The 119,204-nt window shown below is 52.0% G+C and overlaps 1 protein-coding gene across 4 annotated transcripts; it reads right to left on the minus strand.

Annotated features, from left to right (window-relative positions):
• Positions 1-8,843: 8,843 nt before the first annotated feature.
• Positions 8,844-101,241, minus strand: PLXNA1 (plexin A1). Of its 4 annotated transcripts, none has more exons than XM_015874987.2 (32): positions 101,102-101,241; positions 90,220-91,569; positions 85,406-85,588; positions 63,628-63,768; positions 61,371-61,471; positions 60,643-60,766; positions 58,460-58,613; positions 57,751-57,850; positions 51,942-52,056; positions 46,530-46,730; positions 40,023-40,119; positions 39,691-39,881; positions 37,036-37,187; positions 36,760-36,880; positions 36,397-36,533; positions 35,766-35,933; positions 34,870-34,963; positions 34,162-34,401; positions 33,900-34,043; positions 32,875-33,109; positions 31,244-31,386; positions 27,835-28,091; positions 25,821-25,887; positions 22,050-22,196; positions 21,308-21,467; positions 20,632-20,735; positions 20,080-20,176; positions 19,450-19,640; positions 18,389-18,558; positions 16,545-16,757; positions 14,203-14,353; positions 8,844-10,929 (listed from the first exon to the last, which is right to left on the minus strand). In XM_015874987.2, exons 2-32 carry the CDS (start codon positions 91,420-91,422, stop codon positions 10,834-10,836), a joined length of 5,697 nt encoding a protein of 1,898 aa, XP_015730473.2. In that variant the 5' UTR covers positions 91,423-91,569; positions 101,102-101,241; the 3' UTR covers positions 8,844-10,833. The 4 variants fall into 4 exon arrangements, with proteins under 4 accessions (XP_015730473.2, XP_015730472.2, XP_085373013.1 ...); XM_015874986.2 differs by having other exon boundaries at positions 20,632-20,813; XM_085516887.1 differs by lacking the exon at positions 101,102-101,241 and adding an exon at positions 97,800-97,848 and having other exon boundaries at positions 20,632-20,813.
• Between the last annotated feature and the right edge of the window lie 17,963 nt (positions 101,242-119,204).

The following is a 119,204-nucleotide window of genomic DNA, read 5'->3' on the forward strand; positions in this document are numbered from 1 at the left end:
GATTCCAGTGTGGAGAAACCCTCTGAGTCAGACACACAAACAAACCTAAATCACTGTTTCTCGCGGATGTCACAAGAAATAGCACAAACTGTAGCTGCAGGAAAAAAAAATCCAATAGGCACCAATTAAATGCATGTCTTGATATCTCCACCACGGCAGCCACTGGTGGCTTGCTGGTGGCAGCTGAGTGTCACTGGTCATTGCTGCCTCTCCCAGGGAATGCCAGTGCAGCCAGAGCTGCGTGCACATGCCTGCATTCCAGTCAGCTTGATGTGAAGTACCCCACAAAGTCACTGACTTTGCCCTCCCAGTACAGGAATCATGCACCACAGCTCACCCGGGTGCTCACATCACTCTACAGCAGCAGCAGCAGATCCTGGGGGGCAATGAGCTTCATGTTTCCCACAGCACTGCTATCTGCTCCCCTGCAGCCAGCACCCCTAGAAGGAGCATCCAACTCACCGCAAGCACATCTGCAAGGCAAACGCTTCCATTCTCTGATGTTAGCTGCAGCCACTAGAGGGTAATCCAGCCCACCGAGTCAGCCCAGAGCCTTGCTTTGATACAGCGAGCAGCAGGTAAGCATCTCAACCCCAGCCGCTAAATACAGGGCACCCTGCCTAAATAAGCCCCCTGTGCCCCCCATCAGCCAAGCAGAGAGCCCTGCTGGCCACCCCTGAGCCCAGCAGCCTGGAGAAGGCAATGCCATCACACTGGGATGCTGCTGACTGCTCCTTCCAGTTGGACAAGGCTTCATCTCCAAGCTTGTTAAGAATTGCACAAAATAATAATAATAATGAAATAACAGTTTTAAAACCCACCATAACCCTGAAATCTTCATTAATTATGAATTTTGCATGGCAACTGTTACTAAGAGAGTCTCCTCTGAAACTGATGTTCAAAGAACTTTTACATCAAATCTTCAAACAGCTGAGAAGGTTCAAGCTACAAAGTCGAAACATCTGTTGCTTTCCATGCATTTTTCAATGGGGAGATCAGAGAGGAGAAAAAAGTGTACAAAATAATCCTGGTTCTGCTTTATTATTTAAATACAATGACAGTCTATGATACACACTCTGCACAGAGAGGGAGAGAAAAAGCAAAAAATGAGTGCAGAGTGTTATACAGTTTTACCTACTGGAGCCAAAAATATAATATGCTTCCATTTGCTTTAAATTTAGCCCTTCTGGGAAATGCTGTATTAATAGCCCTGAGGGATGATGTCTAGAACAGGAAAAGAAGGGCATCTCCTCCAGCAGGAACAATGAGCTGACAGTCTCACCCCTCCTCTGGCTGCTGTGGAACGTTATGGTGGGAGCAGCAAAACAATTCCCAACATTCCCAAGGTTTCCCAAGGCTTTGATTTCACATAGGATCAATATCTCTTTCGGTGAAACATTGAACTTCTTTGCTGAGCAGCAAGGGGAAACTTCTAACAGCATTTGGATTAAAGAGTCCAATCCAACACACCTCTAGCCTAGGTGCCCTGAGAGATGAGGTCTAGACTGCAAAGTCTCTACATTTGTGTTTCACCTACTTTCATGGGAGCCCCGAGCATTGCTGTGTTGTGAGGATGGTGCCTTGTGAGAGGTTTACCAGCAGATGAGCTCTTCTTCAAATAGAGGAGCTGACTTCAGCTTTCACACCATATGCTTCTGGGGGGCGCTGGCCCTCTGAGAGCCAGGCTGAAAGATACCTGATCTGCTGAGGTAGATTCATGTAATGCCAGGAGTTTGATCAATTAGCAAACTTCAGATGGAGAGCTGGACATCAAGTACACCTGTAACAAGAGGCTGGGAACAGCTTCTTGGGTCCCTGTACCAAGTTCCTGCTGTCACAGGCACCATATTATATAATAGAATCATAGAATTGAGTCAGAAGGGACCCTTAAAGGCCACCTGGTCCAAAATCCCTGCAGTGAACAGGGATACCCACAGCTCCATCAGGTGCTCAGAGCCCATCCAGCCTGACCTTGGCTGTCTGCAGGGTTGGAGCACCCACCAACTCTCTGGTGGTTAATATCTCTTAATAAATATAAAGCTCAAAACCCAGCAGGTTTCACTGCCTCCTGCACATGCCACCAGACAGCAGTGGTTGGAAGCAGTGGCTGAAGCTGCTACAGAAATTCCCTCCTCCCCAGGCTGTGCAGTTCAATTACCACATCCAAGTGGATTTATCAAACTATAAAGCAAATTGAATAATCTCATGCTTCAGGCCTATAAAACATAAGTATTATACCTGGAAGTACTTTGACAAAGTAATAAAGATGGAGAGTAGAGTAGAGGAGAGGGAAAAGCAGCCAGCTCTTTTTTAATGTGAATCACATTTTAATTTTTAACATGAAACCGAAGTGAATCAACACTCAGCTCTGGGTTCTGTCTGCATTGTGGGAGCATCCAGCTGGGGACTGAACAGATCACATCCTATAGCATAAAGATGTTTGGTCAGGATCTGTAATGGGGTCATAGAATCACTTGAGTTGAAAGGGACCCTCAAATGCCATCTGGTCCAACCTCCCTGTAATGAACAGGGATACCCACAGCTCCATCAGGTGCTCAGAGCCCATCCAGTCTGACCTTGGCTGTCTCCAGAGATGGGGCACCACCACCTCTCTGGGCAACCAGTGCCTCACTACTCTTATAGTAAAAAACTTCTTTACACACAGTCTAAATCTCCTCTCCTTTAGCTTGAAACCATTTCCCTTTGTCCTATCACAACAGATCCTGCTGAAGAGCCTATCCCCTACTTTCTTACAGCCCCCTTCAGACACTGAAATGCTGAAAGCGATCCGTAACTCAAAGTGAGCAGCAAGCTGCAGAAAGGGCTTCACCCTTTGTCCCTGCTTCCATTCTATCTCTGCAGCCTTCCTGCAATCCAGGGGTATTATTCCACAAAGCCACAAATCCTTCTTCCCAAACACAAGCACGTGGGACCTCCACATCCCAGCACTCCCAGTCTCTCCCCTCACTCAGAGCTGGGAAACATGACAGATTTGGGTGCTAAAATCACCCAGCCCCTCAGAAAAGACAAAATAATTTCCCTGTGATTTCCCACCAAAGCAAATACCCCTCTGGCCATATGCTCAAGCTGTGGCAGACGCCGGCCCCACTCCCATGCTCGTTATTTACTCGCCGCTTGCTGCCTTCCTTCTGCCCCAGTGACCCCACTGTTCACCCGCCCTCACTCCGCCGTTAACCCCATTTGGGTTTAGGGGATGATTCACTCTCAGTGCCTGATGTTTTCACCAGCAAAAAGCACTCTTACCATGGGAACTCCCATGGGCAATGGGATGGAGGAGCCCCCTGGGACCACACGACCCCACTCCCACCACCTATGGCTGCAGATGAGTGCAGAAACCCTGCTGCTCTCTTTAAGTCCCTCTCTGCATTAGCACCAGCTCTCACACTTTTTGCCTTGTCTTTTCCTTTTATTTTTGGCCATGTGTCACTAATTTTACTCATTTTCTGAGTTTGTCTAGAATAGTAAAAGATTTGATTAGTGCGTTCCTGGTTTTAATTGTAATTAGGACAGTCATTGTACAAGCTATAAAAGGAAATTGGGCTACTGCTGAGTGGAAGAACCCCTGAGAGAATAGGGGCTGTGGAGGGAGAATTTCGTTCATAAAGAAGGAAGAAAAAAATAGAAAGGAAGAAAAGAAACCTGGCTGGGAAAGAAACAAAACTCCAGCTTGGGATACTGAGAGCCGAAGTGATCCAGGCATCTGGGGCTGTAAACAAAAGTCTGGATCCAAGCAATGCCAGCACAGGTAGTTTCTTCCCTGATTCAACCTGCTGCATGACCTTGGCCAAAACAAGGTCTCATCCTTCAGTTTCCCTCACCAGGATGATTTGGAGGACTATAAATTAATGGTCCCTTTTGCAGTGTGTGTTGTGATCCCTGTGATACAGGAGCAGCAAGCAATAACCCCCAGTCTCCATCGCATACAAGGAGTCATCTTGGTGGTGGACACCATGAACACCTCCTGTATTTGAGGGACAGCGAGATGGGCCAGGTCCCAGGAAAGAACATCGGCCAGTTCTGCTTCTTTCCAGCAGAGGGAGGGGAAGGCCAGTCCAAGCCCACCACAACAGTATTAATGCTAGGAAAGACACCGGGAAATTGGATGTGTGAAGTCAGGCTGTCATGCAGCCACAGCCTTCAAAGCCCAGAGGAGTGGGGCTCCCCTGGCACTTTGGGCTGGCCGTGTTTGCAACCCATGCCAGGCATATAGTGGTCACCTGAGCCACTGAGGCCGGTGGGGAGGGGAGATATCAGCAGCCACATTTCTCATCTGACTTAAATAAATTGCTCTTGACAGACATGGCCGAGATCTCTGGTCACATCTCCAGCCCCTCTAAAGGGACAGCCCCCAAATGCAGGCAGCCTCCAAAAAGAGGCAGCCAACAGCACCCAAGAGTGGGTCACCCTGTTGGCCTCCCTCCCCCCTCCATGGCTCTCTCACATCTCTGGAGCTGTCAGTCTGGCATTAGGAAACTCAAGAAAAATCAATTCTCCCCCTCCTTCTGCTCTGTTTCCACCAGGGGAGGCAGTCATTTTCCAGAAGCAATAATTTGCCTTAGTTAAATAAATAAATAAATAAATAAAGCCAGGGAAGCTCAGGCTGCTCGTGGCACATTAACGTGTATCAGCCATTGCCTGCCACTTCCTAATGATCTCACCTCCAATCTCAGCCCCAAACTGTGGGCTTTTTACCGCTACATTTAAAGCGAAGAACAAACATAAACCAATCACTTCCCAGCGTGGCTGTGATTTTCATTAGTCTGGGCTGAGTGAGGTGGGACGTGTTGCTCTGCTCAGCCCTCTCTGCCTTCACAATGTATGGATTTTATTCTTTTTTCCCTTAGGAGCTCAGAAAAAAAAACAACCTTAATCATCACCTCTGAGTGGGAAGAAGCTCCCCGTTGCATCCTTCTCCTTGCAGGGGCATGTGGTACTGCTCTCACCTTTCCCCTGTAAGGTCTGAGCCCAGCACATGGCCTCCCACCCACATCCCATGCTAATGCTCTAGCTGGGTTTTAATTGATCCTGCATTATATGCATTATATGCAGTGATGCATGGCGCTTTCTGCAGGAGCAGCACTTCCCTTTGCACATCTTGGCATTCACCACCCTTGTTAGAGAAATGAAGGAACACACCCAAAAGCAGGAGATTCCCTAGACAGTGCAACGAAGTCCAAAAGGAAAGTGCAAGACCACAGCAATGGACTGGTGCAGAAAGCCCGAGCCAAGACCTTCAGATCACATATAAGGTTTTTCAGTGTCCCAACCACCAGGTGCTGAGGTTGTGCTGCTTACCTGGAGCATCAAGGAACGTTTGGACGTTGTGTTGAGGGACGTGGTTTAGTGAGAACTATTGCTGATGGGTGGACTGGGTGATCCTTTGGGTCTTTTCCAACCTTGGTGATTCTATGATCAGGTGGCATCATAGGATCCCCACAGAGGCAGCCACAAATTTGGGGTTCCCAAATGCAGTGAATGAAGGTAAGCGGACTACACAGCTTTGACTGATTACCGCTGTCTCTGGTGGCGGGGCTGCGTGTTACTGCTGGGAGGTTCCCATTTCATCATTTCATCAAATAAAGTGCACTTGTGGATTACACAATCATTTGTAGACCCCAGTAATCTTTTTCTGCTTAGCTCGGCACTAGAACTCATGCAGCAAACAAAGGCATTCGGAGCTGTCGTCGGACTTGGACACGCTGGCTTCAAGCCAGAAACTCTTGTTCCTTGACAAAAGGAGGTAATTGGTACTGAAGAACATTCTGGCCATTGTGAAATATTAGATACTCACTTATTTTGCCAACCAATAGTTTTCTTAGATTTTTTTTTTTTTTCCTTCCCCAACTGAAACAATAAATATTGAGAAGGAGGAAGAAAAGCACAAAGAAGCACCCAACGCCACAGAAACTGCTCACTGAGCTGCCAAACTTGACCTCAGATTGTTCATTCTACAAGTTGGAGGGAAACCTTTCAGGAAATGATGCTTAAACCTGGTTCCTGCACACAGTGCTGTGTCCAAATGCCCAGTGCTCAGCTTCCAAGAGCTCCCGGGGTCCCCCCCGACTATGGCACCGACACAGAATCTGGGGAGACGAAGGTTCAGGTTGGATATTAGGAAAAATCTCTTCTCAGAGTGGTCAGGCACTGGCACAAGCTGCCCAGGGAGCTGGTGGAGTCACCGTTCCTGGAGGTAGATACTGCAGTAAAGGACGTGGTCAAGAGCAGTCACAGGCATGGATTGGTTGGACTAGATGAGCATGGCAGTCTTCTCAGCCTTAATGATTCTATGACTTGAAGATGAGGAGATAAAAATACATACCAATCATTATAGAAGTCCAGCTCTTGCTGCTGATGGTCTCAGTGCTGAAGAGTAGGAAAATCACAAAGAAATGTAATATATATACATGGTAAATGCAGACAAAAGATGCACCTGTGATCTGTAACAAACCAAATTGCTCCAGAGGTCAGTCCCAGGAGAAGAGACCAAGTCAACAGGAAAAATACAGTAGTTGCTGTGATTTTGGTCCTCACACTGGCCAGATCCAACACACCAACATGCTCCTGCCTGCCAACATCCCCAGTGCCCACCATAGCCACCCAGTGTCACCACACACAATCACCATGGGGACTTTGTATTATGATCCTGCCCACCCCACACCACCATTTGGAAGTAAGCAGGGTCTGCAGGGCACGCTCCCATCCTCTGACAAGTGAAATGAAAGGGTTTATACCAATTAATTAACCACAAGGTGCCCATTTAGCAGAGAAGTCTCCACCTCACGGCCCACGCCGCCCACAGACACAGGCCAGACACCAGCATTAGCAAAAATGTTTAATTTCTCCTTGATGCATGTGTTTATTTACAAGTACTAAATCTGAAGAACATTAAAATAGGAAATAGCAGGATATTTACACGATCAAAGAAGGGTGTGCGGCCAGCCAAGCCGGCCTGTTGCTTCAAGTCTGAAACAATCATCACAGAAAGTTAATCAAGGACTCTGGATTCTCATTTATTTATTTGTTCATTTACTTATTTTCTTCCCCCATTTGAAGTTTTAAAAACTATTACAATTCTCTGCCTTTCACCAGCTTTGCAGTAGTTCCCACCCCGGCTTTCTTAAAGGACAGCTCATTGTGCGCTTTGGGGCTGGATGAGTCCAGGAGTCACCCCCCCTACTCTCCACCCTGAGGGCACAGGATGGGGACAAGGGACCTGGGGATACCACCAGGCCAGGCTGTGTTTTTTTGGGAACCTCCCACTGAAAAGGCAATGTGAGCAGCAGGGGCAGGCAGGAGCCTGCTGGCAGCTGGTGGGGTTTGGCCTCCTCCATGCTCCATCCCCAAAACGTGAGATGGGAGCATGTGTAGTGTCACTGATATGGGACATCCCGTGATGCCTCCCAGCCTCTCCCCCAGGAGGATTAAGGACGCTGGGCATCAGGCGAAAGGCAAAGGTAGCACCAAGGAGCAGCAGGGGCTGCAGGCTGCGCTGCAACACGTTCCCCAGACACAACCATCTACCATGGAGGCACCCGGGACCAGCGGCAAGGAGACCCTAGAGGGGTCCTTGGGTGGAGCAAAGCCCCAAAGCCCCCTCAGGAGGAAGACATCAGCCCGTCCCCAGGACCACACTGTGGACTCTCCTCATTGCATGGGATGGGGGACACAGGACAGGGTGAGAAGAGCCTGGCAGTTGAGGCAGAGGAAGCCAAGAGGTACCAAGAGGAGCCCTGAGAGCCCAGCAATGCTGTGGCACTACTACCCTGCCTAGCACAGCCCCATAGAGACTTCCCTGCTGACCACCCCAGGACCATGAGAGCCATCCAACACGGCTACCCAGTATAGCCAAGGATGTGCCCACAGCACTGCAGCAGCCCAGTGAGCCTCTGCTCTCACCAGCACATCCGGACAATTTCAGGAGAAGGCTCAGACTAAAACCTCCATCCTCTCCGACCAGCAACAGTGAGAGTCCCACCAGCTCCAAACCATCACCAAAATGCCACGTGCTCAGCTCCACCAACAGCCACCAAACATTCCCCAGATGCTCTTACCGCTGCATTGGGACCACAGGATCACAGGGGGTGGTCAGAACTCACACACCTGCACCAAACCCAACTGTGGCACTGCTGGAGCTCCCACCATGCTGGCCCCATGAGCTGTGCCATTTGGGGACCCCCACAATAGTTCTGTCCCACCGCAGCTCCTGGCACACAGCTGTCCTTTAAGGCTCTCCAAGTATCACACTGGAAATGTCAACCACTGAAGTCTCTCTCTCTTTTCTTTTTTTCTTTCTTCTGGACGAGAAAGCGACAAATTAATTTCAAATTAAAAATGACATAAAAAAGAACAGATAAAAGGTCGAAACAAACCTCGAGGATTCAACGCTTGCAGTTTTTTTATGCTTTTTTTTTTTTCTTTTTTTCTCCTGTTTCTTAAAAAGATCAACTCAGACTAAAATCTAGCACGTCATGCAACAGCCCACAGCTCTCAGATATCAGCTTGGGGGTTCCCAGGTTTGGGAAACAATTATCACTTCTTTTTAGAGCACTTTCTGTGGTGGTGGTTGGGTTTTTCTTTCTCCTTCCCCTCCTTATTAAAACCAAACCAAACCAAATCACAATATAATGAGAGATGGGCAGGCTTGAAACGATTGTTCTGCATGGTGAGAAATGCTTGGAAATTTCTTCCAGACCATTTGGTATCCTTTTTCCTTTTTAAGCTGGCTGTGTAAATTTATTTCATATTTATATCGGTTTGATTCTCCTTCGGTTAACTATACAGCACCCCACTGGGGCACGAGAATTAGATTGTAACCACATATATATATATACACACTTTTATTTTTTTGTTTTTTAATTAAAAACTTCATTATTTCTCCCTCTCCCCCCCCCACTCCCACCCTCCCCAACTTGCAGTTTATGGGAATGGGCAGAAAACAGGGGGTTCCTGCCCACTTGGACTTCTGCTGTCACCACTTGTGGCAGAGCACGATCCCCTCTGCCCAGCCCAGGGAGCAGCAGGAGCTCTTGGGACAGAACAGGAAATGTATTTGCTCGGTTTTTAGGCAAGTTTTGGTCACCTGCTCCAACTCCGGGCAGCATTCGGCACCTTTTTTGTTTTGTTTTTTTTTTTGTTCAGGAAAGTAGAAAACCGTGCAGATCTGATGTTTGGAAGGGGGTCACCCCGTGAAATGCCAGCTGACGCAAACCCATGGGAAGGGCGGATGGAGTGGAGGGGAGATGGGGTGACAGCAAGGAGAGAAAGGGGGAGAAAGAAGGAAAAGAGAGAGAGAGAGGAAGGTAGATGTGGAGTGGGAATCCCTGCACAAGCCTGGGCTGCCCGGGGCAGGGGAGCAGAGGACAGTCCCAGTTCAGTCCCTCCACGGGCTGGTGCCCAGCTCCAGCCAGAAGCATAGCACGAAGCAAGGGGGAAAAGGTAATGATCCAACCCTGGGATCCCTGTGTCAGCACAAAAAAATGGCAGGAATCCTAACCCCTTCCCACCCCCCCACCCCCCCTTAACAAAAATAAAACAGCAAAAGGAAAAGTTTTTAACCATGCAGTCATAACGTCAGTCCTGTCCCTGCCTTCTCCCGCCAAGGAGCCGAACTTGAAACCAACTGACTGGTGCTGTGGGTGGCCAGCAGGAAGGCAATGGGAAAAAGCCAAAGTACCAGGCTGGCTCTCCAGGTCCTCCCTACCATCGCCATCCTCTACTCTGCAAGGATGAGCAATAAACGCATCCCCAAGCCATTCCCCAGGGAAGGAAATACTGACCCTCCTCTCTGACCTCCCTCAGCCAACTCACAGCCTCCAGAACCACTCAAGCAGCATTTAAATAAGAGCATCTACTCAGCTAAACAAAAACTCCCACTGTTGGTTTGTTATTTTTTTTGTTCTTTTGATCTTTTTTTCTTGGTTTTTTTTTTCTTTTTCTTTTTTTTCTTTTTTCTTTTTTTTTTTTGCACTAAACGACATTCAAATAAAACATGGCACAGGACGTATTTGAAGAAATATCAAAGCTCAGGGATTTCTCCCTTTCCTGCCCACCCCTGCTGCCCCCCACCACCAAATCTCCCCAGCATCGGTCCTTTAGCTTGACTTTTTAAAACCAGTTTTACATCAGTTAGTTGTAAAATTTAGAATCCTCTTGTTTTTTTCTTTTTTTTTCCCCTCCCATTCTTCGTTATACTTTTTTATTTATGTTTTTTTTTTTCTTTAAATTAAAAATTTTGTCTCGTGTAAATTGTGCAAATATAGCAGTTAACACTAGTGGCAGAAGGCCAGAGAGAGAGAGAAGGGGGGAAAAGAGACAGAAAAAGAAACAGAGGGAGGAGGAAATGGGGCAGACAGCCGGGGGGGCAAGGAGGGGAGAGCAAGTCAAGTACAGTACAAACAGGAGCCCACCCCCCTCCCTCCACCAACGTAACAACAACATCCAAATGCCGCCCTAAAAAGCCCCACAGTCCTGACCCTCCTTCCCTGTTGGCTCAGGGGGCTCTGTTCAGCCCACGAGGGTCCCAGCAGGTCCATGGGGCACGCGGCTCTCCCTCCTCCACCGTCCCGCATGGCCCCTTTGCAAGGTCTCTGCCGTGTCCCAATTGCATCGGGGTGTGCGTAGAGGGGTTTATCCGTGTTGCTGCTGTTGTCGGGATTTTGTTTTCCGCTCGCACGCGAGGTTTTCCTTGTTGTTCATTTGTGGGAAGTGCACGGAGGCGCCTGCGGGCGCATCCAGCCCCCAGCCCCGAAGTGTCCTGCCTGCCTCCTTTCGCCGCGCTGCTGCTCGGGAAGCTGGCACCGATCTGCCGCCTCTTCAGCTGCTTAAGGCCATTGTGTCAATTGCCTGCTCCAGCTTACTTCTCAGCCGCTGCCTCCTGGCCTGCTCGTCCTTCTCTAACGCGGCTAAAATCTGTGGGAGAGAGGGGAGAAGATAGGCTGAGAATTGGCCCTTGCAGCCCATCCCGACACACAGACATGGGGTCCCATGAGAGGCATCATGGGTTGGTTCCCATTGTCTAATGGAGGAGGTGAGAAATGCAGGACGCTGCCCCCAGCTGTCACTCGGCAGGTAGGGCACCACACAGGCTGCGGTAACACCAGGGATGTGCGGCTGCAGCCAGCAAGAAGCCAACACAATGAGTAGAAATGAAGATTCTACACCTAGCATCCAATGCAGGGCAAATCCAAAAGGCAGTAACTGCTTCAAACTACATCCATGACCCCAGAGAATCTACCAAGTCCCAGAGAAGCACTGGTTGCCCTTCAGAGACCACAATCAAGCCATTAAGTGGTTCCACAAACCAAAAGAGATATGCCAAACCCACAAAGCTGTGGTTGCCACTAGGAACAAAATCTTGTTCAGCTCTCCCTAAGGTTGACAGCCATCCTAGGAAATGGGATGGACATGGGGTCCTTGGAAGAGGCATGCTTGTCATACCAGGATCACAGAATCATTACAGTTGGAAAAGACCACTAAGGTAAGTCCAGCTGTCAACCTATCTCCAACATTTTAAGAGTCCAACCATCAACCTATTGACACCAATCTCAATCTAGCCCAACTGTCAACCCACACTCATTATTGCCCATAACTATGTCCCTCAGTGCCACATCTCCATGGCACTTGAACAGGGACAGGGACAGCAACTCCACCGCTCCCTGTGCACCAGTGTATCACCACTCTTTCTGAGAAGAAATATTCCCTAGCATCCAACCTGAACCTCCCCTGGGGAAACTTAAGGTCATCACTTCTCATTCTATCAAGAAGACAGCTTTCCTCCACCAAAACCCCCTTCCTCTAACCAATCTCCTGTGGGAATGAGAGATCATAGGGTGATGTGTGACAGTCCCCTTGTCCCATAAGACTTCCATGCCTGCAGGTCTGGGGAGTGTTGGTGGAAAGGGCTCAGAGCAGAAAGAAGGGAGTAACAAAGCATAATGCTGAGGGGCACCTGCCCCCTCCATAGGCACAGGTCTCATCTCACTAACACTGTACCAGCAGAGCAGAAAAGCTGACTTAAAAATAAATAAATAAAACAAACCTGACAGAATCTCATCTCCTCGGGTGAGCCAGTTGAGAGAGCAAATTTTTTTTGCAATTAAATATCAAGGCATCCGTCAAAGGGGACGTGATTAACCATTTCATTGGCTGCATAATTGGAAACAAACTGTTGTATAATTAATAGACTTACTAGGAGGCAGGCAAAATCCATCAGGAGCCCTACAGGTAACTTCTTAATGGGGAATCAGCTTCCTTTGATTAAGCACTGCTGCAGCGCCTGCGGGCTGGTAGAGTTGTGAGGAGATGCAGCAGCACTTGGCATGGGCAGGCTGCGAGCCCTGCGAGGTGTTCTGGGACAGGACTGGGGCTGGAAGGGATGACCAGTGCCTGGGGGAAGTAGAGGCACCACTGCAAGGTGCAGAGCAGCTGGGTGCTGCTACATGCTGCGGGCAAAATGAAATACCTACAGCCACACTCTTGCTGAAATCAAAGCCCCACGTGTCTTAGCAGTGGCTGAGCTGGAATAAGGGGAGACTGGTCTGAGAAGCTCAGTAAGAGTCTATTCCCACTATTTCTGCCTCTCCCATTGAGCCAGCTGCATACTATGTGATGCTGAGGTGTAAGAAAATTCACAACCTGCCCCTGGACTTACCCAGTCCTCTTTTATCCCATTCTTACATCAACTATTACAATAAAAGAGAGTTGGACTAGATGATCTTTTCAGGTAACTTCCAACACAAATGATTCTATGAAAAGGAAATCAGTGCTGAGACACAGGTTTATCACCTGCTGTAAGGAGCCAGGACCACTGATTACCAAGATGCAAGTATCCACATGAAAATTAATTATGATCTTCATTCACAGCCAATGACAGCTTATTATTGCACTGAACAACAGGAAAAATTATTCTCTCCCATTTCGCATCAAAGAGGGTGCAGTCGGGCTGCTTATAATTGTGCTTAATGAATGAAAACAAACAAAGAGAACAGCTGCGATTTATTAATTCCATTACAAATAATAAAAGAAGTTCCTGAGAGCTGTGAACACACTTGCAATGCTTGGAGAGCAAGACACTCAACAGATGTCAGGCTGCAGCTAGCTGACAAGATGAAAACCCGTGCCCACCAAGAGCAGCTCATCAGTGCTATACAGCCCCTTCCTTACTCTCATCCAAGTTTTGTTTAAGGGCTGGGGACTTTTACCCTGGAGGAAGTGAGCACCTGATAGTCACTGAGGGATGCTGACTGATCTGGATCCTCTGAACCATACCTCTGCCACTCTCATGGTAACCACAGAGCTGCTGTATGAGCTGCAAAACATTCCAGGACTTTTCATGGCCAACTCATCACACAGAAGTGCAAACACCCCAGATACGACATCCCATTGCAGCTGGGGAATGGCACAGGGATCCCACCAGCATTTTTACAGTGACCATCACACTGCCCCTTCCCAAGCACCAGGGTTTCATCTGTTACTGCAGTGATGGGGCCCATCCTCCCTGTGCAAAAAGTGCCAGCATACTGTCACCTAAATAAGCCACTGTTCATGCAGCCATCAGTCTGTTTTATTGGGAGAAGAAAAGCGATATTATCATGTTATATGTATAGATCTGTGCTTTACTGTAGTCACATACTTTATTGCTTTAATAAAAAGATGCGGGGTGCAGATTTGAGCAGTACTTCGTGAAGTTAATTTGTATAAATTACAACAGAGAGGTTTTTTGACCATTCTTACTGATACTCCCAAAGAAAGTGCTGAAGAGGTCACCATATCATCTCACATCCCCATGCAGCAGAGCTATTCGACACTGGTGTAAGTGTGGTGCCAGTATCACTGCAGCAGTGGGCTGGGCATAGTACATAGAGTAGGCACACTGCAATAGAGGTGCCAACTCCAAAGCTCTGCTATGCTCACACACCAAGTACATGTACAGCAAAAGAAAAATAGGTGTTTTTCCACATTGTTCCCAGCAGAAAACATGGGAATTAAACCCTACTTGTCAGCACAGAGCAGGGATAGGACTGTCCACCAGCTCCTGGCTCCATACACGGCCTCACCTCTGCTCCACTGATCTCAGTCCTGTGCACCACCCACCCCCACCTCATAAAACAGGGATAGCGCAAAACTGAGAGCTATGAGACACAGCCTGCAGCCCAGGTTTGAGGTCCCATCACCACATCTTACCTCATCCTTGTACTTGGTGATGTAGGAGTAGATCTCATGCAGCGCACTCATGCTGTTGAACTGGCTGAGGTGTAACCGTGACTGCTCTGCCAGGTAGGCGCTCATATCCTGGTCACTAATTGCTGGCATTTTAGCAATATCTGCATAATATCTGCAAGGGAGAGGCAAGAAAAATGGAAGAGCCAGTCAGAAATATTGAGGAAGCGAAGGGGATGAGCCCACCCCGTGATGCTTACTGAGAACCTCTGGAGAAGCTGCACAAGAAGCATCTTTCCTCACAGTGGTGACACAGCTCGTACCATCCAGAATCGTGGTACAAAACCAGAATATTTTGCTTCAACAAAACCAGGAGGCATTTTATGACCCTGACTTGCATGCACAGCTGCAAATACAAGCAACAGACTGAGGTCTTTTAGGAAACCACACTGGATAGGTCCATGGGCTTCCATCCAGAAAGAAACCCCATCTGCATCAAACAAGCCCTGCCTGCTCCCAGCACCTGGAAAAACAGAGCACAACTCCCTCCCAGATTTGCTTTACTCCTTGTGACTCCTTGAACAGCTCAGTAAAGTTTCTGGTACGGTGATTAGCATCATTAGCATCATCAGCTGAACACTGAGGTGGGACACAGCTGGAGCATTTGGATAGGAGCAGATGGCAGCAAGACCACTCAAGGAGATGAAGCTGAGGATCCACTCTGTCCCACAGCACACAGCTCAGCTAGTGATAAAATACTTGGGCAACTCCTTAAACATCCAGGTAAAATGAAGCAGTTCTGGCTTTTATCATGACACAAAGCATGACAGGAAACAGTATCAAAAAGCCAGAATTGCCAGATTTTGCAGCAAAATCCAACAACAGACATACCCCACTCACTGCCTGTGGGACTGCACCCCGTGCTCCCAAGCAGCGCACCCCAGCACCCTCCTGCTCCGCAGTAAGCGGTGGCAGGAACATCTGTCATTGGTTACATCTCCCATCCTCTCCCTGGGGATGAAGCACGTCTAGACCAATGTTTCCCTCTGGAATGGTTTTATACCTTTTCTCTGCAGTCTGAGTATAATACAGCGCCGAGTATTTTTGTCACAGAGATGGCAAGGTCAGAGAAATTCACCTTACACTTAAAGGCAGCAAAGTTTGTGATGTTCCTAAGGGACCCCTCTCCAAAGTCCCCTCTAGCCCTCTGCAAAGAACTCTCTCCTATAACAACACAGCTCATCTCTCATGTTAGCCAGCATATTTCAGGGACATCTTTTCTTCTGATCCAAGCTGTCTCTTCCTCAAGGGAAGAACCTTGTCTTTGTACCTGCCTGCAAAGCACCAGGCATGCCAACGGTGTGACATAAATACGTAACTGAGTACTAGCAAACAACCAAGGACAACATGAGCTACAAAGTCTCAGGCTTACAAACTAGAAAATACAATGCTTATTATTGCCTGCATGTCTTTCATCTGGCTCATTCAGTACCCAATGAAGACACAAGAAATGGAAAGGGTCCTTAGCAAAATACACAGTATGATCTTCAGCTCAGCTTATCAGTACAAGGGAATGGTTGCTTCAGAAACCTGAAATGTGGTATTTTTTAAGCTTTTTAAAGTCCCATTGTGCACCTGGTGATATTCTAACAGTAGCTCTATTTGGAGGGTTTTGTACAACATCTCCCAGGTTTCTCTCCCAGAAAGATAAAGCTAAACAAAGCTTTATGCTCAAGAGCATCACTTTGCAATCAGTAACATTCAAACCCTGAATACTTAACACAGCATTAATTCAGCGGGACAGAAGGATGTCTCTCATCAGCTAATATGATTGAAGGGTGTCAGAAGGAGCAAGGGACCTGTTCCTCGCCCAGGCACTGCCTTGGAGCACGAGCTCATCATGATCCCAGGCAAGATGTACAGAGGGATGAGAGACGGGAAATGGCAATTTTCAATCATTTCAGCAAAACCTGCATGTATTGTCATGTTACAAAAAGGCACTTCTCTAGTCCATGGCTTACTTCTCACTGCTCTTCAAAAGCAATCAAGGGAGATGTTAGCAATTTCTTAGCACTGACCAAGTTTTTACAACAGAAAACATCAGACAAGCCAAAAGCGGAGGTTGCTTTTAGCATCCTTTAAGCAAGACAAAAACAGCTCTGTCAAATTCATTGCAAACTCACTCCTGGAGACAATCACAAGAAAGCAGCACCTCCCGGATGAGCATTACCCTCCACCAGCATCAGCACGATGCCTCTTCAGAGCGCCCTCAACAACCAAACCCTCAGTGTGAAACCTCCACACCCACGTAACATGCACTGTAAGTCCTCCAGGAGAAGCGAGGAGATGCTACTGAGCCTACTCACCTTTCTACCCAGCTCTTGTAATTGGGGATGTCCTTGGCGTACAGTAGTTTGTTGGAGGGAGAGTCTTTTCCTAATTTGTGCTCAGAAGTTGAGCAGGAGTCCATGAATGTCTGAGCCACCACGGATAGGCAGGCATCAGTAATACTGTTCTTGTGAATGTCGAACACAAACTGGGGGTTCTTAATCACATTCACCCAAAAACGTAGAGGTAGACTGAAGGCAAAAAGAAACAGGAGTCAGCACATGAAACGAGCCCTGAGCAAACATCCATTTGCCTTTGCCTCAGTGCAGTACCATGTTCCCTGCCCACCCCAACATGGCCACAGCTCTCCATGGAGAAACCCCCCAGCATTGCCAACATCTCCAAGGACAAAGCAAGGCTGCAAAGAGCTGCTGCTTCTTCATGGGTCTGCTCACATGGAATAGCCCTTGCTGAGCCCATGGGTCACAAAGCATGGTTCCCTCCTCCCATATCGATAATCCTCAGATACTTGGTGGCATTTCACACATCTCTCATGCTTCAGGAGGGGGTCGCTAGATTCCTCCTGAGGCTCATTAGCACATTTAAGATGAGATAAGGATTTAGGTAGCCTCAGATGCCAAAGATACATTTCTCAGCGGTGGAGGCACTGGGACTGGATGCCTGCTGCATACTTACATGTGTGCCACTCTCCATCGCTCCATTTCCCACTCTCTTGCCCCTCTCCTCTCCCAGGAGCCTTTCAGTGTCTCCCTCCATTAGAATGCCTCTCCGATCTGTCACTCCTCAGCACCAACACCCAGCGAATGCTTTTATCTTAGACAAAACACACTTCATTCCCCAGGACTTTCCTAATGAGGGTACCGGGTGCATGTACATATTTCATTTGTGAAGGGAATGGCCTCAAGAAATTAGCTCCACACATTGAATTAGTGCCCAGAGATAAGCACAGGCATTAGTATGCAGAAGCCTGCATGCCCAGCCCCTGCAGAGCGGGGCTTTTTTTCCTCCCTTGCGTTTCACTCCTTCTTTTAATATAGAAAGCAGAGTTATAAATCAGTTCCAAGCACTTCCGCACTCTCACATCTCCATTTAAAAATGTTTCTTTTCCTGCCCTGCTAATTGCCAACAGTTACTGAACTATACAAAAGCAATTTGGCTGCCATTTAACAAATGCCAGGCACGGGAACGTATGTACCCGTCTCCAGCAACGGCAAGATCAGAGAGATGAAATCAGTGAGGCAGCAGAAACACAGAATGTCGAGGGGGGCTGCAGAGAAGGAGCAAACGTGCTCAAGCCCTGGCCCCAGCACAGTGCTCACTGAGGTCTCATAAGCAGCTCCTCCCCACTTTTCAGAGAGCGATTAGCAGAGCTGATGGGTTGGCTCTGCAGGCGAGGTTATGGAGGATGTGTACACGGCTTTACACTGACTCTGTTAGGGCACGCTCAGCTGAGTGACAGAAGGGAGTGTGGCAAACACCTCCAGGACAACTGAGATGAGAATGCAGGCTGGCACCACTGGAGGAGCCCAGAGGACAGAGAAGGCCGTGCTGCGTTCACTCAAGGTGAGATGGGAACAGGATCGTGTTTGTCCTCAGCAAGTTCCAGCCATAAGGGGGAATGTGTTACTGTGGCACCAGGGATTCAAGGGCAAGTGTGAGCACTGCATTCCTGAAATTGTTTCTACTGCAGGAAGGCATGTGAGAGATTTACCCACACCCGAAACACAGAGATATGGGCCTCTCTAGTGCTGGAACATTTCCAGGAACAACCTGAGGCATATTTCTGCTCCCTGTGGGAAGGGTAGGAGGTATCATTAGCTGTGACATCGCCAGCCCCTGACCCCCTGCCCCTCTCCATTACCAGTTACTCTTCCAGGTGTGCCTGACATCATAATCATTGATCTGGTGCTTATCAGCTTGCTCATCCAGGAAATCAAACATGTATTTGATGGCGAGGGGCAGTGCGCTCCCACGATGTGCTGTGCTGAAGATAGTCTCAAACAGATCATCCACGAATTTCTGCAGGGTGCCCTGAGGAGGAGAAGGAGAGAAGGGCCATTCAGCAGCGCCCAGCACAAAGATGGGCCTTTAAATTAATTTCACTCCTGTTCCTACAACCTGGAACAAAAGCACAGTACTGTCTGTGTAACCACACTGTTTTTTGTTGGTTTAAACCAACATGACAGCAAGCACATTTCTCCTTCATTGCATTGTATGGCATGCTAGAAACATAAAAACATGATATAGAGCAAAAACCAAGGGGGTGGGGGGGGAGAGGGGTGGATATAAGTTATATTGTGGTCTTTATTTAGGTTCCATTAAGGTACCCAAGACTTGATCACAAATATCAGTGAACAAACCTTAATTACTACAATGCAGGGAGCCACATCACAAGAGTCATGGCTGACCCCAATCTCTGCTATTTTGAGCCATTATCTTCAGTACAGCCCCTGGCCCTCCCTAGAGAGATCCCAGACAAACAGTACTGGCCTTGTTTTATGCAGGCTGAGGGAAAGGGATCCCTGCTGTCACGTGTATGCTGTATGCCATACACCTTAGGGAATTACCCATCCTACATCACTGATTTCACAGCTTTACCCCAAAAGCCAAATCAATGGGATGTGGTGCCTCCTCCAGTGAACCTCTACTTTGCAGTCCAGCTGTTGCTCAGTGATACGGGGAACAGTAAAAGTGGCAGAGGGTGTAAAAAGCAAATAGGAAAGTTCACTCAAGGGACACACACTGAGGGTTGTGACACACAAAAAGTCACCTTCAGCTCAGATCCAAAGACCAGGAAAACAGTTCCAGTATTGAAGCAGCAGTTCAATAAAAAACAGTAGCACCTCTGGACAACCCAAATCCTTATCCCTCCCCACCCAGATCACAAAAGCCATGTGGCAGCTGTGTGTCCCTGTGCCATACCTTGGTGGCCAGCAGGCGGGTCAGGTAGATCTCAGAGACCATCTTGCTGCCCCGGTCACCCTCCCGCTGGTCCATGTGGTCGTGGTTTTTTACTAGGTGCCAGAGCTTGGTGCCACTCTCCAGGTCTGGGGTGATCATGGGGGTGCGTGAGCGCAGGCTGTCGGGGCTGCTGGCTGTCCGCAGCATGCTCTCTGCAAGCATCAGAGGGAAATTCATACCTTACTGACCTCCATCTCTCTACCAGTTCTCCACCCCCATCCTCTGCTCTGACCTCAGCATGTGTTACAAAGCACATTTGCCCCAACCCTCAGCTAGGCTTATTTAAGTGCTTAGTGCCCCCTGTGACTACTTTAATTAGATTTCAGGGGAATATAAGGGAGGAGACCCTTTAGCTGCAGCCATCTGACTTGTCTTTTCCCCTTTCTCCCTTCTCCAACATGCTGCAAAAAGAGATGGCTCCATGGGGAACTGCTCTCTCCCAGACACCAGTACACTACAGCACAGGAGAATCAAGCATTTAGAGGACCTTATTCCAGCAAGTCCTGGTGCCTCAGTCTACAAATCCAGCCTGGTACAGCCTTCTTCGCCAACAAAGTAGAGAGCAAGGTCTGGATCCCCCTGTGCACTCACCATATCTGCTGAGGGATTTGGTAAAGGTTGAGGAGTTGGAGATGTTGTACGCTGAGTTCTGCTTGGGCACCAGGGCTACTGAGGAGCCATCTGTCACCTGTGGGCAGAGATGGCATGAGTAAGCTGTGACACTGGGATAAGCAGTCAAAGAACAGTTCCATAGTAGGAAGAAGCCGGCCCCAGAGGGATGAAGCTACACTGCACCCTGCCCCAGGGACAGGGGACAACATCTACCTCTGCAGCATTTCAGGGCCACAGAGCACAGTGGAAATGCACCAAAAGCTTGGAGTTGAAAATAGCAAAGCAGTGTCAGAGCATGGATGAGTCTCTAGGAGTCCTGAAGATGCACCATTTAGTGCTTCCTTGAACAGAAGGACCAAAACACAGAGACTGCACAGAGAAGTGACCACAGACCCCTGGCCATGTCCCCACATGAGCAGCACGGTCTAGGGAGCCAAACCCAGGTCCTGACCAAGATAAGGAGGGAGAAGAGATATTCGAGCTCTCAGCAGCTAGTGACTGCTCAGCACTCTCCACCATGGACAGCATTACCTGGTAGTGGGCCAGGGTGTTTAGCCTCTTCCAGTCATTGTCAATCTTTGTGGTGACATCTTCATCCTGCAGTATGATCCGGGCCATCCTGCCCTGCCGCCACTCTGTCCCAGTGAGGGAGAAGGGCTCATGGTTAGCAGGCAGCTTGGAGGACAAAGCCAAGCAGAGCAGAGGAGCAAGGTCTGGGATAAACGAAAGAGCCCTGCCATCACCTTCAAACCTACAGACTGATGACTGTCAACATGGTGTTGGGCAAAAGCTGTTTCTAAGTATTCAATAAAAAGCAGCATCAGTTTGGCCCTGGCAACCATTTATTTCACTCCTCTCCTCTCCATCCTCCTGTTCCTCCTCTAACAATGTGACTATTAACACTGTTCCCAACAACTTCCACCCTTCTTGTCCCTCAGCCTCATTCCTGCAACCCAAACCAAAGCCAGAGCGTGGAGAGTTCCTTTGCTCTTAACCGGCAGGACTCACATTCTCACCACAGAGGTTCCCATGCACAGCCAGTGCCACCAGCACAGCAATCTTAGCCAAAGTGGACTGTACAAGCAAAAATACTCCTGCCCTGACAGGTCCTCAGTCCTAAAGGAGATTCACATTTGCTTGCCTTGAATATTTTTTTGGCCTTTCAGCCTTTGGGTGTTTCAAGGGGAGTGCTCAGCCCCTCTCTTACCAAGGTCCATGTCTCCAGCTTTGGGACGCTGGGAATAGGGCACTCCCTTGTAGACAGCATCCAGCAGCTTCTCTTTCACCTGTGTGATGGTGTCACAGTTCAGCACCTTGACAGGAATCTCTGGCGCATTCTCATTCTCAGGGTTCACACAGTTGAGGGTCTGCAGAGGGGCAGAAAGAACTGAGCGTGAGGATGGCAGATCCAAGGGCACGGGGCTGCAGCTGTCTACAGTCACATCTGCTCAATCCCAGGCCACCCTGAAGGTGCAGCCTTGTGGCATATTCCTGCTTCCTTTTTCTTCCCACCTCTCCCCTTCCAACCCAAAACCTCCAGTTATTTCCAGATAAGCAATATGAAATCCATGTGGGAATCCTAGGCCAGCAAACCATGCCAATTCAAAAAAGACAGCAAAGCTTCAACACTATACATGTACATTCCACTCCCAACTCCACTCAGGTGGAGAAGGAGGTGGTGAAGAACCAGCTACAGCCTCAGCCAGAAGAAGGACCCACTTAACACACAGCTGGACAAAACAGACAGCTCATATGGGAGAAGTAGTAGTTCTCCATCTTCCATGGTAATCCCCAGGCTCTAACTTTGATTCCCACAGATGCTGGAAACAGTAATAAGAGCAAAAACACTCTCTGCAAAGCCCTAAGGGTGTTACCAAGACCCTGTTAAATAGCTGGCCTAGGGATCGTGGCAAGAACTAGTACAAAGTGAGGATCCCACTTGCACTAACCAGCATTTTGTAGTCAATCTGCTGCCGGATAAGCTTGTCCTCACTGAGAGAGTAGCGAGCCTCCCCGGTGATGGCATCAATGGGTCCCTTCTCCATCTGCTGCTTGATGGCACAGTACAGCATGAAGAGTGGCTCCCCAGCACATTCCTGTGGAACAGGGGACAGAGGGGAGGAAGAGAGACAGGTGAGAAGGTGTCAGGCACCAACCTTGCCTTTCAGAACCACAGTGACAGAAGCCTGTTGTGCCTCTGTGGCATCAAGCTCCATCCGTGGCTTTATAAACCACATCCAACCCTTCCCCAAGACTGCAAGAAGTGGGGCACACGAAGGCAATTTGTATCCTGCAGCAATTCATTCTCCTTAAAAACTTGCTGGAGGTCTCCAACCTGACGAAATGGACTGGGAGACCATTTCCTACAGCTAAGCCATTTGCCACCTATATGTCCCTACTGTTAAACCCCCACAATCAGAGGCAGCACTAGCTACTAGCCACATCAGTATCTATCTCACAAGGTGGGAGAAAAGGAGAGGAACTGGATGCTTCACCCAAAGAAGCTGGATGTTAAAGCTGCAACAATTCAGTACCTGCCAAGGCCAGAGCCATGGCACAACAACAGACCAACCAGCCTGAAGCCATGAGCTGAAGGACAGCTGGAAGTAGACACCACTTCACCATGCAAGGCTCAAACTGCTCCTCTACACTGCATCCCAGCGTGCCCTTCCAGACACAGACATTACCCCTGAATGGGAAAATAGGGCAGGATGGCAGCAGGGAGGGCTGGGAGAAATCTCAACAGATTTTACCCCACCAGCTCTCACCCCTCCCTCCCGGCCGCCTCACAAATAAATTGTACTTTGGTGCAAAGTGCGGCTGCTCTCCCTGTCACCATATGCTGTTAGCATCTCGTTAGCATCTGCGGTAATTAAAGAGACAGCTGCTAACGAGCAGGAACAGGCATACATCATCCCCAGACCTTCCGACAACACGCCTGTCTTTGAAATTATGTTTCATTTGCAAACTTGGCTTCATTAAGTCAGCTCGGAGAAGTGAGAGACCCGAGGTGGGTGCTATGCCACATGCTAACAGCCGGCTTGCTGGGCTGCCCCAAAGCCACAAGCCCCCAGCACTCACAACGAGCCCACCAGCCAAGGAAGAAAGACAAGAAATTGCTTCTTTTCATTGCTTATAAAAACTCCTTGAGAGTCTTCCAGTCTGAGGAATGCAGCATGGATGGAAAATAAATGGCTGAGTCCAGGAATCACCTCCTCCAGTGCTCACACACCAGCCTGGCTGATGAGGAATAAACCTCTTTGGGGATCCATAGATTAGATCTTGGTCATATGGATTCCCCAGAGAGATGGAGGGGATCCTGGTGATGGGAAATCACTTCTCCAGCAGCATGCAGGCTTTCTGAGCCAGGAGGGGCCATGGAATGGGGACAGGCCAGCCTGCATGGTGACGGGCAACCACTACCGCCCAGCTGTGTCTGGAGGATAGAACAAGGAGGGGCTGGGGGATAATCTCTGCAGGCCAAGCAAACTGCTGTGAATGGTACATTCATATACACATCAGCGTGTTGGGTGCAGGCTGAGGCGAGCCAGCTAACTCTCAGACTGCCGTATCAACTAGATGTAGCTCATCAGGCACCTAATATCGTGCATTTTTCACTGTTTGTCTTGAATTATCCCTCTCCGTTTTCCCAGGGTGTCTCATTAAGAATCTGATAAATGTTACTTCAGGGTTCCAGCAAGGGTTCTGAACACTGCCATCTTGCCTCTACCCTCAGCCCTGGGCAGCAGGAGTCTGTCCTGTCCCCATTCCCTGTCCCAGCCCAGTGCCATGCTAAGCACCCAGCCCGCTCCAGGCAGGTTTGCTGAGCACAGCTCTGGCAGCTGGGCACACATCCGCCTGACTCATTTACATGCACAATTAGTGCGGTTTGGTGCAAGGCATATGTTTTCCTGCTGGCAAACTGTCTGCTGTGATACCTCTCCATCTACTCCACGGGTTCTCCCTGCTTTTGATGCCACCTGTGATCTTCACCAGCAGGAGACAGGCAGAAAAGGCCCTATGGGTCTCCCTCAATGGAGGTAGGACAGTAGGGGCACCCTTAAGCCTATTTCCCATCCATTCTGATTGACCCAAGCACTGAAGCTTCCACCATTTCCCCAGGGATATGATCTAGGTAAAACAGTGGGTTTACCTGAGCCCTCTGTGCATATTCCTCCTATAATAGTGCACCTAGAGCAGATTTCTTTCTCCTTCTGCAACTGTAGATAGACCAGAGGTGACCTTCTGCTAGTGCCATGGCTTAGCCAAGGGCTTCAGAAAAATACACTGTCCTGATCCCATCTCTGTGTCCAGAGGTGGGAAATAACCAATCCAAAGTAGCTTCTGAAGGAGGTGACCACATCCTTATGACACAGCCACAGAGATTTACCCAGCCAGGGACAGGACAAGGGCATCAGATCATGGTCATGAAACCAGCAGCACCCCCAGATGTCACCTTGGATGTTGGAAAGATGCATGCTGAGCTCTGGACTGCAGAATAACCACGTTTACTTCCAAGCTCATCCATAGCAATCCTATTTGACCACCAAAAATGGGGGAATCTGACCCTCTCCTTTGCCTCCCCCCTTTAGGAGGAGGCTGCAAAGTCCTACCCACACCTTCCCAACATGGCACTGCCATTACAAGAGGCAGGGGAGGCACCACGGAGCAAAGCAGCAGAGTGAGGAGGTTGGGGAAGTCTGCAATATCCCTGTGAATGGCACTGCTTTTCTCCTGTCCCACCCCTGGAAAGCAACCTCTGCCACATGCTACAGCTAGATGTTTATAGATACAGGCTGTCCCTCGACAGAGGCAAAAAGCCAAGTGCATGCAAGTGATGTTATAAATCACCTCTCGTTGACGATCACTTGAGTTCTGCACAGACTCCTGCTCACTCTCATCTCTTGGCTGGAAATGGTTCAAACTCCCTTTATCTTAATGAGGGATGAAATCCCACAAAAACGGCTGCATGCCACCCAGCCTCACTGAGCCAGGCAGGATCCCAAGAAACAACCTCAGTGACTGACAGACTAACAGCAGGACCAACAGTTTCAGCCCAAAGCGCGACCAGGACACAGTGCTTGCCAACACAGGCAAGGCAGTCAGCCTCATTTGTCCCTGTATACACATGAGATGGCACAATGGGAAGTTGCTGTCCCCATTGGGACCTAGGAGCAACTTTTAGAGGGGAAGTGACAGAAAAAGTGGAGATGCCTGGGAGAAACAAGCCCCCTGTGAGAAGCCTTGGTTTCAAAAGACAGACGGAGGAAAATGAGATCGAATCAGCAGAAATATCCTCTGAGCAAGAGCATGTCTAAGTGGGACCAGCTCCTGGAGCTTCGTCCTCCTGAGTTGTGACAGGAGGGAGGAGTGGAGATCACTGGGAAGAAATTCAAGACTCAATTGGGCTCCTACAGATTTATCCTTTCTCCAGGCACTGTTTTTATGAAGATCTCAAAACCAGAATGCATTAAGCAATCCCTGCCTGCATTTCATTTCTCAATCTCGGCTATTTCCCCAGAAGGGAAGCCAGAATCAGTAATCACATCTCAGAAATGTGGGAAGGAAACCAAGGCCTGGGAAGTGATCAGCGCTCCAGGAGGGAACTGCAGACTGAGGATACACATCAGCCCAGGCCCTAGGTGACACACTGCCCAGCCCAGTGAGGTAGGAACCCACCTCTGCTCCCACAGAGGGTCAGCAATCCCTCCCAAACTCACCTTCAGAAACTTGTACAGCAGAAATGTGAACCAATTTGTCAGCATCTTCTCTGCGACTGACTCCGTTCTGTAGGGAAGGCAGAGACAGCAAAGCCATCAGGAGAGGACACTGAAAGTCTTTCACCCATCACCACCACACAGCTCACAGTAAATGTGCCTATTGCTGCACCACAGGCTGGTCTAGCTGCCACAAGCTTAAAATTCACCTTAACACATCCATTACTTTTAAAGTCACTTTTACTCCCTTTCAGGTAAAATTACCAGCCAGCCTCCTGAAACCCTCTGGTTATACTTCTCAGCTTATCTGCCCATTAATCATCAGATCAGCCACTTATAAACGCAGATGCTCCTGAAAGCACAAGCAATACTAATAACCTCCCAGACAGATTTGCATTCCTGTTACACCAAAGAAATGGACACAGGTTGGTTCAGGAAACAAAAACCAGAAGGAAACTGAATCTCAAGAGTGCTCATGAGGGACCCCGCTGCCCAAAGGCAATGCCATGCAGAGCAGATGGGACAGGAGCCATTCTCCATGGCCAGATGGCTGGGGTAGGAAATCCACTTTCCTGGAGTTTATTCACGCTGACTCAGGGTTGTGCTGTCCCCTCCAAGCCTTTCTCTGGTGTTAATGGGGTTTATCCCTTTTTGCCCTCAGTGGCACAGCAGAGCCCTCCTTAAGGCATTAGGGGATGGTAATACCTCAGGCTGAAGGAGGAAAGCTTTCTTGAGCCCATCAGCAAAGATTAATCCATTAAGAGGAGAAAAAAGAGACAAGGACAGAGATGTAGGGAGAAAGCCAAGGAAAGGATGGGCTGATGTTACCAGCAGACATCCTCCTCAGCTCCAGCCCAGCTCCTCCACTGACTGCCCTGAACATCCATCTCCAGTGCCACAGCCTGAGCTCCAGCAGATGTTCGTCTTTATCTACAACAGGGCCAGATGCCACAGCAATGGGGGATTATCCAATAACAAAATAAATAAATAACAGCTCTCCCCAGTAAGATCAATGGTAATCTGGTTGCTCTGGGCGGTAAGTACATTCTCTCACCCAACAGCACGGCTAATCACAAGGACAGAGGAAGTGCAGCCTCAAATTCTGTGGCTGCAGGAAGAGCAAAGTCTGGTTAGATTTTACCTGGGGACAAGCAGCAGACTAATAGGGAGTCTCATCCCTGTCCTAAGCCTCCCACAGCTCCACCTGCCTTGGTGAAGCCCGCTATTTTGGAGGGACAGCAAGAGAGGAAGAGCCTAGGGATGAGTTCAGGTCAGGGACAAATGGGTTGCCCCCCCCATGGTCCTAATCTTGCCAGCTGCACATTTGCACCACACGATCTGGCACATTATTCCTTTCAAGGTGCTCTGAGAAACCATGGGCTCCTTTGGGACATATGTGACAAATGAGAAAGAGACCAGCCAAGGGAACGCAGCCAGGGACCAGCTTGCAGCTGTACGTGCTCCAGGCATCTCCCCATGGCCAGGCACACAAAGCCCAATGGGCTCTGTCCAGTCTGGCCATGCCAAGAACATCAGATGATGTCTGAAAGATGCTCTAGCATCCTCACGCCTTTCTGGTGACACGCCAACAGTGCAGCCATCCCCACTGAAGGGATGCTGCTGCATCCCTCCTGCAGGCTGGTACGGGCACAGCATGTGAAGGGATGGCATGGAGGGCCTCAGGCTGGGCTGGTGGAGCTTATTAATTGTTTTTGTTCAGCACTTGGTGTATCTTTCAATATTCATCAGCCCGTGATGAAGGAGAGCTCAGAGCTATCATTAAATATTGATGGCCCAGGCAGACTCACGGCGGGGCTTGGCATGCTGCCTCCTGCTCACACTCTACCCCAGCCCTGGGTGAGACTCCTGGCTTGCAGAAATCTGCTTGGAAAACCCTGCCAAGCTTGCCAAGGTGGGCAACGCCCCTAAAGAGGTGGTGAGGAAAGAAGGGTTCTTGTTGGCTGCTGGCACACAGGGGCACCACCGCACAGCACCATCCCTTTAAATGGCCACTCACCTCCGCAGGAGCAGCTTAGGATGGTTCTTACTCTCCAGGTTCTTCTCGATGAGGTCAGAGAGGAGCTGCTTCAGAACACCCGTGGCATACTCCATCTCACCCTGCAGTGCTGTCATGATGAGTGAGGCCACATTGCCACGGTCCCGCATGGAAAAGCTCCGCTGAGCCTCCAGAGTGCGGATGAAGGTGAGCAGGAAGTGCTTCTTGTTCAGGAGCTGCCCAAAGAGGGTCAGGGACTTCTCCACATTTGCCTGGACCTGCAGGGATAGAGCAAAGCTGGGAGATGGGCGCGAGCAGGAGGGCAATGAGAATTCAGGGGGGCTGCGCATCAAGTTTACACAGTCTTGGGGCACCAGTGCATGCATCAACTTCAAACATGTATGCAAAGACATACATGTACATCCTTCATATATATTCTCTTTGTTCTTGTGTATCAAAATTTCAGCTACCGAGAAGCTCAATTCCCACCCAACGCATGGTGTGGGTATCACACTGAAGGAGTGCCTGCCCCTTTTCAATACCCAGAAAGCAAATAAAGCCTCAATACCGAGCTCTGCAATCAGTAAAGCTGCTGGGTTTTGGAGGATAGATTTCAGACAGGAGTAAATAGTGGAAACCTGGGTCTGCCCCTCTCCTGACACCATCTGAAATATTCCCTTTTGCTTTTGAAGCTGTATCTCAGCCATGTCCAGCTGGGAATGGGCTGGGTTCTTTTCATCTCCCCATCGCCTTCATTAGCGCTGCTCTGCTCAGCACCGACCATATTTCTTACCAGAAAGGAGCATTTTTACACACAACATCCTCCTATTAGAAAAGATGGTTTCCTCTGAATAAAAGCCTTTATCTGGTGCAACATCAATTTTAATGATTTTTTTTTTCTCCTTGTCTTCCTGATTGGGAGAATAAGTGAGAAATTTCATTTTGCGTCGATATTTGGAGACAAAACAAGACTCTTCATTTCAAAACATCAACTCAGAATGAAGGAGAGGGTTTTGACACATCAAATCATTTCACTTCAATCAAAACTTTGGATCGTCGCTTTTTGGTTCAGTGAAGCTCGTGTTTGTGCCTTCCCCCTCCAAAACTGCTGATGCTTCCCACAGGAAAAAAATAATCCCATTTTCTTGACATGTGTGTCACACGAGCCCCATGTGTCTCCTCACCATGAAGGAGAGAGGGAAAACCTGCCCCAGGACATCCCAGCATGATGTTGGGGAAGTGACAAACCTCCCTGTCCCTGTTTACAGTAATCCTTCCTCGTGGAATCATTAAGACTAGAAAAGACATCCAAGATCATCTAAATCCAACCATCAAACTGTTACCATCACGTCAACTTACAGCATCACTAAGGTAGGAGAAGACCACTAATATCACCAAGTTAAAACATCAATCCAAACCCACCATGCCCACAGACCACTTCGCCCAGTGTCATATCTCCATGGTTCTGGAACACCTCCATGGATGCATTCAACTGGCGTTCAGTTCAGCCAGTTGGGGTTGGGTCCTGCCCAACAGCAGCCATCATATTGGGTTTGGGAAAGGCACCAGAGGATGGCAGTGCCCACTGCACACAGCCCTACACGCGCCGCCCTGCCACCTGCCTGCACTGCTGTGTTTAACTCGCGGATCATTAGCAGAAATAAATGAACAATACTGAATTAAATATTTAATCAGGCTTAAACTCACACAAAGCAACAAACCTCCCCCCAACAAACGTAAAGAGAAAAGGAGCTGGTAATGACAGTGTAATGCTTGGCTGTGGATTAGCGGGTGTGCAAGCGAGCGCCACTTCCCTCCCGTCATCCGCAGTAACTAATGTTACACCATGAGCAAAGAGACAAATAAAAGCAAACCTGATTCAATTATATGAGGCTTGCACAACTGTAGTTGCTTTATTTAATCTCTTTGGGGTTTTTTTGGTGATTTTTTTTTTCTTCTTTCCCTTCCTTGCAATTTTAACCCTTTGTGCCCCAGGCAAGGTTGAGCCTGCATGCTCTTTCTGGTGGGATGTTTTGAATTAGGAGCTGGGAGTGGATGAACTCCTGCTCAGTCCCCCTGGATAATTCACAATTACTCCTCTGCAATTTCCTCTCCAGAGCTCCAGTTTGCTATCATTTCCACCCCTCTCCCCTTTGGAGGGGACTGCAGCATCCAACAGATGTTGCCACGAGAGCTTTCTGCTCTCATCCATTCCAAGGTGCCCCATCCACATACCTGTTCCAGCAGCTCTGCATCACTGCCTCAAGGAAAAATCTTAAGGAATACCCTTAGGAGCAGGAGCAGAGCTGAGCTGAGCCAGGCTTCTGCAGGGACAGGAAGGGCTGTGCCCAGGGGAAGGCTGCTCCCAGGCCCCATGGCCAGTAACAGCTCCAAGCATCTGGGAAACCTGAGCTGCATGGGGAAATCCACGGAAACAGGGACCCCGCTGCCTCCAGAGCTGGGATTAGGAGCAGGCACAGGGCCAGCTCCCCTAGCCGAGGCTGTAATGCCTGACAGCACCAACACATGTGCTTGCAGTTGGTAAGGGTTCAGGGTGTAACTAGCAACCATGCATCCTGCACCAGAGCTGAGTGCTTCTCCTAAATACCAAGCGAATCCCATACCAACATCAATTACCACACTGGGTCAGAAGCAAGGGGAAACCAAGGTTCACACAACCTCATTTCTCCAACCAAGAGCAGCCCCAGCAGCCCCACACTGCATGCCTCAAATGGTGTGTAGGTGTGGGAAGGCTGAGAGAGAAAAGGGTGCTGTTCTGAGGAGCAGGATGCCCAGCTTGGGCTCTGTACTGGGAAACAGAGCCACAGACACAGTACATGTTGGACAAGTCTGCTAGCAAGAGTGACCATGCAGGCATCAAACAAATCCAACTGAATAAAGCAAGTGCTGTAGAAAATGACAGCAGCAATGATATTAATATAAACATTGATATTAATGTCAGAGAGAGCAGCAACCACTCAGCCTGTGCTCACATGCCTGAAGTTTCTTCTATCCCTCCTGTAGTGCAACAACCAACACTGCAAGCACAGAAGCAGCAGCAATCCTTTATTACTCCTACCCCAAACAGCCCCAAAACACTTTGCCCTCTCTGCTATTTGCTGTTTATCCATTCTATTGCAGTAGGGGTGGGCTTACTCCTAGCTTTTGGCATAGTCCAGCCATGAAAACAGCATAGTTCTGCCCACCCTCGCCAGCCTACATCCCTTGCCGCCTGAGGTTCACAGTACCCCTGCAGCCCCATGCTCAAGGCAGCCTGTTCTGGAACCCCCAAACTCCCTGCTCATAGCTCAGAAGCTGCAAGGAAGAGGATGAGCATCGCCACATCACATGCCTTTCCCTTTCCAGCTCAGAGGTGTATCCCCAGCATGAAACCCTGCAGAGACAGACAGACAGACACCCAGTACCACACCTCCATCTCCTTCAGCACCGGGTGGTCTTCTATTCCAGGGAACAGAACTCGCATGGCGTAAGTGCGATAATCCAGGAAAGGGATGCCGGCCCCATCCAGGTCGTTAGTGAGTTCGTTAATGTCCGTCTGCAGCTCAGCAAAGGCTGGATGAAAAAACATCAGAAATCAGTAACACGGCCCCCTGCACACTGCACTGCCACCCAAAACATTCCCTGGCACCCAACAGATGGGTCTCAAGGCAATGCTCAGAGTTGGATCCACATCCTGCACTCTGGCTTGCACATTATCACTGCTCCTAAGTAAGTGTGTGTAAGAACACACGGAGAAACAGAAAGGGAGCCGCAGACAGAGGGGATGATCCCCTCAGAATAAATCAAGTGGTAGAGCTGGGAACGGGACCAGTGGGTCCCAGGGGCTTCAGTTCCCCTCACCCAGCACTCACAGGCTCAATGGGATCCCGGGGGCAGATGGGAAAGAAAAGGTTTGCACAAAGCCAGAGCTTCTGGGGGAAACGTTAACAGAAACCACAAGAATGTCCTCATTTTGTTTTGACCTAAATACTACTGAAGAGCTGAACACACCCACCCCAGCACCTCCCAGTTCCCAAGGGAAAGCAATGCAGGGAGGTCCTGAACCTTTAATTGCACCTACAGGGAAAAGCTGTCGGGAGAGGAGTCCTAGAGATGGGAAAGGGGTTGGGGGGAATGAGGGAAAGAAAACCCTCAGAAAAATCAAATTAACGGCACTTTAAAGGGAGCTGAAAGCATAGCAGAGGACTGCAGGCTCGTCATCCTGATGAGAAAAAACAAACCGTCAGCTTGAAAGGCATGCTATCTTATCTGTAACTAGTGGGACTAGAAAAGAGAAAAGGCAGGGAAGAGATTGTGCCTTTTAATTAAAAGCAGATCCTTTTATCTGCCAGCTGTGGAAGACAAGACACCAGCTCCCTCCCCTCTCCCTGTCACCACTGCCATCCACACGCCTGTTTAGGGATGGGGATTTGGGGAAGCAAAGGGTTTTTCTTGCGTTCCCCTTTTTATTATCTCGTTGTAGGTGCCTGCTCCATCCGCAGGCTCGGGGCTGGTTGTGGAGGTGGTTGGCAGGGTCAGGGCCTTGGGAGCCAGCTCAGGGGGATAATGGGCAATTAGGTTTTATCAGCAGGATCATACAAGGAATTCTGTCCAATTTCACAGCACCCGTCTATCACATAATGAGACCAATTGCCTGCTCACAGGCAGCCCTCGCTATCCTCTTTGCTCCCTTTGCTCACGTTTGGAGAAACGGAGGGGAATTCCTTAACTGGAAAAGTCCCCACATCCCACCCAAAATGGGTTTCCTTTCTCTGACACAGCAGCTTTGTTCAGTTCCGTCGCCTCTTTCAAAGGCAATGGGGAAAGGGTGAGAGCACTCAGAGCATGGGGGTGGCACAGAGACACCACTTTCCTACAGGGGAAGTGAGAGTCCAGATGAGAGTCCATGGAGTGCCACAGGGAGGAAGAAGAGGATGGAGGTGGGAGGCACGGGGCTGAATCCTGACCCCACATGCTGAGGTTAGTAAAGGGCAGAAGTGCCTCATGGTGCCTCATACAAAACCCACAGCCAATGCAAAGCTGAGGGACAGGACCACTCACCCTCTTTGCACTCCAAGGCCACCCGGGACTCCAGGTTGTCCATCTGCAGCTGGAGGCGTTTCAGGGTGCGGTCAGCATCGCGGGACTTGCGTTTGTAGGCAATGAGGACAATTATGATGATGAGCAGCAGCAAGCCGCCGCCACCACCAATCCCAATGATGGCAGGCAGGGTGAGCAGGCTGTCCGAGTAGATCTGCAGTGTGCCCGGGGAGAACTCGAACCCTCCAGCCTTAATCTGCACCACAGGGAAAGAAGCAGCAAAAGGTCAAGCAATAAGGGGGCACCATGCCTTCCCACCAGGCTGGGAACAATGGGATGTGGGCAAACACAGAGCATCCCCCAGTGTCCTAGCAGTTTGTCCAGAATGGCATGGAGTGTGGTAATGGGATGCAGGACACGCTGCCAATGCACACACGGAGCAGGCAGGGAGTTTGATGTCTCATTCAGACAGCATTACAATAACAGATGGGATGTGAAGTGAGTTCCCTGATAGATGGGGAGCCTGGGGGGAGTGTGTCAGGTCCCTCTCAAGCAGGCAAGGCCGTGTAGACCGGGAGCGTGAGCACTGCTGTGCAACAAGCTGATGCACACAGAGTGTGGCTTACAGTGCTAGTGAGGATCATGGATGTGGTGGAAACCCACCTATGCTTGGCTCCAGCTGTGCCCTGGCACCCAGTAACTCTTGGCAGGGTGCAGGAACACCTGGCTGAACGTGCCAGGAAAAGGAGAAAACATTTGGTCCTACACCAAGCACAGAGTTACAGAGAGTGATGCATGGGAAGTAGGGAAAAGGCTCCCAAGGAGTGTTCCTACAAGTGTGTTATCCACCCTTGTCTGAGGATGAGCACACACAATAGGGTCAGTGCCGGCATGAAGATTATATACCTCTGTGACACCCAACCAGGGACCATCAGACACAAATGTTCCCAGTTCCCCTAACACCAGCTACTTTCCTTCCTACATCTCTGATACGAAGCCCCATGTTTCCTCCTCCCTGCCGCCTGCACAAGGTGCTTGGTGCTTACCGTGACTTTGTGCTGGCCGGTGAGGTTAGGGGACTCACAGAGCAGCTGGGTCTCAGACACGGTCAGAGTGCAGGGAGTGTCCCCAATCAGCACTGTGTAGTTCAGGCGGGAGTTCCCTGCAGCCGGAGGGAGCAGGTTCCTGCCCTTTTGGGGGAACAAAGAACAAAGCAGTCAACTCCAACACAACAAAGAATGCTCCAAAGCCTCATCACAGAGCAAATTTGCCACAGAAGAACAATGCTCTCGGTGCACGTGGCCTTACCTTGAGGATGAGGGGTGAGCTGGGCTTCAGCTCCAGCATCCCCGTGGGGCTGAGTGGCTCAAAGACGGGGTCTGGGTAGTATACAAAGTTGGTGGTGTTGATGATCAGCAAGGCCTGGACGTTATCCATGATGAACCCGATCTCATCCGGCCGGTCACCAACCTCAGGAGGGCTCCGCTCAGGGTTGTCAATGGAGGGAGCATAGCACACCATGGTGGTATCATTGTACACAGTGCAGTTCTGTGGGGGGCACAGGCTGGGGTCAGACCTGGCTCCCAGCAGTGAGGGCAGGGTCTGACCCCATAGGGATCTCCTGCAAGCTCTGGACACCGGATTTAGACTTAGAATCTGTGCCATAATATCAACAGATGCTATGTGACACCCTGGTAGCTGCATTTTACAGATGAGTGATGGTGGTAGGTGGGACAGCTTGCTGGGGATACGGTCTTTCTGCCCTGCAGATATCCCACACATCTCCTGTCAATTTTGCATGCTTGGATCCCACCCTAGCAGCGCCAGGCAGGGATATCATTTCCCTGGTGCCCCTCTTCTGGGTGCAGCCCCTGGATACTACCACCCTCCATGGGACCACATTTGGATCCCAGGGAGCAATGAGCTTTCTGCTGTATGTTGCAAAGAGTTTACATCCTTCTTCCTTGTGCTCTGGTCCTGATCTCTCAGCCCTCCCCATCAGTCAGCATCACTTACGTTCTCCCTTTCAGAGCTGCAGTACTTGGCTCGGATCTTGGGCTCTTTGATGGTGGCCAGGTTGGTGCCAGTCACAGTCAGCAGTGTCCCACCACTAGAGACAGATGAATGACATGTTGGGAAAAGCAGCTGTGACCTAAGGACCCCATTTCTGGGCAGCCAGCAGGCAGAAGCTCACCTGCCCCAGCCTGGGTGCCCCAGGGACCCATTCTCCAGCCATGTTACCGTAAACAGTAGGACCAGTACCAAATCATCTCAGATGCCTAATAGCCCTAAAATCCCACCCTGCATCTGCATGGAGTGCAGGGCTTGGAGTCTGAATGCAACTCCAAATAAAGGCATGAGTGATGGGAAAGCATCACCAATGGGAGGTCCTCTCTGCCACCCCCTTCCTCCATGGCAGAGGGAGGTGATGGGCACAGGCTGGTCCCTGTGGGGTTTTCTCTGCCATTTAGTGTTAAAAGCCCCAGAGAGCTCGGCCATGCCCCTGGAGAGCTCACTCCTCATCGGCACCCCGGGGAAAGTTTCCCTTAGCACAAGCACTTAATGGATTCCTTCGCCTCCTCTCCAGCCAATTCAAACCTTTTAGAAAAAATATGCAAACATTTCAAAAATCCCCCGATGGGAAATATTTTAATTTTATTCGCTGCCGCCAAATGTCAAGCTGAAATTAAGCAGATCCAAAGCTCTCTTCGCTCTTGCCCCCTGCCAGGCTGAGTACTGCAGGCCAGGAGTTAGCAGGGACCCAGTGCCAAGCCATTCCTCACGCTCCTCTCTGGAGCACGGCCCAGGGGATATTGCAGCAGTGCTGAGGAACACAGATCGGGATGGGGGATCCGTGCCTAGCAGAGACCTACTGCACCCCACTGCATCCCTGTGGGCAGCCCTGCACCCACCTGTTGATGCTCCACTCGGGATCAATCTTTTGGATGGTTGGGTCCTCTGTGTAGTTGTACTTCACCTCTGGGTTGCTCAGCTCTGCCCTGTTGATGTTGATGAGGATGGGTGACCCACCAGGAGCGTGGCCAGGGGGTGTCTTGCAGCGAATCTCACGGGCACTTCTCCTGGAGCAGAAATGAGACAGTCAGGGACCAGAGAGGAGGGAGGTAATGGCACCCCTACCCCCTTGTGAAACTGCTGAGTGGGAAAAGGGAGAGAAAAAGAAACTCAAGAAATGAAACAAAAGGCAGCTGGGAAAGGCTGAGCTGCTCCTGAGCGTTCCCATTGCGTGGCTGCTGCAAACAGCAGCGATTAGAGCTGATAACCAGTAATTACCGCAGGAAAATATTTAAAGAGCCGCTCCATTATCATCCCTAATCTAAAAATTATCCACTTCATGCCTCAGGGCTCTGTGCTTTTAGAGAAAAATCCCTGTGCTTTGGGCTCTTCCTGGAGCCTCTGACACAAGGAGGTTTCAGGGGGAACTCTCCTCCACGAGCTCAACAGGGTCTGCTCTATTTGGGGGTTCCACTGCCTCTGGAGGTGCCCCCACCTCCTGTCCCCCACCCATGTGCCACATGCGCTCACCCTGAAAAGGCACAGGGACGTCCCCCGATGGTGACGGTGACATTGCTGCCAGCGTTTAGGTGGCTTCCTTCAATGGCAATCCAGGTGCCGCCAGAGAGAGGGCCGCGGGTGGGGGTCACACGGGAGAAAGTGGGTGTCTGTCAAAGGAGAAGAGCCTCAGCATGAGATGGGTCAGGATGGGACCTGGGTCCCAAGCATCCATGAGTGGATGATGGGAGATGGGGAGGGTGGGGGAGAGACAGGGTATGGCACTGGGGGCTGCCCATGGCAGCAAGATACCCACAGTCACCTTCCTCCCATGGCCTCCCACCCACATGTGTCATCAGCCTTGTTCCTGGTGCATGGGGTGACACTGAGGCTTACCACAAAGGTGAAGCTCTTGGGTGATGTGGCTCGGTAGTTGGGGGAGCAGTCCCGGATGCACACTTCAACCCGTGCATCGTGGACCTTGCTCGGGCTGGCATCTCCGATTTCACACACGATCCTAAAAGACAGAGGGAAGAAGCTCCAGCCCTCACCACTGCAACCATTGCCAGCCTGGACTTTGCTCCCACAGATCTTCTGCAGGCACATGCAGTGTTTGAGCCCTGACCCCCCCACCCCTGTGTACCAAGGCAATCCCTTCTCGCCCACACTCACTGCTCAGCGCTGATGTACTCGCTCTCAATAGGGATGCACATCACTTTGCCCACTCGAACACCCCAGCGCACATCTTCAAACTTGAGGCCCAGGTTCTCCCCGGTGATGGTCAGACGTGTCCCTCCTTGCCTGGGGCCGGTCTCAGGTGACAGCTAAAGAACAGCACAGCACATCAGCCAAGGGACCAGGCTGCAGGGGATGCCTCGCTCTGCTGGCTGCAGCCTGAGTATCACCAGGACCAGCACTGCTCCCTGCCGAGGAGCAGATCAGCTGTGACAAATGCCAGAGTATGTGCACAGAGCATGGAGCAGGACAGGCTTCTCCAAACGCCTGCATTGTCCACATGGCCCCTGAAGAATGAGTCTGGAGGTGCCAGATGTATGGGAGCAGTGAGCTGCATCATGGACACCCTGCTGCAGATGGAGGCGGGTGATACACAGGAGAGGAGTACACAGAAAGGAGGTAGACAAGGCAGACCCAGCCAACAACAGAAATGTATGAGTCTGCCTTTAGGAAGGACTCACATACCAAGGGATGAGGTCCCCACACCCAATCTGTTCTCACATGAGGAACTACCCCCACCAAGTTCTTACCACCAACACAGCAGACAGAGGGGAACAGGAGAAATATGGGTCCTACTCATCTCTCTGCCATCCAAACCCCTGCCAAGCTGGCTGGCTGCTGGAGATCCTCCACCTCGCGCCGTGCCTCATTTACCAGCATGATTCCCAATAAAGCGGACAGGTGTGGCCTGACAGAAGGTGTTGGGATGACAAATGAACAAAGAGATGTGGGTCCACCGCCTGCCTCCAACGAGGCGATGAGGGGCAATCTGACAGCAGTGCACACCTGCAGCACTAAGCAGAACAAATGGCAGGGCTGCATGCCTGCACTGGGACAGGGGATGTATCCAAGGGCAATGGCAGAGCTTCACCAGCACCCCAGAGCTCACAGCAAGCCCAAGGCAGGCACAGTTCTTGCTTTAAACAGTGGCAAAACCCTTTTGGGCTCTGGGCACTGCTATGTGCCTGAAGTCAGCACAGTCCCAGGATCAGGGATCACTACAGAGCTGCAGGAAGTGATCTGACTGCTCTTCCCCACGCACTGAGCTCTGCTGGGGGGGCTGGCAATAAGCAGCTGTTTGTTTGGTATTTTTAGATGAGTGTTAAAAGCTGCTCCAGCATGTTAGATTCTTCCTCCTCCCTGCAAACCTGACAAGGGCCATGTGTTCAGGGAGAAACAAGCCCAGGAAAGAGGTGACTCTGTTCACGATGCAGCACAGGAAGGTCACAGCTAAACAAGCCGCATGGGAGCAGAGGCTGGCAAGGAGGGCAGAGCAATGCCCCCAACCTACCACTCCAGTGTCCCAGCCCCAGTAAACACCGCTCTTCTGCTAATGTGTTTCACAGGGTCCTTTTAACCCAACAGGTAAATGGCTTCAATGGTCACAGGCGACTACAGCATGAGAAGGGGACAATCAGGGGAAGGGACACCACTCTGAGGGTCACAGCAAACACCCAGCAGAGCCCATGCAAGTTTGCAGAGCTGCTCGTCTCCACCACTAAGCAATGGTGAAGAATTGGGGTCACCTCCCAGCCCAGCTTCACCACCCATGAACACACCTGCTCCCCAGTCTGCTGGGCTGGGAAGCGGCTCCACATCCTTCTGCAAGGGGGCTCCTCTTTTCCTCCCAAGCCATGCCTTATGCTCACAAGCCCGAAGGCAGGACAGGGGCTGTGGAAAGCAGCAGCAGCTGCTGGAGGAGCACCATTTTGACAATCTGCAGCAACCGCCTGCTCACATCAGCCCCAGGGCACAGAGCAGCACCAAGGTCAAGCCCACCTGCTAACAGATCCGCTTATGCTGCATCTGCATTTAGTGCCAAACTGCATAACGATGGAGAGCCTGCTGTGAGCCAGACACCATCCGCTGCAGTGTGCACATGGATGCTGGTGATTTGTGGCCCCGGTTACCTTCATGGGTGCTCAGTGCCATCCTGAGGCAAGAGATGTCACAAGGATACCACCACCACCTTTGCCATTAGCAGCAACGAAGAGCACCCAGTCTAATTGCTGTTAGCACCAGGCTGGCCCGTGCTCACTGCAGGCCCTAGGGCTCAACCCTGCCCCTGCAGGGAAAGGATGCACATGGGGCATGGGGGCAGTGGGAAAGGCAGGGCTCTGGTTTCCAGCTTTCATCAGATAACACGTAGAAACCCAAACAGATCAGATACAATGCTAAGACTCCAGTAATTAACACTGGCAATGCCTGTCTGCCCTGCGAGCCGTGGGTAAACAGAACGGATTGCATGGAATTACGCATCAATCCCTCCTAAAGCACCTCGAGCCTGGCCAACAGACATGTTAACATTAATGTGGGCAATCTTGTGAAAGGAAGGTCATAAAAGCTGTCAGAGATGGGGATGATGAACTACCAGCCCCAGTGACAAGGGGAGGAGCAGCCCGGATTCACGGCTTTCCCAGGATGCTCAGATGAACAGCGGGAACCTCAGACAGAGAACAAAAAGCCAAAAGCACGAGGGTTGCAGAGGGAGGATTTTAGCCTTGGAAAGCAAAACAGTGACAAGAAACGCTCAGCCCAAAGCACAGAGTATATTTGATGCACCCCCACATCCCAGTCCCGCACACCCCCTACCTTGGTGATCTTGGGGTCGGTGCAGCGGCTGTTACCACTGCTGGCGTGCATCCAGCTGCTCTCGTAGGCCAGGCAGTGCTGCCGCAGCGTGCAGCGCTTCTCCGACACACACCAGCCACACTCGAAGCGTGGGTCAGCCTTCAGGCACAGCCCACAGCTCTCCCGCAGGGCTGAGCACTTGTACAGGTGGGCTGCAACAGCAGGTGGAAAGCGGGGTCAGTGCAGCCCCATAATCCTGAGATGTCACTGGGCTCCATCTCCACTACAAAGGAGATGGGGAGGCTGGGGGTGCACAGGGCTGATTTCCCACCCCAGCCCTAACCCTCACTTACCCTGAATGTTCTGGGGGTTATCGATGACAAAGTTCCCATTCCAGACCACAGATAAGTTGACCGGAAGATCACTGATGTCATTTCCTTCATAGAAGTACTGCAGGAGGGGACAGAAAGAGACCATTAGGGATACACATGGGGAGGTGTAATGCACTACTATGGGGCTGTCCTCTACCAGCCAAGAAGAGAGGGATGGTGCCTGTGAGAGACTGGCCTGGCCACAAAGGGACAGTTCTGACAGCAAAAAAACAAGACACAGCACAGTCAAAACAGAAGGCAAGACTGGCATAAAAATAAACAACATAGAGGGTTTCTAAATAGAACAAAAATCCATTAACCCAGAGGTCTGAAGCTGCTGCTGAAGAGACTGAAATAGATAACATCTGAAACACACACACCCCTTTCTCTACACCAAGAATAGGGGGGCTGCACCCTTCCCCACGTTCCAGGACCAGAACTGCCAGACTAGCATAGGGATGGAGCCGAATCCCTGCTGCTGCACAGAGCTCAGCTCCCAGCTTGGTGCCTCCTCCCACCCAACCCCACACTCCCTTGCTTCGAAACCTGAGTCGCAGCCCCGGCAGCCCCATCAATATTCCCCGCACAGCCCCGGCACGCAGGCGGAGAGCTTTAATCGATACGGAGACAGGAAGGCAGTCGGAACCGTCCCTGACAGCTAATGACCTCCTTCGGCAAGAGATTCCCCGCTCCTCTCTGGAGAAAATGACAGGCGTGTCAGGAGAGATTAAATGAATGATTCATGGCTTGCTGGAGTTTGTTAGGAGCTGTGGATGCTCGGGCAGCAGCTTGCCCAAGCTGCAGGCTGGACGCGGCCACACCACCTCCATTCTCTGCAATCCTGGCCTTCCCCTTGTTGGCAAGCGGCCTCCTGGGCCTCAGGAGCATCCCTAGGACTGGAGCCATGATGACATGGTGCCCACAGATGTGGCTACAGTAACACACCCACCCCTCTGACCCCACAACGTACAACCAAGAAGCCACCTCCTGTTCCAGGTTGCACATCCCTGCAGGTTCAAGGAACATGGAGATGTGGTACTCAGGGACATAGTGAGTAGGCAATATTGGTAGATGGATGGCTGGACTAGATGATCTTAGAGGTCTTTTCCAACCTTAATAATTCTATGATCCACTGCTTTTGGCTAATGGTCCTACACCCAGGGGCCAGGCTGAAAGAGTCCAAAAATGCACTTTTGGGTAGTGCAGCTGCCACTGACAAGATGTACACAGTGGTTTTAAGGCATGAAACACCCAACTGCAATCTCATCCCTTTCCTAAGTCCACCATCACCTCTCTGCAAGGCAGCCCCATCAGGTTCCAAATCAGCCATGGAACCAGAGAATACCTCAGCAACACTCCATCTCCAAGCTTAGGAAAATGGAGCCAGAACAGGGTTGTGAGCCCACATCCCTCCACCTTCCTTCATCCTTCACACAAACTCTTAACCAACCATACATCCCAGGCCAGACTGAGGCCAGAAGCCAGACCCACAGCAGCAATGGGACCGTCCCTGCAGCACAATGCAGCACGTGCCAGGGAGGGACACGGCGGCACTGGAGCAGAGTTTTGCTGTGACGAGCCACGTGGCAGTGTAAGTGAAATTGGCATTTTCAATTTGTACTCTGACATGTCTCATTTGGGGCCCTGGCATCTCGGGAAGGCATCCAGCCTGCAGCTGTCCAAAACACTTATTTGCATCTCTCTGCCCCGGCTGCTTTTGGAAATTAGTTCTTCTGGGAGGTGGGTAGGAGGGTGGAGGAAGAAGAATAGGAGGAGAGGGAGGGAGAGAGTTAACTCTTTGTGCACCAGCCCTGAGACAGAGGCAGGTTTGCAAAGGAACATGCACAAGAGATGCCATCCATCTCAGTAAGGACACCACCACGCTGAGTGTGCCACACTTGGAGCAGCATGCCTGGCATCCACCTCAACTCCCCAGCACTCACTCCCTACAGACTCATGTTGGGGTTGCTTCAGAAGGACCCCTGAAGCTTGAGAAAGTCACAAAGGGCACAAGCAGCCCCCCTGGTCTTGGGATAGGGAGCAACAGAATGGTGAGCAGCCAGGGCTGGGGCCACGTGTTGATAGCAAGGCCAAAACCAACCTCCTGCTCTCACTCCCCTGTGCCTCTTCATACCCATAAGCACGTTAACCCTCTTATGCAGTGGAATGTTTGCATTCACACTTGGCAAAAGGTCACTCCAGAGCTCCAGCACCCTCCTGGCATCCTGGGTACCCTTTGCTGTACAAAGTAAGCTCTGTGCAGGCACTGTCCCATAGGCTCCTCCTCACCTCCAGCTAACACATTTCCAAACATCCATTAAGCACTTAACAGTTATTAACTTCCTGGGTAAGCAATGACTGTGGCCAGGAGCAATCCGCAATGAGCTGTTTGCAGGAGGCCAGGGCTGGTGGCACACGGCAGCCTCACAGCCACAATGCATTCTGCTCCACAGACATGCTGCCAGCACCGAGTTGAGTTACTTTGCTTTGCAAGCAATAAACAGGCACTGCCTGGAGAGCAAACAGTGGATGCTGAAAGGGAGAAGCAGGTTCATGTGCTATGGTGCCTGCAGAAGGGACAGGAGAATGCGTGTCATGGAGTGAGACAGTGGTGGGATGGAGCTCCTTGGCTCCTCACCTTGCCCAGATCAGTGCTCTGCTGCCACTCTGCAGGAGCCCACGAGACAAGCCTGGATGCAGCTCTTCCCAGTAAGGTCTCCTGCTGTAGGGAAGTGACTCAGGCCAGAGGACTCTTCGCCAAGCCTTTCTGTAGAGTATCTCAGGCACCCTCCCAAGAAACAGCCAACAACCCTAAGCAGCTCTGCCTCCCATGCCCATCCCCAACCCACTTCTCTCCCCCTGCAGCTCCCACATTTGCTCCTGGGAAGCCCCCCTGCCCACACAGGAGCCAGCAGGGATCTCCAAGGAAGGCACTGCAGGGGTCACTCGTCTGCCCACCCTGAGCAAACCCTCCCTCCGCCCAACAGGACCCTCCCCTCCCTCTCTCCAGCACCATCCCCCTGGGCTGTGTTTCTGGAAGAGACGCTCGGCTGCAGCTGTGTCCTATTTTTCTGTAGTTGATGACCTCAACTCCTTCCCCTCACTACGGGGACGGCAGTAATGTACATCGTGTCTCGCCAGGGCTCAACTGCAATTCATCATTATTTTATCTGCTGGAATTTAATTGGATCCTATCAAACTCTCCTGATACTCCCTTTTCACTTTAAACACTGCTGCAGGAAAGATAAATGCAGGCAGCACTAGGACAGAGCGCACGGCTTTGTTGGTGAATGGTTCTGGGGTTGTGGGCTCCAGTCCCGTTTCCCTCTCCATGGCTGCTTAATTAGAGATACACACACTGGAGGTGCACGGTGCTCGAGCAGGGCATGTGTGCATGATTTATGTTCCTCTATAAATACACCACAGGCTTGGTAAAATACTGTCAGCCACACAACAGCAAAACTTGACGGCAACGTTTGCCCTCTGATTCTGGATCTCCTTTTGTTCTTTTCATATCCATCACCTCCTTCACTTCCCCCCCATCGCACACTGGGATTCATCCTGCCTGGAATTCAGCAAGAACCTGAGACGGTAGGAATAAAGCAACATCTAACAACAAGAAGAAAGCATCAACCTGCTGGGTCTCACCTGTCTCACTCACATCCACCCCAAGGCACCCATGGGGGCCAAGCAGTGCCATGTACCACAAACACGTTCCTCCCATTGGTGGTGGGGGGCAGGATGCTTCACAGGGTTATGGCACTTCATCACAGGGACAGGGAGAGCAGAGGTCACTGCCTGCAGCCCACGCAGCGCTGGGGTGAAGGTCCTGACCTACATCTGCACACGGGGGTGACAGCAGGGTGACAGAGGGGTGACAGCGGGGGCCGCAGCTGACGCGTGGGTGACACGTGCCAGGGGGATTGAGAGGAAGGAGCCAAAAGGGAGACCCAGAGTTGACACAGCTGCTCATGGCCACGTGGGGCTTTTGTTAAAGGCAAAGGGAAATAATTGAGGCGTGAGGCTTAATTTAAAGTGCTGAGACAACAAACTCATATGCTCGTGGAAGGGAGATGAGGGTTCTTCCTATTTTTTCATTTAAAGAGAACAAGCAGCTCTTGGGCTATTTAGTTGGGAAAGAATGAGCAGAGGTAGGGGCTGCTCAGAACGTGAAATTCAGCAGCACAAAGCAAGGGACACAGGTGACCATTTACCCATCCTCCACAGCAAGGAAGTAAACCTCAGAGTCTGCCTCCAGAATCACAGAATCATTACAGTTGGACAAGACTTCTAAGACCATCCAGTCCAACTGTCTGCCTACCACCAATACTGCCCACTAAGCCACATCCATGTACCACCCAACTAACAAAAAACTACTGAACGGGCAAAGAATCTATTGTCTTAAGCCACATTTTTCTTTTTTTGCCTCTTTACAATGCATGCAGAAAACCCTCAGGGCTGCCTTCCTATTGAAGAGGAGAAAGGACTGCAGTGAGGAGGCACAAAAGGGGTTTCTCTGCTCACTTTCTGACCTGGGATGTATGGGGAACACCGAGCCTGCTCTCCCTAGAGCCTGCTGCAGATCTATTGGGTGTCTCACATGATGTTTATAGTCAGCACTCAAACCTTAATGAATGGACTGTTGAATATTTAACAAAGATGTCCTTTCTTCAAGGTGCCAAAAAGTCACTGGAGTTTGACAAGCACTAAAACTAAACAAAAGACAAAGACTTTTAAGTGGACTTGACTTATTATCCTTCCCATTCATCTGCAATTCAGGAAAACATCCCTAATTCAGCAAAGTAATTAACCTCTTGTTTAGATCCCATTGAACTCGAGGAAACAAAGTCCTCTGAAAGCCTTCCTGAATGGAGGGCATCAATTCCTCTGCTCCATGCTGGGAGGATTTCACTGCCCCTCCAGTTCTCCAATCCCCAGTGCCCTCTGCACCAGGAAAGACCCAAATCCAACCCAAGGAATGGATCCAAGGGACATGAGCCCGCAGAGCCCCCCAGTCTGGTGGCAATAGAGCCCCGGGTCAGCGCTGGGTGACTGCATGCAGAGTGACGTGCCATCAGCGAGCCAGATGGACTGCAAAAAAGACAGGGAGGAGACGAGCTTCACAGAAGTGTGAATTTGAATCACGCACAACATAAAGCAGCCTGGCTAAATGCCCTCACACGTTAAAGCAGGCAAGCAGACCCTGAAAGGAAGAAAGACAGTTTCTTTCAAGCCAGAACATTTTTCCTCCTTCTGCGAAGCTGCCCTGTGCCTGCAAACAAAGCCTCCTGCCTCTCACTCCAGTGCTGCAAAGCCTATCTCATGCCCATGCAGCCTGCAATGCTGCTAGCTTGTTTTCCAGCCATTTCCTTCTAATCTGGGGCAATTCTCGGGTCAAACACCCAGCCCAGGGAGCAGGCCACATGAGCCCTGTAGTCACCAGCACTGAGCTGTACCCGATCTCTGACGATAGCTGAAACAGTGTCTGGGGAAAGCTCTGTGTGGCAAAGGATCATCATCAGCACAGACCCACTGATAACATTTTCACCTGCAGCTCAGGACAGTGAACGTTTCTGCTCCTATCAAACATTGTGAGACACAGCAGGAGCTCTGGCAGCACAGCAGCCCCAGTGTTACTGCATAGGGTAAGCAGCAGTGAGCTCAGGATGCTCCTTGTGCCCAAATGCTGCATCCCATGGAGGCTACTCCAACAGCTTCTAAATGTCACCGTGCCACTGAAGCATGGGGGAGCAGGGACTGGTGCTGGTGTTAGGTTGCAAATGAGCTTTCACAGTGCATATGATTGAAAACAAATTTTAAAAGGATTAAATCAGAGGCATAAGGGAGGGGCTGGCTCCATGCAGATGAAGAAAGGTCCACGCTGAGCCCAGCAAGGCAGTCCTGTAGCTAAGCAGTGCCATCCCCCTGGAGGGAACAGCTATTAATATCCTGGGTCTGTCTGCTCAGGGACTTGGTGCTCCTCATGTGGGATGGCCACGCAGCAGGGGTATACTCACACAGCTGCAAAACCTCATCTCGCTTAGGGACAGAACGAGTGGGAGGAATAAACATAAAGCGGGACGTGGAGAAGGTGTTGGCTGGATTCTGAGGTCAGGGAGGCAGAGGGGAGGGAAGCGTGGCTCTGACACAACCAGGCCAGCTGGCCCTGGCCCAGGCAACTTTCCTCAGCTTCCAAAAGTGAGTTTCCTTGGATGTACTCCCAAACCCTGGTGAGTCTCCTGGGGCAGCAGGAGTATTGATCCCATCCGGAACAACCCCACACAGCATCCTCCCTGTGCACCTGGATGCAGGGCAATAGAGAGCACAGGCTGGGAACCACCCCCTCCTCCCACCCAAGTCTCAAAATCTCCATCACCTGCACTAGAGAAAGCACACCTGGCCACACAGCAGGCAAGAACAAACAGCCTGTGAATGAAGCATGCACTGGGCAGAGAAATGCTGCATGATCTCACACCACAGAGCACTCACCGAGGTGTTCTGGCACTGGATGCTGGTGCTGTTGAAGCGCAGAGCAGTGACACGGGTGGTGCTGCCAGGGATGTGGAAGATGCACTCATAGTTGCGCTGGCCGGACTGTGGCTGTGGCAGGTTCTTGGCTGTCAGGGTGATGGGTTTCACCACACCCACTGGGATGTAGATCTGGGTGGAGGGCAGGATCTGTGGGCAGTCCTGCAAGGAGAGCAAGGGCAGTGATGAAGCAGGGCAGAGCGCTGCAAGGAAACCAGGCCTGGCCACCCTGAGCACACCCAACAACACATCATCATCTCAGGGATGCTCTGAGCAAAGCTCTGAATGGAGAAAACCAGAAGTGAACCTCAGGGCAGGGGAACCGAGTGTTTTCTATGTTACAGGTTGATCCTGGCTGTGGAAGACAGGGAGGGGAGCAGCTATAGCACCTGGGACTGAGACAGCAACATATCAGCTCTATGTCTGGGCACAACGACTCCAACAAGATGTGCTCTTCTGCTGTCATTGAGGTCAATAGGCTTCAGAGTTAAGGCCCACTGGGCTGCGCCCTGTCAGGCTGCACCCTGCAGCTTCACATGGTCTCCAATCCCCTTTGTCCGCAAACAGACAGAAAAGCCTTTTACGCCTTTTGTCCCTCTGCAACATGACTCTGTGGTGCCACACTGGATTTTGCTATTTCTGTGGCCAGCTCAAAGCAGCTTCACCCAACATAGCCTGATGGCCGGGTGCCTAAAGCCAGCAGCTCCAGAGGGGCACCAATGAGTCCAAGCTGGGAGGAAGGCTCCCCCTGGCATCCCCCCCAGCTCCCTGGGGATCCCCATGCAGCTTTTAATAGCCGCTGGCGCCCAGCTGCTCCAGGGGAGCTGTGTGCGCAGAGCACAGGGGAACGGGAGGGAGCAAAAATAAATGAGCTCAGGCAGCAAAACAGCTCGGCATCCTCGACGGATGCCACTTGGGTAATAACAGCCTGATGCAATCCCACGCCAGCTTTGCAGAACCTGCCGGGGGTCTCGACTCCTGGAAGCGTTGGCCCAAAATAACAGCAAAGGGGAATTCCGTGTGTTGAAATGAGCTTGTCTAAAACTAAAGACTGCTGCTGCCAGGGGAGCGGTGCAGTCCTGCTGCAGGGCAGCTCCAGCCCCAGCCGCCAGCACCGTGCTGGGCCAGACCCCATACAGCCCCAGGCTTTATCCCACAGGCTGCGATCAGCCTGACTTTGAAATGCTGATGAGAGGTTTTAAAAGTTGTTTCATTTAGCAAATATTAACAGAAAACTCCAACTTATCTTGCTTCTCCAATTTCCCACTCTTCTCAAGCCTGTATTCCCCAAAAGCACAGTTGTTAAGAGAAGAATCTATCTGCCCCCAAAACACGCAGAAACAGAGGAAAGTAGGGCCAGGCTGGGAACCCTCAGCACAGTGATGGTTGCTCTCAGTGCTGCCACTTCATTTTACCATCACCACTGATGCTCTCAGTTCAGCCAGGGCAGCAAGCACTTTATCCACCCAACTGGGCTCACCATGGATGCTTACAAGATCCTAGGAGACCGGCAAACCCAAGAGGTGTAGCAGGCACAGGCATCCCTCTCCCCATGTATGCACAAACATGGGGCTGATTTGCTGACTCGTGGTTTGAGCTGGATCTGAGTCCCCCCCCATGACATCACATGCTCTGCATCTGCCGCCAGAACTGTCTCATCCAGCAAAAATTTCAGCTGGCTCCCAAACAGGAAGCACCTGGTGCTGGTGGGTGCTGGGGCAGAGCTGCCTGGCCCCCGGGGTGGCAGGAGGGGTGGAGGCACTTGGACAGCTCACTTCCCCCCTACAAGTCATGCAAACAGCTGACGGAACTCTGCCCGTCACTTAAGGCCCTTGGAATAGCTTTGTCCAGTCCCCATGGTTTGCTTTCCTGCAGTAAACAGACACTGATCAAAGGATGTACAAACTTATGGGATGAGGAGCAAAGCAAGATGTCCTCTCCCACCCACCCAAACACTACGTAACTCAGTTTTTCCAATTAAAGCTATTTTACTAGCAGGATGAGAACATCACAAAGGTTCTTCCCAGCCAAGTCAAAGCACCATTTCCTTGGAGGCTTTCGGAGTCCCTCAAGAAGTCCTCCTGGTCTCAACCATTTCCATGAGTCAAGGGAATGAAGAACAAGCACAAGCAGAATGCACTTAGACTCAGCAAACACACCTGGTCCCCACCTGCTGCAAGGCTTTCACCCCACACGGTAGCTGTGCATTGGCAGACACCAGAGAATGTCTCAGAGAAAAGCGTTTTGGGAAAGGAGAATTCCTTTTCCATTGCTGCTCACGCCCACAGCCACCACCGTGCTCTGCATGTGGGGACAAGCAGAGAGCAGCCACTGCTGCATTACCCTCCCTCCCTTCCCACTGCTTCACCCCCAGAGAAAGCCACACAGAATGAGGATCTCCAGGAATGCGAAGTAATCAAAGGCTCCAGAGCTGAGGGCTTAAAGCCACCACAGCCGGCAGGCGGGGACATCCCTCCTGCTGCTGCCAATCCCAGACACATCGATATGCACAGCGACTCCTACCCACACCCAGCTCCTCCCTGCGTGCCCCACAACAGAGCCCAGGCACCCCACGCTTTCAATGTAACATCCCAGGGCAATGCACCGTGTTGTTATTTGCCTTTTCCTGCACAGCACCCAGAAAGAAATGAATGACATCGCTGTAGTTTGGGCGCCAGTGGGAAGTGGCAGATGCTGAGTTAAGCCCTAGTGTGGGCAGACTTCCACGCCTCTTCTGACCAGTACCTACCATACTCCTGCCAAACGAACTGCAGACAGGCCAGATCTTACCTAAAATAACTGAGTCACACATCCTCCCACAGAGAGCATCAGGCTGAACAGCTGCCCTTAATTTGTCCAGCATTGCCATGGTCTGGCACCAGGTCACCCCTACCCAGGGAAAAGGGCAGATTTCTGATCCCAGCACCAACACACAGCCCACAGCTGCAGCCGGACTGAGGGTGCCCTGCCAGGAACTGTTGAGGCCACACCAAAGTGCAAACAAGCAGAGCCAGGCTTTCCAAACCTCAAGGCAGGCGTTGCTCCAGACCCGAGGGTGACCATGAGGTCTGCGGGGGCACTGCCTGCCTACGTCCAGAAGAGGCACAACTGCTGTCCCCTGGGAAAGGTGCACGCATCCCAAAGACAACACGATGGGGAAATTACTGATTGCTTTTGGGTTTGCCTGGAAGGGAGAGGGGAAAAGTCCCAGCAGCTGCCCGCCACCACACACAGCAGAGCTGCTGGGAACTGCCAGTGCTGAGCATCCTGTTTGCAGAAGCACAGAGCTGGCTGGGAAGGCGAACTCAAGGACAGGCTGAGCCCTCACCAGATTTCTTCAGGGCACAAGCTGAAAGATAACAGCTTTTTCTTATCTTCTCACATTACATAATTCCCCTTTGTGAGGGTCGCTGAGCTGGGCTGGTTCTGGCCTTTGCATGATGCATGCTGTGTGAAACACGCTTGAGCATCGACAAGCAAGATGCAGCCTCCTTGTGCGCAGATCATCACAGGAGAGAAGGTGCCAAAATGTGGAGTTTGGTCACTTGTGATGGAAGGGCCAGCAGAAAGCCATCACTGCTCTCTCATCCTGGGAATTCCAAGGGGACAAGCATGAAAAGCACCATTGGTGGGGCCACAGCACATCCCATGCAACAACACCCTTTTTGGGTGATGAGCAGCATCTCATTTCCGCCATTCGCTTGTTGCTGTGCTGAAATAGCAAGTGCCAACCCCACCTACCCACACGCGAGAGCAATGCTTGGGCTTTTCCAGCTCTCCAGATGCACTTGGCTCTAAGCAGGTTTTGCTCAGCTCCATGCTCACAGTAATGATGCTGATGAGATCCAGCACAGCCCCATCCTCCAGTCTGCCACCAACCTCTGATTGTCCATCCATAACCTTCAGTCCTGAACACCACAGAGGTGCACAACCTGGAGACCCCAAGTAGAAACGCAAGCACATCTGCTTGCAGGCTCACAAACATCACCTGAAGATCCAGCAGCTCCTCACAGAGAAGGAGTAAAACCAGGAGGTCTGGCTTTCCACAGGGAACAGGGAAGAATCATATAGCAAAAGAATGGCTTAGATTGGAAGGGACCCTTAAGATCATCTCATTCCAACGCCTCTGCTGTGACCCGGCTGCCCCCCACCAGCTGAGGCTGCTGGTGGCCCCATCTAGCCTGGCCTCGAATGCGTTCAGGAGTGGAGCACCCACAGCTCTAGGCAGTGCCTGACCTCCCTGAGTACAGAATTTCTTTCTAACATCTAATGTAAAACTCCTCTCTTTTAGTTTATAGCCATTCCCCTTTATCCTGTCACTATCAGACTGTAACAGGTTGGTCCCCCTTCTGCCTGTAAGCTTCCTTCAAGTGCTGGAAAAAAGATGTGTGAAGGTGCTGCTCCATCCATCCTGTCCCCAGTACCAAAGCCATTGTGCTGCTTGTGGAGGGGCTCTGGCTAAGTAATGGCCCAACCACTGCTGGAAGGCCTGAGCTCAAGTGATGGAAGAGGGAGGAAGAAAGAAGGAGAAAAATTGATCGTTCCCTGCTGGGAGGTTGACCTGCACCAGTGAGGAGCCTGAAGCAGCCCGGAAGGCAGGAGGGAGAGAGGTAAAGCAAGAGGGAAGTGAATAATAGGGCTGAGGGCACCACAGCCAGACAGCTCCATCTAACTCCATGCATGCCCCAAGCCCAGCACTGAGGCATGGGGACAGAGAGAGGACGACAACCCTGAATCAAAGGGGACCCAAGAACCTGAGTGCAAAAGGAGACCTCACAAGGCACAAATTACAGGAGACATATCACCACAGCTACCTTCCAGGCACAGGATTCTCTTCCCCAGACCTCTCCCTTCAAAACTCAAACTGTGATGCAGGGCAGGGTGCAGAAGCACAGCTCTCCTGCAGATGCCCTGAGTGATGTATTTCCCTGGTTGGTGGCTTGGATCCCACACAGGATAAGCCCCCACAAAACATGCTTCTTAGCAAAGTATTACAGAGGAAGAACATGTGACGTGCCACGAAATGGTTTGTTTCACGGCTTTAAGCCTTCCTCTCTCTGAAAACAAGCTGTTCTGCAGTGACAGTTCAAGCTTGCTCCCTTCAGAAACATCAAAGGAAATGCTTAAGCATCTCTGCCTTTGCTTCTGTCTTGATTCAGCCTATAGTGCCTCCTGACTTAGCCCAGATTCCCAAACAGCTCCTGCACGGCACTGCTCAGCTCACACAGCCCTTCCCCCACACTCCCTCCTTGATTCCCAGACAAGCCCAGAACTCCGGACACAGCTTGCACAGGGTTTCAAAGGCTTTTCATCTGCTAAACCCTTCCCTTCAGGCCAGGGAGAGCAGAGCAGAGCTGGCTCACATTGCCTTACCTCGGAGAGCTTGACACGACCCTCCAGGAAGGAGCAGTCGGCGGCATTGTGGGTGCAGATGTGGCGGTACTTGCACCAGTGGCAGGGGAAGGAGCCGTTCACGCAGGACAGGCAGCTGTAGAGAGAGCAGAGCAGGCAGCATTAGGTAAGTACAGCAAAGGGCATCACTTTTAGGTCAGTGCCCCAAGGCAGCTGGTCCTGTATCTGCCCGGGGGCTAAGCAGCAGCAATAAGCCTCTCTCCCCTCCCCCCATCAATTATGGTTGGAAGTGACTTCAAAGACTATGTAGTTCCACCCCCCTGCCACGGGCAGAGCTGCCAACCAGGCAGCATCTCAGGCTGCCTCCAACCTGGCCTCAAACACCTCCAGGGATGGGGCACCCACAACCACCCAGCAGGGCAGCTGTGGCAGTGCCTGAATGCACACTGTGCACACCATGCAGGGCCACGGCTCCCTGCCTGGGGGTTTCACACCCCGTTGCATGTATAGCAATAGCTTCCTAAATCCACGCACACACACTAAGGAAATATTTAATTAAGCTGCTTGCAAAGGGGGCTGGAAGTCATTTCCATGTTTCGCTCACATTTTCACTTCCAAATGAACAGCCCTTTTAGCTTTACCCACAAATATGCTAATTGAGATGCTCCTTATGCAAATATATGCGATTTTTTTATTTCAGCTGCAGAGATTTGACTTAAAAGCACAGCCTTGGCCTCCCAGCTCTGGCTGCTTTGATGGATGGGGGTGTGCAGGATGGGGGGCACAAATGAAGCGCAGGGATTTCTCCTGCCCTCATGCGCCATGGCCGGTGGGCAGGGAAATGCAGGAGTGGAGGCAGCAAGGCAGGGAACACAGGGGTTAACCCTGGTGGAAGCACAGCAGGCACCAAGGGGCCATTCAGAAGAGGAGGAGGTACAGGCAGCAGGGGTCTTCTAGCCACAGGGTCTGTTCTGTGTGAGAAACCCCATAGATCCCAGGTAAAGAGCCTGGCCCAGCCCTGTTCTGCCAGGACAAGGGCACATCACACCTGCTTGTTCCACCCAAGGTTCTCCTTTGCCATTTGACCTCTGTACACCCCACCCCATGCCCTGCACCCCTCAATTGTTAATGGCACAGCTCCTGCACCGACAGTATCCTGTGAGGACACATCATGCAGGACCTCCTCCTCCAAGCTCACCCCTGATGCCCAGCTCTGCCTTTAAGGCCCATGTCTCACACCCTGCCTCAGCTTTCCATTCACCATAAGGACATCAAGAGCCACTATCAGTAAGTTCACCACATGTATCTCACCACACAGCATCTTTGCTCTATGTACAGCCTGCACCAGAGCGCAACCCATCAGCCAAAGCTTCTGCAAAGCACCTGGTGCCAGGCACATGGCTAAACCCCAGCTCCAGCCCATCCTGGTCCAGTGGGAGATGTCCATGCCCACTGCTTGGGGTTGAAACCGGATGGTCTTTAAGATCCCTTCCACCCCAAACCATTCATTCTTCAATTCTGTTCTACTCTACGTCACCCTGCTCACCTTGCTACGACTCCCAGCTCTCTGCTAACTCTAACCCAGCAGTCCAACAGGAGAAGAGCTGAGCAGCAACTGAAGCCCAAGACCCCTTTTAAACAGAGGCCATAGGGCGAGCAGCTAACTGGGATGGGGCTGGGGTGTGCTGCTGTGGGACGGGCACTGCTCCATGCCCACAGCTGCCCAAGGTCACACTGCATGGAGGGGTGGGGGTTGCATCCCCAGTGCGTCCATTTGTCACTGCTGTCTGTTTCCCGCACAGGAGCAGGTTGCTTGGCAGCACCATGCCATCTGTGCTGTCTCTCTCCTTCCCACGGTCAGGCACTTTTCCCTCATCACTTCTTCCCTAAGAGGCTTTCATCACTCCTGATAATTAGAGGGAGTTTCTTCTGCATGTGAAGCCCCCCCTTTCTCGAAGCAAGGCAGAATGCTGACTCTGGGATGCAGCACAGACACCAAGACTCAGCTCAATCCCAGTGCCCCCCTGAGCCCACGCAGGGGCCAGGCAGAGCTGAAGGCAGAGAGGAGGGCAGGAAAGTGGGTCATGGCCTTGGCTGTGCTGACGCCCTTGTGCAGCCTCTCCAGGAATTCCGGATCTCTCTGCAGATTCCCCATCCCAAGACAAGCCCGGGCTTGCTGCCTGCTTGCAAAAATCCTTCCGCAGAAAGAACAGCAGAGGGACAGCACATCTTTGGACACCGAGTTTCTGCCCTTCCCTTTGTGCCAGCCTAAGGGCACTTCTCACAGGTGAAAACGAGACACAACACAGATGATCCCAAGCAGAGCCTGGTGCTGTCCTACACCCAGATCTGCGACCACTTTGCAGCTCAGAGGTGGTAAAACACAAATACACACTTCCTCAACTGCTTGCAGCCATCTGGCCATGCCTTTGAGAAGCATCTGTAAGCATCTGGAAACGCACCGGGTTGTGGAGCAGAAGCAGAGTGCAGGCAGCTCCCAGCCAGCCCACAGGAGGAGCTGGGGCTGCTCAGCACAATCAGACCATTGCTGGAGCTCTTATGGCACCCTCAGGATGTAACAGCATCTCAGGGGTCACAGCTGCAGCAGAGCAGGGCCATGAGGTCAGTGCCATCATCATGAACACATAGAATGCAAGCACAGCACAGGCAACAGTTCCCAGTCTGCCTGGCTCTCCTCTTGGTATCACAGCCCCTGGTTTCCAGTAAGGAAATCCAGACAGCAAACATGGATGCAGAAGGAACAAATACCTCTTTGGTTGTCCCTGGAAACAGCTGGTTTCTGCAGGCAGAGGGCTGGGTGAGGAGCGTCCCTCCAGCCCAGCTCCATGTCCCAAGGAATTCCCCTCTCTGTGGGCATCGCAGAGGGATTTCCCCCTCACCCACAGAGCCACACGTGATGTCTTTATCTTTAAAGGGAACTCATCTCCCAGAGAATGCTTTGAAGAGGAACTGTAATGCTTAGAAAGATGACCTCAGCATCTGCACACAGCTCTATGGACATGGTGGATTCATCAGACTATCAAAGCATCCAGAGGTCTTCAATCGTGTTTGTCTGATCAGTGCCCCATAGGAAGCCCCTGAGGGAACACACCCATGTCATGAGGCTGAGTGAGCAATCCATGGCATCTAGGCCCAGTTCTGCTTCATGCCGTTAGCAAACAGCCCCTGCTATCTGCCATATTGGTTATCCCATAACACCTCCCTCTCTTCCATGTGCCTTAACATAGTTTCCTGAAGGATCTGCTGTAGGATCTTCCCCAGCACAGAAGTGAGGTTGGCAGGCCGGTCCTGTAATCAGGCACAGAACCTGCACACCTTCTGAAAGCCAAACATCCCTAGAAGGTATATTGGTTGGACATGCCAATCAGCTATCCTGAGAATCTTAGTCTGCACCTAGCACTTCAGATAAGGCAAATCAGAGAAAGAAGGGGAAACCAATGAAAGCCTGCAGGACTGAAACATTGTGGGAAGGAGCCTGGAACAAACACTCAGGGCTCTCTGCTCAGTTCCTTCTTCTTAAGTGAAACAAAAAGTAAACCAAGCCTGCAAAAGGGCAAGGTGCACTGAGTGCAGCCCATGTCTACTGCTGTCATGGGCTGGTGTGAGGGATGGGACCAGCGTGGGCGATGCTGTGGGGTGCTGAGGAACAGACCCCTCACAGCGGGTGACACAAAGGGCTGTCCCTGGAAGGCAGCCCAGGGCCTTCACCAGTCCAAACGCTTCATCTGTAGCTGAGAAATGATTCAACACTCAGGCCTCTGGCTCCCAACCCAACCAAAGCCTCCCAAATAAAAAGGGGGGGGAAAAAAAAAAGGAAAACATAATGTACAGCGATCACAGAACTCCACGGAAGAAAAAAAAGAAACACTACCCTCATGGAAAAGCATATTGTTCCCAATGCAGAATATATCAAGCTGACTTATAGATTTTCCTCCACAAAATATGAAACCTGGATCTGAAAGGCTATTAACTCCAGAGAGATCCATTAAAGACGCCTGTCTGCAAATGGTATTTAAAAGTATTGCATCACCCTGGATATTGTCATGTTCTTTGGTTATGATCTGACTGCGGGTCACACAGTTAAAATTGCCTCCAAACCCTAAAATTCTTGATGTAAAGAAAATAATAATAATGTTCACCAGCCTAGAACATGGACTATTCTATCAGCTCCAACCCAAGCCCATAAATATTAATGCATCCATAATTAGCCTTTTTAAATAATGCACCCAAAATTAAACATCAACGCAGTAATAAATCAGTCAGGGCTCTTTGTTGTAGGTTTGTTGGGGAAGGGGGGGGGTTCTTTTGCTGCTATATAAGGCACGTAAAATGAAATGCCAATTCCCTCACCAGCTCTTCCCTCTGGACCAAAATGCTGTGGCCCCAATTGGACCAACCTGAGCCTCTTCCTACTTAAAAGTCTTGTTGCTTTCATTTAGAAAAATAAAAGTCACATCTGCTTTTTGATTTGCAAAATAATGACATGCAGCCATCCTGAGCCAAAGCTGAGCTAATGTTATTGAAACCACACGATGTGAAGGGAGACAAAGCTCATCTCATAAGTCAAGGTGAGGGAGAAAGTCAAGTCTGCAGACTGCCCGCTCACTGCGGCAGCACTCCCCACACACAGACCCTCTCCCTGCACCCAGGGCTGTGATGCAGGGCCTGCTGCTCCTTGGCCCTGCCTTCGTTTTGCTCCCTGCCTCCGCACCCTTAGCCTTTCAGCAGTGTGTTGCTCCTCAGCAAGAGCATGAGCAGAGGTCCTTTGGGCTCTCCTCTGACTCATTCCCTTTGGAGCATCCGGCATGACGAGATGCCTGCAGCTCACCTGCTTTTCCCTGATCAAAAAGCAAAAAGCAGCCTGCTTGCTGAGAACGCTTTGAAAGAGCCATCAGCAGCAGAACTCCCCCCAAGCCAGGCTAGATCCTTTGCAAAAATGCTGCCCCAAAGAGATCACTCCACATTTGCTTATCTGTAATTACTGATCAGTCGGAGCACCGCCATCCGTGGGAGGCTTCTGGCAGCAGAATGGAATCGCTCGCATTCTCCAGCTCCACATTCTCTGCTCAAACACACCCCAGCATCTTCCCTGACGCTCTCCCTGCAGCTCGAGCACAGTGTCCTCAGCACCTCATCAGCAGCTGCCTGGTAGAGACTTGTACACTGTGCTTAGACAGCACATCAATAATCCCCACCTCCTCTATTTTATCACACGCATATCTCAAACTGCCTAAAGACCCACGCTTAGAGTAGATTTCAAGGCAGCCTTACAGGAAAGCAAATTCACATTTACTTCCACTGAGGAAATTCTTGGTTCTCTGCCCCACGACATGCAGCATGTTCCATTCAGTGCTGCTGTAACTTTCCAGCCCTCCCTCCAGCAAGCCTGGGAAGCAGGTACTGTCATAGGAAAACACAGGCTCTCCTTTTGCCTAGCCAAGTCGCTCCTATTAACTGTTTCCAGGAATAACAAGATGCTTGGCATTTTCAGTCACATGAACTGCTCCAGTCTGCAATGCAGTAAATTTGCTTTTTCTTCCAAAGCTTTTTCCAACTGAAAGCACTGTTCTTAAGTGAGGTTCTGCCCTGGTGCTGCATGTTCCCACACACCCAAACAATTGTGGGCTCTCTGGTCACTACCCCAGTTTACAAGGGCAAAAGGAGGGTTCTCATTGCCAGTACCGCTGTGCTTGATCTTCCTTCCATCTTTCAACATCAGCACCCACAAATGGAGATCTCTCTGATGCAAGTCTCACACTGCCCAGCCCATCTGCTCCCAGAGCATGCTCACAAAGCCCAGGACACTTACGATTGATGGACGCTGCAGTTATAGAAAACGAAATCCACAGAGGCGAACTTCTTCCCAGTCTCTTTAGATTTCAGGTAGAGTTTCACCACCCGCTTATCCCCTGGGAGAGAGCAAGGCAGAGAAAGGCATCAGAAATGACATAGCAAAATGAATGCTGTGGCCAGTGCTCAGCCCACAGCTTGTGATGGGTTGGAAGGATCTGGGCAACAACCTCCACTCCTGTTAACTAACAAAATCCCAAATCCAGAAATAAAAGGAAAGTGCCCATCCATACCCACCCAGCCACTAAGTGGGCCAGCAGGGCCCAGGTGCAGCATCAAGCCCCTTTAACTGCAGCATGGGAACAAGTGCCTTGGGGCATGTGAGTGGCACTGGACAAGAGTTTAACAGTTCCATGGTCAGTTGTGCCCAGGAGTCCATAAACATCTACAGAAATGGTCCACAGGTTTGCAATGAGGCCAGCGTGCTCAGGTTTTGCAGGACTGCTTCACAGAACATTACAGCGTCAGCATGTAGCTGCACCCATGGCTTGGAAAAGAGCAAGGACATCAAAGGCAAGCACCACTTCTGGAGAAGCAGCAATGCTTTATCCTCCAGCACCCCAAGAACCCATCTCCACCCCTGCTTGGGGCTGGGGATCACTGTCACAAGACTGTTCTTCTCAGCGTCTGGCTACAGGGCAAAGCCAAGACAAGGGACACAAGCTCACCGCGGCCCCTGGTGATGGGGATGACGTCCTTGGCAGAGGGAGAGCTGCAGTAGATCTTCCCATCTTCAATGCGGCTCTCAGACTCAGTGAAGTCTTCAAAGGAGCAGTTGACTCCCGCCGAGAGGTCAGGGACGTTCCAGGCCTGCAGGACCAGCTGGGGGAGAGAACATGGAGCATGGCCTCAAGAAGCTAACAAAATGATTCCTTTGTGTCTGCTGTGAGCAAACACCCAACAGGAAAACCAGCATGCAATTTCCCCGGCCTCATCCACACACACGGTCCCCATGCAGGACCCCAGCGCTCAAGCCAGGAGCACCGATGCAAATGGCTTAGAATTTTGAATGCATCACAGCCTGACATCCTTTGCCCTCTCCCGCACCGCAAACCATTATGTCTCACCTCTCTGCAGAGACCAAGCCCAGTGTTTGGCTAAAGAATGCTCTACAGAAAAGCATCTACTTCTGCAGACATCAAGAGGGGAGGAATTCACCTCTTCCTCTGCAAATTCATTGCAGGGGTCAGCAGTTCTCACTTTACAAAACGCTTGCCTTATTTCTAATTTGAATTTTTCTCAGCTTCCAGCCATTAGTTCTTGTTATGCCTTTCCTTGATAGATTAAAAAGCCCTTTAGTCCCTGATATTTGCTCCTTGTAAAGGCACTTATACTCTGTAATCAAGTCACCTCTTAATCTTCTTTTTGATAAGCTAAGCAGATTGAGCTCGGGAAGTCTCTCACTGGAAGGCATTTTCTCCAGCCCCAACTCATTTACATGCTGTTTACTGAAGGTGCTCAGCCTCCTTTAAGCAGCGGTCTCCAGCCCAAGCGCTGCATCCCAGTACTGATCACAGCAGACCCCACAGTACAGGCAGCCAGCAGGCACAGAAATAGCCCCAGAGAGCAACAAACGCATACCAGCAATGCTGAGGGAACACCAGCAGCCCTTCCTGGGATCAGTGCACCAGGATCCTTTCCAACATCACCTCTTTCTAGGACATCTCTCAAAAGCCAGCCTTACTCCTCAAGGTCCAGCTCAGAACCTGGCAGTATCAAATCCACTTTCCCAGCTGATCTAGCACAAACCCCACGGGGATCTCCTCCCCAGCACCCCATCATGTGCCACCCTGTTGGTCTCAGCATCCTCTGCAGATCTCAGCAGCAGCAATTCCGCATTTGTTTTCACGTTACCAACGAAAAGCCAAAGCTGCACTCCAGTCCCTGCAGAAGCACTTTCAAAATGTTTCCATTCAGTGACAATTCCCCTCTGACAACGACTTTTTGAGATCTGTCACGGAGCCAGTTCTTAATCCACTTAACACATGCTTTATCAATATTGTATAATGCTAATTTTTAATCAGAATGTTGTGTTGTACCGAGTCAAATGCCTTGTAGAAGTCTAGAGACATCACATCCCTGCAGTCCCTCTTCTAATTCAAGTCATAATTTCATCAAAGAACAAAATGTGGTTTGTTTGACACAAAACTACATTGACTAGCATTAATTATATTCCCATCCTTGATTCTTCATCAGTTGTATCCTGCCTTATTTTTTTCCACTAGCTTTTCTCAGCTTGATGTCAAATCAAGCAGTCTTGAGCCACTTGGGTCATCCCACGTGCCCTTCCAACAAGAGCCTTTTCTGCTTGCTGGACTTCTCTCAGCATCCACTTCTTTATTACAAAGCCACATCTGCAAGCCAAGGAACTCTTAGGCCAACTCCTTCAGGACTCCTGAGTGCCAGACATCCAGACCTGGCAGCTTGCAAAAGTTTATTGCTAGTATACGCTGTTTTGCATTCTCTTTACAGTGCTAATGGCCTGGAAAATACTTCATGGAAGTACATCATCCTTTCTGTCTGCACAGACAGAGAAGCGAGCTGTGCATCTAAGCTGAATCCCAAAATATCTACAACTGGCCGCTGTCAAGACAGGATATTGAGCTAGATGGATCTCTGGCCTACAAATGGCAAATCTGATGTTGTTATTTATACTGTGGAGAAACATTTATTGCTCAGTTACATCTTTTCTGAATAGTAATCAACAGTTTTATTATCTGCATCCAGCAACAGGCCGGCCCTCATCAATCCCCTACATTTATTTGTATCAGATCTCTCTTCTCATTTCTCCCTATCGGTTGTACGCTCATTATTTAACTTAATTGCTGCCTTCCCAGCCCTGAGAACTTACCGGGACCTCGGACATGGTGACTGAGATGTTCCTGGGCTGGACGGTGAGCTGCACACACTGCCGCAACTCAGAGGCGAAACGCTGGGGTTCATCTGCCCGTTCACAGCGGTCCTTGCGTGAGCATCTGGGGGGGATGAAACCACCACAGTGAGGAGGAGAAGCTGAGAAATACCCAGTGGGGGGATGAGGTGTCCAGCATTGGGCCTCTGAGGTCAGAATAGAAACCCTGCTTTCCCTTTGTGCCAGCACCTCTGCTATGGTGCAGGCAGCCATGCTCACATCCCTCTCCTCTTCTGTTGCAGCATCCCTGTCAAACACACACATCTCCCCAACCCCTACAGAGCAGCTTGCAATGCTCCATCACCTCCTTTACGAAGCAGACGACTCCCTCCCCCCCTGCTCTCCACGCTTTCTGCAACAACATTATTTCATTATGGGAAGTGTTTTAATTAAATGGTAGGCAAAATGGAGAGAGAAAGTGAACATGTCTTACAGTCTGAACACTCTGAACACTCTCCAGCACCTCAATGTCTAGCAGTGAAGGTCCCAAACTAAACATAGTACTCAAGGCACAGCCTCACCAGAACTGAAACAGGAGAGGCTGGCACAGTTTGAAGGAACCCCTCAGAAGGCTCCATTCCCCACAGCTGGGTGTGAGGTGCAGGATGGCAGTGGGAAGGACACAGTCAGCAAAGCTCCATGACCATAGAGCCAGCCCTGGTACTTACATGTTGTGGAGGACGCACCAGCCGCAGTGGGGGTCCCTGGAGCCCAGGCACAGCTCACAGCTCTCATATTGCTCACAGCTCTCTACCGGCACCCGCGTCACCTGTGGGAAAAGGCAGTGAAGGGGTAACAAGGGGACGAGAGGGACACCAAGGGCTCAAAGGGCTGCGGATCCACCACCCCACGGTGCACTGGGGAATGGCTTGGGCATCACACCTCTGAGTCTGGAGGTCTACAAGAAGAACCACCATCTCCTGGCCAGCCCAGCAAGGCCAGAATGGGGAAACCTTCATCTTTGCAGAGTTTGAGGAACAGCTCAGCCCTGACTCCACCTTCTAATGCCTCCCACACACCCCTGCAGCTGGTAGTCCCACTCCGAAAGGGTTACCGCTCCTTTATTAATTGCTCCTCCAGATTTGATTAAAATCCCCTCATTCTCCGAGCCCTTCGAGCTCTGTTACAACTGTTCATTTAATTACTTTCCACCAGCACTCTGATAACAGCAAGCTGCAGTAGGGAAGAGAGTGGTTTTTATTAAGGAGTGGGGAGGAGAAGTGGGGAGGACAGGATGGGGGCTTGGGAAGCTCCTCCCCTCCTCCACTTCCCCAGTCTCCCCTCTTCACCAGGACCCATGAACACAGCCTCAATCCCAGGAGCTCCTGTCAAAGGGAGGGAAAGCTCTGATGCTCTGCAGTAAGGAGGACAGAGGTTGGGGAAAGCAATGGGTCCAGCACTGGGAGACTTCCTCTGCGAGCTGTGGTGTGGAGCACTGCCCTTGTTTTGAATTTCGCAGCCCAAATCCAGTTTCTGCCTCACCTGGAAAGCCTCAGGTTTCCTGCAGCAGACCAGAAACCAGAGACAGGAACTGGGAGGAGGGGGGAACAGGCTCTGCCATCCCCATGGGGCTGTCTAGACAAACACAAGGCCCTGCTCCAGCATCCTTCCCCCTTCCAAAGCCCCAGGCCAGTAGCCAGGAGTTGTGCAGCACTCCCACCCATGCACACCTCTTTCCATCAGGCAGAGCCCAACAAAACTCCACACTCCTGAGCCATTCCTGAGATAACCCTGGCTGAGAATACTCTGCCTGCAGCAAACCTTCCCAAAGAGAAGCTGAGGAGTAGCTGGGGCTGAGACACCAGCACAGAATTGGTGTTAAGGAAAAAACAGCCCCTTGTCCCCCTCCTCACTGGGGACAACCGCAGACCTTTCACCACCAGGCTGGGCTCCTTCCTCTACCCTCCACCAGGCAAAGTGTGGGGACGAGACAAGGCCAAGCCATGAGGCTGTGACCACACGGGAGCCCGACAGCTCCAAAAAGTGCCACTGCCACTGGGCACAAAGCCCTGATGCAGCAGGGACCTCACCCGCGCTGGCAGCCCTTTGATGGATTAACTTGTAGCAGCAGGCTCTCCGGCAAGCCCAGGAGCATGCAAACTCCCTCACAGCCAACTAAAACTTCTTATCATCAGCACCAACCATGCTTTCAGGATGACAGCTGCATGCCCATGCCCGGGTTGGATTTGTACCTTTGGATGGCTCTGAACTGGTAGTGGCAGCAGTAGGCACAGAAGTGCACACATTGAGGTTTGGGGACATACCAGCTGTACCAGCTCCAGCCATGGCTCCCCTTGCCCCAGGGTGAAAAGCAGCTATCCCAGAGAGAACAGGCTGTTCAGAGCAAGGAGTTTCTGCCCACCTGCAGAGCCTGAGGGCAGGGTGGAGGTTCACAGCCCCGCAGCAGGGATGCCAGCTCTCACAGCAGCCCTTGCTCCCCAGGGCACAGGGATTTCAAGCAGCTGCTGCTAACAATTAATGCCCGGGGCAGGGACCATGGGGAGGAGAGGAACAGAAGGGCCATGTCTGGGATCTGTGCCCTGAGGTGGTGTTTTTGTACAAGGGGGAGTAGGGAGGAGCTGAGTGTTCCCAGGTGGAATGATTGAGGCAGGACAGAGGTGGCTGGGCAGATCTGGTGGCAGCTGGGGCCAGAGCCTGGAGAGCATCTCATCTGCCCTTCCCAGCCATTAGCATCAGCAGGCAAGTGACTTTGGGGCAGGGGTTGTCCCCAGTGAGACATCAAAGGATGATGAGAGAAAGCGCAGACTGGACATCAGGGCAAAGGCGGTACATGGAAAAGACAACAGTGCATCTGAGGGATGCCACCAACACAGCTCAGCAGGGAACAAAGAGGGGGGAAGGAAATCAAGTGACACAGTATGTAGCAATGGCGTGGTGTTGGGGGCTGCAGCCCCTCCCTCTTACCTGTTTCTCTGTCATGGCATAGAGGTGCTGGCGGTCAGGGCTCAACACCAGGTCCCGCAGGATGGAGCTGCCCTCGTGGGCCACCACGTTCTCATACTGCAGCGCTTGATGCTTGCGGTCAGCTTGCAAGTCCACCAGGATCTATAGAAGAGAGCAAGGGGTGAGCACAGACCCATGTACCCTTCACCTCTACATGGGTGGGGAAAGTGCCCCCACATCCCTCACTGGAGGGGACAAGCCATGGCTGCAGCATGGCAAAGCAGCCCAGATCCTACCAACATTCCAGCACTCTCGCAGCAGTAGCAGAAACACAAGCAAGCCACAAGCGAGATGCACACCCTGCTAATATCAACCCAAGTGAACGGGTTGATGGAGACCCCCCCAACAAAAAAAATAAAAACACACACATCTCACCCCAAGCACTGCCCTGTCTCCCCAGTCCCCCAGTCCCCCTCCCCATTTGACACGTTCCCAATCAGGAGCCGGGAAAGCCGGATCCTGGCGTGCTGCTGATTAGCATGGAAATGTATGCGGCTCACAAACAAACCGGGGCCCGTTTAATTAGAGCGGCGCCTTTGATTCACCGCCAGCCTCCTGCATGCACCAGTCCCAGATTATTTTTAGGCCATTTTACAAAACAAATGTATTTAATTAAAAAAAAAAAAAAAAAAAAAAAAAAAAGACCCCTGAGCAGCCAGGGAGCAGCAGTGCATGGAGGGACGGAGGGACTGGCCTTACTGGGGCAGATACAGTTTGCTGGAGCCCATGGCACAGCCAAATACGACCCTCCTCTGCTTCCCTCTACACCTCTACACCCATTTTCCCATTACTGAGGAGCACTCCTTCCGTGATAACCCAGAACAGGTCACCTGTCCTTCAGCATGGTCTACCAGACCGAACCAACACAACGCTCCCCATCACCACCGTGCCATGTACAACTGCACTACAGGAACCCAAGAGATGCCCAAAGCCTCTACCCACACTTCTGGGGGTATCTTCATGCCCAGCTTCAGGACCACATTCACCCTACTCCATCAGAGCTCAAACCCCCCGCACCTGTACAGGGCACATCCCACATAAAGCTCCCAGCATCACACTGAGTCCCCCCCAGAGGAGGGTTCTGTACTGATCCCGGCAGCAGCAGCATCCATCCCTCGCTATGGCAACGTGACAAACGCACCTTTCCAGCCCTTTTATGGGCCGTAGCTGCGGCACAGAGGAATCGATACAGTTTTACCCTGGTTCTAAAATAGATCTACGGGTGGATATCGCGCTGGCAGTAATTTTTAACTAGCGGGGTAATTTCCCCATTACATTATTGCACTGCGCAGTGCTGGGAAAGAGATGTATAAAAAAAAAATAATAAAAAAGCAAAAAAGAAAAAAACCAACAGACGTGAAGCACTTCCAGTTAATTTGAGGCTCCAGGAAGGACCTAAAAATAATTACTGTAAGCAAAGAGGGCTGCAGCAGAGCCAGCGGCACATGGAGTGCTCCGGTGGGGTCTGCGGTGCACACTGCTCCCGCTGCTAAGGTTGTTCTAATGGCAGGTCTGAGGGGCAGGAAAATGAGGTTTGAAGATGTGGATGGGCTGCTTGGGCCATAGGAATGTGGTTTCCCAAAGCTGGCAGATGGGATGAGCAGCATCACTTACCGGCATGGGGCCACTGCCAGCCCATGCCCACCTGCGGGGCAGGCGGTGGCTGGGGCAGGGGGAGAGGATGTGCTTTAATCAGAGCAGCCCCCTCGGAAGCACGTGCCTTCCTGCCCACCCTGCTTCCCTTCCACCCAGGGGAAAAGACATTTACCAAAGAAAAAAAAAAAAAAGAAAAAAAGAAAAAAATCTATTAACCTTTCTCCTCATCCTGACGCTGATATAATTACCCAATACTAATAATTACTCGCACTAATTTCTCGCTCTGGATTCCTGCCCTCGCTCCGCCTGTCTCTGTGCAGCAGAGCTGGCTGCTTCAGGCTTGAGCTTTGCTTCCTATGGGGCTGGAAGGAGTCGTGGGGCTGCAATGAAATGGAGGATGCTACTGCTTCTCCTCAGCCCCATTGAGGCACTGGGGTGCTCCTGCAGGTTGGCACCATCCCAATCACTGCCACAGCCCCGAGCTCTGGGTGAGTCATGCCCCAGTGTGGGCTTCAGGCAGGGACGCTGATGATGGATGGATGGATGGATGGATGGATGGATGGATGGATGGATGGATGGAGCAAAGCACCCATGGGTGGAAGATGACACGGGAATTAAGTTGCTGGTTTGTGTGCACAGCTGGAAATTCAGTTGTGGGTAGGAAAAAACACTCATCAAAGGCAAAACTTGTTTTGCTTAGATACCCTTTGCTTTCTCACCTGCTCCCAGGCACTCTTTTTCATTGAATATCCCCAGTTGGAAGGGACCAATAATGATCAATGAGTCAACTCCTGGCTCCACACAGGACCACCCTAAAACAAGACCATCTTCCTTCCAGCCCATGTAACTCATCCCTCGACCTACATGACTCCAAGGAATCTGCCATAGGAATGTGTACAGCTCAGGGTTGAGAAGCTACCCAGCCCCACAGCTTGGCAAGACAGATGGTGAGACCACAGAATCATTCAGGCTGGAAGACCTCTAAGAACACCAAGTCCAATGCCAACCCACCCCCACCATGCCCAAAACCACATCCCTCAATGCCCAATCTCCACGGTTCTGGAACACCTTCAGGGACGTAATGACTCCACCTCTCCCTGGGCTGTGCATCCCCACTCTTGCCAAGAAGATATTTCTCCTGATACCCAACCTGAACCTCTCCTGGGTCAACTAGAGGCCATTACTACTCGCAGGCAGAGATGAAACGACCCAACAACAGCCACGGGCAGCCCATTCTAGTGCAGCATAGCGCTGTACAGCTCAGCCCCAGCACAGGCACAGCGGGTGGGGAGGCAGCGAGCACAGCCGGTGAGGAAAGCGGCTGCCAACATACCAGGGCTGCCTTTGGATTTAACAAGCAGCAGCAGCAGCCTGGGCAGACTGCACAGCACAGCTGCACGGCACCACGGCACAGAGACAGTGACCAAGACAGGAGTCGGAGTCACCCACATCCCTGCAGGGGGACACCTGGCTCTCCCACCCCCTGCCCGGCTGCCGGCAGCCCCCTCCTCTTGGCACCAGAAGTGCTCGGCGACGCTTTGTGCTCTTATCTGTGCACGGCTGTGATTAATGCTCAGCGGCTGGCAGGAGCGACGAGAGGAGGGCGCTTTCGCCCGCCTGCCACACTTCAAAGGCAGGGACTTATCTGCCTCAAACACACTCCGCAGCCTTTTCACGGGGACCCTTTCCAGTTCCACGGGGCTCGCGCAGCGCTGACAAGCAAGGAGAAAGGAGGGCTTATTTACAGGAGCGCATTTCAAAGCCTCCCCCACTCCCTCCTCAGTGCTCGCCAGGGATGTGGCAAGCAGTAAACCCGCAGGGACAGCCCTGTGCCACAGCTCTGCAGAGCTCAGGGCTGTGTGTGGAGGGTGAAAGCATATGGGGGGACCCCAGGGGTCCCCACGCTGCAGGAAACTCAGTGCCATGCAAAATACCTCCCCAAAGCCAGACAGGACCTGCTCAGCCCCAGCCAACCTGGGGTGGAGGTGACAGCTGCTGGGGAGCGTCACCCAACACCACACAGCCCAGCTCAGGGCAGGAAGCAGAGGATCCTATGTCCAGCCCTGTGCACGTGCCCTGGGCTCACCCCAAGGCAGTGGGGCCTCCAGAACCCCACATGCCTTCTCCCCCACCCGCAGCCCCAGGGAGCAGCAGCACAGCAGCTGCTGCCCACACGCCCTTCTCTAGTTTCCAAAATGTGGTTCCTGCATCAGCTGCTCTGGGGGGAACACTCCTCTCCCCCCTCTACCCCTGTTCAGCCACCTCGAAAATGCAGGACCAGCAGCAGCTGTGAGGCTGCAGCATCAGCTGTCCTTGGTGGGGGGGGGCGGGACATAGTCAATGGGGTCAGTGCTTTTAGACAGGGTGTGCTGGCTGGGGACAACAGCAGGGACAACTGTTCAGGGATAAGAGTCCCCCCGAGGTGAGGATGTGGTGCTGAACGAACGCTGTGTTATGGGTCACAAAAGGTCTGAATCCAGCAGGGTGAGGATGAGCACTGAACAGATCACTGCTGGGATGGCTCAGCACTGCCAGGCACCAGTGGCAAGGAGGACTGAACTGCAAGGACATGGGCAGCGAGAAGGGGGATGTGGAGATGCATTCCTGCCACATCCCAGCAGAAAAATGCCAGCAATGCAGCCTGGGCAGGCAGCAGCTGCCCCACACAGGAATGTGCCCATGACCCCCCCGTGGCCACTGTACTGCAGCTGAGTATTTCTGGGGGTCTGACACAGCATTCTGGGGGCACGCAGAGCTCAGGGAGATGTCATCAGGCAGCACAGGGCCAGGATGCTGCTTCCGCACTCATAACGTGCTGAGGGCAAGGGGTGAGCTGAGCTGCCATTCAGTGCAACCCATTTATAAAGATTAATACGAGCAAGGCTCGCGTCCCAGGCTCTGCTTTGCCGTGAGCCAGAGAATATTGGAACTTTAATTATATCAGTATAATAAAGCAAAAAACAAGAAGATACTTAATCTAAATCAACGCCCATAACAGCGACAAATCCTGGTGGCTGACCTACACTGATAACTGTGACACCACCTTTGGACTGCATGTCACTGTGGGTGCCACATCCCAGAGCTCAGCCATACAGGCTGAGGGCAGGCAATGGGGTATGAACAGAGGGTTTGTCACGGGATATAGCTGGAGGGGGTGCAGGCTGCCTGCAAAGCTTCCCAAAGCCACGCAGTCCCTCACCCAATACCACGGTCCCACCACAGCTTCATGCCAAGAGCAGGAAAAGCATGAATGCAAAGCAAAGAGTGCCTAAGGGAAAGAGGGATTACAGCAGGAGTTACCCATTCAGCTTCAAGGGCAAGCAGGCGGCTGTCTGGAGCAGGGTACTCTGGGGAGCACAGGGTTGGGAGCAGCTGCATCAGTCAGAATTGCCCCATCAGCAGAAGGGATGAAGAAGCACAGCTCAGCTCACAGCTCAACCAGCTCTGACAGAACCTAAAAGCTCTCACTAAGACCTTTTGCATTGTTTTGTAGGAAAACTGAACCGCTGGAGAGAAGGACCTGGTGCCGGAGCTGCAGCCACCAGTAAGGAATTGCAATAGAGTCATATGTCAGTGAAAGAGAGACATGGGGAGACCACAGAGTGGGGTGAGAGCTCCAACCCCCCCCAGGAGCCCCACATTTGCTCTGGGGCCCACCGAGGCATGCGCACCGCTCCCCCCCATCCTGCCAGCTGCTCTGACAGTCTCGAGCCATTGATTTCTCAGCTTTGCCCTTCAAAACTCTCCTGGCTCAGCGCCCAGTTTGTATCGTCTCATTCCTCGGGAGCAAAATATCTCTATTATTATTGCAATTATTTCCCAATCAGCGTCACTCAGGGCTGACTCGATGAAGGGTGGGCCCAGTGCCCAGCAATGCAAAGCAACTGCCCCGGGGCTGCCCTGGGAGGAAGGTGGATCCCCCCCACCACCATGGCCATCCCTAATGGCTCTCCAGTATGGGCTCAGCACTTTAATTTCCACCTCCTCAGCAGGGAGAGGAGACCACCAGCTGCAGCCTGGCTTTCCGTCCCATGGGTGTCAGCCCTAGAATCAGTCCTGCAACACTCCTGGCCAGCCCAGGAGCTGCGTGGGGATAAAGTACACAGGAGGCTCCCAGAGCTGCAGCACGCCGGAGATCAGCTGATCCTCCTGCTCCTTCCCCCAGCATCGGCCCCAGGAAAATAGCTGCTTCCTTCCTGCTCCCTACAACAACAACGCAGCAGAGAGGAGCTGCCCGAGGACAAGGAAGAACCACCAGAAGGCCGGAAAAGCCCACGCAGAGTTGGGAACAGACCCCACCTCAGGTCCAACAGCCATTGCTCCCATACCACACAGCCCCAAAGCCTCATGCTGCAGTAACACATTGCTGCAAATGCATATCAACACGAACAAAACCCATCCTCGCCCAGCAGGGAGGAGGGCAGCCCTGGGTGCACCTTACATCGCCTGTTTGACACCAGCATCGTTCCTCTCGTTACCATTGCCCTGCTGTTTTATCCCAATGGGCAAATCACACCCGATGGGCCAGAGGAAGCTGACGAGCAATTAAAAATATAAATAAAAAATCAAGGCCTGAAAAAGCACACGGCACGCCGACAGCATTAAATATTAACGTCTCATGCAGGCAGCAGAACTGGACATGCAGAATGCCTCGTGAATTCAGTGACAAATTATATACTGTTTAATGTGCTTCATGGGAAAGCAATCCATCCTATCTGACAGTGGGAAAGTTACAGACACACTTCCTATTTTTTTTTTTTTCCATATTTAAATCAACACGTCAGCTATCAACGGGCTGAGATGGAAACTGCAGGCTGTGCCCCCCAGGTCCCTCCAGCTCCTGGATACAGGCACATCTCCAAGGCTGGGGGGAACCTCCTGCTGTCCCCATTGCTCACACCCAGCTGAACCCGGCTGTGTGCCAAACACAGAGCAGAGCACACGCAAATATTTTGCTTCCAACCGCACCTTGCCCTCCCCACCCCAAGCTCTCCACACTGTGTGTGTTTGCAGAGCTCTCCACACTGACATTCCTTCTGCATTTCACAGCTTCCAAACACAGACTAAGATCACCAAGTTTAATCATCGACCCATCACCACTGTGCCCACTAACCCTGTCCCACAGCCATCTCTGGCCCTAGACCCAGCCCAGTGTGTGCCATGTCCCCACTGACTGTACCCCTCAGCACAGCTCCCAGCCGTGTGGTGGTCCCCCAAGGTCAGGCTGGACAGGCTCTGAGCACCTGATGGAGCTGCAGGTGTCCCTGTTCATCGTAGAGGGGTTGGACCAGACAGCCCTTAAGGGTCCCTTTCAGTTCAAATGGTACTATGATCCTACAAAGAGACACAGGGCTGCAGCAAGCCCAGAAGCAACACAAGCACTGCAGCGCACTCTCCATTCACAAACAGGATGGAAATGAAGCTCTTCAGCCCATGGATAGCAGCAATTTCGAAGGAGAGATTGAGAAGATTTAAATACAGAGATTGCCTTCCCTAAGGACACTGCTACAGATATTTAAGAGCTCGGGTTTTACACTGCGCACACACTCTCTCTCTGCAGCACTCGTGCAGTTGCAAAGCTCCCCTTTCCATTCACCTTCCCTTGGGCTCACCGGGAAGCAGGACAACAGCAAGCAGCACCAACACCCACAGCACGGCCTGTGCACCTCCCTGAGACCCCAACACACAGCTAGGGCTGCTCAGTGTGAGCGTGCCTCCCTGCCCACAAGTCTGGAGGAGCACGTGCTGTATTCAGAGTGAAATTCTCAGAACAGCTTTCAAGAACACCTGCCACCATCTCACCTCCCCGGAGCTGCGACGGCTGCCAGGGGATCTCAAGCAGAGGCTGCCACTCGTGTGACGGCACTGGGGCCGCTCGCAGTGGCCATACAGCCCAGCACCCAAAGGCACTGAGCACCCACAGCCCTCGCTGGCCCCAGCATCTGTGGAGGAGGGGGTGGCCCAGCAAGGGCTCACCTGGGGTTTGGAGAGAGCAGGGATGGAGATAGGACAAGTGATCCCCAAACTCAAAGTGTGCTTTCTCCTGAGATCAGCAGCCCAAGGGTGCACCCGCCTGAGGATCTGCACTGTAGAGAGAGGCCAAGGGGTGGGAAATGATGTTAATTAAAGTTTTAATTACTGTAACCAAACGAGTGGTATAATTACTTTATTCTCGCAGAGACTTCAAACTGATTAAGAATCACATGCTCAAGCTTTGATTTGATTTTTAATTAAACGTGCTGTCAGAGGCGGCACGAGATGGGCAGGGGCCGGCTCAGCCCTAGGACCTCATGGGAACCCCAAGAGCAAATGGGGACCCCCGGACACACAACCAGCCAAGAGCTGTGCAGCTGCAGGGGCTGCAATGGGAACCACTCTGCAGTAACGTGGCAGCAGGGCTGGTGGCACCACTGACACCAAAGAGCTGTCCTCACCAAACCCCATCTCTGGGCATTACCTTCCCATGGGCTCCTCATCAGCCTCTGGTTCCAACACCCCACCTGCCTTTCCCAAGAGTTCTGTGCAGTCCCCTCAAATATTAACGAGCTCGCGCTGCCACTGGAGGGAATTATTAAAAAACAATTTTGCAAAGGTATCTTTTTCAAATAATAATAATACTAAAAGACAAAGCAGTCGAAATTAAATTCCCAGTCCCCTACCTCAAATAAATAGTATCAGAATTTGAAATGAGACATAATTACCCCGGCAAGGTTAAAGCCGCTAATGCAGACAGAATACAGAATCACCATTCATCATAATCATATCTCATATCACAGCCATTATTTATAATTAGGAGGCATGGTTTAAAAAACACATAAAGACGCCCATGCAATGCAGTAATTCTTCTGTTATTGCTCCTGGAGGGCCAACCCAGGTCCTTCCAGAAGCTCTGATTTGTGGAGTTCGGATCAGGAACGAAAAGAACTCAAAAGTCATTCCCAAAGAGTGTACTTTGCCAACAGGTTCAAACCACTGCACCCGGCTGGGTGAGTGCTGCAGGGCAGTGCTGGTGCATAGCACGTGCCCCAGCTCTGACCAGCAATCCCTCGGACTCACCCAGCTTTCTCTGCACTGGGTGTTTTTACATCATTTTTAACCATGGGACAAGTCATAGCAAGAGCTGGTGAAACCAAGAGCTGAAGGCAAAGGTGCCGGGAGGTGCCCTGCTTTGAAGCAAGGACTGTGCAAGTTGCTCCACGGCCCAGTGAAATATTAACTAGTGAGGTTGGAGGAAATTACCCTTAATGTCTTCCAGGGAAAAGAGTGCAAGGCAGTGATGACACAGCACAGTGACATGGCACAGTGACACATGGTAGAGCCCAGTGCCAGGGATGCACAGCTCCAAGTCACTCCAAGAAACACAAGCATGCAGTGCCATGGGATGCTGAGCTGCTCCATCCCACACGGACACCCCAACACCTGGGCTGGGGCACATCTGAGGGCAAAACAATCCCTTGAGCAGTGGTTCTGCACCCTTTGGTGGCAAATGACAAAGCAAAAGAGGGTGCCCTGGGTGAGCTGGGGCCATGACAAAAGCCCAGGGAGGAGACAGCAGGATGATGGACACACACATCCATGTGCACAGCAGCTGTGGCATTTCAGAGACAGGTAAACAAAAGCAGAGCAGGACCGGGTACTGCAGCAAAGCCCCCACTCCAGGACATGCTACCAGCAAGCAGGGGACACACCAGCAAAGTGATGCTCCCTGCAGGGCCTTTAACATTAGTGGCACTGAGTTTACCAAAACCAAAACGAGCAGAGTGAGAGAGAAGGAGGCACTTTGCAGTGCTGCAAGGAGGATCACTGTTTGCCCTTCCAAGCGCTGAAAACTAATCCCCCCTTCTCCCCTTTTTATCCCATTGAAAACTTGACAGAACCTCCTAGCGCTTTGCAGTTGAAATTGGCAGGTCTTAAATTAATTGACTACAATTTTACACAACAACATGTTTAGCTGAGAGTTGGCCCGCGGCCCGCTTGGCTCGCCACCACTCCCCAGACACTTTTCAAGCAACCTCAAAAACTTCATAACACATCTAAGGCAAAGGAAGCAGGTTGCCAATGTGACCCGCTCCCTGCCAAAATCCAGCCCTGCTTCCCCACACCCCCCTCCCCGACCCTTCTCCTGCTCCTCCAGCACCTCCCTCGCTCTTATTAATGGCTTGTTAAATCATTCTAATAATCTCTGAGGACTGTGCTCCTCCAAACACAAAGAAGCAGGGCACAGGTTTCCTCCTTGCTAGGTTATGAGCCCGCTGCTTTGCATGGAAATGACAACAATGGGACCAAAGCATGCAACAGGCATGAGGAAAGTCAGGTTCTTATTCCACCCTATCCTGACACATTTCTTCTCTCTTTCCACTTAAACCCCAAAAGATGGGGCTCAAAGCAAAAGCCGATGATGCAAATCAGCACTGGTGGCACATCCTCAGTCCTTCCAGCTGGGGGACAGGTAACCTGGGGTGACACATCAGTGCCCCTACACACAGGAACACGCAATCCCAGTAATGAACTCATATCTCCAGCTCACCTCCAGCCCTCACCGGGAGCCAGCTCAGCCAAAAACAATTATGCTGTTGTTGTTAGCAGAGATGGAATGGCTGCTCAACCCAGTGCCAAGTCCCCAAAAACTCAAGGTTGGTTCCCCCTGTTCCCTGAGCATCTCCACTCGAAGATCCTACAAGATGCCACCGTGGCCCAATGCCAATCTCATTGCCCAGTGTCAACCCTATGGCCCAACGCTGGTCCCGGTGCCAGGCACGTGTCCAGGACACAGCTCTGAGCTCCAGTCGGGCTGCAGGAGGCTGGCGAGGATTTCTCCAGCTCAGCCTCGGGTCAAGCAGCTGATGCTCGGCGAAAGCCAAATTGGGGGTGGGTTGTTTGTGTGATTTTATTTCTTGAATAAACAGAAACATCCTGTGTGTGATTAAGAGCCTTTATGAAAAACACACCATCACCAAACTCTGCAGCTGGGGCTGGAGGTACCGCAGTGCCTGGGAGGCAAAAAACAAGAGGGTTTGGTTTCCTCAGGGTGAATGCAGATTGACACAACAAAACATCCCGGGCAAGTTTCAGGCTGTGCACACAGACAGAAATCCTCCCTGGGAGACCTAAGACCATTCTCTTCTCCCAGAATCATCATATGTTCCACACCAAGCCCCCTCTTGATCCTGCCCCTGCTGCAAGCCCAGAGCACAGCAGGGCTCCAATAGCCCATGCACCCTGAGCCACAGCCACAGGGCACCAGCATCACTTTTAAGCATTAATTCTTTATCACCTTCAGCCTGAGGATATCAAAGCACTCAGCATGCATTTATGCCGTGCTCCTCCTTTTGGCTGCGGGCATCACCATCTATAGACAGAAAGGAGGAGAAAGCCATGATGCAAACAGAGCAGCAGGCTGACCCCAACCCTGCTACGAGAGATAGAGCCAAACATGGGGACCTGCAACCATCCCACTGCATCCATTCCATTGCATCCATCCTCGTGCAGCCCCTGCGCCGCACTCCTGCCCCCGGGGAGCTGCGCCAGAAGAACACATGCTTTTGTTTAACGAGCATGGGCTGAGAGGGGAAAAAGGCACTTGAACAGCTCACACACACAAAAAGCAACATTTTCAAGTCGTTTCTCTTTGGCAAGGTTCAAAATAGGCCAGGGTTTTTGTTTTCGTTGGGAGGCTTTAAAAAATGTATTTCATCCAAACCATCCTCGAAACATTCCTGACATTTATTGCCGTCAACTTTTCCTCCAATTAATTGCCTCTGCACAACTATGGCTGTCCTGATGGAAAAAAAAAACAGCTCCAGAAATACGCAAACCATTAAAACAAAATCACGCTTTCTCTTGAACTGCCTCTCTCTGCTCACAAGCAAAAACAGAATTAGGGAGGTGAAGGGAGCAGAAACAACACAGCTTGCATAGCTTTGTCCAGCCAGTGGGGATTTGGGAGGTGATGGTGGGAGCTCACCGCCCACGTGCAGCCCTCAAACCACCTCTGCTCACAGCCCTGCAGCATGTGGGACATGTACAAGGCAAAGCCAAGCACTGCTGTTCCCCAGCAGACAACCTCCAAAAGGCACCTGGGCGGATACGGTGTCAGGGAGGGCTGGAGCTGGTTGCAGGCTTCTTAATCGCTTCCATTTCCAAAGTGAAGCAGAGCTCTTGTTTCAACAGCTTGCATGAGCAGCTGTCAGGCAGAGAGGTTCAAAAGGACAAGGCTGGAGAGAGAAAGGGAGCTGAGGCTCTGAGCAGCAGGGTTTGGCTATGCACAGGGGGTGCAAGGAGGGCACAAAAGAGGCCCTCAGGCTGTGCCCTGCAGCCCCCCAAGTTCTCCCATGCAGGTTTTAAGAGAAGAAAACCCTGAGCTAAGATGTGAAGCATTTATCTCACCTGCTAGAAGAGAAACACATCTTTAATTTTAAACATTGAGCGTAAAAACAGATCCCTCGAGGCTCATAAACATACCAGAAAGAGAGGGAGAGTAACACGGAGAAGCCCAGGGGAAATAAACAGAGAATTCAATTTGGGAAGTTCCCCCTCCCCAGAGCTGGGTGGAAATCACCCCCACAGCACCATAGCGGGCACAGGCCACGTACGAGGTGCAGCTTTGCTGGGTGGGTATTTTTCTTTGAAGGAGTTTGCTTATTGCTCCTCATTGCTGGGACGCAGAATGCGGAGCAGAAAGGGATGCTCTGACATAAGGGACAGAAGTCACCGTGCCACAATAGGGCTGTGCAGCCTTTCCAAAGGGCTCTGTGTATGTGCAAGTCATGCTAAGACAGTGCTTTCCACAGCTCATCACAGACACAACCACCCTGCCTAGGACACAGAGGCCTATCTGGGGAGCTTTCATAGAAAAACATATGCATATATATACATTTATATAGGGAGACACACATACACACACACACAAACTGCACTACCCTTTCTCCAGGACATTTTCCAGTTGCATTTCACTCATGGCTACCAGCTCACCATGAGCTGAGCCAAGGAGAAGCCACGTGCTGACCCAGCAGAAGACTTGCTGGAGTCACAGCCCCCAGGATGCCAGGACATGGGGCTGTCCCCAAAACACAAGCAGAAGCAAAGCCAAGCGAGCCAGCAGTTCAGCAAGCATTCGCTTTGCAGATGCCAGAACATAATTAAGATCCACAGGGTTGTGTCAGACACCAAGGGGAAGGGAACAGCAGGGAAAACTCTCGGAACACGGCATAAGTGCGAGCAGTGCTGGTGTCAGGGTGCCTAGAGAATGCATCTGTGGCAAAAATCCCTGCTCGAGCACCTGAGGCTGCAGTCTGGAACACCAAGAGCAAGTCCAGCCTCAGGCAAACTTCCCCCCTGCATCAAGGGACCCATTCTTCCATTGGCTCACTGCTCCAAGAGGGCCCACCTGGATGGATGCAGTGTTAAGGCCAACGTCCCACAAGGAGCTCATCCTCAATGGCACCTGGAGCTGCCAGGGGATGGGTGAGCAGGGGAAGGAGCGCACAGCCACGGCCCTGCACAGCGCCGGCGCCCAGGATAGCACGCAAATTGCTTCATTAAATTTCATCACATTAAGCCAGTTTCATGAATTTAACATTGTCCCCGGACTATTGTTTGTCTGAAAATTAAATTACAGCAACATTTGTTGTTTCAATGAGTCTGTCAATTACAAATGATGCTGGAGAAGGGGAGTGCAAGCATGGGCAGGTGATGCTATCCCTGCAAACAGGCAGACCCAGTGGAGGTGGGAAATACGGCCCCTCTTCTTATGGGATGGGAGAAGGGAAGAATTCAGGTAACACTTTATTTCAGCCAAAGCCAACCATGCCAGACAAGGCACAGCACTAGGCATGGGAAGCCTGGCTACGTTGGATCCAGTCATGGCTCCAACAGCACAGCACTGGGCAGCAGTAGCCCCAGTTATGCTGGTCTGGGGTTGTTTGGTCTCACCAGTTTGCAAAGCTTTGCCACAAAGGAGAACACTCGGAAAAAAAATCTCATTTATGCTTCCTTTTCCCCTGAGCAGCTCCTCTCCGCAGTATCAGAAACAAAGGTGACAACCTTTCGCTTTGTAAAGAAAACCATCGAGCCAAGTGCACTATAAATAGCACCCAAAACTGACCCGTATCCCCAGCCGAGGGGAATGAAATGAAGACAAGTGAACCACCACCTTCAAGGTCAGAGAGACTTTTTTGCTCCCTTTGTTCAAGGTCTGGTAATTTTATCAACGTAGGAGAGCAATCCAACATACATCATTACGGTTGCAGCTAATAAAGAGCACACAGCTTTGTCAGCCTGGCATTGTTTCTGCTGCTGTTACCGGGATGGCCATAGGGCACGATGCTCCCCCAGCAGACGCTGCCCTCTGGAGCACCGAGTGCAGCAAAATGAAAGTGCTCTCAGCTCATCCAGCTTTGCTCCGTAGGATTCTCCCCACGGTCTATTCTCCATCTACAGAGAGGCAGCGTGTCACATGGCACTGGCTCTCTTCTTTATATCCAGCTGCTAAATTGCATTAAGAGAACTAAGCGTCCATTAAATAAAACTTTCCCGCTATTGCTTCCCATGCAGACAATTGCTCTCGCTGCCACAGGGATGCTCCGTGACGGCAGCACTTCTGAGTGCACACAAAGACTGAGGGTGTGCAGTGTTTTTGTGCTGCTAGGGAGGAGGATGGAAGAAGAGGTGGTATCTGCAGCCCATGCATGGGCTGTGGGCTTTTCCACCCCAGGCTGCCCCGCAGCCACTTCCAATCAAAGGATTAAAGCAAGCAAATGCATTCTGAGCAAAGCACCTTCAGGTCCAATGCTAAGTGCTACCCTAAGCCAGGATGAGTAGCTCCCAGGAGTGGGAGATGTATCCTGATGCAGGTGGCACATCCAAACTCTAGCACCACTCTGCTCTTTGACCAGAGGAGCTTGAGGCTATCCATCACCCAACCACATGTTTTCCATTTCACCTCAAGCACTGATTCGCAGGGCACCTTCCTGACACCCTACCTCCCCCCCTCCCTCACCCCCATAAGAATCCTCTCCCTGCTATTTCAGAGCAGCACAGCCCATAATTACCAAGGGCAAGGCAGAGCAGAGGCTGCGCAGTGGCTCACCCTGAGCTGCCCACAGCCAAGTACCATGTCCAGACACACTGAACGACCCCATAGATGTCAAAACACGGGGATGGATGACGGGCTCCAGAGGTCACCAAGGGGCAGATGGGGTCCAGATCCCTTTTCCTCACATCTCTACTTCTGACAGGTTTCCTACACAAATTCCTCAGGCAACATTAGCTGGGGCTGTAGGCTGGATACCAGCACACAAATTGCTGCCTTCAGGGCTCCCCGTGCCCTCCCTTTTCTCTGCTGCCTTTGGTGGGAGGCTGGGGCCATTATTCCATGCAAAAAGCTAAAATTAGTCAGTGTTCAAGCCCCTGAATAGGCACAATGGTTCCAACAGGAGGGCCCTGACAGCACAGGGGCCTCCCAGCTCATTTCCATCTCAATAGCATGGCTTTTCACCCTGCCATGTCCCCAAGGGGACATCACTGAGGTCCCCAGTAGGCAACCACAGCCACAATCCCACTGGGGCACTCCTAATGGGCAGGGAGATGGACAAAGATGATTGGCATCATCTAAACCAAGTGCATAGGGAACGAAGGAAACCAATAAGCTTAAAGCACGCCTGGATCTCCCAAGCCTGGTCCCAGTGGAGGGAAATGCAGAAAGGACCAGAAATGCTGGACACAGCCACACCCCAGGGCCTCCTCCAGCTCCCACCTTCCAAAGTCACCTTGTATGAGGGTGCCCGTGCCCAGCACGATGCTCCATGCCCGGCTGACGGATGGGGCTGCATGGAGCCACACAGAGTCAGCGCTTTCTGCAGGGAAGGTCTGAGCCAGGCTACGGCCCTGCCTGGCAGTGCGCCCGGCTCCTCTTTCCATCTCTTCACCTGCCGGCTTTGTGCTGACTGCAGAGCAAATAGGGGGGGGAAAATGAAGAGTTATGGCTTCAGTCACAGAGCCTGGAGCATCGGGGTCGGGTAAAGGAACCCCCTCAGATCTTCTATGCAAGGGGTAGGCACCCCAGAGCATCCCACAAGAGGCAGGAGGGCAGAGGGGACTCAGCCCCATCCTTCCCCCAAAGTCACCCGAGGACTGAGCCAGCAGCTGCTGCCCCGGCAGGTCCCAGAGGCCGGCAGTTCACGATGAATTTCTAATTGTTTCCTCCAACAATGAGACATCCTGTGCGGAGCTCAACAAAGCCCATCGCAGGCCAGCGGGGCCCCTTCCTCCTGAGCTCCACTCCCCCTCCCCACACCCCATCCATACCCAGGCAGCGCTGCTGCCTCTACCTTGATTAAAACAGGCGGCACTCAGCTCTTGCGAGAGCTCTCGAGGGGCTGGGAGCGGCCACGAGGTATTTGATGGATGCGCTTTGGCAACTGCTGGCTACCTTGTCATGCCAATAAAATTATCGCTATTGACTGGGGAGGAACGCAGGCGCACGCTCCCCGGTGCCCATCTCCCTGATGGGGTTGAGGCTGTTGCAGCAGCCCTAAGGAGCTGCAGGCATGCTGAGGAAGGGGGTCCCCAAGGGATGTGATGGGGACAGAGCGGGAGAGGGCAGAGGCGGCAGGAACAAAGGGCCCTTGTGTAGTGCGGCCAGCTGCTCTCCCAGCTCTGCCGTGCTCACTGAAGCAGCAGGAATACACAGAGGCTCAGACTTGATGCACCCCAAATGCACTGCAGAGGTATGGTGCAGGGGGTAGGCTGCTGCGGAGGTACCCCAACACCCACCCCAGGAAGCATCAAGCATGGCACCTCCAAAGGGAGCTGCACGACACAGCAGACACAAAGGCTGTCCCTGCAGAAGGAGGACAGCATGGCAGCAGGGCAAGGGGCCAGCTCCCTGCAGGATGGGGACACGGGGGTCACGAGGGGAGCCGAGCCCTCTCCGGGAGCTGGATTTCACACACACGGACACAATGGGCCCCTTTAAAGCCACGAGCTGCTTAAGCTGCCTTAGCGCTAAGCAGAGGCAATGTGAAAAGAGCCGCGTGGCCGGCGGGGATGGGGACAAACACCGGGCAGGGAGCCTCGTGCTTTCTCCTTGCAGCCTCACGAGGACCCTGACCTTCACAGGGTGATTTGTGGACTGGAGAACCAGATGTAGTGAGTTTTGTTTCTATATCTGTGACACAGAGCCCAGGGCATCGCTGGGAGGACACAAGCCCCCATGCAAAGCCTTCCCAAAGTCAGGAGCAAGGTCTCCAGCCACGCAGAAGGGGTCTCGGAAGCCAGGAGCAGCTCTCCCCTGCTTTGGCTGCCCTGAGAGCAAGAAGCAGAGCAGTCATTTAGAAACCAGCAGCACAGCTTCAACTCACAAGGTACCCCAAAGATCTGACTCAGCCATCACTAGACCTGTCTACACCAAGGTACAGCTCTTGAGAGACCTTGCCATTACTTGGTACCCAATGGAGATGTACACAAGTCCAAAAGACATAATTTAAGGTCACCAGATGCTCCCCAAACCAGGCAGCCAGGCTCAGCTGCCAAGGACAAGGTGAGCAGTTGAGTACTGACCCAACGCAAGAGACATTCCTGCTCCCTCCAGAGCCACATCTCCCCTCCTCAGCAGCTCCCAGCACTAATTCTGCAGCCAGCAAAGCAGCCATCCGCCCAAATACCCAGCACATGACTAGCAGATGCCCTATGCTCCCTGCCAACCCAGAGGGGATGATTATTGACTTGCAGCACAGTTGAAGGAAGGGGTGAGAAAAAGAAAGCAAAGGGGCTTTCACAATGGAAAGAGATTTTGCTCTTGAAACACTTACAGGGGAAAAAAAATAAATCATTCTTCAGAAGCAAAATCAAAAGGGGGAAAGCACCAGAGCTGCCCCAGGCAGTGAGAGAGAAAAAACGTGATTTCCCAGCCCAGAGTCAGCAAATGATGGGGAAATTCCTGCGAAGTCCCAGCCTATTGGATTCCTCCTGCTGCTCCTCACTCCCTGCCCTGAAGCTGCTCAGCCCTGGCCCCACTGTGCTCACCAAACAGCCACGCTGAACGTGGGCTGCCAGCACTCCTCCCCAAGCAGGAGCTGCAAGGTCCCCAGGTCCTGCCCACGAGAAGTGAGCACTGTGTGCTTCTGCACCGATAGGGATGACCCACTTAGCACAAAGAGTTTGTTTTATTTGTTGTTGTTGTTATTATTGTTAAAGCAGAGAAGCCAAAGAAACCAGACTCAGGGCCAGTTCAACTGTGCCGTCTGTGGGAGAGGATAAACATGGTGCGGAGAGCACAAGCTGCAGGGGGAAAAGCAAATTCCCAGCAGGGATGTGCCCTAATACGTTAGCACCCAAGGCCATCTGCTTTCAGGACAGGGAAGGAGCTAAAGAGATTACAGTGGCAACCAGGGCAGCTAGAGCCAGACAAAGGGATCCTTGGAAAGTGAATGCTCAGCTGGCAGCAAAGGGCACTTAGCCTGATGCAGGGCTCACCTTCAGACCTGCAGAAGCACAACCAGAGCACCATGAGCAAAGCTGCAGTTGTGGCAAAGGCTGGTGATTTCCAGGCACAAGGCAGATGCCGGGAAGCAAACTTTGCTGTTCTTGCTTAGATTTCCTCTAGAAGTCCCCACGCAATGTGCTCCAGGTTCATGTCCCTGTGTCACTTCCCCATCCGGCACACCACAGGGCACAAGGACGGGTCCGTGACGCACCCACAGAACGAGTTCCAGTGTGGAGAGGAAGTGGCTCACATCCAACACCAGCAGCACGGCCAGAGTCATCCCCACGTTACTCATCCTGGCAGCAGCAGAAATTCCCCAAACAACACAACCCCATGACTGCTGGCGGAGGGCAGCGAGCACGAGGGCTGAGGGCTTTCCAATCCTGGCCTCTCCGCATAACTCAGCGCCATCCAAAGATAACCACATGCCTGCTCGCCTGGTGGGACACGAGCACATGGCGGGCAGCTGCAGGGCTGCAACTCGCTCAGCATCACAGCTGTCCTGAGCCTCCATCCTCCCCAATGCCCCTCTGCTCCAGTCCAACCCCCTCCTGCTGCCAGCCTGCAGCATCTCACCCTCAGTTCTGCAAACATTCCTTGATTCTGACGGTGCTCACATCACTTTTCCTCCCAAATCCCAGCCTCCAGATTGCTTCAATTGCAGCCCAGACCCCAACGCCATAACCTCATGCATGGTGCTGCCCTGGAAAGCCAGTTGCCCATTTAAAGGGATGGTTGCAGCCAGCCCAGGGACAGACGGACGTGGAACAGGGGTGTCTGGAGGCAAAGGGCAGGGCAGGCTCCAGCTGCGGTGGTGGCAGGTGCTGCCCTGCAGCCTCCCAGCCACTGCAGGGAAGCCAGGCTTGCGTGGCTTTTTCAGGGGACAAAGGAAGGCTCTGTCTGCATGCAACAGCCTGGACAAATGCTGGCCAAGGGAGCTGCCATCCAAGGAAAATCCAGACACAGCAGTGACTCTGCCCTGACCTTACCCTGGCCCAGATGGCACCATCAGTGTCCCCTTGTCTGACTGGCATGCACTCCAGCATTCTTGGGGATGGGGAGAACAGAGTGCCCGTCTGTACCGTGCCTCAGCTCTCCATACATTGCTGTGTTACTGTGAGGTCTACAACAAATCCTATGGATGTAAAGGGACACAGCACAAACCTCCCTGTAAAGGCATCAGGGCCAGCAGGAGAGAGGGGGGAAGAAATGATCAGGATACACAAAGCCAAAACACAGGCACTTGCCATGGGGACAGAAGAAACAGTAAGGGGCTACAAGCAGAGGGATGCCCACCACTGCCAGGAGATGGGCAGGCAGATGGAGAACCTCAATGCAGCCTGGGACCACAGCACTGGCCCTAAACTGCCCCACCATATGCTGCCATCCCAGCACCCACAAACAAAGCAGCTGTGCACCCTGATGAGAGCCCCATCTCCTGATGACTGAGGACACATCAGTACCATGCAGGGAGGTGCTCACAGCTATCCCCTCACTGCGGCCCCGCAGACAGCCAGGCAATGGGATCAGGTAGCTGCTGATGCAGCGCTTTGAGAGCCTGCCCGGCAAAAAGGCTGGGCCACCCAGCCCAAGGTCACAGCCGAGGACAGCCCCCGTCCCCCAGGGCTCAGCACTGTGCTCTGCCACAGAGAGCTTCCATGCTGTGGGGCAGAGATCATACAGTGAACTGTCAGTCCTTACCCCAGTGTCAGTATCTGCCAGGGACAAAAACCTGCCTGGAGTCCTTCTACTGGGACAGGATGGACATGCACCTCTTCGTGCCCCATTGAGCTCCTGCTCCATTCCTTCAGGCCCTGTGGACCCTCCTGGCTCTCTGAGGCCACTGAACATTAGAACACAATGGTGATGGGCAAAAACCAGCAAAAACAGGGAAGCTCTGCAGAGGAGGAAGCTGCACAAACTACACCTGGGCTACAAGTCCATGCCTTAGTCTTGACCTAGCACCCAAAGTGAGCACACAGCCAGCTCCTGGCTTGGCACCCATCACATGAAAGTGGTTCTGACATCACAAGGGCCAGGGAAAAACTGAAAAGAAGTAGGAAATAACGGAGAGAAGGAAAAAACACCCACTCTAGATAAATAAGGGGCAGAAGGTGTAACGCCATCCCCGTCGCTTTGTGAACCCTCCTCCCACACCCTCCTTCCTTCCATCCTCATCCCTTACACTGGGGCACAGGCTATTTAAAACCTCCCACTGGGAGCTTGGCAGCAGGAGAAGCCGCCAGCAATGCGACGCCAGTCCCTGCAGGCCCCGTATCGATCAGGAAGGGAGGACGAGTTGCCTCCGTCAGCTCCCTGCAGCCTGGCGCCGACACCACAGGAAGGGAGGAGAAGCAGCCCAGCAGGGCACACAGAGAGCACCACCAGTGCTCTGTTCAGTCCAAACCCCACTCATCTCTTTGTTCCAAATCCCAGCCTACTGAGAACAGGTCCGTGAAACCAAGCTCTGGTTCCTGTGACCAGTACTCTCCCCAGTGGCCTCAGGAGATGTACTGGGAGGTTTTGTTTTAAACAGCATGGACAAGGAGAAGCAGATCAAACACAGGGCCAGCCCCACGAAGGGTGCTGGGACTCCTTAGTCAAGCCCTTCTCCTCCTGCCTCTTGCCAGGACCATGCCAGGACCTTTGCTATGCCTCTGCCTGGCTGAGGATGCTGTTAACACAAGCTATGTTTATACAGGGCATGTATGGCTGTAATTATAGGAACGATATTATGATAACAGGAAATCCATGCCCTGTGGAGATAGAGAGAGAGAAATACACACTCACAGCCATTTACTAATTGCCACCAACAAGGAGCCTTTGTGCAGTGGTGGGGCACAGGAGGTCTCCCCTATGCTGGGAGATAGCTTGGTGCCGCCAGGCTGCAGCGCCTGAGGGCTCTCTCCAGTAAAAGGAACATCTCAGACCAGTTTGGCTCCCACATACACCACAGCATAAGACTTAAAGCACCCTACTGCCAGTACGGGCAGAATACAGAGTCAACCTTCCCACCCCACCATACCCTGAAAAATGCACCCATCCCTGCAAGGCAGGGCACCTCACGCTGACTCAGACAGAGGAGGTGTGAGAACATCAAACCAGGCTGGAGAAATCCCCACTGCAGCAGTAAGGGCACAGCTCATCAACCCCAACTCAGACCCTACCTCCTCCACTTCAATCAGATTCAAGATGCAAGAACAACAGTCACAGCAACTCTGAGCCCATGAGGAACCAGGAGGAGAAGCTCCATCCTGCCCACTTCAGACAAACCAGTGCTGCCAACCCAGCCTGATATTTCCCTCTGCAGCAACAGAGACACCAGCACCCACCTCTGCTGGCCCTTCCCAGGTCAAGGGCAAAGCAATATATATACCAAGTCAGGCAGAGCCAGTCCTACAATAGCTACAGTGCAAATCAACAGCTCTGAGAGACAACGGGACAGGCTGACCCAGTACCAGACCACAGTCTCTCTATGTTACAGCCCTCCTGTAAGACAGAGGTTCGGTACATCTGTTTGGCAGAGAGGAGCAATGGGGATGCAGGCTACCCAAATGCACCAAGGCACACTCCACCCTGCACCAAAGGGCCACCAAGCCAAGCAGACATCTCCACATCAGCATGGGAGCATCCCTCATGATGCAGCAGCAGCTCTCCTACCTTTTTGATCTTCCCGCTCCGTGTGCCTGCAAACACAACAGTTTGTCCTCTGTAGTCATAGGCAGCCACTGAGGTCATCCCGTCCTCTTTATCCACAAAAAGTGGGGTCCCCTCGATCGTGACGGTTCCACCAAGCGGCTGGTTAAAATCCTGGCCACAGAAGTTGTCATCGATCTGCAGTGGCTGTGGGAAGAGAATAGAAGAGAGATGAGCTTTCTGGAGCATCAGAGAGCAAAAAGGGCTCATATTGACCTCCATCCCCATGGGAGAATGGAGCAGGGGCTGAGGAGGCAGCTCCCATCCCAGCCAGCACAGACATCCTGGCAGGCTGCAGTAAGCCACAATCTGGTTGGCATGGAGCTGCTGCAGTCCCAGCTCTGCAACCCCAAGAACAATGCAGGCTAGGACACAGCTCAGCTGCCAGCATCCCGATCTAGACCTGGGCATGGGAATGCTCCTCACCAGCACTCAGCTGGTGGTCTTGCTGCATCACTCCAGCTGCACACTCACAGGAGATCCCTGCCACGGTTCCTCACTTCTGTGTTTCCCTATTCTCCACCTGTGCCCAAAAAGGGTACAATGCACAGAGGGGGCACAGTGCTGGCAGTGCAATGTGCCCACCCTTCTCCAGCATCTCCTGGCAGATACAGCTTCAATCACTTCCAGTACTGGCTGGCATTAGGGTGAATGACAAAATCACAGCTAACAGCAAACAGAGCCCAGAATGCAGCCCATCCCCCTGTTTCCATGACGAAAGCAGGGCAGGAGGGAGGAAGAGGGGGCTCTGGCCAAATCCTGGGCAGTCACAATGAGCCTCGGTGCATGGGGCTGGGGCTGGAAGGGAAGTACGTCGAGGCACAATGCCTGGAGAGGCAGGCAGCCTGCTTTAGCCACAGCATTTTCCACTTCAAGAGGCTCCTTATGTAACTTTGAATTTAAAGGGGAGAGGTTTTTGGCAAGCAACTGCCTCCAAATGCATGCCGGTCCCCAAGGGGCTTTAAATCCATACAGCATGTGCATGTAACATATGGGAAAATGCTGTGCTCCCAAGCTCCATGTGCATACAAGCACTAAGCAGCTCTGGCTGCTGAAAGCAACAGCCCCACCACTTCCACCCAGCACTGAGATCTGAGCAGGGAGAACTACAGCCCCAGAACTGGAGGCCCTGACCATCCCACACCCCAAAAACAGCTCTCAGAAAAGCTACACCTTTCTTAGACTGTCAAATATGGACATGGTCACCCCCACCCAGGCTCACTGTGCAACCCCAAGGCCAGCAGTTCAGCTCCTGGCTCCAGTCAGCACCGTGCCATCCTTTCAGTAGCAGAGAAATGGGAATGGCTCCAGCTGGGCACACTCAGCCTCCTAAAGCAGTCTGGAGATGCAGTCTTGCTTGCTCAGTTGTTCTAAGTTCTGGTGCCTGGTTTAGGATATGGCCACAGATTGACTCCTTTCCAAGCCTGACCCCTTTTTTCATTCTTCTCTAAACTGGAGGAGCTCAGGGACATGCAAGATGCACCAATCCCCTAAAACAGGAACGAGAGGGTGAAGGACATCTGCTGGTGTGAAGAAGTGGGGAGGGGAATTAACTCTTCAGCCTGCACTCTGCATTCCAGGGCTGCAGTCATCCCTGCAGCCCATCAGCCAGCCCAGAGCTGGTCAGAGAGCCCTGAGTAAACCCGCAGCACACACTTATGGCAGACACAGCACCCACCTCTGCCTGACACCACCCCAAGCAGGGCAGCAGCACAGGGGTTAACACAGCCTGAGCCCTGAACAGCCCTGAGCGCAAACCATGAAGGTATTTAAGCCCAGGCAGCCCCTGGAAGCCAATGCAATTTCTGTTCTCTCTGCACTCCAATTTGCAGCTTCCCCAACCTCATCAGCTGCTGAATATGCAAGAGGATAAATGTTTATGGTGTTTACTCCTCTCTGCTTTGTCTCAACAAACTCTCTGGGAAACGACAAATACAGCTGCACTCCAGGGCCGTGAGGAGCACCCGCCCGCCACCGAGATGCCGACACCACCTCGATAAATAATTACGCCGACAATTAGCTCATTAACAGCACGGTGCCTCGTTAGGGAAGCGCAGGCAGGCACCTCACCACGGTTGGGCTGAGTGGGCAGCATGAGGCCGGTGGCACCCACCAGCGTCACATCCCAACTACCCCACAGCCCCGCTACTACATGGCACAGCCCGCTCCTCCCCACTAGCATAGAAATTAGGGCAGAAAACCCTGGTTTCCTCTGTGAAGCAGCCCTAAGGAGAGGGGATACATGGAGCTAACAGAGCTGGCCAGGAACAGGCAGTCTCCTTGACGTGCCTTGTCTCATTGCCTCCCTTCAAGCCCACTTACAAAAGCAACGAGGGAGCAGACAGCAGAGGCGAGACTCGTGCCACTTAGCGTTATTAATTGGCCAGTAATTTGCCAGTTAATACCATTATACACACACCCCGTCCTCCCACGCCTGCCATTCAACACCTGCCTTCCTGTGCCTGCTGATGCTGCTTCCCAGCAAGGCCCGTGCCCAGCACACAGGGAGGCACGGCAACACCAGGAGCCAAGCAGGGCACTTTGGGAGCTGAGTACCAACAGTGGGAAGCAGCCGTGCACATCCCATCCGGAGCAGCAAAACCCCTGGAAGCACTCTCAGTTCCCAAGCTCATTGCCAAGCCTGGCAGTGTCTCCTGGCTCTGGCAAATCTACACTGCCCCGCAGTGCCCAGGAATTAGCATCCTAAGGCTCATAGCTGAGGAGAATGCTGTGCTAGGGTCTGGAGTAAGAATGTAGCCAGCATCCAAGTCAGGAAGCTGCCTTGCTCAGCAGTCGGTGCTCAGAGCCATGTCCCAGGCAGCAACGCACATGTGGTGCCAGCACAGCTCTCCCCAGCCTTCCTCCTCCCACCTGATGCATGTGGACCAGTCTTTAGGGATGCGCATGGACCAGTCCTCAGGGATGTGGCTTTCTGGCACTGAGAAGTCCCTCTGATGTGCTAAGAAATGAGGTTTGGGTTTTCCACTTTCCAGAGGAGACTTTAAACCATAAATCCCGAGCAGGAGCATGGGAGCTCCTGGGACATTTTCCATACAGATCAGGTGTAAATCCCGAGCAGCTACTGACTTTAGCAATTACATTCTGCCTCCTTAAAAAAAAAAAAAAAATTAAAAAAAATCAACATGCCCTTTATTTTCTGGCCGGCATCCATCACTGTGAGATCCGTCAGCTGCCACGACCCACCCCAGAGGTGGCTGCATTTTATGAGGGGCACACAGATCCATGCCAGAAAGAGGTTACATGCTCTGCAGGCTCCAATTTGGCTCAATCCCAGCACAGCCAGAGGCTGAGGCTCAGCACCTCGTGCTGCTCCCTGCCACACTTGGCAGGTGGAACAGGACAAGGACAGAAAATGGCACCTGGCTCCTATGACCAGCTTTGTGCCACCACGACCCACCTCAAGTGAAAGTAATGATGCCACAGGTCCTCCCGGTGCACCTACCAGGGTCTCTCTGGAGCTGGGCAGGGTCTGAGTGCTGCAGTGGGGCTCCCATGTGCAGAGCAACCGCTGCCTCTGCATCACCGAGGGAGCAGGTTTGCAGCACACAGCAATATCACTCCTTCAGAGGGGGAAGGCAGGAGAAATACAGCATCAGGTCTATGGCTGCACAGAGAAGCCCCTACGCACCCACCAGTGTCTGTAAACTGCCTGCAGCAGAGACAACACGGCTCTGCAAGGACACAGCCCCCACACCTTCATATAGGGCACACGTCAGGCACAGCACTCTCCCCACACAAGGGGTAAAGGGTCTGGGAGCGCATCGGGAGGAAGCGGCAGGCATCTCCTCTGCCTGAGCCAGCAGCTGTGCGACCCAACAAGCGGCAGTGTAACGATTTCATCATTTTCCACCAGAATTGAATTAGTTCAAAGCCAAAATCTGATTTGTGAGCCCAGCGCTCTTGACAGCAAACCCTTTACTTTGTCAGGCAGCTGTTAGCCGTCTCCTTCGGAGCGGTGGGGAGGACACATGGAGGCAGGGCTGCTCCATGGGGACATGTGGGCACCCAGGGCAGGAGGCAGCTGCTGACCCCCAAGACCTGGGACAGGATGGGGGAAGGAGCATGATGATGTCCTCCCCTCCTGCCTCATACAGCACAGAAAACAAACCCAGCAACCACAACTGCTCCTTGCTCCTCATACCCTTTTTCTCCCCATATCCAGCACACCATAGAGAGGACATTGGTCCCACCAAGCTGAGCATCTGACCAACCTCTACTGGGACTGCCAACCTCTCTGCCTCCTCCCCTGCTTGGATCCCTCTCACCTCCCCTCAACTCTCCTGCCCCAGCAGCTTCTCTGCTCAGCCACAGCTCTGCCAAGCCCCACAGGACCAAATCCTCCCAAATTCACACACATCATCTTCGAGGGTCTCCCTGGCAGAGATGCAGCAGACACCACTTGTCCCTCTGAGAACAGAACATCTTTGCCCTCAAAACCAGCTCACCCACACTCCTTTACTCTATAGGGAAGAAGAGACCTGTGCCAGCAGTCAGCCTCCTGCTTGGGGCCAGCAGCTATCAGCAGACACTGATTCAGCCCAAACCCAGACAGCCTTCCCACACCAAAGCCACAGTCTCCACAAAGAATGTTACCAAGCAAGCTGAACGCTCAGCCCTAACTGTGCCAGTCCCCAGAGCAAGAGAGAGGCCTCCCATCAGGAAAATAACAAGTCAGGTCAGGTAACCGGGAAGGGTCTAGAGAGTCCAGCCAGGAGCTGAAAACCACCTGGCATGCACACAGACAGGCATGAACTTACCGAGTTGATGCAGCCCAGCTCCTTATTCAAGAGCCAGGGCAGTGAGAGCTTCCCTTCCCCTCTGTAGCATGACTGAATACGTTCCTTGATCTTATCCTTGATCTTCTTCAACGTGAAGAGGCAGAGCACAGACTCCTTGGGAGGCTTAACTCTGTTTTTCTGGCCCTGGGAGAAGATGGTGAAGAGGATATCCTCCCGCTCTGAGATGCCCAGGTACTTGGCCAAAGCCTTGCCAGGCTTGGTCAGGTAAGCGTCCTGGATCAGGCGGTACTCAATGCCATCCTGCACACAGCCGATGGGGAACTCCACGTAGGAGTAGAACTTGGGGTCGTCCACACAAAGGCGGACGATCTTGGAGGTGAAAAACTGCTCCCCTGTGGAGTCGGGTGAGGTGAGCTGTGTGTCCAGCTGCAAGGTCAGGTAGTACACAAACTGCTCGCTGCTGAAGCTGTAGATGTAGTAGATGTCAAAGGTGGGGAACTTGGAGAGTGTGTCTGAAGGTATCTTAAGCTGGGATGAGACAAACTCATCCTGGTAGACAAAGCCAAACATCTCCGCGTTCTCCTCATTAGCCATCAGCTTGCGGCTGGAAAGCGTGGGGAAGTACTCCGACTTGCCATCAATGGGCGTCCCAATGAAGAGCTTGTTCTGCCCATTCAGCACCTCGATGATGACCCCAGACATGGTCCCCGACTCATTGACGCTGGAGAGGTAGTGCTCCTTGCGGTGGTGGGGCTCACCCAACTTGAAGAGGTCATCCAGCCGCAGGAACTGGCAGATTCCCTGCGAGGCACTGCCGCAAGCGATCAGCCGGTTCCCCGAGTAGTCCACCAGCAGCAGTTTGTTCACGTTGTTGGTGGTGACCAGACCGTGCGGGCAGGACTGAACGCTGGGCGGAGGGTAACACTTCTCATTGTCCTCCACGGGCCCCGTCACGTGTGTCCGCAGGAGCGTGAGGTTATTGGAGAGCTTGTAGATCCGATTGACGGCCCCCACGTAGACCTCCCCGGTTTTGTTATGGACCACTAGGTGCGTCAAGCTCCAGTCTGTAACCGAGAAAGTCCTAAAGGGAGACTTGGGGCTGCCTTCCGCCAGCGGTAGCCAGGTGCTCCCCAAGAGCAGCAGGGTCCAAATGTTGACGGACAAGTGGTGCTTGAGCCAAAGGAGCCGCATCGCGGCAGTGTCACACCCGGCCAAAGCCATGCCCAAACCCAGCCACAAAATAAATAGAAACAAATCCAAACTAAAGGGGTGAGGAGGGAAGGACGAGGAGCTAACAGGACACAGTCTCCTCTGCTTCTGCCGTGCTCAGCATTCAGGGCATCATGGGCACTGCCGGTCTGGTCAACCCTAGAGGGAGAAAGACAAAAACAACAGGGTTAGGAGGCTTTCCTGCAACTCCTGGCACAGCAGTAAGCCTGTTCCACACCACCCTGCAGAGGCTTTGCTGCTTCATGCTTTTAAGGCAGCATGACAAACGCCCCCACCGCCTCCCACTCCAGAAGAAAATCTGCACAGGGATGGAGGGAACCCGCAGGATGCTAACGGCCACTCCTCCTGGTAGCACACACATGCTGCTAGACACCATAAAATCCATGCCACAAGCAGACACGGTGGTAACACAAAGGGGCTCAATTGCAAGCCCTGCTATCCACAGCAGCCCCCTGCAAGGCCCTGCTCTCCTCCAAGGAGCCCCTCAACAGGAGCAAGTGTCAGCACACTTACAGCTGTGGCTGGGCCAGCACATCCCCAGCGGGCAGCAGCCTCGCAGTGCGCTCCAGCACACCGACCGCATACAAATGTCTCAGCAGGGTGTCACTGGCCCTGACCTGCTTTGAAGACCACCGACAGCACCAAAAATCAGCTGCTAGCAAGCAGACAGCCCACAGCCTCTGCACCGCTCCATCACAGAATGGGGAGCTGGTACAAAAACCCAGTTTGCTTCCAGCTCCCAGGCACAAAAGGATCCCAACCCCACTGCCGTGCTGTGGGCGTCCCTCTGAGCTCAGCCAAGAGAGGCACTTCCAGCCTCATACCATATCCCAGTTACCCTTAGCTTAATTGGAGATTGGCACATTGGTCATTAAGAGGGTGCTGCTTTTATAAAGAGGCAAAAGAAATGGGGGGGGGAGGGAGGGAGGAAGATATGGGGAAGAAAAAGAGCACAGCTTTTGTGAATGAAGGAAGACGCAAACTGCACCAATTTACTACTCAAACAGCGCGTGACGGAGCCTGCAGGAGCTGGGGCTCAAGCCCGGGTAGGGTGTGCGAGGCACAGCGCAAGCCAAGGATCTCAAAGTCTCCTTTTAAAGGAGCTGGGGGAGCCCTGGCACACTGCCTGACAGCCCTGGCACCTGACAAAGCCCAGGAGGCTGCGGGCAGGAGACGCTTCAAAATGCAGGCGAAGGTCCATGGCTGGGAAGTGAGTTCAGCCCTTTGTTCCCTAGTTTTGCGAATAAGATGTTATGAAAGCAAGCAGGGAAGAGCCTCCCTCTCCTTATCACCGATCTCTGACTCAGCCCGTGCGGGGATCACCCGCTCCCTGCCCAGCAGGATCCCAGCAGGGAGTGGCACCGGTACAAAATATGGCCTGTGGTGACTGCTGGGCTGTGCCAGCAGCCGTGCCATCAGAGGGCAGCTGGTGCCATGCCAGCAGCACAGGGCTGCACTCCTTGGCAGCACCCATGGACACTTTAGGCTCTTACTGCACACCTCTTCCAATCCCAGATCTTTATGGTGTGCCCAGCTCCAAAAGCTCCGTCCCAGCAGCTCCCAGTCACTTCCACCTTCTCACCAGCCTCCAGGGCAGTATCCTCAAAAGAGGTCTGTGCAGTAGGGTTTGAGCAACACAGAGGCTAAGACGAGTGCTGAGAGTGTAGGGCCATCAGCCCCGGAAATGGACCAGGTGGTCCCAATCCCACATCCCTGCAGTACTGCAAAATACAGGCACCTCAGACTGGGCTCTACCAGCCTCCATCGGCACAGCCTGTGGGTTCAACCACGAGGCAGTGTGGTTTCCTCTTGGGCTGCGGGTTGCCAGAGGAAGGTTCTTGCCCTCAGAAATGGGGAGGCACCCTTTGCAAAGCAGACAACGCCAGCTTCACCAAGCAGCCGTGCCTTTACCTTCTCATCCAAGCAAAGGAACCCGCTGCTGAGCACGGTGACACCACACACCCACTCCCACCGCTGCAATGCCCAGCAGCCCCCTCCTTCCAGCCGCCATGCGCCGCAGTTACACAGCTCCTGTTGCACAAAGGCAGCGATGCAGCGGAGGGATGGGGAGCTGGGAGCGATAGGAGGCACATGTGACCCAAACCAAACACAAACCCCAGCACGAGTGCGGCTCTATCTACACAGCACGGGGAGAGGAACAATACCACGGCTGTGTCACAAGGAGATTACCATCGAAACACAACCCAGTTAAGCACCAGCAGCACGCGGAGGGGAAGGAGCGAAAGCAGGAGTGTGGCTGCAGCATGGGAACACCGAACCCCAGCGCAGCCCTTTGCTCAATGCATTTCTACTTATTCATCGCTTCTATTTTAGGGAGCGGGTATGAGAGCCAGAGGTCAGGCTGCTGTGCAAAGCAGGGCTAGAAAGCCCACAAGGAGATTCCCAAATTAATTTAGGGAACTGTTACTCAGAATTGGAACGAGAACAAAGCCAGGCAGCGCTGGGGCACAGACAGATGACAGTCTGCAGAGCTCCTCGGAGACTTCTGCTCCCAAATACACGTCACCCCATCACAGTGCCCTGACAGCAGGAGGGGCTTGGTACAGTAAGACCTGCTTTAAGACATCAGCAGTGATTATAGTTAACAGAAAAAGAGCAGGAAAGTTTAGCGAGTCTGCTTTCTTCTGTATGAAACGATTTGGGTTCCCAACAGCACCTTGCATCAGGGAACCCAATGGGGAGCAAGGGATGCACTGCAAGCACAGTCCCAAAGTAGGAGCAGCCCTGGGCTGGGAGAGCACACTCAGGGGAGGCAATCATCACTTTTGATAACACAAAGCAGGAGTGCCGAGCTGGAAAAGCAAACCTTAAAAGGAAAAGACTGGACAGAGCATCCCCTGCTGCCCCCAGTGCTCATGCTGCAGGCCTGGGTATCCTGGGCAGAGCTGCAGCAACACATTGAGAAAAGAATCCCTTTTCTTGCTCTGGGACAGCCCCAGCAGCTCCACAGCCTGGCAGGAGTGCTTTGAAATAGAGAAAACTTGTGGGAATGAAAATCCTCCTAGCTGACCCCGGGAAGGACAGAAGCAATGAGAACTAATGGGTCTTTATCTGCAATCTCTGAGAGTCACTCGCTGCTCTCAGTGATCGTGCACGGACTGAGCAGGACCCGGCTCCATCTTCAAACACACGAGCTGCCTTGCTGCCAGTAATTAGCCAAAGGGAGAGAGGAGAGATTATACAGAGGAGAGAAAAGCCCGCAGGCCACAGGAGAGCCAGTCTCACAATGCAACGGGTATATTTTTAGGTTCATCTTGCCTGGGAAAAGCCTTGCAACAATAAGAGAAGGCTGGAGTTACCCAGTTAGGAGTTGCGCTATATATGCAATCATCTGTAGCAGGGCCAAGCTTTAACTCCTTTTTCCACCACACACAGCCCTTAGGAACAATTTTGCCGGGATTCCTCCCTCCTCCCCAGCGAGTGCAATCATTGCAAACCTTCTCCCTGGCTGGAGCCAAGCCCTGATGAAATCAGTGGCAAGCACTGAAGCTGCCCCCTCCAACCTCAATCACAGCATCAGGAATCTCTCCCATTTTCACAGCACTCATTCCCCAGGGCACAGGCCAGAGATGCATCCTGCGCCACACTGCCACAACCCCAAGGATTTTGACCTCTTATGTCTCAAAGCAAGGAGAGTGCTTCCCAGGAGGAAGTGCAGCCAAAGGGCCAATGACATGGAGACCACTTAACAACATTTTGCCCCCAGCTTCAAAGCACACAAGTCCAAGCTCCCAAATACCACCTTTCAACTTGGCTTCTATGTTCCAGATTGGGGTTCTCACAGCAAACATCCCAAAAAACCAATTGGCTGGCAGAGATCACCTCAGCCCATCAGGAGCAGCAGCAAACCAGAAGCTCAGCCACAAGGCAGCTCCAAGCAGAAGTCCTCCTGCCACCAACAACACTCCATCGTCCAACCCACCACCAGTGCCCTAACACAAAGTGGATGCATCAGGAAGCTCCCATATCAGCAAATGGGAGCAGGAGGATTTCTGTGCTCCCAGCACAAGGAGGTAGCACCAGAGTTGCTGTAATCCAGCACAAATCCAGGCTGAGCTGAAATTCCCATTCTTCCACCTAGCTCCACTGCGAGTCTAGCACGATCACCAGCTCAGGGCAACACACTGCTCATAGTTACGACTAAATAAAGCAGCCAGGGGACAGCAAAACATCTCCACTTCTCCAGAAGAGGTTTCCCCAGCCAAAGTCTAAGCTGTACCCAGTTATCCTTCCCCCTACAAGACCCCACACCACACTGCAGAGCTGTGGGCTCAGCACAGCCCCACTGCTCACCCAGGGCGGAGCTGAGCCACGAGCAGCCTGAGAGCTGGCAGAGCAGCTAGACAGGGAGAGGGGAAGCAAGCAGCGCCTGAAAGCGCTCCAACAGCAACAACACAAAGAGGGGAAACTCTGCTTTGAGAGGCTAACAGAGGTTTCATTCGCACGCAGGACGGGCTGGGAGCGTCCAATGAAAACAGCGAGACACACGCATGCACAGAGCCCGAGGCTGCACCCGCACCCTGCAACCAGGACCAGCACACCAGCATACTGCAGGGGTTCATCCAGACAACGTGGGCAAACCTGCTGTGGAGCATGGATGCAGCATGCCTGAGGGACAGCAGCCAGGACGGAGTGCAGAGAGATGGGAGGACACGTGCGCTCCCCACTGCCAAAACCCCACTCCCTGCTAACAAGAGCGGCTGGACGGTGGCCCCAATGGGTGACGTCAGCCTGCTGAGGGCAAGGAGCCGCGTGGCTCCGCAGCATGGCATGTGCTGCCGAAAGCAAAGGGCTGTGGGCAGCAAGGCAGTGCTCAGCCACGAGGCTGTGCCACCAGGAGTCGTTCCTGTGTGCCCATGGGCACTGCCAACATGCGGGTGGCAGCGGGTGAGGGCTGGTGGCAACGTAAGCCTGGGCTGCCGGAGCCGTGCCAGGCTTGCCGACCCGCAGAGTCTCTCCCTTGGAGGCTGATCTCTTTGCCTGCCTTCCTGCCTTTCTCCTCCCCCATTTCTTCCTGATGACATCAGCCTGAAAAACAGGTTCTGAATACTCGCTGTCCTCTGGAGGGGCAAAGCCCCCCTCTCTTCCCCCGTCCCGTGCACCCTGACACTGTTAGGTGCCCCATAGATAGGAGCAGGGAGCACATCTCAGCCATGCACCAGCACTGCTGGCAGCAGAAATGCCCGAGGAGGTGCTGGAGAAGCCAATTTTAAACATTCCAGTGGCCTCAATGGCTGTAAGCACCCCCACCACAGAGCACGGACAAGGGAGCTGTGCCCTCCCCGTGCCTGGGACAGAGCTCCAAGAGCCCCCATCCAGCCCAGCAAAGCCTTTTGGAGGCCACCGAGCTGCATTCCAACTGACAGAGAACATTATTCCGCGAAACATCTTGTGCACGAGCCAAGCTGCAAAGATTATTTTTAAAATCCTGAAATATTTTTGGGTTTTCCTCTTCCCCTGTTGAAGCTAACAGTCTGCACAGGAAGACCGACGCAACCGCCTGTATATATAAAGTACTGCAGCACGCACAGAGCAAACAACTTACTGCCATTATAATTACCTTAGATGTTATCGGAGGCTCCGACAGGGTCGGCACTTGCTGGAGGAAACACACTTTTCACATGGCACTGTGCAATCCTTCCCGCAGCCCCAGCAGCACCCGGTGTGGTGTTGCCTGCACTCAGCCAGGCAGCTCCTTCCCCGAGCACCGGGATCTGCCTCTCCTCTCGCAAGGGATTTACTTCTGCAAGGGCTTGAATATTTTGACACACAGGCAGTTGCTTAACCAAGCACATAAAGCAAAGGGACTCTCAGAGCTTCTACGATTACACCAACGCTCGGAGATTCGCCTGGACGGCGGCCAGAGGCCCCATATCACGGAGGATCAGGCCCAGGACACAACGGGCAGAAAACAACGCCGGGGATGGAGCGAGGCTGGAGCTGGTTCAGAGCGGGGATGCAGCCGACTTCCTGCTCATACAGCAGCACGGCTCCTCCTAACCCCTCACATGCCGCAGCCCTACAACGCATGAATCACCCCACATAGACGGCTCCCCACATCCGTGCAATTAACGAGGTTGTTGGGTTTGGGGTTAGTTTTGTTTTTTGATTTTTTTTTCCCTCTTCAGTATAATTATACAAATTTTAATGCAATTAACTCCCCTGTATTTTGTACGTTAAGCAGTAGGCAACCAAAGGATGAGAGAGCCTTTTTTAGCTCTGCGTTCCTGAAAATAATAGCGGATCGCAGAGAGGCTACATAGAGAAGGGTTTATCTGCACAGGACACAGGGAGAGCAGATGGAAAATGGGAAGACCCCCCCTAACCCCATTCAGCCCCCCAGGTACCTGCATGGAGGCCCAGCTCCAGTTCAGCCTCTCACCCTGCCAGAAAGGAAAAGCAAATCAAGCAAATGGTCGGCGGTTACTCAACCCCAAAGCCGGGGTCATTAGCCAGATTAAAGTGCCCGAGCTCCGGCCAGCAGCGCGGATAGCAAAGTGCAGTTAAACGGCCCAAATTGGATTACTGCCGCTCTTCAGCCTCTGTGCCAAGTTGGCCAGTGGACGGCGGGAGGCGAACGGCAGAGGGGAGGCTGGGGAGGAGGCCAGGCCGCTGCTTAGACCCCCGGATCCCTGTCATCAGCCGTAATGCGCTCACACGGGCACTTTCCCCAGCTAAAGCCCTCAGAACACAAAGCAATCCTCTTGGAAAAGGGGCCCACGCGCTCCTCGTGCCCCAGCTCACAAATCCTGCAGCAGCCTGTGGGGCTGAGCTCAGTGGCCTGCATGTATGTGGTGGGTTTATAGACTCGACACATGGACAGCAAGGAGAGGGTTTGCCAAGCTTTGGCTAAAGGAACAAACAACTTCTGGATGTTTTAAGGCAGGGTTTGAAATGGTGGCTCCCCTGTGGAATAAAGTCTGGGAGCAGAAAGATGCTGGGGAAGTGAGACCAAGGTGGGCACCAGCCGGCTCCCAGCAGGCCCCAGGCACATAGAGCACCCAAGGTGAGGAATGCGAGGTGCCTGCCTGAAAACAGCATGAAACACATGGATATGGCTTCAGGTTCCTCCTCCACAGTGCACGAGAGCATTCCCAGGACAAAGGCTGTGTCCTCCTGGCCAAGGCTGAGGGTCCAAAGCAGCACCAGATCTTGTGTTTCCACCATGAATCCACAATGCAGTGGGATGCTCACAGCACAGCCGGGGCACACCATGAAGGCAAGGAAGGAGGTGACTCCCCCAATCCCCATCAGCCCAGCCCAGGTTTCACTGAGCAGCACAGCTCAGCTCAGCGAGGAGAAGGGCTGCAGCCCTGCCCAGCACCTGGCACCATACGGGGCAACTCACCACCCAGAGCCAGCCCGGGACTCTCTGAGCCTCTACACAGCACACACTGCCCAACAACACAGTGCATAGGGGACACTCACAGAGCACAGGGCAGCAAACAAGGTCTCCATAGGCATAATCTCACCAGCCGTGCACAACACGAGCTTACAGAGAGCCTAGCAATCAGCAAGGACAGCATACGTGCCCCGTACCCACCTTCCCATTGCAGCACAGAGAGGCGGCAGCTCTTCTGCACAGCCAGGGCTGCCGAAGCCATCCTGCTGCCTGGAGACACGAGTGACGGCAGCACCCTGCACACAGACAAAGCCCAGCGGGATGCAGGTGGATGCTGCGGGCAGCGCTACCCGCTCACAGGAGCCTGGTGGTGCGAGCACTGCAGCACTGGGCTGCTCCACCGCACATCTCAGCACTGCCTGCCGGCAAACGCTGCAGCTCCTGGGCAGCAACAAAGGCCCCGCCACGCATCGAGCCCGGAGAGCAATGCCTACAAGTAATGCCTACAAGTAATGCCTACGAGTCTCCCTCATTAAACCCAACCCGAGGTCCCTTCGCACAAGGGATGCTGAACGCAGCAAATCCCGGGGAGGACCCGCAGCTCCGTGCCAGCAGCGCTGCAGCTGCCGGAGGAGGGAGCGGCCTCGCGGCACACACAGCGCGGCTCCATCACCCGCTGCCATCTCGGCAGCGCCCGGCCGAGTTCGGAGGAGTTTGTTTATGTGTCGCAGGGCCCTCTGCCTTCCGCAGGGCAGCGCTTTGTCTTCGCACTGTGAGCTACGTGCTCCGCTCCAAACCTCACGCGCCTATAAAATAAAGAAGGAAAACCCTGGAGGCTCGCTGCAGAAAGGCTCCAGCTGCAAGCGGCCCCAATAAAACCCCACTAATAAACACAACACCACCAAAAACTCGCATTTCTAGAGCGTGGCATAGCACAGACATCAACCATCTCCCATTGGGGACAGCGAGCCCAGCCAAGGAATGTCATCGCGCAGCCTACAGCCTGGCACACACAGACCGGGATTCATCCATCCATCCATCCCTCCTTCATTCCTCGACCACGGATCCGGAGCCCAAACTTCCTCGCCACCCACACGGCCCCGTACTTCGGCACCCATCCATCCATCCATCGCTCCCCACCTCGCAGCCCCCACCCCAGGAGCAGCTCCGGGCTCAGCCCCGCTTTTCCTCCACGTCCCCACCGCATTCGGTCATCGGTGTTTCGAGACAGAGACATCGCGCCGCTCGCTTTACCCCCTGAGTATATACAAAAGACCCTGAGATTGTTCAGGAAGCAATTAGCCGCTGTTCGGAGGAAAACGGTGTTTTCACATGGATAACCTTTGATGTACTCAATAGCCTCGTCTCCTCATTTTTTTTTTTTTCCTCCCCACTCTCACACAAAAGAAATAGAAGAAGAAAAAAAAAACACCCCATTCCGGCTGGTAATTGGCTCCTCTCGGCACGAAGCGATCACCGCCCGAGGAGCGGCCCCGCGGCTCTACCCAACTTTTCTCCCCTCCTCGTCCCGCAGCCCACAGCAGGACCGGGAACACCGGGAACACCCAGCGGCTCGTTCGCAGCTTCTGCTTTTGAGCCCGTCTTCCCCGAAACAAGGAGACGGGAGAGCGAACGAGCGAGGTTTACTGCCTTTCTTTCCCCATCCATCTCCCCGCTAAGCAGTGACCTTCACGTCCAGCCCCGGCTACACGCCAACCACCCCCCCCCCCGCCCCGGGAGCAGGAGGAGGAAATCTCCGCTCCGGGAGGACGGAGGAAGGGATTTCGGGCTGTATCCCAGCGCACCACGGAGCCGATGCGGATCCTCCCCCCCGGAGCCGGGGTAGCCGGGCCCCCACCGCCTTATCCACACCGCACCGCTCCGCTCCGCACCGCACCGCACCCCCTCGGGCTCCGCGTCTCAAAGCCAAATTACGGCTCGACGCCAACGGGAACCGCTTCCCACGGCGGATCCCGATCCCGACGCCGGGTGCCCAACGAGCGGCTCTGCCCGATGGACGAACACACCCGCAGGATCCGCCCGCAGCCCGGGGCACAACCCCGAGCCCTGAATCGTGCGGGGCGAGCCCAGCCCGCACTGTGCCGCGCCCCGAGCTCCGGGCACGTAGATGCGGTGCGGCACCGGGGGGACCCGCAGCCCCACGCCCGGCCCGGCCGCCCCCCGCTTCGATTCTCTTTGATTTTCGTTTATACCGAACCCATCGGATCCCAACCCCGATCGCCGATGGTTCGGCCGGACTCATAAAGGCACGAGGCGAGGAGGAAAGTTGCAAAGCGTGTTACTCACGGCTCGGCTCCGCGCTCGCCCCAGCCCTGCCTGCCATAACCGCATTCCAGCCGCGCCGCCACCGGGCCCCGCCGCCGCTGCCTCTTCCTCCGCCTCCTCCTCCTCCTTCGCCGTCGCCTCCTCCTCCTCCTTCTCTCCCTCCCGCCGCCTCCCGATGCTCCGCGGCTCCGCTCCCACCCTCCCGCCTCTCGCTGCCGCCGCTGCCCCGCATGAATGGGACGGACGGCAGCGCGGGGACCCGACGGAACGCCGCCCGCCGCGCGCCCCCGCCGCCACGCGCACGCGCACGGCCCCGCCGCTGAAAGGAGGGGAGGGGGCTGCACCGCTCCGTGCCGCCTCCAGGGGGCGCCCGACACGCTGCGGGGAGGAGAGAGGAGGGAGCAGGGCGGACACGCCTCCTGCTCGGCCTTAAAAGGGCGATGGGCGGTGGGAGGGGGCTTAAAAGGGGCTGTGAGAAGGGTGGGGTCGCTTGGAAAGACCCTCGCCAGGCCCTCAGCCGGCTTAATAGGACGGACCCGGCTGTGCTGTGCGCTCCAGAGACCCTACAGCCAAGAAAAGTGCAGCACCCCCAGCCCTGCATGGCCCAAAGCACCACACACACTGGTCCGCACAAAACACATGGGAAGAACTACAACAATTTGTGCAAAACGCTCATAGAAACCAATGGTAACATGGGGTACATAGGGGAAATATCCCCCCCGATCTACACAGAAATGGTGTGCTGCCATATCCTGCTGCCCGACAGCCACAGAATCACAGAATGACCCTGGTTGAAGGGACCTCAAGGATCATGTAGTTCCAACCCCCTGCCTGGCAGGGCCACCAAACATACACCTTTACTAGATCAGGTTGCCCAGGGCCCCGTCCAACCTGGTCTTGAACACCTCCAAGGACGGGGCATCCACAACCTCCCTGGGCAGCCTGTTCCAGGGCCTAACCACTCTCCTAGTAAAGAACTTCCCCCTAACATCCAACCTAAATCTTCCCTCTTTTAACTTAAAACCATTTCCCCGTGTCCTGCTATTGTCAGCCCTTTCCAAGAGTTTACTCCCCTCCTGGGAGGGAGCCACCTCAGGCCCAGCCGCCATCTTGTGCCCCACCATCACTCAGTGCCCTCACAGGGATGCTCCCTCATGGCCTCCCTGCCCATAGGTCCCTCACACAGTCCCTGCTCACCCAGCCCAATCCATCGTGGGGGCTGAAGCTGCCTCACACAGCACTGCCGATAAAGGGCCGGACTTTGTGCTCAGAGCTGTCAGCTCAGCATCTTTCCGCTGCTGGTGCTGCGTCCGCATAAAATTACCAGGGGGAAAAATAGTAAAAGCCATAAAAAAGACAAATGGGTGCCTTGAGTTGATTATTTCTTTTTAAAACACGCTCGGTGCCAGCCATTTTTATCACCATCATTCTCTCCTTTTGTTTTCCCTCCCACCAGGCCATGGCTGCTTCATGCCATGCTGACTGTCCTTGCATGTTTGTGGTAGGCCCTACAGAATGGACTGACATCCATGGGCTGGGATGTGAGCTTTTAAAAGGCAAATAGAACTAAATAACATCTTCATAATCAGGGCTGCACCTCCACTGATTGCACCAGAGGCACACAGTGGTGTGGAGCTGCAGCCCTGCTGGGAGATGGAGGGATGGCAGTGATGCTCACTGCAGCATGGAGCCCATGACTTCCCACACACACACTGGGGCTGCAAGCCTGGGAGCCCTCCAGCCATAGTAGTCCATGTCCCACCAAGATACAATCACAGAATCATTAAGGTTTGAAAAGATCTCTACAGTCATCCAGCCCATCCGCACCATGCCCTATGTCCCTCAGTGCTACATCTCCACAGCTCTTGAACACCTCCAGGAATGGTGACTCCACCACCTCCTTGGGCAGCCTGTGCCACTGCATCAACACCCTTCCTGATAAGAAACATTTCCTCGTATCCATCTTGAAAGATCACAGCCCCCAAACCCAGCCTGCAGGCCATGGGGGTTTCCAGGCACAAGCACCGCAAAGGCAATAAGCACAGACAGCTTGCTCACCCTGAGTGCAGCCAGCTAAATCTTTATCTCCACCAAATTGCACCACCAAGACACAACTTTGCCCTTTAGACTCAGAGGCACCGATGAAGTTTGGAGGTGCCAGCCATCAATTCTGTTGCAGGAACGCGTGGGCTCACCTTGTACGGACATGTAGAGATGCTCAGCCACATCCAGCATGTGTGCTTGCTTCTGCCTGTGCCAGCAGTTACAGGCATGTTCAGATCCTTACCCAGGTTGAAAGCGCTATTCATGAATGCACGGAGACCTCCTTCAGCCAGGAGAGTGCAGAGGTTACTGCTGGGCCCTTGGGGATGGCAAGAGAAGGGGGCAGAGAAGAAAAGAGGCCCTTAGAAGCTCTGGAGGGGGTAGAAAGGGAGGATGGAGTGGAGACCAGCTGGTTTGGATGGATGTGACAAAGTGCTCTTTACTTCCAGCCCCACAGCACCTGTTATGTCTTGCTTAAAGCCCACTAGATAACAAAGATGGCATCCCAAGACACGGACATGAGGTCTCTCTCAACCCAAAGGGGTTCTTTTCCTCACTTTTTCTCTCATACATCCATCCCCCCCCTCCCCGCCCCTGTCAGCATCTGTCATGTGGAAGCTGGGGGCTGTCACATCCCCCTGGGACACCACATTGGTGCCTGCCATTCTCCCACCTCTTATTTGTGCACAGGCACACATGGGGCCCAGACTTAAAAGCTTTTGAGACGGAGGAGAAGAGAACAAATCAGCTCACAGTGATGGCAGGGAAGTGGCTGGGGTTCGGATCATTTCCCCCAGACTGAAAGAAGTGGTTCTTTTCCTTTTTCTTTTTTTTTTTTTTTTTTTTATTATTCCCTCCAAGAGACTAAATTTAGTGAATTCATTTCACATTAAAAACTTGTCAGGTATTCACATCCAAAGAGGCTGCTACTTGGGTCTCTCAGGGGAGTTACTGAGACAGCGAAACCTCTTAAACATATAAAGAAGAAGGGGGAGATATTCAGGCAATCTCCCACTGCCGCTTTTAAATCCTCTCTCTCACAGGAGGGCTGCACGGGCACCTTGCTCTCATGGCCACTATCTCATGCTGCAGATGCAAGGAAGAGGGGATGGATTATCCCTTCCTCACTCCATGCACAGGGTGGGATCACGCAGCTCCCGATCCCCAGCTCAGCACCAGCAGAAAGAGAGCTGGAGTGATTTGCTTTTGCTGATAGGAGGAGTGATGGATGGTCAAAGCAGTGATGAGTGAAACAGAGGTGGAAGAGCCTAAAAAAGAGCCCTGGCAACACTGTTACCTGCACACCTTCTGCCACCCAACGAGCTCCAGCCCCAGCAACATCACCTGGGAGCAGGTGGGTCCTCCTGGGGTTGGTGGCAGAATGAGGGCTGGCCATAAACTGTGGTTCCCAGTTACAGCTTTATTACTGCTGAAACATTTTAGCAATCGGGGTAACTCGCCTACAATTTCTAACAGTTAACACAGCATATTGGTTGGACTAGAAGATCTTTGTGGTCTTTCTCCAACCTCAATGATTCAATGGTTACAAAATGGCATTGGTGATGCTAAAGATATTACCAGAGGTCAGGAGCAGGGGTTACCAGTCACAGAGAGGAATACAAACAAGCAAGAAACACCAGGAGCCCCACGCCAAGAGCTCAGTGCAGAGACCAGGAGCAAGGCAGGGGTTAAGCCAAGGTGGGAACAAGCCTTGTGACCCATTGAGCTTGTGGACCTCCTATGGCCATTCTGATGTGCCCAGAGGGCATGGGAACACGCTTGTCACTCAGGGCTTTTCCCAAGAGCCCAGACACCTCACCCCTGCAGCAGGATCCTCATTAGCACAGAAAGCCTGGTCCTGCCTCTGTTGGCTCTGTAATTGCTCTGCTCCCCGCCCCCAGCATTGTGCATCCTCAACCCCCTGGGGCTGACAAACCTCCAGGGACTGACAGCCACTGCTCCATCCCTAAGGACAGCTGGCTTGAGTGGCACCTCAAAGGCACTTCAAATCTCAGAGCTCCGCAGGGAGCTGGGCGGAAGGTTTTCAGGAAGAAGATGACTTCGTTCTCAGCTGGACCAAAACCACAAAGGTTACGGGTTCAGACTGGCTCGTTCTCATTGTGCTAAAAGCATGTGGCTGACTCTGCACTTCTTAAGCAGAACTTTGACCAAAATTACATTTACAGACAATCTGTTCTCGGTGTGTCTGGTGCACTTCCCTACGTTACCGAAGAGACCGAGGGGCATTTTGTTCTCTAAAAGCAGCCTGACAACTACTTTGTAAAAAGAAACTAATTGGGAGAGGATTAGATCGCCAAAGAGAGCCAGAATAGATGGGGAAGTTGTTCCGCTCAGCTCACCGGGTTAATCCAGTCCAACTGAGTGGTGAGGGGCTATAAATAAGCAGCTAAATTTGTGATTTTTCAACCATTTCTGACTGCTAAAAATTTCCCTTTGGGAACGCAGACTTCTACACAGGTCTTCGAGCACAAATCATCTCCCCTGCTCGCTTCCCATAGACCATCTGAAATGGTTCCCCAAGAGCCTGCAACCGCAGGTTTAAACCCTCCGTGCGTGTAGGGATAAATTCAATGCCTTCATCCCAGAGTGCACATCTCTGCTGTGAGATGTGCACAGAACAGCCTGCAACACAAATTTGGCCTTTGAAACTCAACCTCTGTAGATCTGCTCAGTCCCAGCGCATCCTCTGGAAGCGAAGGGGCCTCAAGAAGAGATCAGTTCTGCACAGATGCCAGCAATGGGGCTTTTTTCTCCTATCCTCACAGACATCACTGCTAATAAAGAAGCGGGGAGCAGAAAGCCTGGGCAGACAGGCTGGGGAGGCAGCGTTGTGCCCAAACAGAGGGTTTGTCAAAGTTTTCCAGGAGGCGTCAGCAGCTCTTTAAGCTTCTTGACAGCCAGGATAACAAAATGTGTCTGCAGAGCTCTGGGGATCCAGACTGAAATTAAAATGGGTAATGAATAAAGCCATTTTTCAGGGAATCACAGCTGCAAATGCAGGCGAGGCCAGCAGGCAAAAAGCACTGGAGAGGCACTTAGGGAAGGGACCCAGGGTGGCATGGGGGCTGTCGTTCCCCCTATCCCGTGGTGAGGAGGACACTTTACTGCTTGCTTTTATCCCGTGCCTGCTGCTATGGACACCCTCTGGATCTGCAGGTGTCCTCAAAGCATTGCTAACAAACAGAGCCTTCCTCCACCCTGCTGTGCTTATGTTCGTTGTAATGGGGAATTTTCTATCAGTCCTGCCATTAATTACAGTGAGAGTCTCCCCACAACCAGAGCTGGAAAGTAAGAGATCAGCCAGGCTCAGTGGGGCACCTCAATGAAGGGAGTGAGATCCAGAGAAAGAAAGGTCTGGGAGCACCCCAAGTTCCCCACAGAGGCACCATTCCCTCACACAGCACTTCCCCGGGTGGGAAGGAGCCCTGCAGAGGCCCCTCGACCATACCTTCATGTGTGAGCTTCTTCCTGGCTCCTCCACCCCTTTGCCTTCGACTCACAACAGCGCTTAATTAGCAGGAAGCCCAATGCAGACACCTGTCAACTCCTGGGAGACAACCAGCATTTCACGTTAGCTGCCCCGGGGCTGTTCGGCAGGAACAGCTCTCTCTCTGTATTGATATTCCTTCATCTCAGCCTATTTTCCAAGCCGTCAAGCTGCCATCTCCCACGGCCCAGGGAGAAAGGCCTCATGTCCATCAGTTCCTGGAGTCCGGTCCCACCTTTGCAGCTGCTGACAAACCACTTTGTGCTTCCACCCGGCAGCCGGAGGGCTCCCTGCTAAGCAAATCAGACATCCCTTGATGAATCACATCCAGGCTTCCCTGCACAGCGGGAACCAAAAGCAGACAGGCCTGACTTCGTGTCGGGGCAACTTTGAAGGGAAAAAAGAAAGTCACTTCCAGACTTCACTGCTCTGCAGAGAGTCTGAGAGACACAGCACTGTGACACCTGCCCAGCACTGGGGATGCAGTGCCACTGTGCAGGGACCCCCCCACCCCATTAGGACACACAGCAACAGCTGGGCAGAGATACCCAGGGGCGATCATGCAGCTGCAGTGATTTGTTGCAGCCTGCAAAAGGGTGCAGTGTGATCATCAGCATGTTTAGTGCCACCAGGCATCCAGTGACTCAGCTGTACGTCACGGGCAGCTGCAGCAGGTTCTGTGGCATTTTACCTGGTGGGAGCAAAGGTTTGCTGTCAGTCTTGCAGAGGCAGAAGAAGGCAAGACAAATCATCCCAACGCTGCCCCTCACCCCTGTTAATTGCAGCAGATGTTGACTCTAAAACCTAATGGTTGAAGATAGTGCAGGTCAGGGCTCACCACCTTTGGCTGGCCTGCCTGGCTGGAATCATCTCTCCTGAGGGTATTTAGACCTCCCTCTATCCCCTGTGTTGCAGCCCCCACACTGCTGCTCACTCCCACCCCCCCCTACTCCCTCCCTGGCCAGGGCCAGCTGAGTGCTCTTTTTGCAGAGCAAATTCACCTCCTCCCTCCCCTTCAGGATGACTCTGTCTCATCTCCCAATTCCCAAAGGCTTTCTGTGTCTCCACAATTGCCAGGAAGAGAGCTGCTGTGCTCAGTGTGCCGCACGGACACGGGGTCATGCGATGGTCTAATAGCATCCCTCTTCCATTTTATGCTCAGGGAGAAGACAGAACATGGTGATTATGACCAGATGATGCATCAGCAAGACTAAAACTCAGGTCACTGTTCTCCCTGTCACCTCCTTTTGGGAAAGGAACTAGGAAAATTCCCCCCCTTGGGTTTGGCTGACATCTGCCAGGGCTGCTCCCCTATCCATGTACCATCTCCCAGGCTGGTTGCTCCCCCAGCATTCAAGTCAGGGGAGCGATCAGCACCAAACCCTCTGACAGCTGAGAAATTCATCTCCATCACATGGGACAAGTGGGCAGCCACGAGACGCCAAGGAGTCCCTTTGCCTTCTCCAGTGCCCATGTAAAATTTAAATGGACAAGGAAGAAGCTGCTGTAAATAATGCATCTGTGGTGCACTACACGGCTTACAGAGCGCATATTCATTGTCTAGTCTTATTTAAAGAAACTCAGCCCTGCCTGCATCATTAAAAATGTATCCTGGTTTCAGCTTCACCCCTTGCACACTCACCGCTGTGAAGCAGGTGGTTCGGTGGCTGTTTTCGTGCCTTCCCACTCTCAGCTGCTCCTGGGCAGCCCCATGCTGGTATGAGCGAGGCCTCTGGGTCACATGAAAAATTCACATGCTTGGCATCGGGAGTTTCACATCCCTTTACTCCTCACCCCTCCCTCGCACCTGGGCCTGGGCTGGCAGCCCAACTCAGGACTGGCTCTCTGCATTGCCTCCAGACACCAGCAGTGTCCTCTGAGCTCGTAAACGATGCTAATGAGAGCGGCTCAGCTCCACTGCAGCCAAAGCATAAATCCCACCACGTTCCCATCCTGCTCTTAAGGGCACCATCTCCTGGCACTGCAGCACCCAGGATGCTCTGCACCATACACATGTGGTGCTGATGTGGTTGACGATGAGAACCAAGGAGCCCAACACCCAGGCATCCAAAGCTCCCAGAAGTACACGCAATGCCCAGCAAAGCCCTATATACTGCTATTTTGCTGCAACAGTCAGGCAGCCCCAAGCAGCTCCCAGAACAGCCAGGCAACCTGCTCAGGTGCCACCAGCATGAGACAGAGCACAGACACCTCCAGACACCCAGCACCAGGCACACAGGTGGTTTCAACCCCTCTATTCTCCCCTCAATGGACCACGTGCCTGCAGCTGAGTTCTCTGCATCCCCACCGAGGAGCTCTTCCAGAGACACTGTGAGAAAACCTGGGAGATAACACATGCCTGCGACATTAGCAATTAAGGAACATTAATTATAATAATAATAATTATCGCAAAATAGCATTTTTACGGCACAATATTATGCTGAAGGATTTACAACATACTGAATCATGAAGTTCGTAATTAAAGTTATTTTAGTTTCTAATTCTGATTTAGTTCTATTCAATAAAGGATATGATAAATATACCTTAAAAAAAAAGCAGAAACCATTACTTAAGTCAATTTGCCTATACAGGGATGTTATATTGCAGCACACAGATCCCCTGAGAAGCATCACAAACTTTGGCGAGGATGAAGCGTCCAGCACTGTGAAATACATAGCAGCAGCTCCTGGCAGCAGAGCATCCAAACTTCAGTTTCACACCCATGAGCCATCCTGAGGGGTGTTGTTGGCTTTCTTTGGTTTTGTTTTTTAAGTCACTGTGGTGGCCCATCTGGTCCAACCCTCCTGCAATGAACAGGGACACCCACAGCTCCATCAGGTGCTCTGAGCCCATCCAGCCTGACCTTGGCTGTCTGCAGGGATGGGCACCACCACCTCCTGTGCTGCTGCCTCACCATCTTATTGTAAAACATTTCTTCCTTACATCTAATCTAAATCTCTTCAATCTCAAAATGCTTCAGCTCCAACTATCTCACTGGCTTCAAGTCATACACCTGTAACAGTGGGTATGAAAGAAAGAGAAAAGAGCTTCAAATCCAGCCTCGAGATACTTGGAGACAAAATGATGAACGTTCATCACCACAGTAAGGAGAACAATAAAGGACAAAACTTCTTAGCCATGGCTGAAGAACCACGTCTTGGTGGAGATGGGGCTGATATTTCCAGTTTAAAAGGATGTTTCATTTCCAATTTTTTAAATAAACTCCACAATATGAAAGATGCCAAAATCAGAGGAAGAAGGCTGCCATCAACCAATGCCGAACCCTACAACCACCCTGTGTCCTCTGCACATGGAATCCAAGTGGGAAGCCTACCTGGTGAACAAGATACAATTTGAAACCTCCAGTTCTCCCCCAAACAAACCAGCCCTGCCTCTGCTTTGCCTCTGGGCCCACAGCACAGCCTGCCAACCTCTCTGGGCCTGGATAGGCAAGGCAGCCCCTGCTGCCAGTGACTTAATTTCTTCATCATTAATTTAAGTGCTTCTGTACCCACTGCTGCCCACTGAGATCTCCCAAACACAGATTATCTACCTCGGTGCAGGAAGCATTACAAGTGATCCGGGAGCTGCTGTGCCCTGGCACATTGACATCCTGTAAGTGATGGCTGGTTTGGGAGGCAAGAGGGGCAGCACTGGTTCCCAGAACAGCAGCAGATATGCTGACAGGAGACGTGGGCACAGACTGTCCTAGACAGAAAGGAACCCAGCTTCTGGCCGGGGAGACAGAAGTCCCCAAAAAGCAAAGCAGGAATGGTGAGGTGCTCATGCAAGGGAAGGAGCTCTAACTAAAAGGCACCTAAATTACCAGCAGGGCCTTTAATTGATTGATTCTGGGAGAGCGATTTCTAAATTATATCCTGACGTGTTCACTGCAATCAATAAATGCATTAAGCGGAGGAGCCTGCGAGCCCTCTGCTTGTGTAGCTCCCTGCCATCCTCACAGCCATGCTGCAGTGCCAGGCAGCTCCCTGAAATGCCCATCCCTTCCCAGTCACTGCAGAGCTCTGTGCTTCCACTGCAGCCCTGTGCTCCTCTTGTCCCAACCCCAGCTGCTCTTTATAGACTGATCAGATCCATGAAAACAAGAGGTGCAGAACCATCCTCTAAAGGATACACAGCAGAAGCCCTGACAAGCTCAGCTGCCAGGGTATTGCAGGCTGGCAGACTGAAGAAGGGGTTTAGTGCTTTTCGGAAGGGCTTTAGTGATTCAAAGAAGCCCAGAAGTTCCTTCTCTCTATACATGCTTCCCTGGCAAACCCCCACTACCCAGAAGGAGAGCTGGGAGCTGGAAGAACAAAAGCGACTACAGGCAGTGCAGCCTGTTGATTAAAAAGAAAAGTTTACAACATGATGAGTGAAAGACAGTTAATGATGCATGGTACTGTTAGTGGCAGGGAAAATGCTCCAAATTGAAGTCCTCAAATATGAAAAGAATCAGTGTTTAATAAGACAGTTAATGTATGTTATTTAAATGTCACTTCATTATTAAAAGTGTATATTTTTTGAGGTCTAATAACCATGTAATTGAGGCATCTTTTCTATGGTTAAACCTTGGCAAATATGTTTTTCATAATTAGCCGGTATTTATTTAACATGCAGTAACCATCCCATTAAATTTAATGACTTCAATTAATAGGTACAGAGGGGCCTTTTTTAATGTCAATATGTATTTTTAACGCCAGCTCGCAGCGCGGTGCCGCGAGGCAGCTCAGCTACCTGTTGGTCACCAGGACGGGCAGGATGCCGCGCTCCTTAGCACGGCTGATGGCACAGGAACTGCAGGGCACAAGGAGAGTGATGCCAGGGGCACTGTTCAGCCCTGGCCCTGCCCATGTGCTTCTAGCCCAGGCACGAGCCTGAAGGGTGAATATTGCTGCTGGAGGCAGCTTGGAAAGGCTCAAGTTGGTATAACCTCAGGCTGAGACTCACAGCCTAAATAAGCAAAGAGTCCAGGGTAAATTAACTCCTTTAACAAACCATCAGTACGGAGTTATTAGCCAGCTTGTAATAAAAGCGCAGCACGAGGCTGCGTGCGCTGCAATTCATCTGGGCTCTGGGCTACAAAAACCCATGAGATTACAGAGGGAATCTCCATTCTGGTGCGCTGCCAGACCCCATTGCCCCAGCACCCCCCAGACCCCCAAACACCTCTCTCCTGCATCCTATGTGCTGCCTCCTGCCCTGCCCCAGCCCCCACAGAGGACTTAAGCTCACCAAGTACCTGCCAACCACAGACCCCGGCCCATCACCAGCCGCTGAGCGCTTTTTCATTTTCTCCTTATTGCATTTTGAACATTTGTTCAATAAGAATAAAATCAGAGGAATTAAACCCTCGCCCAACACAGGGCACCTGTTTTGATAAAGATTAAACCACAGGCGCAGCGCTGCACTGGGAGGCAGGCAGCAGCTTCCAGCCATAGCACAGCGCTGAGACACATTGCATTTCTGAGCACAGACCCAAACCCACACTGCAAGATGCCTGAGGATGCAAGTGGGGACAAAGCCAGCACCTCCCCACCTTGCACACTGCCAAGTGCAACCAGAAACAGGAGCAAAGCCCTCAAAAACCAGTCGCTGCCCACAAGAAGCAGTGCAGTTGAAATAGAATCTTCAAACCATTCAGGCTGGGAAAGCCCTTTATGATCACCAGCTCATCCATCCCACCCCTCCATGCCCACAGCCACATCCCTCAGTGCCACATCTCCATGGTTCTTCAATGCCTCCAGGGGTGTTGACTCCAGCACTCCCCAGGCAACTTGTGCCAATGCATCACTACTCCTTCTAAGAAGAAATGTTTCCTAATATCCAACCTGAACACCCCCGGTGCAACTTGAGGCCACCAACTCCTGTGCTATCACTGTTACCTGCAAGCAGAGCCTGACCCCCAGCTCACCACCACCTCCTTCCAGGACATTCCAGACCCTTCACCACCTCCACATCCCTCCTTTGGAGGCTCGAGCAGTTTGACGCCTTATCTCGCGGTGCTGGAGGAGCATCGCTCTGTTAAGCCTCAGTCTACACAAGGACTCAGCCCCGTGCAGAGCGGAGCGGAGCCAGGGCTGCCGGGGAAGGAGCAGAACGCGGAGTCACAGTGCCACCTCGTGCTGCCTGCCAGAAGGTCCCTGCCAGAAGGTGCAGGGACTCAAAGCCACGTCCCCACTCGTGATTTTTCCACGCAGCCCGCAGCTCTGTGGGTGTCACAGCTGTGAGACAAGCGAGAACGGGGCACAGCTTGTCCCCCTGTCATCACATCCCCTTCACGCGATGATGGGGGGTGCACAGCAAACACCACGTTGACCCCACGGACACGGGGCTGTTCCCGGTCACAAGCAACGGAGGGGAGAAATCTGCTTCGCAAATTACCGAATGCCCCTTCTTCTTATCAAGGCTGGACGGGTATTCAATTTTCTCTTCAAACGTCTGCCTTCTGAAATGGTAATAGAATTTCAAATCTAGGGGAAAAGGGAGGGGAAAAACTGAATATGCGAGGATTAACAATGAGAGAGACAGAGACAGAGACAAAGGAAGAAATGATACCAAAAATACAGTGGGAGCCTTTTGCAGGAATTAATTGAATACAAATATAAAGAGAAAATCAACAGTCTCGTGCTTAGGAGCGGGGAGAAAAGGGATATTTTCTGAGTTTAATTAACCTCTTTTTGCCAGGAACAATTAGGAGGAGGGGGAAGGGAGGGAGGGGAGAGCAAAGACTCCTAATTGTTTCGGCTTCCAGCGGATAATTACGGAGCAGGCAGGGTCAGGGTCTGCCCACGCGGGTCTGGGGGCTACGTGGGTCCAGCTGCCCACGTGCCAGCATTGTGCACATCAATAACTGTTTGTTGGCCTCACGAGTGGCTGGGAGGAGCCGTGGTGCCCTGATGGCACAGGCTGGAGGTGGCCAAAGGGAAACATCCCTTCCTGGCAGCAGGACAGTGCAGGGCATCACAGGCAACCAGTTGGTGACTGCAAGAAGCCCTCCATTCCCATTGCTCTATAATGCCATGAGGCGTGGGGTGAGGATGGGCTACAGGCCAGCCTGAAGCTGGGACAGGAGATTAATAAGTCAAACCCAACACCAGTAAATGTTTTTTTTTTAGCAAACCTGGCTCCTTATCTGTCCAGAAATAGATTGTGAAATTATTCAAGAGTCTTCAGTGTAAATTATTCTTACTATAAGGATTGTTTAAATTGCAAACTGGGAATATTACGGTGAAGTGTACAAGGTATGCAGTAAATTATGGAACCAATTTGTGTAATTTATAAATTGAGTTACATAAATTAGCCACCCAACATACAGCATGAATGTCAAGTTGTATACTCAATTGTCACAATAACAGCTCAACATCAGATTAACTTGAGGATTAATCTAGACAGTACAAAGTCTGGATATTACAAATAAATATAAATATCAAATTGTGTACCAACAGCTGAAGTTATTGGCATTAATAAAACACAAACACTCAATCACTTACGGAGCATAAAAAGGAGGCAGAGCAGCATCAGTTTGCACGGAGAGACTCAGAGTGCTTTAGGAAGGGCAGAAGCTACCTGAGCCTGCTCCAAACATCCACATCTCACCCCTGGGGTGCAGCAGAACCTCCATCCACTGCCAGCTCCAAGGGGTTACAACATCACCAGTGAGTCTGCAGGTAAGAAGTTTAGACTAAGGGCACCTTAGAGGCACTCATTGCCCAGCTCTGCCCTCCTCCCCCACCACTACTCACTAATTCAAGTTCTTGGGTCTTGGAAGAGCCTTAGGAAATGAGAACCAAAGGTGTTATTTCTTTCACAGTCAAAAGTATATTTCTACTACTCCTTTTCCTTGAGCATTTCCTCTCCTGCTCCCAAAAACTCAGACTCAGCACAAGCAAGATAACACTGGGCCGGGCACAGCCTTCTTGGACACACAGACATTGTGAAATGAAAGGTTCCAATCTTGCAGTCTTCAGGTAGAGCCTTGATCAAAGCTGAAAGCCTCAAAATGTTTTTTGGGATGAAGGATTTGTAGAGCTGTGGAATAACAAGAGGAAACGTTACAGACCAGTTTATAAATCGCTTACCCTCAAACAGAAGGCTGGGTGAAATAACACCTTTAGACCAAAGCAAAGTGGCTCTCCCTGCATGGCCACAGGGCCAGGAGCTGGGCTGAGCCACATCATACTTTTGGCCCCACTGTCCACATCCACAATGAATGGTAAAAGCTTCTGACTTCAGGAATCTTTTACCTTGTACTCCTCATGAAAATCTAATTTTCTTTGGAGCTGAGAATGGCAGAATTCTGCCTCCTGAGATGAACTATGATCGTATCATCACCTCCTTGCCCAGGAGGGCTGGAAGGTCTGTAGCAGTGTTACAGCATCAACTTTCACTCCCAGCGACTCAAAAGCTCGAGCCCAGTTCTCTTTAAGTACAACTTACTAAAAACCTCTGGAGTAAATAGGTGGGTTTGGTTTTCCCTGAGAAGTTTTGTAAGGTCGGACCTCCCCAACAGACCCACAAGGTAAGCACCAGTGGGCAGTGAATACAGCTCAGAAGGGTGATGTAAGATTGGCTTAACATCATGGCAAGCACATTGGCCTTATTTTCCTGTGCAATTCCCTGCACTGCTGATTGGAGTTTTTGTTCTCTTTTTACCAAAATTACACTTTGAAACACCTGGCCCACCAGTCACAAAGTGAAAGCAAACACCTCTTCCTCGTGATGCCACACTTGTATACTGTCACCTTGAGATCAGATTCCTATCATCTACCTGGATCTAACCCATTCACTGGCTGAAAACAGCCTTCAGCAAAACTACTTGAGTTCTGTATCAGCAACAAGCAGCGCAAGACCACCTGCAGCCTCCAGAAAGGACTTACGTTTTGTTCTTGGAGGAGCTGAAGTACCAGACCCCGCTGTCTGAGGGTGCTTCCAAGAAGATTATCGGCTTAGGCACTGCAGCTGAATCTCTCTTCTCTGTCTGTCTGCAGTCTGAATTGCGACCCTTTCTTTCAGTCCGTTTTCCTGGCACCGAGGAGGTGAGGCCCGCTGCTGGCACTGAGCTTCCACGGCTGGGTTTCATTAGGATGGTGGGGAAAGCAGCCACGAAGTATATGAAATACATTACTGTGGGTATTCAATTTTCTAAACTGCCCGTCAGCCTGTGAACGCTTACTTCAGCGCACCAAAGGCGCTGTATAAAACAATAAGAACGTAGCAGAGAAATCATCAGCTGAGATTTACCCCGCAGCACCACGCAAGCGCCAGATTAAGCTGGGAATAGACCCAGCACCCAGGTATGCCTGCTGTCAGCTTGCACTCTGCTTGGAGCCCCAAGGTGCCAGCGGCAAAGCTGTGTCTGTGAGCAGCACCCCATAGGAAAGCAGCTCTGGAAACCCGTGGCGTGAAGCAGACGCCAGGCTGAGGCTACATGCAATGCCCGGCATCACACGCACAGCACTGAGCCACCTAATCCAATAAATTGCAATCCAAGAAAGTTATCACGGGCTGGCAACAGCACACTGGAAGCCAAGGAGAAGAGGGAAAAACACGCGATACAAAGAAGGCTTGCAAAAGAAAAATAAGTAAATAAGGATTAAGGGGACTACCAAGGCTATTGCATTGAAGCAGCCCATAAAGAGCAATTTCTCTGCCTTTAGTGAGCTTTTATTTTTGCTGATATGATTTAAGCTAAATCCTGAACCGGCGTTTCCCCCTGGTTCATTAAAGGCACGAAGCTTCCTTGCAGTCAGCAGTGAGACTGCAGCAGCTGAAAGCCCACTGAAAGAAAAGGGAAGAATTAATATTTTAAAAGCCGCACACGCTCACTGCTCCATCAAATGGCACAAACTCAAATCTCTCCCTTGGTTCAACTGCTTGGAGGGGGAAATGCACGGCAGCACTGGCAGAGTTCCTGTTTACTTGTTTTATGATGGTTGTAACGAGGAACCCATTAAATTAATAGCTGTGCTTTATTTTTAATGTTATGTTTAGCTAATCCTGACTTACAGTGGCACTCCCCATTCATAGAAAATAAAAATCAAACTGGCTTTGTCGATGGACTCCATCACCCACAGAATGGATGCAGAAGGATGTGCGTGCAGACGTAGGAGGGAAAAAATAACACCCTTTCATTCTTGCTGACGTCCCTCAGCTGGTGCCCATTATAGAAATTAGCTCAGGCAGTTCGAGAACTAAATAATACAAAACTGATCTAAAGCTGTAAGAAAAATAATTGCCAGCATAATTCCAGCACCTCGGTGAGAGCCCAGCACCAAGGAAGGGACCCTCGTGCCCACACCTGCACGGCCTCAGCAGGTGGATGGCTGACTCTCACGGCATGAATGCTGAGGTTATCCATGGTACAGGAGGGTATTCCACCACCTGTAGGGTTTAAGTTACCCATTTGCATCCTTCAGAGTACGTACACAGGTTAATGATGCATCAGGGTCAAAACATACCTAAACACACAGGCTTCAGAGGAGGGCAGCTGCCTCAGAGCAGGTCCAGCCCCAGTGAAACGAGTCCTCAGTGATACAGAAAAAAACAAAGGAGGGAGCAAAGGTAGGAATCAGAAGGAAACTTCAGCTCCCACTCCCTGTCCTCCTTGGGGCAACAAGTCTTTCATGCCATAGCTCCCACATAACACAACAGCAGGCAGCAGGAACCAAACACAAGCACAAGCGTCTTGTAAAGCTTTGCACAAAAGGAACTGCTGGACCAAGCAGTTCTACTCCAGCAAGCAAAAAGCAGGAAGAACATCTAATTTAGGCCGCTTACAAAGGGAAGCTGGCATCAGGTGCAGCTTGATGCATACCCCAGAAGGAACAGCTGATTTCATCTGCAACTTGGAAACTGTAAGTTTGTTTGCTGCTCTCCCTTGCAATGTGGCAGAGGAAAGCTCAGTGCCACACGCCGACCTTTGTAAAGTCTGAAAAGAGCACGTGTCATTAAATCCAAGACACTTTTGACAGGGAACTCTCCTGAGACCAACAGCTGCTCCATTTGCTCCCTCCAGCTTTGCCCCAGGCTGTGCAAGGAACACTGCTGGGTAATTAACACCAGAGCAGGGAGCATCATTACTGCCCCAACAAGCTCAGCGAGCAGAGGGTGGCCCAGGCTAATCAGTCCAGTCCCCACTGCCCTTCAGTCTCCCAGCGCAGGGATAGGAAGCCAAGACACACACAAAGGACAGTGATAAGGCTGAAGCTCAGGAGGTCAGACAAGTCATTTCTGGAACATCGCATCCATCTTCTCCAAGGACAAAAAAAAAACAGGGGAGCAGGTGTGAGGCTACAGACCTGCAGGACTCAGAGCAGCTCAACTGGCTCCAATGAGTTTCCCAAAGTGCTACGCCAGCTGAACCGAGAAGAGGGTGCAATGGCTCTTTGGGCTGGGGGGCAAAGAGAGCTGTTGCAGTTGCAGGCTGTACTGAAAGCAGGAGCACTGAATTACAGCAACTCTCGGAGCATCAATACTGCTTCTAACCTGAAAAGACCAAGGTATCAGGCAAACCAAAGAACGTGGTCCTGAGACACGTAGGCTGGCAATGAAACGCTTTAGGGAATTAGATAATTTATCGACAAACTGCAAAACACTTTTAACCAGTTTGGAAATAAAAAATAACAATAATTCAAAAGACAAATGGAAAAATTCTGCCTAGAAAAGGAGCACACAGCGTGAGATCACAGGATTCAGCAGACTATAAAATAGGAAATGAGACTTACTCTTCTCCCCCTACAGCTACACAAAACCCTCCTACATAGATTACAGACGTGCTTGGCAATTGCCTTCCTCCTCCAGCCTCTCCCGTTGTGGACAAGGCAGGATTGGTTGAAGCCTGAATGCAGAGAGGATATTAGATAAAACATCTTGCAAAGCCAAGTGTGAAATATTAACAACAGGAGGCAATGGCTTGCGTTCATATGCAAGATCACAAATGTGGTGCTTAGAGAGCCCGACATGTCCTTGCACACCGGAATCTCAAAGTGCTTGTGGAATGTTTCATTTAAAAACCTATTGAAGCCTACTGGAAAATTTCTATCAGCTCTGTTATTTGCTTTATCTCCTCTTACTTTGCTGTTTTTGTTCTGCAACGCCAAGAAATTATGCATGAATGAAAAGGTTATTCCTTCCATTCATCTGGCCAGTTTTAAAACAATTTGTACTTGTAAAGCAGGCACTCTGAAAGCCTGTGTTTTTTACATGAAATTACCACAGCCGTGCACACTGCATCCGAATTACTGAGTGCATTTGTACACGCAGGTACCCAATTTGCACACAGAACCACAATAACCGGGCAGGCAGAATGGACATGCAGCTGTTTGGCTGAACAAAGCACTGCATCTGGCACTGGGCAGTTTTGGTTTTAGTAGGTGACAGAGGTCACAGTCCTGGACATGGCAGAGCTCCTTTTTACCCAGCACACATGGCACAGACAGCAGCACAGCTTGTTGCCCTCACCCTACCTCAAACTTACCATGGAGGAAACTGTCTCCAATTCAACATCTACAGTAGGCTCAGCCCTTGTTTGTCCTGCAGTCCAAGCTGCCCATTAATGCCAACTGCAACAGG

The sequence above is a fragment of the Coturnix japonica genome, chromosome 15 (assembly GCF_054131305.1).
Source record: "Coturnix japonica strain WE chromosome 15, WE-NBRP24, whole genome shotgun sequence".
Taxonomy (NCBI): domain Eukaryota; kingdom Metazoa; phylum Chordata; class Aves; order Galliformes; family Phasianidae; genus Coturnix; species Coturnix japonica.

Bases quoted from the DNA above. Each gene is read 5' to 3' on its own strand.
- PLXNA1 (XM_015874986.2), bottom strand. From the start codon at position 91,422: ATGGCTTTGGCCGGGTGTGACACTGCCGCGATGCGGCTCCTTTGGCTC. The intron at 58,614-60,642 runs GTAAGTTCTCAG...TCTCTCCCCCAG, and splicing joins TCACCATGTCCGAGGTCCCG to CTGGTCCTGCAGGCCTGGAA. The intron at 20,177-20,631 runs GTAATGCTGTCC...CTCTGCCCACAG, and splicing joins ACACCCTGGCCCACTACCAG to GTGACAGATGGCTCCTCAGT.